The 144,179-nt window shown below is 38.2% G+C and overlaps 1 protein-coding gene and 1 pseudogene across 2 annotated transcripts; both read right to left on the reverse strand.

Moving 5' to 3' along the window:
* Positions 1–9,035: 9,035 nt before the first annotated feature.
* Positions 9,036–91,416, reverse strand: Ercc6l2 (ERCC excision repair 6 like 2). 2 transcript variants are annotated; one of them, XM_090329490.1, is made up of 19 exons: positions 91,270–91,416; positions 87,867–88,291; positions 79,358–79,477; positions 77,468–77,661; positions 74,558–74,719; positions 74,035–74,242; positions 70,728–70,868; positions 69,295–69,408; positions 67,188–67,307; positions 63,178–63,249; positions 62,212–62,357; positions 57,365–57,460; positions 51,898–51,997; positions 44,732–44,884; positions 40,002–40,082; positions 36,849–38,004; positions 32,632–32,786; positions 19,856–20,034; positions 9,036–12,139 (listed from the first exon to the last, which is right to left on the reverse strand). In XM_090329490.1, exons 1-19 carry the CDS (start codon positions 91,349–91,351, stop codon positions 11,170–11,172), a joined length of 4,674 nt encoding a protein of 1,557 aa, XP_090185616.1. In that variant the 5' UTR covers positions 91,352–91,416; the 3' UTR covers positions 9,036–11,169. The 2 variants fall into 2 exon arrangements, with proteins under 2 accessions (XP_090185616.1, XP_090185617.1); XM_090329491.1 differs by lacking the exon at positions 9,036–12,139 and adding an exon at positions 16,160–16,504.
* On the reverse strand, positions 55,929–56,814 carry LOC150064867 (ankyrin repeat domain-containing protein 13C pseudogene; annotated as a pseudogene).
* Positions 91,417–144,179: the final 52,763 nt, after the last annotated feature.

The raw sequence follows: 144,179 nt of genomic DNA on the forward strand, positions 1-144,179 counted from the left end.
AGCTGTGGGGTGCCCTGTGCAAGCTGCTTTGCTTGCCTGGGTTTTTGTGAAGTACTAGATGATGGGCACCCATGGGCAGAAATCACTGTAGAGCAATAATTAGTAGCAATGTTATAGATAGTTATTGTAGGTCACTTCTGGAAGGAAATGAGTGTTCAAGAAAATAGATGTAAAGAGCCAAGTGCTGGTGGCTCGGGCCTGTAGTCCTAGCTACTCAGGAGACAGATCTGAGCATTAGGATTTGAAGCCAGACTGGGCAGGAAAGTCCATGAGACTCTAATCTAATTCAATACCAGAAAACTAGAAGAGGCACTAGGGCTTAATGTAGTACAACATTAGGGCTCAGGGGCAGTGTTCAGGCCTTGAGTTCAAATCTCATGACTGACCCCCCCCCCCAAAGTTGTAAAATTATTCAATGCAGCTGAGATTTACTCCAACTCTAACAGAGTAAGGGCGATACTAAGACACTCCGTTACCATGTGAATCCATCTTGAGGAAGAGTCAGTGACTCCTGCCTGGTTTGGTGCTGTGCTTTGATTTCTCTGATAGACCTCAGGTTGTTAAAGCACATGGTCACTGAACACTCAGACCCGAGCACCCAGCACCTGCAACATCACTGATTTTTTTGTTTGTTTTTTAAAGCTTTCGTGAAATCCTGTATGTTTTTACATCCTCCTCCGTTTCTTCTTTTGTGCGAAGAGGAGATATACAAATCTTTATTGGAGGCAAAGGACCCTTCTTCCTGTTCCAGCCTTGTCTTGGATAGGGTGACCGGGATTGTGAGTGTTCACAGTTGAGAATCCTGGTGCTCCATCCTGAATCCGTGCTGATTTTGAAGTACACCTTTTAGGTTTTCTAGAGAAAACACTAAAAGTGCAATTGAAAGAAACATGTTGATAAGTGTGTGGATTGTTTCTTAAAGCCCCACATGAAGCTGGTGACAGCTGAGGGTGCCACAACAGTGGGCATCTCTGAGTGAATCATGGGGTAAGCCAGAAGGGAAAAGTGGGGCTTTAGGACCCATTAACTGTATCTCTATGGGAAAGTGAGTTAAACATTATATAGGAAAGACACTAGCAGGCTGTGTGTTCCCAGAATTAGAAAGCACTGGTAATATGAAGAACACGCACAGAAACAGCAAACAGAAAAGTCCCCTCCAGGAAAGGCTAATTAGCATCTCTGGCCCGTGGTGGTCCAGGGGTCTTGGCCATCTTATTATCTAGGCCATAGAAGGGAGTCTGGCTGAGGTGTGAGATCTTCTCTAATTCCTAAGTAGGAAATGAGAGCCAAGAGTCTTAGAATGTTGTTTCTGGGCCCTGGAAAGGGTATAACCGCTGATACTGGATTTCCCAGTTCCTAATTGGAGATGGAAATCTCACTTCTTCCAGGGCAAAAGGGAATTAGTGGGAGTCCAGACAGGGACTTATTCCAATGCAAAAGGAAGTGGGTAGGGGCGGAAGTTTGGGAGCTGGAGAGCTGGCATTGGAGAGCTTGTGTTTGTGAGGTGGAAGGCTTGTTACAAGTTGGGTTTGGGGTGTCTCCAAGATGGGGCCAATCCAAAACTATAGACTACTGGCAGGCCCAGTGTGGACTCTTGTACAGAGTTCTTCCTCAGAATTCAGACTACTAATCCACCAAAGGCAGATGAAAGAGCAAGGGAAGGGACATGTGAGGCATTCCAGGTCAAACCAAAAGTGACATCCACTTTCCCAATCCACTTAGTGTTTCTATGGACACCTGGCCCACAGGACAGGGACAACGGGGGTCCTGCTATCCCTATCAGCAGAGCTCCTGTCTCTGTAGAAAAAAACTTGAAGTGAGGCTGATTTTGGGTGGTATGGCATTCTGAGCCTCAATTTCTTCCCCTTGGAAACAAGACAATAATAATCACACCTGCCCAATGAGCAGATTAAGTGGGGGAAAAAATCACTTGAAACATTAAAAAAAAATGACACATAGTAAGTGCTCAATAAATGTGAGCCCTTGTCTCTATGGCCCTTATTGTCCAGGCCTGTTCCCCCTTAGCCTTCCTGAGGTTTTACAAAGCCAAGGTCCTGGTGTGTTTTAACAAGCCTGGGGGGGAACTGTGGAAAATGGATTGGAGAGGGAGGAGGCTGAAGGCTGGAAGCCCGGGGAAAAGTCTGCAGGCATCCAGATGGGAGGTGGAGGGGCGGAAATCAGGGCCCTTGGCAGTGGGCTACAGGAAATATTTTGGAGTCATTCTCTCAGGGATTTGATAACAGGTTGGGAACGGAGGTTTGGCGGAAGGCGCCGACTTGGATTGGGGGTGGGGGGTGGGGTGGGAGAGGTGGGAGCAGGGCAGCTGCAGAGGTGTGGGGTGTGCTGTGTGGTTTGGGACTTGAGGCCCAACAAACAGGCCCAGAAGGGGGTGCGGGACGCGCATGTGTGTGTGTGTGTGTGTGTGTGTGTGTGTGTGTGTGTGTGTGTGTCTGTGTGTGTGTGTGTGTCTGTGTGTCGTGGGGGGCCTGCTTCCCCTGAGCAGCTGGCTCGGGTTTAGGTGGAGTCTGCCGAGGTGCTAAATCTGATTTCCTCCCCAGCGGGTCAGCTCTGCGGTGGCGGGGCGTGCCTGGCTGGACCCCCGGGGACACGGGCCGTCCCCGCGGGGACTAACTGGGACTCCCGCCCATCCTTCCTGCTTCCTCGCTGGGCACCTCCATCCTCATCAAGGCTCCCATCCCGCTAACCCGGCCGGCGCCGCAGCCCTCCAGCTTCCCATGACCTCAGTGCGAGGCGCAGGGGATCAAGTCGAGGCTGGTTTTCCAGCGGGCCGCGGGCCAGACCGCAGAAACCGCGGGCGTTCGTAGCTGGCGAGCCCGGCCGGGCAGGGCGCGGGCACCGGGGGAGGGGACCCTCGGGGTGGGGGTTCACCCCGGACACTTTCAGCCCGCGCCTCGCCTTCCTCACCAGCCCAGTGGGCCGCAGCGGTGTCGGAGCGCCAGGGTGACCGCAGGTCGGCGTCTTGAGCAGGGGGGGGGGGCGGCACTCGGAAGGGGCCGGCGCCCTTCTCCAACTGGGGCTCCCCACTTGCTCCGGATCCCCTCTGGGAGTGCAAACCCATCCCAGGACCCTCTCAAATTAGATTCCTCCGCCTGCCTATCTTAAGCCCCGTTCAACACGACCCTGGGATTCCCAGTTCCTGTCCGCCCGCCCCAGCCCCAGGCCCGGCTGCAGACGCGAGGTTTCGGCTCGCCCCGCAGGGAAGGGAGCCCAGAAGGAAGGACTCGGAGGTTCCTGAGGTTCTGCTGCCCTGGCAGCTTCCAGTTAGTTTCCATGGCATTCACTTCTTAGCCTTCTTTCTCTGTCCCTCAAGGAGGACAGAAACCTGCTTTGGAGGTACAGATTATCTCCCCTGCTGGGGCGCGGTGTGACCTCGCTGTAGCTTCCAACCACGGATGGGCCAAAGGGCCAAAAGGATGGCCTTTTGCAAACTCACTGGAAGTTTAAACGGGCCTTAGTTTATTTGAAACCAGTTCTACCCGTGACCTCTGTCCAGTACTGGACCACAGGGGGTTCTCAGCTGGCGGAGGAGCAGGAGGGGCCCGCGGTCCTGCCAGGCTGGGCACTGGGTGGCCAGCCTTCCACCAAAGTAACAGAAAAGCGGAACAGCCTTCCTTGGCTCTGTCCTCCACCTCCTGTCCCAGACTACTGGTGGGGAATCTGCTCTGCCTGCCACTACACAGTCAATGCATGGTCAAATAGCCCCAGAGATGCGGAGTGGGGTTCTGAGTGTGCCCACTCCTCGTGCCCTCGACCTGCATTTATCTTGCTAGTTGTTTTATCATCAGAAGCTTTGTTATGTTTAGCCAATCAAAAACATGAAGCTGGGTTCTAAAAGGCTCATCTTCCTCCCCTGGTGGGGCTTTCCTGACCAGGGAGAAGGGAGAAGTGATCTGGCCTTCCCATGTTTTGAGGCCTACAATTTGGAGGTGGCCCCTTCATAACCCTTATAGTATAGAGTGTGTTTTTTCTCCTTTAGAATCCTTGTTTCTGTCATTGGGAGACCACCCATCATGTCCCCATACTTAATTGCTCACCCAGGCTTGAAACACTCTCTACTCACTCCTGAGATTGGCATTGGTACATATACATGATAGCTGTAAGGTCTGCGGAAGGGAAACTCCACTCAGTTCAGGAGAAGAGGGTTTATTGCCTGAGGAAAGAGCAGACTCCTGCCACCTATGATGGAGTTGGGTGAGCAAGAGAGCTTAGGGCAGGAAGTGAGAGATTATATAGGGGGAGGGGTATAGACACAGCGGAAGTGGATATGACCTCAGAGGATGGGGAAATACCTCAGTGGGGACCTCCCACTTCACCAAGGCATGCCAGTTGCCAGGGTTACAGGTAAAGGGCAGGGATTTCCAGGGTCCAGGGAGAGAAAGCCAAGGGAAGAAGTCATTGCTTCCAGTCAGACCTAACAGTAGCAAGAGGCTTCTCTGCCAGCATGGGGGGACCCCAGCTTTGTCTTATCCTGGCATGTCAGTTGATGGCTACTTCTGCTGATGACTGGTGGTTACCCTGTCCTTTGACCATCCCATGTGTATTTCCTTCAACATCCCTGTCACCTTGACATTCTCATGTAGGTACATTCATGCATCTGCTCTTATTGGTTATCTTTACCATAGAATCTCACATTCTCCCAACTCCCTACAGTTTAGGCTTCCCATTATTGCTGGGATCACAGGTACTGGTCGAAGTGTCTAACTTTCCTGAATCCCAAGGATTTTTTTCCTTTTTCCTTTTTTTTTTCTGTTCAGACTGGTCTGATTCTGCAGTACTCCTAATCTCAGCTTCTGTCTTACTTTGGATGAGAGGTACATACCTCAGTGCCCAGCTATGTGTTCAGAGGGGGTGTAGAGAACTTTTCTGCCCAGTCTGGCCTCAAATCTGGATTCTTGGATCTCAGCCTCCCAAAGGAGCTAGAATATAGGTATAAGCCACTAGTGCTCAGTCTTGAAAAAGCAAATCTTCATTTCCCTTCTCAATGCTTTTAAAAGTTTTAGGAAAGAATAAAAAATGTGGAGTAGCCATATAAGACTTCTTTTGAAATTCCTTTCAGCCCAGCAGAATGTCTTAAATTAAACAAACAAACAAACAAAAAAGCCAAACGCTCTGCCCAGATGGCTCACATCTGTAATCCTAGTTACTCAGGAGATTGAGATCTGACGTTTGGGGTTTGAAGCCAGGTAAAAGATGCAAGCCTTATAAGATGATTCTCTAGTTTAAAAAATAACAACAAAAAATAACAACCAAAAAATAACAACCAAAAAAAAAAGACATGGGAAAAATTCAGTCACACATTATTCCCCCTTCCTACCATAAACTGAAACTGTAAGTTTCTATTATTTGTTTCAATGAAACAGAGGAGGCCCATTTAGTTAACTAAAAAGATGTCCAAAGAAAAAGGCATTCTTGATTTTTAGCAATGAAATACCAAGGATGTCAGTTAGAGCTGGACACAGTGTCCCACACCTGTTATCTTTCTTAGCTATTCAGGAGAATGAGTGGAAACTAGCCTGGAAAGACAAAGCCAAGAGATTCTTATCTTCAATTAATCAGACGTGGAACTGTGGCTCAAATAGTAGAGCACTAGCCTTGAGTGCAAAAGAGCACTCAGGCTGTGAGATTAAGACCCAGTGCTCGAGTAGGAGCATGTGCACGTGTGCTCACGAGCACACACACACACACACACACACACAGAGTTAGTTGGGTATTATCTGTCAGTGGCAAACAAGCCTCATATTTACATAGAGATGCTTCTTGACTCAAAATGGGGTTAGGTACCCAATAAACTTCTTGTAACATGTAAGGACCATAAACTGAAATAACTTCATTTACTATACCTGACTAGATATCACACTTAGCCTAACTTATCCTAAACATACTCAGTCACTAGTAAACAGCCAGTGTAGTACATAGACATCACAGGAGAATATCATACTATCCTAGATCAAAACTCTGACTTTGGTTCCTAATACTGATGATGCTGGAGAACTGGGGGCAGGTGGCTTGTGAGCCATCTAGAGGGCTCCCAGAAGCACTATGTGGAAGATGCTTTGCAAAAGGAGGTGGGGAATGCAGCAAGGTTATCTCAGTAATGAATGAGGGAAGTACAGAGGTACAGGGGAAAATGAGCTCTTTGAAGCACCTGCATCTCAATGGATCTTGAAGGTTCAATGTGAATCTTCTGTTAACTAGATTTATGACATAATAACCTAGGGAGTTACATTTCTTCCTATGAAAAAGAAAGACCTGTGGGCCAGGAGTTTGGCCTAGTGGTAGAGTGCTTGCCTAGCATGCACAAAGGCCCAGGTTCAATTCCTTGGTACCACATACAAAGAAAAAAAAAACTGTGGCTGTGGCTCAAGTGGTAGAGCTCTAGCCTTGAGAAAGTCCAAGGACAGTGCTCAAGCCCTGAGTTTAAGCACCACAACAGGCAAAAAAAAAAAAAAAAAGAAAGACCTGTAAAGCACACAGTGATACTGATGCTTAACTAAACAGACTGATTTCTTCGGCCTTAAAGAATTTAAAGGCAGGAAAGTGTTTAAGATAAATTATTTGAAAGTGAAAGGAAAGCCACAAAAGCAGTGACTCCCTGACTCTAGGGGTCTCAACGTCCTTTCCTCTCAGAAGGGCAGTAATGGGGCTACTCCCATACTCCCCTCCCCCCTCAAGCTTGTGCTGATTGCTGATGGCTTGTGTATGCACTGTCTTAGCTCTTTTCATTGGTTGTGCAGCCACTCAGGGAATTATGGGAAGAAGCATTTGAGCAGACCAAGGTACTATGCATCAAGCACCTCGATGAACCCCATGTTATGCCTGCCTTCTTCTATCACCCTTCTCTCTCAACACCTGTTCTTTTGAATTCTATTGACCAGGAAGTCCAAATAAAATTGAAGCTGACACACATGGACAATGAAAGTCTCAATCCTATTTTCCCATCATTTCATAAGAGGCATTTTAACACCACAGAGACGAGGTAAGTGTAAAAGAATTTAAAAGCTGCACATAAAGAACCCTACATCACTCTGCTTCTAATTTTCTGTGCATTGATGAAACATCTCTCACCAATTCATCTCTTAAAACCTAGGCTGCTTTGCCTTGAAGATTCTGAAAGAGGCAGCTGCAGTACTTGCAGATGGTGCGAATTTACTGGAAGAAGTAGTTCCAGGGCATTATGGGAAGCTGAGGAATCCAAATGCTAAAGACTCTTAGGGTCTTGCCTCAGTTTCCAGGATTAATGGTTGTGTGGTAAGTGCTAGCAGCCAGAAACTGTATCATTATTTTAAAAAGAAGACAGATCACGGCAAACGGAATCATGGAAATTTGAAGCTGGAAGGGTTTTTTTTTTTTTATGATCTCATCTCTGTGGTTTTGAAAGTAGTACTCCATAAAGCCACTGTGGTAACTGCTTGAACCAACAAACCTCTATTTTAATTATTTTAATAATGGAGATTGTGATTAAGACAGAAATTCATTTACTTAAAAAAAATGTGAACACTGCCAATTCAATCCATCCCTGATTTAAAAGGAAAATGGAGTCTGAAAGAAGCTAAGATTTTCCTGAGACCACCTAGTTAGTTGGCAGAACATTATGACAAGCACCAGCAAGGGGAGGTGGGGAATAGGAAGGATTCTTACAGTAGAGGCTTCACAGGGTCTGCTAGAGTTTGGATCTTAAATGTATCCTAAATGTCTGTGTGGTGAAGACTACTGGGATATGGCAGTCTTTAGGAGGAAGAGGCTAGTGGGAGGTCTTTATGCCACTGGGGGTGTGTCCTTGAGAGGAATAATGAGACCCCACCCTCTCTTTTTTTACTTCCTGGCCAAGGGTTGATTTTGTTTCACCACAGAGCACTGGTTATGTGTGCTGTGGCATCACAGCAGTAAAAGTAATGGAGGCTGACTGATCATAGACTGGAACCTCTAAAACAGTAAGCTCCAACAACCCGATTCTCTTGATGACTGGATATTTGTGGGTATATGGAAAACAAATATGGACACTTGGTGTCAAGAAGTGTGTGTCATCATTACAAAGATTACACCTGACAATGTAGAAACACCTCCAGGATTCACTTATGAAAGGAGTTAGTTTCAAATAGGTTATAGAAAGCCTAGAATCTGTTAAGAGGAATTTAATATGGTGTGTGTAGGGGGGAGGGGTTCAGAAGGACAGGAATGTGGACGTAGAAAGATGTGTTGAGGTTTCAGATGAAAATGAGCATTATTGGACATTGGACTACAGGCCATTCTTAGTAAAAAAAAAATAAAATAAAAAATGGCTGCAGTTTGACCTTGATCTGGTAATGGTACAGAAATGAGCCTAACCATATTTGTCTAATTTATCTGGTGTTGACAACTTCAAGGAAGCACAGTATTCACGTTGTGGCATGGATATCACTGGATGATTTGAGCCAAATTTACTATGAGAACAAAGAAGGGCAAAGAACATTTTGAAAAACTGGAAGCTTGGTTAAAAAAGACCCCTCTCTAAAAATGCACACACACTGGGTTCACACTTGCAATCTTAGCTCCTCAGGAGGTTGAGATCTGAGGATCAAGGTTCAAAGGCAGGGCACAAAAGGACCTGAGACTCTTATCTCCAATTAACCTCTAGAAAATGGGAAATGGGGCTTGGCTCAAGGGTAGGGTGGTAGCCCTGAGTTCAAGGGCTCAGGGACAATGCCCAGGCCCAGGGGCACGGCTGTAGCCTTGAGCTGAAGAGCTCAGGGACTGAGCCCAGGCTGAGTTCAAGCCGTATGATCTTAATATCTATCTATCTATCTATCTATCTATCTATCTATCTATCTATCTATCTATATCTATATCTATATATATATTGCACACGCAAAGAGGGTGCAGAAACCAGCAAACCCTGGTCTGCATTTTGGAATGCCATTGACAAAAGTGCAATTTTAAGAGCATTTCTCTATATTTAAACAGCACACAGCTAATATTTATATGACTGAAACTTTGTAAATCTAACATCATACTTGTAAAAAATGAAAGGTGGTTTATTTTGTAAAAAAAATGTATTTTATTAAAATGTCTGAACTATACTTGTCCATTATGTAAGTTGAGATGAGGCGATTTTCTACTTACTTTTCAGAGCTCCTCCAACAGCTAACCACATGAGCTGACAGCATCTTCATGTCTAATCTACCACTACTCAGTCTATACAGCACACTCATTTTATAGAAAGCCCCCTTTTGGCAAAATGTAGCATCTGATAAGTCTGGACATAAGTCAGATGCAAGTCGTAAGAAGTCATTAACTCTATATAACCTGAAGGTGTGTTCTTCAAACTAGTTTTTAATCATTACTCAGCCAGGAAGTCAATTAAGTGGGTTATGAAAGAATCAGCACAAACATATACATACATACACACCTAGAAGAGAAAGATACCAAGCATACTTCATGCCTTAGGGAAATTATTTCATATTTGTTCTAATTATATGGATGCATGAATACATATGTATTGGGTCATGATACACTATCTTTTCTGCATCTCTAGGGTAAAAATTGCCCTAAAGAAAATGATACTTGAATATTCAGTCCCTTGAGAAAAGGTTTTTCTTTATATTGTTTTTCCTTCCACTTTTGAGCAATGGTATAACATCCTAGGTTTTCCCAAGTTCCTTTTCCTAACAATTATTTTTAGTTTACCTCTACTTTCTGGATGGACATATGCTCCTATCACAGCCCTGGACTTTCAACTGAGGGAAAGCCACAACAGTTCATCCGAACAGGGATGCCAAAATCTTTGCTTTTAGTGTGCCAAGCTCAAGTGTGTGTGTGTGTGTTACTGGAGATTGAATTCAGGACTTCATACTTGCTAGGCAAGTACTCTGTCACCTGAACCATGTTCCCAGCCCCTAGACATTATTCATTACAGCTATGATCTCCCTGCCTTTACCTGTAGATCCCTCTCATCTTGAACACCTACCACCAATCAGAAGCTAGGAGACTATTAATAAATGTAGAAATGAGCACAATCCACTTATGATACAAACCACCTGAATTAAATTCAATAAAACATAATACTTTCAGTTAAAATCAAATGTCTACTCAGTTCTTTCTCCTGAATAAAATATTATACAAAGTTTTATTTATGATTAAATCATAACAGTTGTATAGAATGTTCAGGTGCCAGGTGCTGGTGGCTCATGTCTGTAATCCTAGCCACTCAGTAGGCTGAGATCTGAGGACCACAGTTCAAAGCCAACCCTGACAGCAAAGTCCCTGTGAGACCCTTTATCTCCAATTAACCACTAAAAAACTGGAAGTGGAGCTGTGGCTTAAAGTGGTAGAGTGCTAGCCTTGAGCAAAACTGCTCAGAGACAGTGCTCAGGCCCTAAGCTTAAATTCAAGTCCTATATGACTGACCGCCCCCCCCCCAAAAAAAGTTCAAGTTATGGCTAATAGCATTAATCTTAATTCTTTAGAATTGTATTTCACATACTTGCACAAGTTATCTTTGATTTTGAGCTGTTGGAAAATTCTAAGTTTAACATAATACCATGTATTCAGTACTACATTATGTACTAATTATGACTATTCCCTAAAATAATTTTGTAAGCATACAACATGAGAAATAATAAGTAGCTTTCCAAAGAAAGAAATCTATCAATGTACAGGTGATTTGGGAGCATGAAGTGACTTATGGCTACTGGAACATAGGAAGTGTGCTCTTTTAAAATGCAAGGATATGTATAATGATGTGGTTCAAATCCTGTGCCTTCACAGTAAGAAATGGATCCATTTCCAGGTAAGTGATTAATCTAAGGCTGGATCAGTGCAAAGTACAGGCAATGCCACGGGTATTAATAACAAATCTAATAATTTTTTTAATTGCAGAAGAGGTTTATATCATAATAAAATCTTATTTTACTTGTGTTTTTTATTTTCTGCAATGCTGAATGGCATTCCTCACTAGGCAAGAAACTCCCACTTAAGCTATGCCTCCAGACCTATCATTGTGATTTTTTAAAAAATATCCAATCAGATATTGAGGAAAACAAATCCATAATGACATTTTAGATGTTCAAGTTAATACCACCAGTGTGTAACGAACTCACACACCACACACAGTGTTGTAAACATTCATGGCAGCAGTTCCCATGAGAACCAATTCGCTGATGTGTGTATGTGTCACTCTCTCTGTGTATTGGTTGTGTTTTCATCTGTATCACTTGAGTTAAATGTCTTCCACAAAAACTTCTCATTGGATTTCCAAAGTGAGGTTTCCAGCTCTGCTTTCCGTTTGGAGGACACAGCAAGGGGGGCTTTTTCACACAGAGTCTCTATCACTGCCAAGTCGGTGAGTTTGTTAAGATTGTCGTCATTCTGCTCATTCAAGATGTCCCAGAAGTCTTTTGGCCTCTGTTTTGCTTTTTCCACAGGCCTTGAAAGAACTTTCGCTGGCAGTGGTGTGGAACTGTTCCCGTGACTTCTAAAGAGGTCATCAAGAATAGAGGTGTCACCGAGTAAGCCTTCCACAGAAGGGCTTCCTAACACTGGGCTGTCTACATTTTTGTTTTCCAACTTGGAAAGGGGTCCGTGTCTTGAAACATCCATTCTTGTGAAGCGCTGTTGGTTTTCTATGGTAGTTTTTAACTTTCTCTCATGCGTCTCAGACTTCCTGTTCAAACAGCAGGAGGCTACAAAGTCTTTGGGTATTTGGCTGTTTTTCCCACTCTTAATCTCTCCAGTAGAGCTCACAGGTAATTTCTCAGTTTCTGAATCAGTACAAAGTATCTCTTTTTTATGAGAAACATCATCATGAAATTTAATCGTTTCTCCTTTATGTGTTTTTAGGTTACAAATTTGAGAAGTCTTTTTGGTGGAATCATTAAATGTTGAATTTTTAGAATCCGGCAGCCTTTCTTTTACAGATTTTCTTTCTTTGCATTCATTCCTGACACGCTCTCCTTCCTTGTGGGTAGATCCAAGGGGTACAGAAGCAGATTCCTCAAAAAGTTCTTCCGCCTCTGGATACTGAGAAATATAAAAATTCTTCAACATTTTCTGTCTTTCTTCTGATGTGGCATTAGCTATATGTTTAGCAAATTCCTTTGCTGAAGATAAGTTATAATAAGAGGCCATTTCTTCAAATTGTTTTCTAAAGATTAAATGAATAAAACTAATGGTTATTTCCAATGCATTTTATTTTCAAAGAACTCATCAGTAAAAGAAAGTACATAGGCAAAGCAATGAAACTTTAATCCTTTAGCATATGCCTTAATTCCATAGTGACAATGTGTTTTATTTTAGGAGAATTTGGCCTCCTTCCTTAGGCTATTGAAAAACATAATCTAAGCTCATGAAATCACCAACTTTCAAGGTTATTCTGATTTATACTATTAGGTATTTCTGGGGAATTATGGGGTCTCAGCATGCTACTTTTCTAGTGAGCCAATTTATGACTGACAAGAGAATCATAATTTACACAACCCACATTTGAAAATCTTTATTGCATTCAAGCCTCATCAAAGAATATTGCTAAAGGAGAGTTTTAATGAACAAAAGAGAAAATTCTGAAAAACAAAAGACAATTTCCCCTTTCCTTTCCCTTTCTTCATAAATAACAACATATATTTTTTCCTATTTTTTAAAGATTTTATTAACACTGATCTTTACACCATATTTTAAATGCCATGTTTAATAAACAAATAGTCAAGAAGGAAATCTCTATATGCAATCACTGGCATAGAAATTTTAGAACATAATTAAAATTAAACTGTGGGTTTGTATGTCATAGATTCATATCAATCTATATAACATTATGTCTATAGAGTATATAGCCCATCATAGATTTTTATGTCTATGTAGTTATGTTTCTATCTCCAAGATCATGTCCATAACCTTGTGTACCCAAATATTGAGTCATCGCTCTTGTACTGCTTGGATCTAATATCCACATATCAAGGATACCATGTGCCTTTTGTTCCTTTGGTCTTGACTCATTTCACTCAAGATGATTCACTCTAGTTTCATCTACTTCCTAGTGAATGCCATTATTTTATCTTGTCTGTTGGCTAACAACACAGAAATTTTATAAGCTTTTTCAAACTCTTTTGTTGATAAACTTAACTTCCTTTTTTCCTAATTGTTCCAAATTCAGTGCAGATAGTTAAACTTGGAAGTGATTCTTTTGACCAGGCAGACACCGGTAAATCCTAGCACTCAGGAAGACAAGCCTCGGTTCCACTGAGAGACCCTGTGTCAAAAACACACACTCAAACCAAAGACCAAAATCTAAACCCAAAACCACTACCACCACCAATAGAGTAAAACATTATTTGAGGAAAAAAGCTGCAATATAGTGTAAATCTAGTGTAGGGTACTAATAATAGATGCCACATGACATAGGAAATGGACCTCCTAGAACCTGAACAAGATAGAAATAGAAGTCATTAATGCACGTTGGGCCGATGCTCCCCACAGGCTGCTTCCCACAGGTGGGACATGCTTCCCAAGTCATGTTGAAACCCTCATGGCCAGTGAGACAATACTTGGATTAAGGATCAAGATCATCAGGACTGGTAATGTAATCTGAGACGACTAGTGTCTTTATGAGAGGGGAGAGCCAGGGAGCTATATGCAATGCCCAGTTTTCACTGCATGAGAACTATAGAGTACCATTACTTTATTAATCTCTCCCGTTGTGCCTTTTCTGCTAGTCCCCTCTTCCTTGCTCCAGGTAAGGAGGCAGTGAGAAGGTGGGCCATTTGCAAGCTAGGAGGAGGGTCCTCACCAAAATCCAAACTGCCTAACACTTCCATCTTGAACTTCCTAGATTCTTAAACTGTGAGAAACAAATTTCTGCAGTTTAGGCAACTCAGTCTGTGTAGTTCTTTGTCATGACAACTGGGCAGACTAAGAGGTTGCTGTTTTTCTAATGCTGAGGCTGGACTTCAAGGGAGCCCAATTGTTTATAAATACTTCTTTGAAGAAAACCACAATCATGTGGCAGTAAATGATTAAAAGCCCCAAAGTTTTAGAATTATATTCTTTATATGCTAATCCCTTGAAATGTTCATTTATTCGTTCAATACTATTTAGCGAGCCCTGGTAGGTACTCAGTACTATATTCCAGTGAAGAACTTGTTTCCTAGCTTCACTGAGTTTACTGTCTAGTTCGAACAGGGGTGGACAGGACAACTGCATGAAAATCCAGATAGAATATAATGACAATGAATTGCACGAAGGAAGCATTAAGCACAGAATCCAACTGATAGTTGTAAGAGTAGTCTAGGGAGGGGTTTTCCCTACATCACATCAGTCAGGTAATGGCAAAGAGGAAGTTTCCTAAGGAGAGGGGACACACACACTCACACACACACACACTCACACACACACACACACACACTCACACTCACACACACACTCACATACACATAGGGGCAGGAGAAACTGAAAAGAGGTCTGTATGCCAAGTGGAAAAGGCTGAAATTTTATTTGTGTTAACAGTATTATTGTAGGCTAACATAATGAAGTATTTATAATGTATGTAAGATGACACTTTGATGTTGCTATTTTGTTTTGTTTTTCTGTCCTTCAAGTCAGATTATATAAAAATTGTGCTTCCTTTGATCTTGTTTCTTGTACTTTCAGGTAGGCACCAGAGCTTCCAAAACTCACCAGAGTTTCTTGTTAAACCTTCCAAATACAGACATTCTAGGGGTTGGGAGTTTGGCATAATGGTAGAGTGCTTGCCTAGCATGCACGAAGACCCGGGTTCGATTCCTCGGTACCACATACATAGAAAAAAAAGCCGGAAGTAGTGCTGTGGCTCAAGTGATAAAGCTCTAGCCTTGAGAAAGTTCAAGGACAGGGCTCAAGCCCAGAACTGGCAAAAAAACCCAAAAAAACAAAAAAAACAAAAACAAAACAAATACAGACATTCTACTCTCCTCATTAACAGTCACTCTCAACTCCAACTGAATATTTAATAACACAAATAAAGCTCCTTGATGTTCTTGTTGGAATATAAGTATGTTCTTAAAAGGTTCCATTTTTTAACATCAAATGAAGTAATAAGTTATTATTATTCTGTTTATTAATCATCCCTAAACCCATTTTCATGGCCTTTCTAATAAATATTTGTGCTTGCAAAGATTTAGTAACTGGCAGGGTAATAAGCTGATGTCTTTTATTTATCCAAGATGGGATGGTGTTATGGCAACTGCCAAAGTAACTTCATTTCTGCTGTGCTAAAACCATGACCTCATCTGTGGCCCTGGGTCTGTCCCTTCTGACAGGAACTTAACCTGAGAAGTCAATTAGGCCACACAATTGCTGTGGACAGAATGAGTTAAGCTTATCATTCATTTTACTTTTGCCTCGTGTGTGTGTGTGTGTGTGTGTGTGTGTGTGTGTGTGTGTGTGTGTGTGTGTGTGTGTCCGTCCCTTTCTGTGTGCACTCAGGCATGTACATGCTGATATGGAGGTTTGAACTCAAGGCCTGGGAGCTGTCCCTTAGCATTTTTTTTTTCAAGGGTGGTGCTCTACCACTAGAGCCACAGCTCCACTTCTAGTTTTTATCTGGAGATAAAAATCTCAAGGACTTTCTTGCTGAGATGGCAGGAACCAGGTATCAGCCTCTTTAGTAGCCAGGATTACAGGCCTGGGCCACTGGCTCCTGGTTTTTATTTTTGTGTTCTAACTCATTTTCCTAACTCTGAATCTTCAAAAGGTTTTCATCTCAGAATAAGGAAATGGAAGAAACAACCAAAGACATAAGCTTAATACTTTGTGAGAAAAAATGAGTAGACTAGAGCAGAGACTTAGAAGTAGACTGGAGAAGACCCCAATAAGCCACTTAGGGAAAGAAGAAGAAAGGACACCAAAATGGAATCAAAAGCAGTTATATAGCATGGATAAAATTTCAAAGCTTCTCCATTTTCCCGAGGAATGGCAGTGGAAGCTAACTGAAATCACCAGTTCTAGGCCTAAGCTTTTTGAAGGGGAGCAAATCTGACTGCTCATGTAGATGGTGATTGCAGGAACTGAGTAGTATGGCTATTAGGAAAGAGATGGTCAGCAGTCTAGACACTGTCTTGGATCCTATCCTGGCCTTGTAATATTAAATACTAGGCTAAGTAGAGGCCACAAAGAACCACTTGTATACTTTCTGGCTTATTTATTTTTGAAATCAGGACCTCACCCAAGAAACTGCTCTACCACTTGAACCACGCCTCCAGTCCTAATTATTTTTTTCTTTTAAACTTTTTATTGTAAAGGTCGTGTACAGAGGGGTTACAATTTTTGAACAGTGTCATTCTTTCCCTCGTTTTCTCCTAGTTTCCCCCTCTCTGATTCCCCCTCCCACTAAGTGGTATACTTCATATACAACATAATGTCTAGTGAGTACCACTGCTGATTCTTTATACAGATGTATGTATTCAAAGACACTTGTGTTCCTCAAAAACTGTATATGGCCAGCCTCTTAGCACCATAACTATCTGTACTGATAAAGCATTTCCTGTAAAAAGAAAAAAAAATCAGGGTTGCAGATCTGCTGTGGCAGTGTGGAGAGAGAGCTCTCTTATGTTCTCAGGTGTTTGACATCAGCTCTTCATGCCAACACCTCAAGGGGCTAAGAGGTTGGCCTTTTCCTGGACAACTTTTAAGGGACCAGGTTCCCAGGAGTTGCCAACCCGGGCAGGTATGATTTTGAACTCAAAGAGCCAGCATCATTTTCCCACTGTACTCAGAGGCCATTAGGACCATGCCCCTACTTCCCTTGGCCTCTCCTTCCTGTGATGTAACACCCTAGTTCCTAGATTCATTCTAGGAACTACAATACATCCTGTTGTCATTTCTGATAACATCAGCAACCCACCCAACTGGTGGCCCACTGAAGACATGTCTAAGTTCATGTTAATCCCTCACTCCCAGGGTTATGTCTTTCCTTGTCATGCCCATCAACTTTACAATTTCTAGCCCACTGAATCCTATCTTCTCATGCTCATTTCAGCTACTCAGTTTCTACCCATCATCAGTAATACTGAAGTCTACCTACAATCCACTGCCTCTCATTCTTGCTCAATACCCATCAACTTCCCTTACCCAGCTTAGACTAGTCTTTATTGTACTTCCTTACAAACACCTCTCAATTTCTTTGCTTTTCTCACCCTCTCTTCTAAGACTGGCAAAACCTAGCCATATTGATTATGTACCTGCAACAGAATGACTGAAGCTTGCAGGGTAAAATCTATACAACCTTACAAGTCACTTCATTGAATCTCTGGCTCAATCAGGGGCTTAATATCATCTAGGAATTCTAAATTTGTTTTCCTCATTGAGAGATAATCTTAACAATTTTTCTCTGAGTTAATGGCTTTAATTCTTAATTCATTGAACAAAGGCTACCCACCATACTTGTGTCCATGGTTGTCCCTCTGTTTTTCAATGGCTCTCAAGGATCAGACCTTAGCCTGTGGTCTGGATGCTACACTCTCCTGCCTGCAGGATGTCATTCTTTCTGTTATCACTTCTCTGTAATGATTTTTTTTCCTTATGGGTTTCCCCCCTTAACACAAACAGATTCTGCTATTTTCCCAAGTTAAAACAAAACAAAACAAAACAAAACCAAAACCCACTGGTGGCCCCCCTCTGGTTGCTTTTGATGTCTTACAGAGCCCTCAGAGGGCTCCTTCCTTCTTTCCATCATCCTAGCTAGTGGCCAGTGGCAATGAGCTCTCTGCTGCCAACTCCAGTGGGCACTTTCTACTTTGTCCAATTCTGCAGCATGGACAAGGTAAGTTCTCTTCTTTTGGAAAACTCACTTCTCTTGGATTTCAAGAACCTTTGTGTCTTCTGCTCCAGTGTAAAGCTGCTGCCCCCAGGCTGTTCCTGGCTCTTCCCCTTCTTTCTGTTCTGTTCCCAGACTGTCTGTATAATACAGTGGTTCTAAAAAAGCATTTATATGGTAAACGTCTTATTATTTGGACTTGAAATTTCCTATGGAATCTCAGATATATGGACCAAAAGAGAACTCCTGATTTCTCTTCACTCTAAACTTCTCTCTTACATTTCCTCATCTATTCTTTCACTCAGGACACAACAGCAGGACAATCCTGTTCTCTTTCCTTCCCAAACCATTCCATCATTTGGCTCTATCATCTTGGTGACTGCTCTAATCTGAATCGCCATTACCTGGTCTCCCTCTGCCTAGTTCACCCTTTTCCACACAAAAGCTGGAACCATCAACAGGATTCAACTACACTTGGAACAAAATCCAAATTCCTTCCACAGTCTCTGAGATTTATGGAGCTCCAGCCCCATCTATGTCTTGTCATCTGCTCTTGTAACTCTGATTAGTTGAATACTTGCTGAGTCTATCAGTCTTCTCTTAGGCCCTGGAACATAGCAGCTACCTTTCCTCTTCTGATGCTCTTATTCGGTTCTTTGCCTTACTCTTGTCTCACCTGACATGCCACCTGTGGAGGGAACTCTCTTCTGGCTGGCCACTAGGTGGGTGGCTATGTATAGGTAATCTATCTATTTCACTCATACTATACATCATTTTAGTATGACTTGTTTGTAAGATACTTTACTTTTTAAAATGTAATTGTTCGATGTTAACCCTGTCGTCCTACTGTTGCACTATGATTTTGACATCTTCCCCCTGCCCCCAACATTGTATATTTAACACTCTGCACAATGCCTAGAATTACATTAGGTACTCAGTAAATATGCAATAAATGAATGGATTAATAATGTACTTAAGTATTTCATTTCTTTCTATATAATGACTTCATTAAAATTTATTCTGAGATTAGTCTTCTAAAAATGTCTAAAGCATGTAGAATTAATTTTCTAAATATATAAATTGAGATTTTTCTGAAGTAGTAAGACATGAGGCATGGTTAAAATTGAATCTTGTATATATATATATATATGTAAATATAAATGTATATGTATATCTATATCTATCTATATATTTTTTTTTTTGCCAGTCCTGGGCCTTGAACTCAGGGCCTGAACATTGTCCTTGGGTAAGCTAAAACTCTACCACTCGAGCCACAGCACCATTTCTGGCTCTTTTTCTATGTACGTGGTACTGAGGAATTGAACCTGGGTCTTTGTGCAAGCTAGACAAGCACTCTACCAGTAGGCTAAACTCCCAGTCCCAAATCTTGTATATTTTATTAAGAGGCAATATTGTATATGTGTGTGTACCAGTTCTGGAGATTGAACTTAGGGCCTGGGTGCTGTCCCTGAGCTTCTGTGCTCATCCACAGCTCACTGGAGATAAGAGTCTCACAGACTTTCCTGCTTGGACTCAACTCGAACCATGATTCTCAGATCTCAGCCTCCCAAATGGCTAGGACTACAGGCATGCCCAGCATGGCTACATTCTTTTGACATTTTTTTTTTTTTTTTTTTTTTTTTGCCAGTTCTGGGGCTTAAATTCAGGGCCTAGGCATTCGGGCATTCCTCAGGGCTAGCGCTCTACCACCTGAGCCATAGCACCAGATCCAGTTTTTTCTTTCTTTTTTTTTTTTATTTAGAGAATACTTTATTAGTTTCTGTAAAGAAACCCATGTAGCTAAGACCTTACATATTTAATTCAGTGTATTTACCCCTGTACAAATGAAAAAAAATAAGTTTAATGTTTCTAGACCAATATGGCTATTATAGATCAATATGCTATTAATTTCTGTCTGTACAATGCATTTCCGGCTTTTTCTGTGTATGTGGTACGGAGGAATCAAACTCTGGTCTTTGTGCATGCTAGGTAAGCAATCTACTGCTAGGCTACTCTCCTGGCCCTCTTTTGACAATTATTTTTAAAGTTCCAAGTTGCCACACATGACATATGACATACCTGCGGATTCCTTTTGGTGTTTCTCCAATTATGAAGGTGGCATGGTCTGTCCGGTGGACTTGTTTCTTCCTTTGGCTTACAGGGTATGCAAGGTAAAGAGGAAACGAAGTGCTTCCTTCATTTGGTTGAGGGTCTTTCTTTGTATGTGCTGCTGTATCTGTACTTACTTCTTCATATGTCTGATAAAAAAGGGAAGAAAGGAAACTTAGCCTTAGAAAATAGTTTTGGGTCACTAAGACAAAAAAAAAAATCTTAATTCCCTCCCCTCCCCCAATCCATATCCTCTGTAATGAAGCAGGTCACATTTTCCAACTTAAAATCATTATCAGCAAACTTAAGCTAGATCTTAAAAAGAATAGGAAAATATGATATAATATTTCCATTTGTCAGGACTCTGGACATACTGATACACATGCTGGTAAAAGGATAAAAATGAATAGCTATATAAATGATGGCATAAAAAAATTGTCTCTCTAAATTTATTCACCCCCTTCACAGAGAAGGCTAGTGAGACACTGGCAGCAATCTTCACAGTGGTGCTATCAGAAGTGGGAGAGATTAGCAGGGCAGTTGAAAGGATTTCCCTTTAATGCTCCTATAGACCAAAGATGAGGGCAGGCTTCTTAGTCTTTTTTCCTTTCCTTTTTTTTTTTTTTTTTCTACTGCTTAGAACCAATGGGAGTCTAGCATACCTCTATCACTTTACCATGTAATCCTTGGGAAGCTTTTTTCCTTTTATAATTTTATTTTATTTTATTTGTTGATCATGGGGCTTGAACTCTGGGCCTGGGCATTGTCCCCAGAGCTCTTTAGCTCAAGGCTACTGCCTTACCCCTGAGCCACAGCCCCACTTCTGATTTTCTAGTGGTAAATTGGAGGTAAGATTCTCATGGACTTTAGTGCCTGGGCTGGCTTTGAACTTCAATCCTCAATCTCAGCCTCCTGAGTAGCTAGGAATACAGTCATGAGCTACAGCACCTGGTATATGTGTATGTGTGTGTGTGATGGGGCTGGAACTCAGCCTGGGCACTGTCCCCAAGCTCTTCAGCTTAAGGCTATCACCCTACCCTTGAGCTAAGCCCCAAATCCCATTTTCTAGAGGTTAATTGGAGATAAAAGTGCCCAGGCTGGCTTTGAACATTGACCTTCAGATCTCAAGCTTCCTGAGTAGCTAGAATTAAAGGCATGAGTCACCATGCTTGGCTTTGTTTTGTTTTTTGTCAGTCATGGGGCTTGAACTCTGGGCCTGGATCTGTCCCTGAGCTCTTCTGCTCAAGGCTAGAGCTTTACTACTTGAGTCACAGCACCGCTTTGGTTTTCTGGTAGTTAATTGGAGATAAAAGTCTCACGGACTTTTGTGCCTGAGCTGGCCTTGAACCTCAATCCTCAGATGTCAGCCTCCTGAGTAGCTGGGATTATAGGCATGAGCCACCAGCACCCAGGTTAAAAATTTTATTGGGCTGGGAGTTTGGCCTAGTGGTAGAGTGCTTGCCTAGCACACACAAAGACTCAGGTTTGATTCTTCAGTACCACATACTTTAAAAAGATGGAAGTGGTGCTGTGGCTCAAGTGGTAGAGCACTAGCCTTGAGGAAGAAGCCCAAGGACAGTGCCCAGGCCCTGAGCTCAAGCCCCAGGACTGGAAAAAAAAAATATTGTAAAGGTAATGTACATAGGGACTATAGTTACATAAGTCAGGTAATGACTTTTCTTTTGGAGCAGTATGACCCCCTCCCTCATTTTCTCTCAGATTTTTCCCTCCTGACCTTCTCTTCAACAAGTTGTATAGTTCATTTGTGGGTATGTGTGGGTGTGTGTACTTCTTTGAGCCTCATTATCTGGGGCAGCAGGTTTGGCGAATCAGGATCTAGGGAATGATCCCCAGATGTTTAAAAAATTCAGAATTCTACAGATCTTTTATTATATGACTCAGTAGCAGTAATAAGCCCATATCATTTTATAATTCTTATTTAGTATTAAGCCATCAGTGACTCTGTGGCATCTGGGGAAGAACTTTTCAAGCATCGTGCCACACACACAGAGACATGGCAATGAGTTATGAGTCTGAGTGTAGATCATTTGTTATTAATAGTACTTCAGCTCATTTGTTATTAATAATAAAGCATTATAGTCCATGAATACTCCATCATTTTTAGTGTGCTAGATTTTGGAGCTGGTCCCAGGGCTTGAACTCAGGGCCTGGGCACTGTCCCTGTGCTTTTTTGCTTCACCACTTTGAGACACAGTACCATGTATGGCTTTTTAGAAGTTAATTGGAGCTAAGGGTCTCATAGACTTTCCTACCTGAGCTGTCTTTGAGTCATGATCCTCAGATCTCAGCCTTCTGAGTAGCCAGGATTACAGCTCTGAGCCAGTGCCACCTGGCAATGCTTCATCTTTTTTTTAGTAAAATTACAGTAGGTTCCCTACGACCACATAATTGTCATATACTTTGATATACTTTCTTGAGTTATGTAGGACAAAAACGTTTTCACATATAGAAAAGTTAAGTAGAGGGTGGGGGGAGGGAAATGGGGACCAAAACATGAGAAAGGGTATCAATGTTTGTGAAGTAATGCACCTTTTATCTGGTGAATATAATGTAACCCTTCTATTAATTACAATAAAATATATGAAAAAAGAAAAGTAGAATTGAATTTAATAATGAGATAGCTCTTTCCATATGGTCTAAGACAACAGGTCTGAAGCTTTTTGATCTTAGGACACCAAAGAGCTTTGGATCATGTGAGTTTCAGCTATTGAAAACATAAAGTAGTAATTCATTCATTAAAAATAACAATTCCATGGCTTATTAACATAAACAACTTTTTCAAACCAAAGAAATTAGTGAGAAAAATATCTTCATATACTACCCTTTTGCAACTGTCTTCAATATCTAGCTTGATGAGTGAGATACAGCTGGATACCTGTTATCTGTTTCTGCATTCAGTCTGTGGTTCAGGTTCAAATACATGAAAGAACTGGCCTTACACAGATATAAAGTTAGAAAACGAAAAGCAAATTTAATAGCTTTCCAGACAATTATGAGTATCCCTTCATGATACTTTACTAAAACACTGAAGGTTCATTTCAGGAAAAACAAAATCTATCAATATAACTGTTTTATTATTAAAATTAAAAGCCACTGATATATCTTGTACTTTGAGTGAATCTTTTCCCCATGAATGACTTTCAATATCATTTACTGGTCTTTCAGAAAATATCAGTAAAAAGCCAAGTGAAGTGACCCATGTCTATAATCCTAATTACCAGAGAAGTAGAGGTTTAAAGGATTGTGGCTCAAGGCAGGCACAAAGGAAAATTTGAAACCTTCTACCCCAACTCAACAGAAAAACCTGGCTTGGCACCATACACCGCTGAAAGTATATAGACATTGTATTGCAAAATACAAAGTCATAAGTGCTAAGGCATTCACACACAAACTAAAAAGATCAAGAAGAAAAAAATTTAAACTGACAATGAGGGACAGGATTTCAACGCATAGACATTGGCGAAAAGGAATTTTAAGTAAAAGAATCAAAGGTGTGGAGGTGTAAGAGTAGGTTTGGGGAATAGTTCATAGCTGTTCACAAGTTCACCAGAAAGCCTAGTCATATTAGTGTCTTTTGTTGTCTAGCACAGTGAACAAGTGAGTGTAGGCTAGGGTCAAGTTAAGATAGGTCTTGCATACCATGGAGAGTCACTGGTGCATGGAGAGTCACTTGGCATTCCAAGTCTGATATTTGCAGCCAACAATGAGCTTGCTCAAGAGAGATCAGCAGGTGCACGCACGAGTTTACCTTCTAGTTTTTCATTCTGTCTATCCCCAGTCTACCGGATGGTGCTGCCCATGCCCAGGGGAGTCTTCCCTATTCAGTTCACCAATCTACATGTCAACTGTCTCTATAAACATCCTCACAGATGTCCCCAGTTTGTCATGCTTTACCTCTTTTCTGGTCCATCTCTCAATCTAGCCAAGCTGATAATTAAGATTCTCTAATTTGTAAAGGCAAAAAGTAACAAATCATGCTGTTAAATGCCTTTGGTACAGTAGATACTGTCAACAATTGCTATATATACATTTTTTTTTATTTTGTCCATACCAGGGTTTGAACTCAAGGCCTAGAGCTTGTTCAGCTTACTTGTTTGCCTGGCACTCTACAATGTAAAACCACACCCACAGCCCAGACTTTTGTTGGTTCATTTCTTACACTTTGCTTTGAGCTCTGATCCTCTAGATTGCAGCCTCTGGGTATCTAGGGTGTGAGCCACTGATACCTAGCTTACATTGTATTTCTTGAGTACTGAGAGTTTAATTATCTAAACAATGTATTTCTAAAGTGAAGGACATAGTCAATACACTGGGGAAGAGAAAAGAATCTAACTGTTAAAGAAAAGTGTTCTTACATTAACTATCTTGGAAAATTAAAAGATGTGTCATGGGACAGTAAAACTGAATTTCTAAATAGAAATGAACAGAATGGAACAAGGAAGAAAGCTCACTGTCATTGCTGAGCTCTGGGCCCCACAGGAGTCACTAACCCTGCCAGTTTAAAAATTAAGTAAAATGAAACAAATGGGTTTGGTGTATTCAAGAATCCTTCCAAATTCCAAAATACTATGCTTTTGCTTTATCCTATAATAAAATCAGAATTTATGTTTATGGAGGCAGGATGATCAAAGGCAATGCAAGGAGTTTTTTTCTAAGTGACCATGGCTTTTATCATGGCCACCATAATGGGAAGAAACAAAATTTAAAAATGATTTTAAGTCTTTACCATTCTTTAAGTCGCTGGGTAAAATCAATCAGTTCAATAAGGCTTTAATCTTTCTTTCTTTTCTTTCTTTTTTTTTGGGGGGGAGGCCAGTCCTGGGCTTGAGCTCAGGGCCTGAGCACTGTGTTCTTGGACTTTCTCAAGGCTAGAACTCTACCACTTGAGACTCAGCAACACTTCTGGCTTTTTTCTATGTACATGGTACCAAAGAATCGAACCTGGGTCTTCGTGCATGCTAGGCAAAGTACTCTACCACAGGTCAAACTCCCGGCCCAGGCTTTATCTTTCTAAACTTTTATATTACTATATAGAAGTCATTGTCAGAAGTCATTGTCATTGTGTAAACTACTTAAAATATTCCAATTATTCTAAAAAGAGAAATTGTTCAAAACCAACTACCTTCTATACAGTCAGAACAATAAGCAGCTAAGAGAAGAGTTAAATCAGTTCCTAATAAGCAAAGATTATGTTTGCCAATCCAATCCACTGTTAGTCAGTTAATGATTCCCTTCAAATAGATTTTTCACCTGTAGCATTCTAAAATAGGAATTCTGCCACAACTAAGGCAGATCTTTCATGTATACCTGGATAAGATATCTTATAAGGCATTCATTTGTTGTTGTTTGTTTGAGACAGGGTCTCACTATATAGCTACTGTCACTGCCTCCAGAGTACCAGCATTATTGACATATATTATTAAGTCCAACTCTTTTTTTAAAAATTGGTTTAGCTTTTTTGAGTATGGCTGGAACTCTACCAATTGAGCTATGCCTCCAGTTTCAGGTTTTTTTGCTAGATAACTGGAGATAAGAATATCCATGATTTGCCTAGGCTAGCTCTAAACAAAGATTCTCAGATCTCAGGCCCCTGAGTAGTTATGATTACAGGTATGAGCTACTGGTGCCCAGCCCAAGTTGAGTCTTACAAGGTATTCTAAAGCAGCCTATTATTTGTACTATTAATAACAAAAATAGTTACAGATAATTAAAAGTTTTACTCCTTACCCCATAATTATAATTGCAATAACAAAAAGTTTCATTATATTTTGAATAATTTCCATGTATTTTTTGCAAGTAATTGAATGTGCTTTGTACACATCAAGTCATTGGACACATTAGTCCATGAGTTCTAGTGACAACATTGTGAGAAAGGATGCTTCAGGTTCTCATGGCTTCCCAGCATTGTTTTTTCCTTCTTCTGGCTAGTAAACAGATATTCCTCCCTCCAATGCTAGACTAGTACTCTCGAACAGAGTATCATCCGCAATAGATCCCAGTTCTTGGGAGAAGAATATGGAGCCTTTTGCATGGCAATACTAATAACACAATTTATTCTCCCACCTCCACACACATACATGTACACACAAAACCTTAAAATTTTTAATTTCTACTAAAATTAATTGGAACAATAAATTTCTGATACAAACATTATAAAGCTAATATCTAGACAGAGAGGGGAAAATGGTAAGCCTATGAAAAATCCCACCCAGCAAGAGTTAATTCTGTGACATGCTGAAACTATAAACCATACTTACTAGGCTACTTCATAAACCAGTCATTTGTGAACAATTACTCTAAACCATCATGCTATTCATTATCCCAAAGAACAGGGTAATGGAATGCTCTATCTCTCCAGTCTGCTCATTATAAACAGTCCATCCTTCCTTGCTGACTCCACAAACTGTATAAACAGACTGCAATCAAATCCACTTACAGCTCACTGAAATCCTTGCTTTAAGTCATCTACAAAACACCAATCTAATACAAATACAAGAATGAGAAGTTCTTATTAATACAACATTTTGTATTTACCAGAATCTGAACAGTGCTTAAATCTGCAGTGGTTATGAAAAGGCACTCCCTTGCCCCCTACTCCCCCAACACAGCTCCTACCCCTGGTTGACAGCTCGCTTAGTTCTCTCATTTACACCACACTGCAATAACATAAAGAAAGGTTTACTATTAATCCAGGTTTTACTACAAAGCGACCAGTTATTTCTCTGTCAAACACTGGCATGAGTGCCAAGTGTCTGTCATCTAATTCAGGGGATTAAGTCTTCTTTTCTAGTCTGATACTTGTACCAATTTATAAAAATACAGATATAGTTTCTTAAAGTTGGTCACAGTCTATATTTTGGCTTAGGTTCAGGAAGCAGAGGTTGACTATGACAGCTGGCAGGAAGCTGAGGGGAGAATACATCCTCCCCCTTCAGTCACCACATCTCAGTTGCCATAGAGATTAATCCTTAATTGAATGCTGTCTTTGTACATTTCTTTTCAGAAAACTTTAAGTAAACTTAAGTTGAAAACATGCAGTGGATTTAAAAAAGGAGGCACCACATCAGAAACAGGTATAGTTAAATTCTATGACACACTTCCATATATTAAAAGAACAAATTAACTCTAATAAGGGTATTATCACTTCAGATAATTCTAAACATTTCTTTTTTTTGTTTGAACTTCAAAAACATGCCAGTTTTTTTTCTTCAGAATCATCTCTTCTAAAATAAACTTTCAAAAATGGCTTAAACATATCCAAGTATATTTGAGGCAAATTTTGTTCTTATTCTGCATATTATTTCATATAGTTTGTATTACCAAATAACAAAGGTATAATTAGAAATTGATTAGGGGAGAGATAGGTTGTAGTTTAGGATATGCATAAAGTATTCTAAAACAGAAGTCATGAAAGTATAAACTGTAAGATGTCAAAGGAAATATAAAAGAGCTGGCATATTTTGGGCCTTTCTTAAATACATGGGTGAATTTGGTTGGCAGGGTCCTTAGTTTTGTCATTTCGGGTGATCAATAATGTCAAAACAACTGAGAACCTGTTATAGGATTTTGTCTAGTATTGTGATATCTATTACTTCCATTTTTCAAGTTTTCCATCTAGGATTCCCATTTCTTTACAACTTAGGCAACAACTCAAACTCAGCCTTGACTATGGTATTCTTCAGAAAGTGAAATACTGGCATATTGTGGCTGTAGTTATTCATCTGTTAGTTTTATATAAATATATGGGATTTGTTTTGTTTTCTTAAAAAGTGAAGTAATGCGTCTATAGCTGGCTGCAGACAAAAACACAAGCACATGTGCACAAACACACCCACCCACCATTTTTTCAAGTTCTTTAATAAAACTTCGATGACAGACATGAAGTACTCAGAAGAATTCTCAGTAATCAAAAAGATTCTGGATTTGAGCCCTAGATGACAGATAGTGAACTGTGGGTGGGAGGTCTGGGCTTTGGGAGAATTTAGGAGTAAGAGGTTTCCAGGTATTTGCTAACTCTTTGACCGAATTCCCTTTGTTCTTCTTCCTTTCTCTTCCATTTATTCTTTCTCACCTCTCCCCCCCAATTTGAAAAATCAAAGCTTGGAAACTTGAAATCCACCCACCTCCATATAAGAATCTGCAAAACCTCTTATGGTTATAAATTTTACTTTTTACTTTGATTTTTTATTGTATTTTATTGTCGGGATAATGCATACAGGGGTTACAGTTACATTTGTCAGGTATTGGGTACATTACTTCTCGAACCTTGATATTCCTTCTCATGTGTTTGTTCCCCCTTTTCTTCCCCCATCCCTTCCCAATCATCTTGTTTTCCCCCTTCCCTTCCCTATTTCAGATAAACAAGTAAATGTATATACAGTATACTAGGTAACAAAGTCAGATACAATAATCACATGAAATTAACCATAAGTGGGAAAAAAAGAGAAAAGTGCACCTAGTACATTAAGGACACCAATCATAAAAATAAACCTCTTGTTTCTTCTGTTACTCAGTTCATTTTGTTAGTTTCATTTTATTTGACCATTGTGTACATAGCTTTTGAAATATTATGATCCTCTGCTAGGAGAATCCTAGATGGGTAATAATTATTACCAATGAGGGACGCCATGGAGCCTATGCTCCTTTGAGTCTGGCTTGCTTCACTTAGTAAGATTTTTTTCCAAGTCTTTCCATTTCCTTATGAATGATGCAATGTCATTCTTTCTGATAGGAGCATAGAATTCCATTGTATGTAAGTACCACATCTTGATCCATTCATCTACTGAGGAGCATCTAGATTGGTTCCATATCTTAGCTATGGTAAATAGTGCTGCAATGAACAAGCTACTAGCACAACCATGTTCAATTCTACTTTGGACAAAAGATGGTAGTATGTTTCAGGGATTTCCTTGTTAAGAGTGTTTAAGGAACATTGGTCTGATATAATGAAATCAGTGATTTTTTTTTTTCTTAGATTGTTCTTCCTCAGAAATTCTGTGACATGTCTTTGAAAAACTGGAATGGAATTTTATCTTATCAAGTATTGACTTTTAAAGAAGTCAGCCTCTAAAATGAGTGTGTTTTATTTGGATTATTCTTGGCCTTCCAGTATCAGTGGCATAGGATCAGACCTCTGTTCCTTAAGACAGGTATAGTAATTCTTATAGTCCTAACTACTAATGAAGCTGCAATTGGGAAGACTGGTTTGAAACCAGCATGAGGGAAAAAGTCCCAAGAAACAATCAACCATAAAAAGGTTGGATGAAGTGCAAAGCACTCTCAACTACTCAGGAAGCATAAATAGGAGGATCAAGGTCCAGGCTGGCCCAGACTAGTTTTGCCTAGTGGTGGAGTGCTTGCCTAGCATGCATGAAGACCCAGGTTTGAGTCCTCAGTGTCACATACATAGAAAAAGCCAGAAGTGGTGCTGTGGCTCAAGTGGTAGAGCTCTAGCCTTCAGAAAGCCCAAGAACAGTGCTCGGGCTCTGAGTTCACACCCCAGGACTGACAAAAAACAAAGTAAGAAAAGCAAAAAGGGATGGAGGTATGTGGCTAAAATATTAAGCATGAATTTAAATCCCAGTACTGGGCTGGAAATGTGACTTAGTGTTAGAACACTTGCCTAGCATGCATGGGGCTCTACGTTCGATTCCTCAGTACCATATAAACAACAACAAAACAAACAAACAAAAACCCCCAAACTCCACAAATTCCAGTACTACCAAAAAAACCCTGAAAAACCTCCTTAAATATTTTATGTCCACCATGATTTACATAATAAAAACAAATACTTTGCATATTTTTGGAAAATGTCTAAGTTGGTATATGCATTATGGAAAGATAAAATGCCTCAAAGGCTACATTAGAAACAATAGAGGGCAGTGATATTCTAATTTGTTTCCTGGTGAGAGATGTTCCCTGCCCTGAAAATCACTGTGAAGAAAAAAGGTACTGATAAGTTTATCTACCTCAAAATTATTGAAGCTGAAAAGGATGTGAGACAAAGGGCATTTCTGTTTTTACAACTTTCTTTAAGAAATTCCAAATAGATGGTTAATTGTTTCTACATTAAGTGTTGTTTCTGAAGTTTATTTGGGTAGATGGCAGGAGGTTTAACATAAATTATCTTCTTAACAGCTTTTTAAATTATCCTTTTAAAATCTCTTATTAACATCTACTACAGGGTTTGACAAATTATCTGACTTAAAATATTAAAATTATTCGGGAAGAATACAATTTAAAAATAAAAATAAACCCAAAGCTACGGACATGGTAATGGAAATACAAACATAACTATATAGACATAAAAACCTATGACTCTATAGACATAATGTTTTATTTCATAAATTGATATGTTTCTATGATATACAAACCGTTAGCCTAATTTTGATTAAGTTCTAAATACTAAGTCCCAGAGATTGTAATTAGAGATTCCCTCCTTGAACTCTTGTTAAACTTGTCATTTAAAATATGATGTAAACATAAACCATATAATGAATGATTGTTGTTCTTAAGGTACTATGTTATCTCTCATCACTTTTGCTGTCCCTTGGTTATCTCATATTGTTACACTATCTCACTTTGTTACCTGATATATCGGATATATTTGTATTTGGTTATCTGAAATTGGATAGGGAAGGGGGGAAAACAAGATGAGGGGTGGGGGTGGGGGGGAGGGAAATGGGGACCAAGACATGTGAAAGGGTATCAAGGTATGGGAATTAATGCACCATCTATCTGGCAAATATCATGTAACCCTTCTATTAATTACAATAATAATATATGGAAAAAAATAAATAAAAGACTAATAAGAGCTGATTTTTGTTTGGAAGATTCTAATATATTTTGTCCTAAAAATGCAACTTTCTAAAAAGCTCAATACACTTCTGCCTTTTTTCAGATGGCTCTCACAAGGCAGGCAAACTGCAGAAAGTTCTTGTCTACCAGGAGAGCTGATAGAGTGGCACATTCCTTGATCAAATAATTATCAAGCAAGATACTTGGGACATGAAAAAATGCTTATGCTATAATTTAGCAATAGGCTTTTGTATTACATTAAAAATGCTCAAAAAGTAGAGTTTTTAAAAGTCTATCATACTTCCTCAGAGGAAGACAACTGACTTTTCACAGATCCTTTAGTGTTTCCCACTTAAAAACCCAGGTGACAAATTTCCTTCAAATGAAGTGTTCAGAAAAGCTTTCCTCCCTATGAAAGCACTGGTACATGTCTGTTCGCCCCTGAAGGACAACAAGTTAACTTACTGTTTCTCAGCAGGGTGTGATGGTCTTTGGCATGGAACAATTCTTTGCACGTCAAGCTTGCTCCCCCGCTCCCCATTCTTCCTTTGGTCCAGACAGTCATTAGGCATTCCAGCCTCCAGACATGAATGCCAGTTGGGCTCTCAGTCATTGTGTCTGCCCCAAATGCCCACATACATTTCTATATCCACTTGTAGAGAATAACTAAATAAGTGGTTTACTTTGTTTCTGTCCTCCAGAAAATTCAAAAATGTGTCCTGATAATCAAGTACCTTAATGTATCATTAAGTCTGTGTTCTAAATTCCTCTCAGCCTTGAACTTCCAGTCTACCTTTTATTTCTTCTCATCATGGATTTCACTTTATACTTATTTCACTGTTAAAATGATTCAAAACCTTTGTTGAACTAGCTGTTGCACAAATAAATGATGTTCTTAAAAGTAATATTAAATTAAAGCAAAATATCATGTACCTTAAAATCTCCCCAATAAAGTAATGGTAAAACCACTTCTCATTTTTTAGCTCTTGGGAATTAATAAAGACTAAAATGTCAGCTGGGCACCGGTGGCTTATGCCTATAATCCTAACTACTCAGAAGGCTGAGATCTGAGGATTGTGGTGCAAAATCAGCCCTGGCAGAAAAGTCCATGAGATTCTTAACCCCAATTAATTGCCAGAAAATGAAAGTAGCACTGTGGCTCAAAGTGGTAAGCAGAGTTCTAGCCTTAAGCAAAATAGCTCAGGGACAGCACCTAGGTCCTGAGTTTAAGCACCACAACTGAGGAAAAGAAAAAAAAAAAAAAAAAAAAGGAGTAAAATGCCAAAGGAAAAAAAAAAAACTTAAAAACCTCTGATGAATGTAGTGAAAGTGACTATAAACAAATAAACATTTCCTATTTACATAATGTTTTGTTTCTACAAATAATAAATGGGTAAAGACCATATGAAGTGATTATTATTTCATTTTTAAATTATCTTTAAGCCAATCAGGTACCTGTGGCTCATGCCTTTAATCCTAGCTACTAGGGAGGCTGGCTATGAACCAAGATCCTTAGATCTCAACCTTCTGAGTAGCTGAGATTACAGGTCTGAGCCATCAGCACCTGGCTTTGAGAAATTCTGAGGAAATCTAATCATACACTTTCCCTTTCCACATGAGCAGAGAAGTAGTTTTGCTTTTGACTCAACTGCCCAATTCTCCAGATTCTTTTGCATTTTGAGGTCATAGGTTTATTTTTAAAGGGAAATATTAAGAAATTCAGTATTAGTACTTATTTTTAGATCTAGATTTGTCCTTGAAGCATTGTACGATTATAGTTCTCCAATGGTGTTTTGTTTTTTTCACTCTTACTTGTAAGTTTTTTATTGTAGCTTCTTGTAACATTAAACTTAAGGAGAAATTTGTGTGAATGAGACAAAATTAAATTATGATACTGGGTAAACAATATTACGCTATCTTTTTCTTACCTTAGAACTGCAAACGGCTATGTTAGCAGGGAGCTGGGAAAACTGCTTCAGCTCAAATACATCATGGGCTGCCCATCGGCTCATACAATTTTCAGCTTTGCTAGATCCAATCACATTTTGGTTTGAGTGAATGTAAGCCACTTCCTGAACACCATCTAGAAAGTAATGGATGTTTATTAGGTGATTTATCACCATTAAGCAATATGGTTCTATGAATACCTTAAAAATGATCAATATTACAGTTAACAGTTTATGCTTGCTTTGAGACGGCATATAATGTATCATTCTGTGGTCCAGGCTGACCTCAAATCTGAGATATTCCTTCTTCAGCCTGCAAACTGCAGGTGTGTGTCACACCTAAATATGCTTTATTTTTAATCCTCAAGAAAAATAATCTTAAGAGAGGGGGTAACACTAGGGTTTAAACTTAGGGCCTCACACTCCCCAGGCTGATGTTAGAACATGGAGTCATGCCAACCCTGCCTTTTCATCATTATTTTGGATATGGTGTCCAGTGAACTTTTGTCTCAACCTCCTGAATAGGTAGGATTATAGGACCCTGGCACTTGCCTAATTTTTATATTAAGTATATCCTAAAAAAACCCCACAACAACATTGAAAAGAGAGTTCAAATATGTTAGTCTAGAATAATGTGGAAATGTTTTTCCCCATTTGAGAATCCTTGAGAAAGTCACAGTGAAGAATTCTCTCTATGAATTTATTCCCTTGATCAATTTCAAAGGTTCTAATTGAGGAAATGGTGTTAGCCTAATTTCCTTTAAATTTGGACCCGATCTCAGCGATAGGAGGTAAACATGGGGTTTAAGATGAGGGAAGTTTTCATTTGGTTGGCTTTCCTTAGTTTTGTCCTTTTAGCACATATGCCCAGAGAATGTCAATGTTGGGAGCTTTTTAGGAAATGTAAAAAATGTATCTTATGGCTTTTATTCTGAAATTGTGGTCATAAATAAGTAGGCAAGAATAGAACTGATGTGTGCTAAAGTTCCCTCAAGTAGTTCTAGCAATGGCTCTCCAGTATAATCCCCAACACTTATATTGTTTCAGCTCTGAACTTCTCTCATCCTAAAGTTTTTAATCATGCAAACACAAGACATTGTTTCATATGATTAAAAGAATAAGCAGGACATTTTCCTTAGATTTTAAAAACAGTAGGCACATTTTGAAAACCATCTAAAAGCATTCTCTGATAGAAAATTTAGTTTGTCTTGTGATTTAATACATTATTTTATATATTATTCAATATAGTATTTGTTCAACACTATTATTTTTTAAATTTATACATACTCAATCCAAAAATCTCATTGTGATAAAGAAACCAAAGGGCAGTCTAACACTTGGTTATAATAGTACCAAAGTACCCATTAAAATGAGCTTTTTTAAGGTTTTCATATACTATGGTAGAGATCAAACCCAGGGACTGTGTGTACTACGTACGTTCTCTACCAGTGAGGATATTATTATTATTATTATTATTATTATTATTATTGTCAGTAGTGGGCTTTTTAGCTCAAGGCTATAGCTCAAACATTTGAGCCACAGCATCACTTCTGGTTTTCTCCTGGTTAATTAGAGAGAAGAGTCTCATAGACTCATGCACATCCTCAGAACTCAGCCTCCTGAGTAGCTAAGATTACAGGTGTGAGCCACCAGTGCCCAGTCAGTGATACTATTATTAACTGTAAAGAAAGAGTGGTATATAAATAAACGAAATATAAGAATTAACATTCCTCTGGGGCTGGGAACGTGGCCTTCGTGGTACTGTGCTCACCTAGCATGCAGGAAGCCCTGGGTACGATTCCTCAGAACCACATACACAGAAAAAACTGGAAGTGACACTGTGGCTCAAGTGGCAGCATGCTAGCCTTGACAAAAAAAAGTGTCCACGGCCCTGAGGTCAACCCCCCAGAACTGGGAAAAAAAAAAAAAAAAAAACATTACTCCAACAAAATATCCTTGTTTGTTTTCTGTTTTAAAGTCAGCTTCAGCTTCCTTTGTATCATTTAGCATTGGGGAAGGCACAACTAATTCTTATATCATTAAACAGATTCTAAGCAAGGATCAATTTTTCAATCCTTCTGAATTCCCCCATGCAAACAGCAACTAGATAGCAAAATCAAAACAACATGGTTAACTTGACAACAAAACATCATTCCTAAGGTAAAGCAAGTGGGACAATCCCCCAAGAGCTGCCCACTGCATGGAGCCAGGTTTTGAGTATGGAATAAGGAAACAGCAGCAGTATGTAGTAACTACATGTACTACTATGTAGCAATAGGAATTTGGTGCAAAGATCAGGATCACCCGGAGGTCCACAGCTGAATCTGGTGAGGTATTCTGCTAGCTCATGTTGAGGGAGATGAAGGGACATGTAAAAGCACTATAATAACAGGTAAAATATAAGGCTTTATTGAAAGCAAAGACAATAGTTCACAGTTGTTAGTATCTAGGGATACACATTTGTGTGATAACACCATAGCACTATTAGGGCCAGAGAGTTTGGCCTAGTGGTGGTAGAGTGCTTGCCTAGCATGCTCGAAGACCTGGGTTTGATTCCTCGGTACCACATACATAGAAAAAAAAAAGCCAGAAGTGGTATTGTGGCTCAAGTGGTAGAGCTCTAGCCTTAGAGCTTTTGTATGGCAAAGGACATAGCTAGTAAATTAATTAGGAAGCCTACAGAGTGGGAGAAGATCTTCACCAACCATACAATGGACAAAGGCCTCATATCTAAAATATATCAACAGCTCAAAAAATTGAATCACTCCAAAACTAACCTCCAAAGTAACAACCATCCCATTAAAAAATGGGCCAAAGACTTAAAGAGAGTCTTCTCTGAAGAAGAAACAAAAATGGCCTATAGACACATGAAGAAATGCTCAACATCTCTGGTCATAAAAGAAATGCAAATCAAAACAACTCTAAGATTCCACCTCACTCCAGTTAGAATGGCCAGGATCAGAAAAACTAATAACAACAGGTGCTGGAGGGGATGTGGCCACTACTACACTGTTGGTGGGAGTGCAAACTTGTTCAACCACTATGGAAAGCAGTATGCCAGTGCCTCAAAAGGCTAAACATAGAGCTCCCCTATGACCCTGCAATTCCACTACTTGACATTTACCCAACCATCCATAAACTAGGGCATACTAAATCCACTAGCACAACAATGTTCATTGCAGCATTATTCACCATAGCAAAGATATGGAGCCAACCTAGATGTCCCTCAGTTGATGAGTGGATCAACAAGTTGTAGTATTTGTACACAATGGAATTCTATGCTGCTGTCAGAAAAAATGACATCGATCCATTTGTTAGGAAATAGAAAGACTTAGAAAAATCATATTAAGTGAAGTAAGCCAGACTCAAAGGAACTTAGACTCAATGGTTTCCCTCATTAGTCATAATCAGTAGAAACCTTGGGCTCTACTAGCAGAGATCTGCAACAGAGCAAAACCTTGATACATAAGGCCATATAGTATGAAGCTAATTGAAAGGACCTCCAGGATATTGAAACAAAAGCCATATAACGAATGATTGTTGTCCTTAATGTACTATGTTATCTCTCATCTCTTTTGCTGTCCCTTGGTTATCTTATATTGTTACAGTATCTCACTTTGTTATCTGATATATTGGATATATTTGTATTTGGTTATTTGAAATTGGATAGGGAAGGGGGGAAAACAAGACGAAGGGTGAGGATGGGGGGGAGGGAAATGGGTACCAAGACATATGAAAGGGTATCAATGTATGTGAATTAATGCACCTTCTATCTGGCAAATATCATGTAACCCTTTTATTAATTACAATAAAAAATATTAATAAATAAATAAATAAATAAATAAATAAGTAAGTAGAAATCCCAAAGACAGTGCTTAGGCCCTGAGCCCAAGCCGAGGACTGGCAAAAAAAAAAAAAAAAAAAAGTAACACTATCAATAGCGAATTACTGTGGATGTCAGAATAATTGGTATTTATGGGCAGAAAGGTAGTGTAATTGGGATGAGACATGAAGAACATGGGGGAAGAGGGCAAAGCTATCTTGATATGGATGGCCTCCTCTTTATCCTGTCCCTCACCTCCTTCCTTATTTGGATCTCAATGTAGCTCTTTCAGTTTTAGAGCTAATTTAACAGTCTCTAAAAGAACTATTTGCTTGTATAAAGTAATTAAAATTTTCATAGAATATTTGTAGTTTACCTAAAATTTTATCCATGGATTCACACATATGTTCTTGAGTGACAAAGTCCTCATTTGAAAATGTCACTGCTTTTCTTGGTATGAAAGTACTATTTTTCTTACGGCTAAGCAGTTTTGAAGAGATAGTGACTTTGTCTATTATAGTTTTTTCTCTGTGGCTCTGTTTGGTAAGACACAAGTAGCTGGCAGGTAACTCATCATCTGAGGATGAAAAGTCCTCAATAAGTTGAGAGTTATGATCTTCATCTGGTGCAAGCTGATGGTTTGTTTTCTTTATTGCTTTAGAAAAGTAGTCAAGTTCCCTTTTATTTTCCTTCTTTAACTTAAATGAACTAGTAGCTCTCTTCTTTCTTACTCCTGAATTAGAGGAAATGTCAATGTCATCAGATTCATCACTAATATCACTAGTGTCTTTTCTTTCTATAATACATCTCAGGGTCATGTTTTTCCCATTTAAGGTTTTTGAACTTGATCCATTTCCCCTGTTACCTTTCTTTTTATCATTATGACTATTTCTGATTTTTACAGGGTTTTCCGATTCAGAATCTTCAGATCCACCCAGGAATGGCTGAAACCTTACACGATTGTTAGGGAATCTTTGAGTTTTATATTGTGTAGGAAAGATCACATCACTGTCCTCTGATTCTGTGCCATTCTGTAAAAGGCAATTATGCCCATCTATAGTTTGAAAGTTTTTCTCATCATCGGACTCAGAAGAAATGTTCTGTTCTAAAATCTTGCTTTCTTTGAAACTACAATTTTCCTGTGGATTTAGGATGGTTCCTAAGTTCTGGTGTTTTGAAGCAGAAACAGAATGCTGAGTTTTCTGACAAGCAGCATCTTTGGCACCTGCTGAGAGGAGTGTTGGCTGCTCATCAGAACTTCCACCACCAGAGGCAGTATTCCCATCGCTGTCCTCGGGAGCTTCACATCTAGCTTCAAACAGTTTAGAGAAACCACACTGGAGTAAGGTGAGCTGTCCTGAAGAGCCTGAAGCTTTATTTGAATCGGATGCTTTGTGTTTATCAGTCCTCATTGTTGAGGTTCCCATGGATTCTTCATCACTAAAGTCACTGCACAGATCACACACTTCTGCTGCCAGTGGCTCTGCGGGATGTTCTGGCTCTTTGCGTTCTTGACAGTCAGACTCTCTGAGCTATAGAAGAAGCAATTACAAAAATATTAGAGAATGTCAGGATAATGACATGGAAGGTACTGAAGACAATGAACTGAAAATTCAGACACAGTATGTCACTTGATGTTATCTAAAAGTACATTTAATAAACATTTATCGCTGTTTGGTATAGTCTTTTCTTTTTTTCAATACTCACTTTTCTAAAATAAATGGAAGTTTAAACTATGGTACCAAGGGTCCAAGTTATTTGAATGGTGTCAGTTAAGTTTCTATGATGAAAGCAGCCATAATTTTAGCCTCAGAAGTAAAAAGCACACAACCTATTAGAGTTTTCTGAGGTCCAAAAAATAATTCCAATAATGCTTTAAGAACAATAAGAACTTATAGGAGTTAACAAAATAAGTATAAAATGGCTCGAGTTGACTAAAAACATTAAACTCAATAAAATATTGATCACTAGAAATTAAGACAATTCTGGCTGGGAGTTTGGCCTAGTGGTTAAAGTGCTTGCCTAGCATGCACGAAGACCCGGGTTCGATTCCTCGGTACCACATACATAGAAAAAAGCCGGAAGTGGTGCTGAGGCTCAAGTGGTAGAGCTCTAGCCTTGAGAAAGTCCAAGGACAGTGCTCAGGCCCTGAGTTCAAGCCCAGGACTGGCAAAAAAAAAAAAAAAAAAAAAGAAATTAAGACAATTCTGAAGTAAAATTTGCTATAAATTAAAATCCAACCTTTAATCATTTTTGCATTGATCAGATTTAAATATATTCTTCAGTTGTTCAAAATTGAGGCTTTAAGCCGGGTGCAGTGATTCACACCTATAATCCTAGCTACTCAGGAGGCTGAGATCTGAAGATCAAGGTTCAGAGCCATCCCAGGCACAAAAGGACCTAAGACTCTTATCTCCAATTAACCTCTAGAAAACGTAAGTGGGACTTGGTTCAGGGGTAGGGCAGTAGCCTTGAGCTGAAGAGCTCAGGGACAATGCCTAGGCCCAAGGGTAGGATGGTAGCCTTGAGCTGAAGAGCTCAGGGACAGCACCTAGGCTGAGATCAAGCCCTATGATCCACCCCCTTCCCCCCAAAAAATCCTCCCAAAACAAAACAAAACAAAAACCCCCCTGAGGCTTTATAGGTAAATTATTTTGGAAACTATCGGTACATCTGCCACATTTGATATTCAAATATTTTCTCAATTGTAAAAATGTTTGTCCCTAGATTCAAGATCTTCCAGTTGGGATACATTTATAGTAAGTCTCTGAAAACAAGCAAGAAACACTACCATCAACAGTAACATGAAAACCTTCCATATATATATATATATATATATATATATATATATATATATATACATATTTTTTTTTTGCCAGTCCTGGGCTTGAGCTCAGGGCCTGAGCACTGTCCTTGGACTTTCTCAAGGTTAGAGCTCTACCATTTGAGCCTCAGCCCCACTTCCAGCTTTTTTCTATGTATGTGGTATCGAGGAATCGAACCCGGGTCTTCGTGCATGCTAGGCAAGCACTCTACCACTAGGCCAAACTCCCGGCCCCTCCAAATATATTTTTTACCTCTGAAAAGGCTGTAGATTTCATGGTATGTGAGATGAGAAACTCCTGAAAAGATAACTACCTAGTACTCAAAATCAAACAATCTGCTTAGACTTAGAAATCTATTTTTATATTTGGACTTAATCTTAGATACACATTGAAAGCTATTTTTCCATTTAATTTGGGTCACATATATGGATCATTTAATTTTAAATTTGCAGTTTGGCATAGTTATTGCTCGCTTTAGATGTAAATGCCTCATGATCAATCGTTCATGAATTTGTTCCTATGATATGAATATTAAATCATTTTAACTTTATTCATTGTCCTCTGTTTCCTTGATTTTTCAGAAAACAACAACAAAAAAACCCACTTTTCCTTTTGCACATAAAAACTGAAGGAAAAAGGAAAAGAAACTAAAAATTGTTAGAGTATGTTTCCCAGACAGGTGGGCTACAATTCAAAGTACTTACAGTTTCTATTTTGTATGCTGGAGGCCCCTCTTTCAACCATGTGGTGGCTGATATGATCCCTGCTTCCACTTGGCCTTCTCTCTGTGATTCCCAAAAGAGAGAAAGCAAGCATTATTGTAAAAAAGTGCAGCTGTATATATGTTTGTGTGTATTTGAAAACAATTAGCTCAACAGTAGCAAAATGACAGGCTGAATTTTGGACCTAAGAAAGGGAAACTCAGTGCTGCTTGTTTTAACTTTTTTTTTTGGGTGGGGGAGTGAAGGGAGCAATACTAGGATCTAAGCGCAAGGTACTGCTAAGCAAGTTCTCTACCACGTGAGCACACCCTCAGCCCATTTTGCTTTCATTACTTTTTGAATATGATTTAGCATTTCACTTAGGCTGGCCTCACTGTAATTCTCCTATTTATACCATATTGTAGATGGGAAGGTAGAATATACCACTATACACTATATTCAGTGTTTTACTAGTTGAAAAGAGGTCTTGTGATCTTTTTCGCTGTTAGTCTCAAGTCTTCTAAGTAACCTACATTGCAGGTAGGAGACATTATGCTTGGCTGCTTTAACATTCTTAATGGTATTTTTTGTTTGGTAATTGAGCTACTCAAAAAGTTTTTGTTAATTGTATTTTATTGTCAGGGTATTGTATAGAGGGGTTACAGTTATATTCATCGGGTAGTGGGTACATTACTTCTTGAATACTGATAACGTTGATAACATTTTAAACACTGATCATGCTTAAAAATAATTAAAAACAATCATGATTCTTATCCTAAAGTTTACCTTTTTTTTTAGGTGTAGAGAAATTGTAATACTTCATAGTCAACTCTATTGCAATTATCAGTATGGTGAAGAGTGGAAAAGATATATATTTACCTAAGAATTTTATCTACAATAGTCATTACTGCAGAATAATTACAGGAAGGCCAAGCTAGAAATATTTCAAACACCACAAATATTAGACATTGAATATTTGCTATTCTGGCCTATATCACCAATGTATTGTTCATACTCACTGAAATTTTTACTGATACTTCAGGTATGGGAGACATCAAAATGAAGAGGTTTACCCTAATATGAAAGTAAAAACACTATCATAATTATGTACCAGGTATGCTACATCTTTAAGGATATAATTTGGACTTTAAAACTTTTGGAGGCTGGACACCAGAGGCTCATGCTTGTCATCTAATTACTAGGGAGGTGGGAAATAGGAGGATTATGGCCTGAGCTCACGTTGGGCATAAGCATGAGACTCAATCTCAATCAATAGCTGCATACTGATATGCATACCTGTCATCCTAGATACTTGGGAAATGTAAACAGGTGGATTTCAGTCTAAGTTAGTCTGATTAAAAAAAAAAATAATGACAAAGGCCAAAATGATGGTGGGCATGGCTCAGGTGGTAGAATGGCTGTGTGGCAATTGCAAAGAGCTGAATTCAATTCCCAGTACCACAAAAAAGCAACAGGAAAATCTTCTGGTGTATCATTTAGCAGAATTATCTGGTGGTTTATATTTTCAATTATTAAATTCTCCTTCAGAAGGAAATCACCTCTTTCTAAATCTGTATTTGTTGAGAGAACAAGTGAAATCTACCATCACCAGAGTTACAAATGCCCAATTTATGAATACCAATACATATCAAAAGCAAGTTCCAGCCACCTTAATCCATGGCCATGAATGAGCGTCTCTTTTATAGGACCTTAGAGAAGGATAAACAGCCTAAATTGCCTGAAGTTGTCTATTCCTCAGACCTAGAGGCTATGGCTTTCAGGGAACAGAGGGCTTTTTCCCTAATATTACCCTTATTTGCTACAGCAGAAGCTAAATGGCTGTATGAGAAAGAACTGACAGTACTAGAAATGCTCAAGTTGAAACTCTGGAAAATTCTATTTTCAGTTGCTTAAACTAAATGCCTTAGAACCATCCTTAACTTCTTTCTGTTTTCTCATGTCCTGGATATTATCCACCAAGAAGTTTCCTTCTACCCGCCTAATACAGACAGAATCCAGGCACTTCTTATGACACCTCTTATTATTACCCAAATCATGATATTGCAGGTAGACTGTTGCAGTATTCTCCTAATTGGCTTCTTGCTTCTACTTTTCTATTATCTAATTCTCCATTGTCAAGTTAATATAAATCAGCCAGTCACTGCTCTGGTCACAATCCTCCAATTGTTTTGCTTCACTCAAAGTGAAAAGCCAAGATTCCTAGCTAACCTCTCTGTCAGCTTTCCCATCTCACCTTCTGCTCTCTTATTTACTGCAGCCATGTTGACTTCCCAGAGGTTGTGAAGTCATGCCCCTCTCTCAGGGACTTAGTATTAGTTTCCTCTGTCTAACATGCACCTTCTGCCCTCATCTCTTTCAGTAGGCAAATTGGAATTCATAGTGAGGGATTCTTTGGCCACCCACTTAAAATAACATTTTTTTCTTTAAAACTATTTCCTTTCTCTGCTCTGTTTTTATCTTAGAACCGTATTCTGTTTATTACTTGTCTCTTTCAAATAGAATGTAAAGGTCTTATATATATGATTGTCTATTTTATGTTTTTATGCCAGCTTTATAATCAGTAAATATTTATGAAATATGTATTTCTAATGTCTAAAGGGAAACCATAGAAGAGGTCAACACAAAATGGAACTAAACTGTCCCAGAAATTATTAGAAGTGTTTCATAGATTTAAATGTTATTACATCTTAATGTACTTTAAAAGTCTCCCCTTGTACAGGATTTACAATACTAATAGTTCAAAATATCTTTTGGTCAAAGACAGCATGAATCTAAGCTGTCTGAACAATTTAGTTCTCATTAATGACATATGAACAATTTTAACTCAAATTTTAAATAGCTGAATAACAATGTATGCCTAGCAAGGAGTTAAGCACATTTTACCACAAACAAAGCAAGATGTAGCTAGTCCTACCAATGAGACATACTTATAACTTCTTGTTCCATTTTGTCTTAATTGTGGAACGAAGGAATACATGGCTATTCTAATAAAGAACTAAACTGTATTAAATATAGCACAAAACAGGACAAATAGTATAATGCTTGTATTCTGGTAGATATTGATTTTAAGTTACACATATGAATACAGACATGTCAAGTAGTCCTTTGAGAAGCAAGTGGCTTCTGGAGATGAGGAACAGAAATGGAAGACAAACAAAACTATGGGAATGAGGAATAGGGATAAACATCATGAAACGAACAGCATCTTAAGCCACAGAAAAATGAAAAAGGAGGACTTCCATGGGCCATTCAATTCAGAACTGAATGCAGTCACTACAAAGAACTCAGCAGTAGACATCAGATTCTGGAAAGGAACGTTTACAGAATATAGGTATTATCTACCTTCTTTCACATCTATCAGTGATCATTCTACTACCACTGAATTTACTTAGTATATAATTACTAATATTTCATGTTTATTTTATAACCTTCCTATTAAGGCTAAGTTCCAAGGAAAGGGATCTATTTTTCTTTTTTTTTTTTTTTTTTTTAAAGGAAGTTGCTATTTTATTTATTTATTTAACTTTTTTTGCCAGTCCTGGGCTTGACCTCAGGGCCTGAGCACTGTCCTTGGACTTTCTCAAGGCTAGAGCTCTACCACTTGAGCCTCAGCACCACTTCTGGCTTTTTTCTATGTATGTGGTACCGAGGAATCAAACCCGGGTCTTCACGCATGCTAGGCAAGCACTTTAACCACTGGGCCAAACTCCTGGCCCCAGGGATCCATTTTTCTTGAACACAGTTTCTTCAACTTTCTTTCCCTCATTTACAGACTAAAATACATTAAGGTTTTTACTGCAAAGGCCTAGAAGTCAAGGGAAGCAGCCTGAAGTTCTCTGAGACTGTTTCCTTATTTAAATAATAGATAGGGGCTGGGAGTTTGGCCTGATGATAGAGTGCTCATGTAGCATGAATGAAGACCAGGGTTCGATTCCTTGGTACCACATACATAAGGAAAAAAAAGCCAGAAGTGGTACTGTAGCTTAAGAGGTAGAGATCTTAGCCTTGAGAAAGCCCAAGGCCAGTGCTCAGGCCCTAAGTTCAAGGCCCAGGACTGGCAAAACAAGAGGACTCTGATACCCATATTAATATCAATTAGAACATAGGTTAATATCCTTAGTATTGATACATTAAAAAGCTCAAAAGATATAAATATGTTAAATATTTATATAATTTATATGTACATATATAAATATACATAAAAAAGATAAATATTTCATTTGAAGAAAAAGAAACATCTACATGCTGAGGATGAACACAACGGTGTCTGAAACGTTGGTGTGGAATTTTTATTGGAAAGAGAAAACAAAAATCTCTGAGATATGAGAGTACATCTCAGGGAGTATTTGGTAACTTCCAATCAAAGGATATTTTACAGTTCTATTTATTTAGGAAAATCTTATTTTTTTTCACTTCTTGACTTCAACAACTGTTTTCAACCTAACTGACTCTGACAGTCTGAAAATGGCATGGAGGTCACACCAGCCTATATAAGCATTTGTAATTGTTTGTGCATTATTTATAGTTGCACGCAGGAAAACTGCAGTTTAGAAGTAAAATAATCAATTTCCTGAACTCTGAACATCGTTGTTTTTGATTAGGAAAAATTTTTTAAATTTTCTGAAAAGGTCTGAACAATTATATTTCAAATTTCCTGAGAGCTAAAACTGCATTTGAAATGTCACTTAAAAAGTTAGGGAACAATTTCACACCTCTAGGATGTCCTTTGTAAGACAAGACCCTTGGGATCTTAGCTTGAAGAGGTTATGGATCCCAAAAAGCTCTCCTCGGTGTTCTTTTGATCCTTGAACGGCTTCAAAATATCGCTTGGCATTTTCACTTCCCACCACCACACAGTGAAGTTGCTAAAACACAAAAAATACAAGACCTTTTTTAAGTGTTTGTTCCAATAATATGTCAGAATTTCCTGGCATTCTCTGTATATACACAGCTTGAGCTGGAGCAGGCTGACTCTCCTCAGGGAGGAAATTTTGTTTTAATTTCCCTGGCAGATGTTGCCATTATGGTGAAATAACAATAATCTGGTCCAGTCTTACTGAAGTAAAGATCTTACATTTCCTATTCTATGTTTTTTCTAACCATGCAATCAAGATTTCATTGCTATGGCATATATAGCTAACATTTAAATGCTGAATAATAAAAGACACACTTGAACACTTTTTTCCTTTTATAAATTCACAGCAATACAAATTATTAAAACTGGTAATTATTCTATTACTGAAGTTAAATTTCAAAACTGGTAATTTTTCTATCACTGAAGTTAAATTATGATATAATTATACAACATGTTAGAATCAAACTAATGATTACTTGTTAAGAGCAAAAAAAACTCCCCCCAAATCCCTAATCTTCACTATTCTATACACACAACATATTTGAAACAATTCAGAATACATAAACAACACTGACGTTAAACCTTGTAAGGACAAATTCCATTTTAAGAGCAACATAAATCAATACTCTATTTGCTGGAAATTTTAATAATGTACATATATAACATTCAAACACATCATGACTGATTGTGTACACTATAATAGATCTTGAAAGAAACAAAATGCACAGAAAATAGTCTAGTGTTGGAGAGATTAGTAAAAAGTGTTTATTATTGTTAATGTTTGATTACTATTGGAATGAGTTAGTCTAGGCAGTTATTGTCCTTATTATCAACGGTTGGCACTTACTGAACTCTTTCTATACATACATTTTCTCATTTGATCCTTACAACTTTATAAGAAATTATACCCATTTCAGGACATCAAAACAGTCATTTCCCCCTTATGGAAATAAAACTCTCAAGTTTGGAGAAATTAAGTGATTCACCTTCTTGTACCAGCTAAAAGAGCCTTATTTCTAGAATTTGAATCTGGGCTGGACTTTGGCTGAAATAATTTTTTTTACTCTTAACAACTTCCCTCCTGGCAGGATAGGATGGCTGGCTGGCTGGCTGGCTGTTTATTTATTGCTTGCAGTCCTGGGTCTTGAACTCGGGATCTGGGCCTCTCTGTGCTCAAGGCTAGCATTACCATTTGAGCCACAGCATGATTTCCAGTTTTTTCTGTGCACGTGGTATTGAAGAATCAAACCTAGAGCTTTGTGTAGGCTAGGCAAGCACTCCACCACTAGGCACTTTTAAAATAATAAGTTAATTTTAAAAAATTGTAAATCAGGGCCGGGAGTTTGGCCTAGTGGTTAAAGTGCTTGCCTAGCATGCACGAAGACCTGGGTTCGATTCCTTGGTACCACATACATAGAAAAAAGCCAGAAGTGGTGCTGAGGCTCAAGTGGCAGAGCTCTAACCTTGAAAAAGTCCAAGGACAGTGCTCAGGCCCTGAGCTCAAGCCCAGGACTGGCAAAAAAAAAAAAAATTGTAAATCAACATATGAACATCATATGTTCATCTTATGGCTCAGTTATCTATTTCACCCTTATTACTGACTCTCCCTTAGACTGCAATCTATTAACTATATTCACCAAGGTAATTGGTATGCTTTGAATCTTTAAGTTTCCTAGCAAAATTTTATTTATTTGTTTTGTTTGTTTGCTTTTATTGTTTTGTTTTGTTTTTTTTTTCGCCAGTCCTGGGCTTAAGCTCAGGGCCTGAGCACTGTCCTTGGATTTTTGTCAAGGCTAGAACTCTACCACTTGAGCCTCAGCACCACTTCTGGCTTTTTCTATGAATGTGGTACCAAGGAATTGAACCTGGGTCTTCGTGCATACTAGGCAAGCAAGAACTCTACCACTAGGCCAAACTCCAGGCCCCTATATTTATTTATTTTTTGTCAGTCCTAAGGGCTTGAGCACTGTCCTTGGGCTTTCTCAAGACTCTACCACTTGAGCCGCAGCACTATTTCTGGCTTTTTCTATGTATATGTGGTACCAAGGAATCAAACCTGGGTCTTCGTGCATGCTAGGAAAGAAGTCTATTACTAGGCCAAACTCCCCACCCCTATCTTTATATTTATAAGAGCCTTATTTAGAAACATCTTATTTTGTGTTTAAAAATGTTTCCAAAGTGGCTTCATTAAAAGTAAAAAGTAGGTGTCCTATCTTTAGGCTATTTAAAACATGATGCCAGAATTCAAGAGGGGGAAAAAAATCAGCAATCAGAAAATACAGCTTGGCTTCTAGATTAAGAAAATCTATATAAAACCATAAAACACATGGAATTCATAACAATAGATAAGATATGCAAGTGAAAATAATAATCACCTTAAAAAGATCAAGGCCAGTGGTATAGTATCTCCCCATTTTTCAAATCCTATACATCTCTGCCCTCACATCTTCATCTCTACTTTCTCTGACCCTACTGTCTCCTGTTTATAAGGACTCTTTGATTACACTAACCCAACCCAAATAATCCACATGGATCAGGGGATAGAGACGTGGACATCTTGGGGAGGGACACTATCCAGTCTGACAACATAAAGAAGTACCCCAAAAATGATAAAGGCATGTCAAAATAATACAAGCCATGATAAAAAGTTCAAACTGGCCAAAAGCAATGCAATTTGAGCATCAAAGTAAACAGCACTGGTTCAATGGGTTGCAATCTACTATGAAAATAGGAAGCCACAACTCCAACAGATTAAATAGAGAATGCTCTTTAAAAAATGATCAGATGTCAGTGAGCAAAAAAGAAAAAAAAAACAATATAAAGAGAAAAACCATACCTGACAAATATGAATGGTAGCTGATTCAGGCAGATATCATCAAGATCATCAAATACAAAGCCTGATGGATGCAGATTTGGTAAGAAATGGGATGTTTACAAGCTTTAAAGGACATTTTCATAACCTATCAATTACAAAGGGAAAATAGGGCAGCTCTGTAGTGAAAAATACTTAGCAGGTCAACACTATGTGCCTTCTACTTATAATGAGAAAAACAAGCATCTTCATTATTTTGTGATATTCCTGATAGAACTCTTGGTCTGAGTCTAAGTAGGTGAAAACATTAATGGACCTAAGTTGAAAGTATTCTATGCAAGTAAAGCCTTATTCTTTACAACTGTCAAGGTCATAAATAATGAGGGAAGTCTCGGTAATTATTCGAAATATAAATAAATGTAACCACAATATTTAGTTGGAGCCTGGAATAGGCAGGAAATAGGAGGCCCTGTGAGGAAGCTAGGAACTGAACTGGTCCTGTGCACTCTAAGTGAGGATGCGTCAGTGCCAAGTGTCTTGATGACAGGATTTTGGAGAGGATATGGGGAAGGAAAATCCCACTGCAGAATGATAAGCGTAATTACTTATAATTCCTACAGTCACTTTTACAGTAATGGTAAATAAGAAAGTGTTCATGTTTTGAGATAACACATACAAACTAGTTTAAGACTGTGATTTTTCTCTCAAAGGGCTCATAAAAAAATAAGGATAGTGACGAAGAGAAAGAAAAAAAAAAATAAACATGTGAAGTGTTACCAAGCAGAAAAGCTGGGAAGGAGGGCATTTTGTGCTCTTCTTGCAAAATTTTTCTGCAAATACTTCTAAATAAATCACATACACATATATAAGATGAACTCTTGTGTACCAAACTTTTAGTATATATAATTTTCCAAACTTGAAGGAGTACAATTGCTGTATAAATGTTTTAATGTATAAATGTTATTTTGTTATTATCTTTTTGCTAATCATGAGGCTTGACCTCAGGGTCTGGGCACTGTCCTTGGGCTTTCTCAAGGCTAGCATTCTACCATTTAAGCCACATCACTACTTCTGGCATTTTCCTGTGTAGTGGTACCAAGGAATTGAACCCAGGGCTTTGTGCATACTAGGTAAGCATTATACTGCTAGAGCACGTTCCCAGTCCCCTAAATGCTTTTATTTTTTGAAAGTATATAATATTTAAATGTATTTTCACAACACATGCAAACCAAGCACATCAAAACACCAACTTCCTCAAACTATCAGTCTTTTTCACTGTGGTTATACTTATTTATATATGTATAGACATAGTTTTATGTATAAACACAATAGATATGTAATACATTCTGTTCTGCAAGTTATTTATTTTTTGAGGAACTTGAAAATGTCCCAGTCATCTTGTCACTAAGTATATGTCATCTGACAGTGATCTCACAATTTGTTTTTCTCTTGCAGTGATCCATTTTTCCTAACCTTCTTACATGTGTTGTCTTTTTGCTTTGTAATTTAAAATAATAATTTGTTTTTACTCTTAAATGAAAGATCTGACCTTTGTTACTCAATCTATGTCTGGAGTATTTTATTTTCTGAGTCTCTCCAAAGTATGGGGCTCTTCCTTGCTTCATTGCTTCAAGTATTTCTTTTTGTTTCTCTCATGAGAGAATATATACCACTGTTTGCTACAATTTGAGGACAACTAAAGAAAGACTGTAAGGGTTAGGCCACTTTCTTACATTATCAATGTCATGGCAAAGAGTTATACCCCTTCTTATTTCAGTAACGACTGAGTCCAATAATGGCATATGCAATTTGCAATCATTTTTAGTAGTCTCTTCCTCACTCTATTTCACCTTTTTTCCCTTCAATCTCAACTCACTTTTTTTTAATTGCCAGGGTAATAGATAGAGGGGTAACAGTTACATTCATCAGGTAGTGGGTGCATTACTTCTCCAACCTTGATACCCCTTCTTATGTTTTGTCCCCTTTTCCCTCTCCCCAACCCCTCCCAAACATCTTGTTTTCTCAAGTTCTCTTCCCAATTTCAAATAAACAAAAAAACCTATATACTATACACCATGTAACAAAGTCAGATACGGTAACCACATGAGATTAACCATAAGGAGAAAAAAAAAAGAGAGAAGAGAAATAACCGCTTGAGAACGACAATCTCAACTCATGTTCTTTCTGGGTCACTGAAAACTCTTCTGTCCTAACATTACTTACTTATTGCTTCTTTTTATTGTTGTAGCATTGTTGCTGATAATTTTTCTTTTATCTTTTCCCGAAAGACCTGGGGAAGATTTGGGAGGCTGGAGTGTAGCTCTCTACATACCTATCATTCAAATTCCAAACTGTCTTTAAATTACATTTAATGCCTTTTCCTTATATGATTGCCAACTTATCTTCATAGGTGTCATGTAAAGTTCTGAAAACTTAAATTACCTTGTCTCATGATAAGCTTTGTTATTATATACTATTATATAGTGTATTGTTAGACAACAAGTAATTTTATTTCATTAAGTGATTTAAAATGAATAGGTACAATGTTATAATAGGTTGAGAAAATGACATGATTGAAGAAAGTCTTCCTTATAACAAGTTTAAGAGAATAGTCTAAAGAATTAATATTCTAGTTTTCTCAATTGTGGTAAAATAAGATAGAAAAATAATTTTAAAAAATTTCAAGAAGCTATGTGATACCAAAGAACAAAATATAACCCGCTTCTTTTTTCTGTTTTTGGTCAGTCATGGGGCCTGGATGCAGTCAATGGGCTCTTTAACTCAAGGCTATCACTCTACTACTTTGAGCCACAGTTACCACTTCCCTTTTTCTGGTGGTTAACTGGAGAGAAGAGTGTTATGGACTTTCCTACCCAGACTGGCATTGAATCTCAATCTTCAGATCTGTCTGAGTAACTAAGACTACAGGCATGGCATGAGCCACCAGTGCTGGGCTGAGCTGTTTCTTTTTCTTTTTTCTTTTGGCCAGTCCTGGGGCTTGAACTCAGGACCTGAGCACTGTCCTTGGGCTTTTCTTAAGGCTAGAGTTCTATCACTTGAGGCACAGCACCACTTCCGCTTTTTCTATATATGTGGCACCGAGGAATTGAACCTAGGTCTTCATACATGCAAGGCAAGCATTCTACTACTAGGACAAACTCCCGGCCCCTGAACTGTTTCTTACAGAGCTAAGTGGTTGAGGAAAAACCAAAAACTGCTGTGTATAATTCTAATTTTAGAATGAAAAAAATAGCATAAATTTAAGATTGGATCATTCTTAGGTTAACTACCACCATATGTGACAGATGTTTGCTCTTAAGTAAATGCCAACCAAATATATTGGGAGCAATTCAAATTTGAGATCTACAATTAAACTTGAACCTCAGTCCAGATCTTCTTAAGAGAGGACTTATAAATGAAATAAGTGTTGTTTACTTAGAGGTATGAATGGAAAAGTAATTGATATCCCAAGCTTACTAATGAGTTAATGCAATTTTAGATGCATGTGAAAAACACCAAGCACAATACTTGGTATGCTTGAGTTCTAGTCGTATAATTTTATTTACTAGGGTGTTTCTGTGGTTTCATTTGCATTATATACAGTATCACTCTAAGCCACTGCTCTCCAATCTTCTTCTTGTCGTGGTGCATAAAGAATGGTAATATATGAACATGAACCTCGAGCAAATGAAGGAGGTTACTTAAGGCTAGACGCTGGTGTACACATTCTTACTGCTGGAGAGCTGTGGGATTGGTATCAACAGTGCACCTGTAACCCATTTGTGGCATACCACTAGGTCTTGGCCCACAGTTTGGGAGGTGTGACCTCACTACTGAAATTGTCATCTATGGACAAGTAGTCCTGGGACTCCTGGGAGCTAGTTAAAAATGCAGAATGTTGGGCTCCACCCCAGACCTACTAAATCAGAATCTGTATTTTAACAAGATCCCTAGGTAATTCATATCCATACTATAGTACAAAAGTACTGTTCAAAGAAACTCTGAGTACTAAAACTCAGCATGTGTAAGAATGAATCTCTTTCACAGAATATGAAACTACATAGAATAAAAATATACTTGAGTATATTTCATAATCTTATCAAATTCGGCATTATAGATAAAATTTAAAACTTTTTACATAAATTTCTTCTTGATTTTTGACACTAAACACATGTTTACATCTCGATTTGAGAAAGGGGAAACATAGTTACCTGCTTGTATACCTGTCGTAAATACATGATCTCCTCCACAGTTCCCAAGGAAATCAGCCGAAGCACTTTTACATCTCTGCATTGTCCAATCCTATATGCTCTTAAAAAGATTTAAAAGCAGAAGTCAAGTAATGTAACTTTTGGTTCAAGAGACTGGTCTTTTATGTAAAATTATGAACATTTTAATTAAGTTTATGTTTAGGTATGCTACGTTATTTAACAATAATATATGGTTACAATGTTTACATATTATATATGTGTACACATATAAAGATATTCATGTATTTATTTTGGTCAGTCATAGGGTTTGAATGCAGTGATAAGATACTCAAGAGACTATTATAGGAAAAATATAGATAACACTTTTCATTTCTGTTATTTTATTTTTTTGTTAGTTGTGGAGCTTAAACTCTGGGCATGGGCACTGTCCCTGAGCTCTTCAGCTCAAAGCTAACACTACCTCTTGAGCCACAGCACCACTTCCAGTTTTCTGGTGGTTAATTGGAGATAGTCTCACAGATTTTGGTGCCCGGGCTGGCTTTGAACTGTGATCCTCCGATTTCAGCCTACTGAGTAGCTAGGATTACAGGAACGAACCACTGACACTGTTATGTTTTTTAACAGAAACACCTTACAGTGTCCAAAAACTTTTAGTGATCCTTATGAATAGATTAGTCCCAAGTGATTTAATTTCCATTAAACTCCAAATGTAAACTAAAACAGTTACAAACTGCAGCTTCTTCTTCTTTTTTTTTTTTTTTTTTTTTTTGCCAGTCCTGGGCTTGAGCTCGGGGCCTGAGCACTGTCCTTGGACTTTCTCAAGGCTAGAGCTCTACCACTTGAGCCTCAGCACCACTTCTGGCTTTTTTGTATGTATGTGGTACCAAGGAATCGAACCCGGGTCTTCGTGCATGCTAGGCAAGCACTTTAACCACTAGGCCAAACTCCCGGCCTCAGACTGCAGCTTCTAGTGGTTGCTTGGAAATGAAAGAATGGGGAGTAGCAAAAGGAATGCATTACAAAAGGGTGCAAGAAAAGTTTAGATATATTTGTTATCTTGACTACTGTGGTTTCACAGGTGAACACAATGTCAAAACTTACTAACTGTGCATGTTAAATATGTATAGTTTATCACATGTCAATGATACCTTTATAAGTTTTGTAAAACAAATATTTCCCACTCCCCAAAAATATTACAGAAAAACAGTTAACCAACTGGGAAAGTTCAGGGGTGTGCATATTATAGAGTCCAAATCAAAGTCTGATGGAATTACTGTTATGCAGGTGTTCTGATACAGGCCCTAATACTAATACAACTCTAACCTGTCTCATCACAGTGACTAATACTGGCTCCCTGCAGCTTTTCATATGGAGATTTTATTGGATGATAAGCATGAGGTCATCTGTTCTTAAATGCCTGTTATAGTTGCTAAGGTGCTTATTGCCAACATGCTTAAAAATGTTACAATTTGGGGGAAATCTGTTTTTTAACTTATGAGATTGCTTGGCATTCCCTCTGCCTCTTCCCTTTTCCTTCTCACAGAAGTGGAACTTTTACTAGAGGGCATGTTGAATCATGTAAATCTTACATTCTAAGAAGGTAGTTAAGTTCTTGTGACTGCCCAAACAGGGGTAACACACTGAATTCTCCCTTTCCTCCTGAGGCCTGGAGAAGGAGAAAAGGACTCAGTCTCTTTTTCTCCTGTAACATACTTAGACCCTAAGGAAAATCAGAAAATGCACAAGAAAAAAGCCTGTGTGTGTGTGTGTGTGTGTGTGTGTGTACTTAAATTCTATTAAGAGTATTTATCCTTTAAGTTTTGCAAACATCTTTTATACTTGTTACTTTGTACCTATGTTTCATTAGTTTCTTAGTCCATAAAACATGAACTTGTGATGGACCTCTCACTATTACAGACAAGTATGAAAGGACTATTATGCGATATGCATTTACCTTCCCTGCCATAGTATAGGGGGAAGGAGAGACAGGGAAGAGGAATCCACTGGGTTTTGAAGGAATCCTAAGATGCATAAAATAATACATGCTGTTAGCTTATGTGAAAAAAAGAACAAAATCACATCAAATATTTTATGTCAAAAATGAAGGAAAAAGGGCAGGGAGTTTGGCCTAGTGGTAGAGTGCTTGCCTAGCATGCACAAAGACCCGGGTTCAATTCCTTGGTACCACATACATAGAAAAAAAGCTGGAAGTGGTGCTGAGGCTCAAGTGGTAGAGTTCTAGCCTTGAGAAAATCCAAGGACAGTGCTCAGGCCCTGAGCTCAAGCCCAGGACTGGAGAAAAAAAAAAATGAAGGAAAAAGAGAGCATTCGTTTCTCTATTGTTTTTACCTATTTTCTTTGACAGCTGTTAGTACAGAAGAGCTGGTTAAAATGACAAACTCTGTAGATTGTATGGATTTAGATCCAAATGTGGCCAGTAACATGCTAGGAACTTGAACAAGTTAATAAGAATATGTGTCTCCTTCCTTGCTCACATATAAAACGGGTATAACATTTTATCATACCCATTGTTACAGTGTCCAACACAATGATATTGTATTAAATAAGAACAACAGTTTCTGGCTCACAATAAACATAATGTAGATAATGTTCCTTTGTACTTGTTTTTCTAAATGTATGTGTATAAAATTATACATAAAATGTTTGGTTGAGTAAATATGCTTGTATAGATATTTGGTTTACCCCCCCAGGGTACTTTTCAAAATGATCTTTCTTATTTCAATGATGCAAAATTTATATTGTTATTTTAATAATGTGGTATTTATCTTAATACAACTTCTGTTTTATTTACTTGCTTGATATTCTAGTTTTCTAAGTTATGTTCTTTTACTTATTACTTTTTCTTTTTTTTTCTTTTTGCCGGTCATGAACTCTGGGCCTGGGCCCTGCCCCTGAGCTCTTCAGCTCAAGGTGGTAGCTCTACCACTGAGCCACAGAGACACTTTCAGTTTTCTGGTGGTTAATTGGAGATAAGAGTCTCACAGGCTTGGATTTTAGTACCCATGCTGGCACTAAAAATCTCAGCCGCCTGAGTAGCTAGAATTATAGGTGTGATCCACTAGTCTTTTCTAAGAAATTGATTAAACTTTAAATTAGCATCAGAACTTTAAAAATGATTCATAGTGATTGCTAAATAAATAATTTTTATCTTTTTCTTCTTTTTCTGCCAAAATACAGATAACAATTGTTTTAAGTGTATTAATATTGTCCAATAATATTGACTATATTCAGAGTGTGAAGCCATCATGCCTATGTATCCAATAAATGGCTATCAAAGTACTGTTAACTGCTTTACATACACAAGTCTTAGGGTCATTAAAGTCAAACAACTATACTTATATTAAGTATATTTTTTTTAAAAAAACAAAATGGTACATAAGAAACTTGCTGAAGTTCTTATTTGAGGCCCATTTCTTTATACCATATTACTTAATGTGTCAGTTCAATAACTTAATATGTCAATTCAATTCCCTTTACTAAAAACATTTGTCCTTTGTACTTGCATTCACTTCTGGGAGTCTCAGTATTCCTTGCTCTTAGTCGAATTCCATCGTTTTCAATGTTAGTTAAAGGTCAGAAAAATGGTTGTAGTCTTCCCTACAGTCATCAGGTATCGTAAACATAAAAGCCATCAAATTCATCATATCAAAACTCCTGAAAAGTCGCAGTGATTGTGGGAAATACAGGTATATCTAATTTGACAGGAAAGTCTGAAAGAAGCTTCATTTGAGCAAATTCTCTAGGCTTATTAAAAGTGTTTGGAGGGGGCCGGGAGTTTGGCCTTGGGCAGGGAGTTTGGCCTAGTGGTAGAGTGCTTGCCTAGCATGCACAAAGGCCCGGGTTCGATTCCTGGGTACCACATACATACAAAAGAAAAAGCCAGAATGGTGCTGAGGCTCAAGTGGTAGAGCTCTAGCCTTGAGAAAGTCCAAGGACAGTGTTCTGCCCCTGAGCTCAAGCCCAGGACTGGCAAAAAAAAAAAAAAAAGTGTTTGGGGGGAGCTATTACTTCTAGAATATGCAGTAACAATTCAATTCCGGAAATTCCTGGCTCATGGCTATTATGGCTTTAAATGTTTTCTTACATTCTTTGTACACTAGTTTTCTTCCCAGATGAAGAGCTTTTCCATTTTCATCAAATATATGCTCTTCCCATGTACAACCTTGATTGTATATTTTACATGCACCAGAAGGCAGAATTTGAGGGGAAAAAAAACACCCAACTATGAAAATCCTAGTGAAATTCTAGATAAGTCACCTAACTCTTCCAAAGCCTTCAATAACCAAGGTCATTGTTCTTCAGTACTTTCCCTAGATTGCTGTTTTAATTTTCCTTAAAAGAGCTATAATCATCTGTTTGTCTCCATAGCTGCTGGCTTCTGCCAGAGGGCTCTATCCCTCAGTATTTTTCACCTTTATTGGAACATTGTGAGCCCAAAGTGAATGGGCATATTTTTTTTTCCTTAACATCACAGCAAGATGTAAAGTAGTGTCTCCATGATTATCTTTCTGTATCATATGATGATGGGAAGAGAGTCTCTTCACAACCCTCTTGAAAATATACACTCATGCATCAGACAGGGTGTTGGGCAATCACATCATTGGGATTGGTGCTGGAAATCAGATATGGGTGCTTAAAAGGTAGTTCTCATGGAGTTGTGCAACAACATGGTAGGTCTACAAGGGAGTTGGAGAAGGCTGGTGCTGCCTTCAGCTGCAACTGCTGGCAATAATTACTGAAGATTTTATGACAGGCCTTGCCACCCTTGTTAACCTTGCCTGCTCTGGTAAAGGTGCTGGCAAGGGGAGTCACTGCTTCCTCACCACTGCAGCAGGTCTCCCGCTTCCTAGTTGGTTTGTGTTCCCTGCACAGTAGGATGTCGAACCATCCTTGCATTCTAGGAATAAATCCTACTTTTTGTATTACCTGTTTCAGCTTTATTCCTCAATTTGGCTTGATTATATTTTATTAAGCATTTTGCATCAATATAGGGGAAATTCATAGAACGAATGAAAAAGTGCTTTTTCTACTTCTATTATTAAACTTTGATAAAGCAACACTTATTAAAGACAATCTGTAAAAATTTAGTGTGAAGGGAATTTGCTTCCACATATACTTTATAAGCTTCCTCAGTACATTTTTTTACTCTCACATCCTGCAGTTACTGATCTCATGCTTGGAATGTCTTTGTTTTTTTTCTGCAGATTTTGGACTGTCCTCTATCTTTATTTTTATAACTTTATATTCTTTCTACTTGTATTCTTTCTTTCATATTACTGGGATTTACAAATGAATAGAAAACAAATGGCTATTATCAGCCTGGCATTTAAGTTCAAAAGTTTTCACAAGGTTCTCCCTTCTAGTCAGTCCTACTAAGAACAATCATAAAAGACCAGGAGTATTTTTAGACTGAAAGAACTTGCAAGTTACTTTAAATTTATTATACCTGTCAATGGCTTGAAGATCATTGGCTGGATTCCAAGTTGGATCAAATAATATGACAACATTGGCACCAACAAAATTGAGGCCTAGTCCACCAGCCCTAGAGGGCGAAATAGAAAGAGCACACATTAAAATAGCATTAATTATCACCAGGTATGCTGTTGCACACCTGTAATTCTAGTACTTGGGAAGTGAGGATAAGAGAATCTCAGCTTCCAAGATTCCAGGTTTGCTTGGCCTCCACAGTAAGATTTTTGTCTCAAAAACAATGCTGGACACCAGTGGCTCACATCTACAATCTTAAGTAATGTGGGAGACTAAGTCTGAGAAGATCATATATCCAGGCTAGCCTAGAAAAAAATATTCCAGGTGATTCCATCTGAATGGAAGAAGCTGGGAATGGTGGTATGCACCTGTTTTCAAATTTATAATATGAAGTATAAAATATGTGAATCATGGTCCAGGCAAGGGTGTAGAAAAGAAACAAGACCCTGTCTCAAAAACAGTCACTGTGAAAAGGGGCTGGAATGAAAGTTCAGTAGTAGAGAGTCTGCCTAATAAGAACTGGGCCCTGAATTCAAACCTTAGTATTGTCAAAACTCAAAAACAAACAACCAAAACAGCATTAACTACTGAGCTATAATTCAACTATGTAGGTTTTCCTGAGCTAAAAACAACATAATATTGTCAATACCATAAAAGCAAGAAATTAAAAAAGATAAGCCTAAGTTATATATATATATGGTATATCATTCTTAATCTACTCTAGGAAAATCCCTAAGAGTATTGATCATCTGAGTGCCAATGGTTGTGCTGGTTTCTTACAATTTTTGGATACTCAAATACTATATATAACTTCTTAACATAAGTTTTTTTTTAAAGCTGTTAGTATATTTTAGGTAAAGTAATAAATAAATATATATCAATCCAGACTAGATGCATGTCTATTAATCAGACTAAATGCATACATATTATCTTTTATATAATAAATAGTAACTGTGATCTGTCCAAGTCTTGAAATTTCAAGTCTATAATACCTGTATTTCATAATTATTATATAACAATAAAATTATCTATTTAAAAAAAAAAGAAATGCTAAATTGATGCTGTGGCTTAAGTGGAAGGGTGGTAGCCTTGAGCTGAAGAGCTCAGGGACAGCACTGAGACCCAGAGTTCAAGCTCCATAACCAACAAAAAAAAGAAATGCTAATCTAATCTAAAATAATTTTTTTCTTTCTTTTCCCAAATCATTTTTCTCATCCTGTCTCTCAAGCCTTTCTCTGAGGTTTTTACATTGCCAGACTTTTTTAGCTGCCAAAACTGTATCACAAAAGTCAACTCACACTTACATAATGCTTTTACTCTAAATGTAAACTACCGAAAGAAAAATGATAGTAATCGTTTCTCCTATACTCTAAATGGAAAGAAGTTAACATTTTTTGTATACCAGGAACTACACAGGATATTTTTGTAAATATGGGTTCATCCATTGTTAGGATAGCTATAGATCTTCATTGTACAGTTAAGACAACAAGGTCTCGCAAGTGGTCACTGTCTGTATTAAAATCTAAGCATTTAAGCATCTGATTTTAAATTCAGTACACAATAGAAATTGGAATTTGTACTTTAGAAAATAACTTTGTAGAGATGAAACTATAGTTATAGAAACATGAAGTTAAGGAAAGAAAGTGAATTAGGAAGTTGGTTTTGTAAAGAACAACAAAAAAATAAAAACCAAATCCCATATCAAGGATAATTTAGAGTAAGTATATGGGGTTTAGACACCAAACAAGTGTTAAGTTAAAGGTAGGTACATCTACCTAATAAACCTTGATGGCAAAGACATGTATGAACTTGTTGCAGATACTCTATATGAACCACAGAGAAGGTCTCGGTGAGTTGAGGTAGCAATCTTCTAATGTATTCTGAAATTACAAATGAAGTCTAAGTGAATTAAAGCAGAGGTAAAGCTTGCATCAGCAAAGAAAGATCCTTATACCTCATTTCTGGAGTAATTTTTTTAATAATACTACTCCTCACAAGCCCACTTTCTAACCTGTTGTTCTGTTCATATAGGGCTAATGACAAAGAATTACCACTTAAACAGTAAGACTGAAAAAGAATTAGCATGAGAATGCTAAAGCTTGATGAGTTAACATGCAAAAGAGAACACAGAAAACAGAAGAAAAGGAAAGCATTGTAAGGAGACAATAAGAGCATTTTCTCAATTCGAAAAAGAATATAAGGCTTCAGACTGTGCCTGGCAAACCAGATGAACAAAGACCCACACTAAGACTCAAATATCATTGTGAAATTTTACCAGAATACAGATGAAGAAAAACTCTGAAGAGTTCCCAAAGCAAAATGAAAGTCAGATTGGTATCAGACATCTATTTAGCAATACTAAACACAAAAAGACAATGCTGTAATGCCTTCAAAGATTTGAGAGGAAATTGTTTTCAATCTGGAATTCTATAGCTTGTCAGAGTATGAATTCAATGAGGAGGTATCCTAAGGGATATTTTCTGTATTCAAGGATACAGAAAGTTTACTTTCTATACATCCTAGCTTACAAGGTTACTTGAAATTTTCTGGGAAAACAATGAGGACAAACCAAGAGTGCAGAAGCCATAAGATTCAAATAAAAGATCCAATAGAGACAAGTCTTTACTAACCGTACATTCTCATGTCAAGGAAACAAGTCCTCTAGATTGAGACCATAGGATCACAGGATCTTAGAGGAAGGTCATCAAAACATGGAGAACTCAAAAGTAGAGAAAATGTAAGAATATAAACTCAAGCTGGGCATGGTTGCTCATGCCTGTAATCCTAGCTACTCAGGAGGCTGAGATCTGGTTCAAATCCAGCTCAGGCACTAAAGATCATGAGACTCTTATCTCCAATTAACCACTAGAAAACTGGGAGTGGCACTGTGGCTCAAGGGGTTGGGCAGTACCCTTGAGCTGAAGACTTCAGGGACAGTGCCCAGGTCCAGAGTCCAAGCCCCACGACTGACCAAAAAAAAAAAAAGAATATAAACTCAGGACCTGGGCATTATCATTGGGTTTACTCAAGTCTAGCACTTTACTACTTGATTCATACCACAACTTTCAGCTTTTTCAATGTATGTGATATCAAGGAGTGGAACCCAGGTCTTCGTGCATGCTAGGCAAGCACCGTACCACTAGGCACACCTAGCCCCATTATTTTTTTATTTTAAATGAACTTATATCCTGACTTTTCTTTTTTTGTAATGCCAGTGCTAGGGCTTGAACTCAACCTGGGTGCTACCCCTTAGCATTTTTGCTCGAGGCTAGGATTCTACAACTGGAGCCATAGTTCTACTTCTGACTTTTGGTAGTTGGAGATGAATCTCTCGGATTTGTCTGTCCCATCTAGCTTTCTGAGTAGATGAGATTATACGCATGTGCCACCAACACTCTACTCTCGTTTAATTCTTACTCTGTGCATTTTACATATGATTGTTTTCTTTTCCTTTTCAAAGCCAGGGTCTTACTATGTTGGCAGTGTGGCCTGGAATACCTTATGTAACTCAGACTGACTTTGAATTCACAATCCTCCTGTTTCCACTATCCAAGTAAATACATTTGTTTTTGTTTTTATACTTTTTGTCAGTTGTGGGGCTTGAACTCAAGGCCTGGGCACCTTTTCACTCAAGACTAGTACTATAACACTTAGAACCACAGTGCGATGTCCAGTTTTCTGGTGATTAATCGGGGGTAAGAGCCTCGCGGCCCTTCCTGCCTGGGATGGCTTTGAACCATAATCTTCATCTCTCAGCCTCCTGAGTAGTGGGGATTATAGGTCACGAGTCACTTGTGTCCCAGCTAATATATTTACTTTTTTAAGCCCCTTGAAATTATTTTTGAAAGACTGTGGGAGTAAATCTATCTTTACTATATGGCTTTCAAAATTATGGATTACTTATCCCCACCACCAAAAAGGAAATCTTCTCACCCAGATATTTATATTGATTTAAATCTCTCTCTAAAGTGTGTGATTTCTTGTGAACAGAGATTCATAGACAGGAATTAGAATAATCTATTTATGGTCACCTAACTGGGTAGAGATGGGGCAAGCTTTAGTACTCCCTGAGTGAGCTCAGCCTGCTGCTACAAGAATTTTCACTCATCCAATGAGTAAGACGCCTGAGTGATGCAGTATACTCATGCTGAATTGAAATCCTTTTGTAGAACTGTTTAAGAGATAATTTTAAAAATACAAGATTTCATAGAATTAAAACAGACTTTAGGGTCAGAAAATTCTTTAAAAAGAAGAAAAAAGAAGTCCTGAAGTTCTAAACACAGGACATGAGTCAAAACACAACCACAGAAAATTTCTTCCTTTTTCTCTCTTCTTCTTTTTTTTTTTTTTTTTTTTTGCCATTCCTGGGACTTGAATTCAGGGCCTTGGGCTTTCTCAAGGTTAGAACTCTACATGAGCCACAGCACTACTTCCGGCTTTTTCTATGTATGTGGTACCAAGGAATTGAATCCAGGTTTTCATGCATGCTAGGCAAGCACTCTTACTACCAGGCCAAACTCCTGGCCTCACACAGAAAATTTCTAGGAAGCAAAGTTTATTTTTTAAATTATTATATTGAAAAAACCTTCATAAGCTAAATTCAGTGATGATAAAGAATATCAGAAAAAAATTATGCAAAAAATCAAATCCATTATTATTTTTAGAAACATGTATACTTTCTTAATGTTATATAAAATAAAACAACACATATTTTTCCATTGAAAATGAATCTAGCAGTAGTTTTTTTAATTACCTTAAATCTAAAAGAACAGATAAAAGTCAAGCTCTCAAGTTTTATTTTCTTACATGGTAGAGACAAGACAAATGTTGATGTCATGTGTACTGTTAAACTCTTTCACGACCTTGAGTCTTTCTTCTGACTTTGTACTTCCATCAAGTCGCCTGTAGTCAAGCCCAGAGGCCTCACAGTACTGCTGCAACACATCAAGCAGCTGGAGAAAGACAGGAAAAAGAAAACATGCATTTTGTGTTAAGAGGACTCATTCTACTACAGAGGTTAGACTTATTAAGCATTGACTATTGGAGATTAGATTTAGTCAGCATTGGTTGTGTTTACAACTGGGTGTGTGTGTGTGTGTGTGTATATGCGCTCGTGAGCGAGCACACATGAGCACACATGCACATGCCTGTACTAGGGCTTGAACTGAGGACCTGGACTTTATCCTTCAGCTTTTACACTCAAGCATGGCATTCTACCACTTGAGCCACACCTCCACTTATGGCTTTTTGTTGGTTAACTGGAGAGCAGAGATGCAAGGCCTTTCTTGTTTGTGCTGGATATGAACCTCAAGTTTTAGATCTCAGACTCCTGAGAATCTAGAATTACAAGTGTGGACCACCATTGTCTGGATCATAATTTTTTAAAAAGTTATTATAATATATATGCATATATATATATATTAAAGAGGAATTGAACCCAGAGCCTCATGCATGCTAGGCAAGCACTCTACCACTAAGTCATATTTTCTGCTTCCACAATTTATTTTTTTATCATTTCAAAAGCAATAAATATTTGGGGGTCTAGGAGTGCAGTTAAGTGGCAGACTGCTTATAGTATAGGCAAGGTCCTTTGTTTAATTCCCAACACACAAAACTGAAATGAAAATAAATATTTCTTTCACTTCTTTCCATGATTGTGAAATGGGATTTTTAATATTTGTCAATCTTATTTTTTAAAAAATCAATCATTCATTTTTTTTAGATGGGGAACTAGGGCTGGCAAAGTGAAAATATACTTAGGATGGAACTCACCTTGGTGGAGAAGGAGAAGAGAAGAACTTTATCTCTGTTTTTTCTGAAATGACTTAAAAGCTGCTGAAGAACCTGGGAATGAATTGAAAAACATTAGCGAACCAGCTCCATAAAGAATACACTTGATAAATGGAACCATTATCAGAGAATTTCTTAAAACTTATTTTTAATGCAATGCTAGTTCACTTATTTTTTCTAAGATTGAGGAATAAAGCATTAGATAGTACATTATATGTTATTAATCAATAAGGAGGTAAAGTACTGAAAGACATATTTCATCTCATCTGGCTTTAATAACAAGGACGCATTTTAATTTTATGGGTTGCACTTAAATAGATAAAATTATAGAGCAGCATACCTTTTAGAAAGTATTCCAATTGTCACTAGCTACATGTCATGAAATCTAGAGACTATATATCTTACCATTTATTTTCTTAAGAATAGTCAGTGAAATATACACCTATTCTCATTTTCTACCCATTGCTTCTCTATTTATAGTAAGCTCCAACTTCCAGAATGAATTTTGACCTCAAAATGCCAATAACCTGCTCCACGGCTTTGGGGTTTTTTTTGTTGTTATTGTTTTGTTTTGTTTTTCTGAAAGTCCAAGGCCATGTACACCCAAGAAATACTGTTATTTTTAAACAGGCATTCCCACATCTGGCAATGAGCTCTCAAATGCCATGGAAAAGCAATCCACAGAGGGAACAGAGAAATGATATCCAGTATGACATCTTTAGTAGTTATACAAAGTGGTTACCATTCAACAAATCAGTTTATACATTTAATGTATCTTGATTGATGCATTCTCCTTTTAACTTTCATCATTCTCCAATACACTTATTTTAGTTATTTATTTATTTATTTGGCACTGGGGTAAACTTAGGGCCTCATGTTCACTTGGCTGCTTGCTTGGTTGGCACTCTACCACTTGAGCCACACTTCTATACTGGTTTTCTCCTGGTTATTTTGGAGACAGTCTTAAGGTCTTTTCTACTCAGAGTTTACCTCAAATAGAGATCCTCTGGGGTCTCAACCTCCTGAATAGTTAGAATTACAGGCCTGAGCCACCAGTGTCTGAAGACATCATTTTTTTTTTTTATTTTTATTTTGCCAGTCCCGGGCTTGGGCTCAGGGCCTGAGCACTGTCCTTGGACTTTCTCAAGGCTAGCACTCTACCACTTGAGCCTCAGCACCACTTCCGGCTTTTTTCTATGTATGTGGTACCAAGGAATTGAACCCGGGTCCTCGTGCATGCTAGGCAAGCATTCTACCACTAGGCCAAACTCCCGGCCCCAACATCATGTTTTTTTAATTGACAGCTTTTGCTTTGTTTTGTAGAACTGAGTGGAAAGTGCATTTCTGTTTTCACTCTACACTTTCCTCATACTTTCTCCTGTTAATGTCATTATAATATAAACATTAAAAAGGTAAAACCTATTATTTGTGTGTATATTAATAACAATTTTTCTTCCTTCTAACAATTGAATAAAGATTAAAATCTCCTCATTATCTTAATTGGACACTATTATTTCTAGATATTTGATTAAAAGTTTGTTTTAAAATACATTCTTAAATAGATATATAAAAATATAAAGGAAGAATTCCTGAACTATTTCATTTTAAGAGGTAAATTTGGGGAAAAGTCGCAAAGAATAAAATTTAAATGAAGAGTAGTTGGTAAGGCAATTTTCAAAGGAAGCCATGATTTCCAGAAACATTCAATTGGTTTAACTGAGGAGATAAGTGCTCAGTTCTAAAGTAATTAAGATTTTCACAGTTTAAAAACTTTAATTCAATGCAAATCAAAACAACTTTGAGATTCTACCTCACTCCATTTAGAATGGCCATTATCAAGAAATCTAATAACAACAGATGTTGGCAGGGATGTGGCCAGGAAGGCTCACTACTATACTGTTGATGGGAGTGTAAATTCATTCAACCACTCTGCAAAGCAGTATGGTGATTCCTCAAAAGACTAAACATAGAGCTCCACTATGATCTAGCAATCCCCCTCCTTGGCATTTACCCAAATGTCCAGAAACAAGGGCATACTAAACTTACTAGCACAATAATGTTAATTGCAGCATTATTTACCTTAGCTAAGATATGGAACCAACCCAGATGCCCCTCAGTAGATGAAAGGATCAAGAAGATGTGGTACTTATATACAATGGAATTCTAGGCTGCCATCAGAAAGAATGACATAGCACCATTCATAAGGAAATGGAAAGACTTGGAAAACATATTAAGTGAAGCAAGCCAGACTCAAAGGAGCATAGGTTCCATGGCTTCCCTCATTTGTAATATTTAGTACACATCTAGGATTCTCCTAGCAGAGGATCATAATACCTCAAAAGCTATGTACACAATGGTCATACAGGATGAGACTAAATGAAATGAACTCTGAGTAATAGAAACAAAAGGTTTATATTTATGATTGTTATTCTTAATGTACTATGTGCAGCTCTTTTCTCTCTTTTTCCACTTATGGTTAATCTAATGTGGTTACTTTATCTGACTTTGTTACCTGGTATATCATATATACATTTATTTGTTTATTTGAAATAGGGAAGGCAGAAAACAAGATGATTGGGAGGGGGTGGGGGAAGGGAAAGGGAGACTAAACATAAGAAGGTGTATCAAGGTTCAAGAAATAATGTAACTGTAACCTCTCTATACCTTATCCTGACAATAAAATACAATTAAAAAAAACTTTAATTCGGTAAAATGGATAAAACAGATTTATTGTTATTAGGAAATATTAGGTTTGAATTATTTGTGTGGTAACATATTACATGAAATTCTCACTAATATAAACCTGTTTATTTAAAATATTTAAATGTTTAATGTAATAATCCTGAAGAGCTACATTTTTTTTTTTGGTCAGTTATGGGCTTGAATTATGGGGCCTGGGCTCTGTCATTGAACTCTGTAGCTCAAGGCTATCCCCTACCCCTGGGCCTGGGCACTGTCCCTGAAATCTTCACCTCAAGGCTACCCACCACCCTATCCACTGAGCCACAGCACTTAGTGGTTTTCTGGTGGTTAATTGGAGATAAGAGTCTCACAGTCTTTCCCAGGCTGAGTTTGAACTGTGATCCTCAGATCTAAGCCTCCTGAGTAACTAGGATTACAGGCATGAGCTACCACGCTTGGCTCTGAAGAACTACAATTCTATGTTGTGTTTTATTTCATTGAATTTAAAGGTCCCAAACAATTAAACTCTGGTGAGCTTATCTAGATTAACTGCTAAAAATATTTCCAGAAAAAACAAAACCTGACTATTTTGAATTACTTCCTTTTTATTCCTTTAGGAAAAAAAAATTACCTTTTCCTTAAGTGTAACAGAAAGTTGAGGAGAGTTCTATAAAAAGCATGAATTAATAAATGAAGGTACTTGATAGTTATGAAAGGGTTAAGTAAACTTGTTTTTGTTACAAGGAGGCTAAAGGCTGTCAGCATATCCTGCTGCTGTCAAGACAATGCCCAGAGGCCTGGATCATGGTTGGAGAACTTAGACTTGCTTTTCACATTCCTCCTTGAGTAATAGGTTACCAAGAGTAGCATGACTATATAGGACCATTCCTCTACAAAACAAATGTTCCCTTGCAAACTTATAACTGAAGTCAGTAAGCAAAAATAATAGGCAGCAAATGAATAGACATGAAGGCCTAGCTCCAAATGAACTCTTAAAGAAGTTCCTTTCTCTAATTCTGCCTCATCCTCCTGTTTAACATTAACACATTTTAGTAGGAGAGCCATGATACATGTGATAACAGCACACATTTTAAGAAGGTGTAAGTCTAGTATATTAGTAAGGGGAGTTTGTTTACTACAACTGCTACAGAGAAGCTACCTGTGTACACAGTGAACAAAGAAACTATTTCAGCTATTTAGAGCCACAATCTCCTCTGAGATAGGTACTTTTCTGAGCACCTGGTAAAATTTGTATTCCTGATGTACCATTGGATAATTTTTCTGTGTCAGCTTGAAAGAAGAGCATGTACCTTCATTTTTCCACTGTATTTAGGGTCAGAAAGTGTTTCAAAGGCCGCACTTTTGCTTTTCTGCACAAAATCTGGGAACCTGGAAAACACCTGATCACATATCCTTTTGATAAGAGTTTCCTTGAAGAAAAGGTAAAAACAAAAGAGATTTTAAACTTCCATAAACTGAAGTCATTCACAAGATAAAATTCTATTCACAGGAATATTTATTTACTTTGAAGATTTTGCCTTAAGTCAGGTAAATAATTCAGAAAACCTTAATGTGTATTTTAAAAATATGTAACTTTGATGAATTGTTAATGATATGGCTACTAATTTTTATCATTACTTTATTTTTAAGATTTCTAAAACAAAGAGGCAAATACTCCCTGAAGAGTAAATAACACTAATCAAGAGTAAATAACAGTAATCAGAGTAATAAATTCTTAATTTCAAAATTGTATTTAAGTAGCATTACTGTAATACAAAAGGAAAATACAATATCATTACATAAAAGTCAAGATTTTTTAGTTATGCCATGCTCCAGAAGATACAATTGAAATAACCAAAATAAATGATTATCTTTAAGCCTAAAATTGGAAATTACTGATTTTTGCAAGTTTGGGAAACAGCCCTAATAATTACCATAGAGACTATTCTCCTCTTTACCTAATAGACTTGCTAAACATAATTTGTTACATTATTAGTTGAACAGGATATCTTCATAATTACAACAAAGGATACCAGGAAAACAAAAATATAAACATTATTAGAGGCAGGGCCAAGAGTTTAGCCTAGTGGTAGAGTGCTTGCCAAGCATCCACGAAGACCTGGGTTCGATTCCTCGGTACCATATACATAGAAAAAAGCCAGCAGTGGTGTTGAGGCTCAAGTGGTAGAGCTCTAGCCTTGAGAAAGTCCAAGGACAGTGCTCAGGTCCTAAGCTCAAGCCCAGGATTGGTTAAAAAAAAAAAGTGCCAGAGCTGGGAATATGGCTTAGTGGTAGAGTGCTTGCCTACCATGCATGAAGCCCTGGGTTCAATTCCTCAGCACTACATAAACAGGAAAAACCGGAGGTGGGGCTATGGCTCAAATGGTAGAGCACTAGCCTTGAGCACAGAGAAGCTCAGGGACAGAGCCCAGTCCCTGAGTTCAAAACCCAGGACTAGGGGGGAAAAAAGTACCGTATGTGCATTGCATATTCTCTCTGATATGAGGAAATTGTATCTAAAATACACCTGGATATCATATAGGATTCTAGATACTCACACACAGTGAGACCAAAAGAAGATACTCTTACATGAGAAATACAGAGGCACAATACCTAAATCCCTCATTATATTTATATAAAATAATCTAGATAGCAAAATGAACTCCAGGATACGGAAACAAGAGACCACTCTTTTCTTTTTTCTTTCCCTAGTCCTGGGGCTTGAACTCAAGGCCTGGGCACTGTCATTGGACACTTTATGCTCAAGGCTAGCACTCTGCCACTTGAGCCACAGCACTTCTGGCTGTTTCTGTGTATGTGGTACCAAGAAATTAAACCCAGGACTTTGGGCATGCTATGCTCCTGGCCCTCTCCTTTCTTCTTTTTCTTTTTCATCTTTTTTAGTTTATAATCTTTATTTTTGGATGAGTCTGTCTTTTTTTCTTATGTATAATGTATTCAGAAGGGTTGGGGAGGGTACAGAACTCGGGTGAAAAGGTACACTGATGAAAGTGAACTATACAATTTGTGGGTGGAGATGAGAGTGAGGGACTAGGAGAGAGTGATCACATGTACTTGTAAGCCTTCTATACATCACCTCTACATTAATAATTATGTAAATTAATTAAAGAATTTATATACCACAAAAACTGTCATATTCTTAATACCTAAATTTTACTTTTTTTAACAGTTTTATTTTACTTTAGTGCTAGGACTTGCATATGCAAGGCATGTTTTTTCCAGTGATGTACATCCCATAGCCACCTAAATTTTAAAATGAACAAGTCAGTTTCCCTCTAAATTTCATATAAAAGAACTTAGGGATACTAGGTAAGACACTGTATTCTAAAGATCAGTGTCAATAATAAATATGTAACATCATAACATCACAAGGAAATGTAAAAGGCCAATACAAACCTGATGCTTGGAGGTACTACCAGCTTGCAGCAGTGCAACATGGTTGGCTACCTTCTGCAGGACTGTAAGGTAACTGAGATACAAGGTTTTCACTGTTTCACCACGAGAATTGGTCTGTAACCACAACACATGACATAAAATCAGAAAGGGATAGCATGTATGTATAACTACTTCTATCATAATATATATACAGCTAACAATAATTTTTATTTTCTAGTTACTATTAACACAACGACTTCTAAAACAATAATGGCCAACAATTAATTCAAACTATTCAAGGACCACTAATGTGTAATCATTTCTGGAGAAACACAATGCAATGACATTAAAAGAGGGCAGAAGGTCTTCCTAGAACTTATCTTCATGGTAGAATGACAGAATTGTTGCTATGAGTGCTAGTGAAAAAAACTGAGGCAGCAGAATACTATTCAGACCCAAAAATTCATGTTTACAGGTTTTTTAGTACACTGGGCTGTCATAAAATGAGAAGAGGTTTAAAAAAAAATAGCTTAACAGCTGGAGGACTCATTCATGTGCTAGAGGAAAAGGGTGGAACCTCCCAGGAAAACAACTGAAGCAGAATAAATGTCAAATTAAATAAATGCATACTAGGATTGCTGTGTGTACACAGCTGTATCTGTGACATGACAGAAAAAAGTGAAAAAAGGGCAAGAAGTACTGACAAAAAGTAGAAAAATACAAATGAATCTGCTCAAGGCTGGTGTTTTATCACTTGAGCCTCACCTCTACCTCTGTCTTTTAAATGGTTTTAACTGGAGATAAGGGTCTCCCCAATTTGTCTGCTGGAGTTGGGTTGGAACCATGATCTTTAGATCTTTAGATGTTAGCTAAGATTTGAGTCAACAATGACTGGTTGAATTTTTGTTTCTAAGAAAGCTTTTTTCATTCCACTAATGCATGATTTCTATTAAACTGACACTGTATTTGATATCAGAATTTAAAATATTTAAGCCTAAAATCAAATAGTAAGTTATTTTGATAGTAAAAGATAATGATTAATTTCCTCACTAGACCTAGATATTTCTGAAAGAGAGGATATTAAATTGCAGTTTCATTTATAAAGTAACTTCTTGAAAATATATCTATCTGAATAGTACAGTTTATATGTGGGCACTATTTGATAGTGTAGGAAAGTCCATTAGGCTCTTATCTTTAGTTGACCACTAATTAGTTATTCGTAGCACTGTGGCTCAAAGTGGTCCAATGGTAGTAACTCTGAGCAAAAATGCTCAAAGTCAGTGCTCTAGCCCTGAGTTCAGATCTTATAACCAACAACAACAACAAACCCCTTTAGTTTCTAGAATTAAAGAAGTGTCTGAGAAAAGGTTCACTTATTGTGTGCTACTTGGTGACAATAAAACAGATTGCAGTATAAGGAAAAGCAAAGCAGTAAGGGCACATATACTACTTGCCTTATAGCAACAGTATCGTCTTCTTCGGCCACTGTTGCAGGTACAGGGCTGAGAGGACTGAAGTATCAAAGTCACATCCTCTGTTTCTAACACTGTCTGATAGACAGCTTTCTGGAAATCTGTCAAAGAACAATAAACCATCTGACAAGAAAAAAATGTAAAATGAAGATTAGTAATTTTTTGCAGTAATATCATAAAGTACAATGGATTTAATAATTGTAATACTGAAAATTGCTCACAAGCTAATTTCCCCTCTGGTGCATCATTACAACAATTTCTCACAATTTCCTTCCCTGCTCATCTTACACTACATGATGAATATTATAAGTGCATTTTTAACCTCAGAGTTTTTGGTTTTAATTAAAAGGAAATAGAAAGAAACATGTGAATTACTTATGTTATTTTCTCAGAATACTCCAGGTTTTCTCAAAGGGTCTCTATCAGTCTATTAAATTCTTAAAAAGTTTAGAACAAAGGAAAAATCTTGATCAGAGAAAATGAATCTTAGAACCACTGTATAAATACCTCCTGAAAATATCTGGAAAACTCAGAAAAATTTTAAAACTCCATATTACTGAAAAGTTATTTTTATTTGACATCTTGCTATGAAGTTCTAAGGCTTTATATAAGAAAAGAATTAAGAAAATATACGTAAAAGTAACACAAGTTGTTCTTTTGTGCCCAAATTCAAGACAAGAAGAAACTATGATAAAACCATGTCACTACATTATAAAGAGGATCATTTGACTATAGTTTTAATACAACTGGAAATTAGTAAAATTTTCCTACCTGTATCCCTAGTCATAGACTAAATACAGCATAATAGGACACTGAAGAATGGAACAAGACAGAAAAGTTATCTACTTAAAAAAATGTATAGATATATTACCAAAATACTATTATTGTAAGTAATGCAAATGTATTTTAGCAGATATAAGATGCTAGTTTTTTTAAGTCTATAAAATATTAAGCAAAATGACAACCCCACACCTTGAATAAAATTATATATATAATAACAAGGAAAATGCAGAAGGTAAAAGTCAATTATTACAACTTAGGGACTATTTTGAGCTGTTTACACAGTAACATTTCTTAAACCTTTTTATTTATCATGCACTTAAGAGCAACAATGTGAGATAGGCTTATTTTTATGTATCAAATGAAAAAAAAATTCATGTTTTTGCGAATTCAGCAAGTTTTTACAAACTGCTCCAAATCATAAAACTTAAGTGGGAGAATCATTATTCAAGCCTATAGTTTTTCATTTTTAAATCTCTAAGTACAATTTTCTCTTCATGTATTTATAATTTTAGTGTTCCAAATAAATAAATAATATACATGCATTTAAAAAAATAGTTCATAAGGTATCTCAATACAATCTTCACTTTAAATATCAAATAAATAATATATCAAGTTCCCCAGCTGCCTATCAGTATCATACTTTTAAATCTACCCTTTCAAAGTAATAATCTATAGAATATCCTATGATAAGAGGACATTTGTTATGGCTTAAATAGGAAATATCTGCCATAAAACCTAGATCCCTAACAGGTGGTTTTAGAAACCATCAGAGGAGGCCCCACTAGAGGAAGTAGGTCACTGGGGGCAAGTCACTGAGGTATTTTGTCCCTAGGCCTGTCCTGTCTCCTTCTTTCTGCTTCCTTTCCTTCAGGAGGCAAATAAGTTTCTGTGCCACAGGCTTTCTCAGCCACCATGTTCTGCCTCAGAAATATGGAGCCAAGAGACAATGATCCCAAATAAAGCCTTCCTTCAAGTAGTTCTCTCAGGTGGTTTTTTGTTGTTATGGTTGATTTTTGGTTCTTTTTTGGGTCAGTTGTAGGGCTTGAACTCTGGGTCTGGGTGCTATTCCTGAGCTCTTCAGCTCAAAACTGCCACCCTACCCCTTGAGCCACAGTACCACTTCCTCAGGTATTTTATCACAGAAGAAAATTTACTAATATAGTATTTGATATGATTCCCCTTATTTCTAAGACTATTGACTAGGAATCCTTACTCTATTTTCTCAGCTATAAGACTGAAAAACTATGAAATAAAAAAATCTTGGCCAGGCACAATGTCTCACGCCTGTAATCCTATTCAGAAAGCTGAATCTGAGGATCGTGATTCAAAGTCAGCCTGGCACTTTTTTTTAAAAGTCCATGAAACGCTTATCTCTAATTAACTAGTAGAAAACTAGAAGTGGCACTGTGGCTCAAGGGTGCCTTGAGCTGAAGAGCTCAGGGACAGTGCCCAGGCCCAGAATTCAAGCCTCACAATTGACCAAAAAGAAAATATTCTTAAAAGTCAGTTCAGACTTTCTTAAAATAACTAATAATGTAAATTTGCTATAAATTCAAAAAAACTAATTCATATAGCTGCAATTTACATTAAAAAATCTTAAAAGCTTCTTAACCACTTTAGGCATATAACTAGAATGAAGGCAATGAAGAATATACTAGATGGTAGATAGCAAATAGTATAGCAGTGTTGTATGTGAACAGAAAACTGATTAGAGAAACTGCTTTCTTAAGGAAATTATATAAAAATACTGAGAAGAAACTAGTTTTAATGTACAATTAATTTCCAGCCAAAAGCCATATGTTAAAGGCTTAGTCCGGCAGGGAGTTTGCCCTAGCGGTAGAGTGCTTGCCTAGCATTCACGAAGACCTGGGTTCGATTCCTCGGTACCACGTGCATAGAAAAAAAAAGCCAGAAGTGGTAATGAGGCTAAAGTAGTAGAGCTCTAGCCTTGAGAAAGCTCAAGGACAGTGCTCAGGCCCCAAATCTAAGGTCCAGGACAGGCAGAAAAAAAAAAAAAGGCTTAGATACCAGTGTTAGGCATCAGTGGGAAATGAACTTTTAGGATCTGGGGTTTAGTGGAAGAAAGTTAGGTCACTAGGCATGTGCCCTTGAAGGAGTTACTGTGTCTGCTTTTTGCCTTCCCAGCACTATGAGGTAAGAGTTTTCTTTCACTATGCACTCGCTGCCACTATGTTGTCCACTTTCCAAAGCAATAGGGGTGAGTTATAGCTACAAGCCATAATAAATCCTTCTTCCTTTTAAGCTGACATAACTATAGTATTTGTCACCATATACACTAGCAATAACCCTGTTAGCTATCAGATTAGCAAGGAAAACTTAGGTTTCCTGAAATTTGCCATATGACATTTCTCCCTTTCCAAGAATAAAGAAAAAAATTATATCATAAAATACCACAGGAGATAAGACTTCCTCTTTAAAAAGGGCAAAATTTTAGCACAAAAATAAAAAATGAGATAAAATTAATACACATAAATGTAACCCTTACTCTGTCTTCCTTCTTGGGCAACTGATCCTTGATAAGAGTCTTAGTACGCCTAAGAAACCAGCCAGACATCCTCTTCGCAAGCCTTTGCATGGCTTTTCGGCCAGTAGCTAATTCTCTTTTTGTCGCTGTATGTCTCTGACCATGTTCTACTGGGTCAGAAAATTGTTTTTTGAAGTAGATCCTGGTTCCAAGAAGTCCTGGCACAGCCCTTTAAAAAAGTAATAAGAAAAATTTTATAACCTTATTATTTAACAAGGCAAACACTTCTTTTTGTTTCTAAGAAATATCTCCCTTCACTTGCTGATTAATGACAGCAAAAACAATTTATTTAGGACTGTTCTGCAATTTTATAATTGAAAATGATGATAGAATTAAGTTTTAGTTTTGGGGATCAAAAGCAGTACAAAAAGTCAGCTTTATATGTTTGAAAATAAATACTTCTCCATTTAGCTTTTTTTTCTCCACAGGAATAAAATTTGAAAAATTAAAGATGTAGTCAATATTAAAAAAAAACTTTGCTCACCAGTCCATAACACACCACAGTTCCTTCATGCTGTTCTGCAGAATGGTCCCAGTGAGGCCAATGCGGACATTACAACGCAGAGCTTTCATAACTTCTGTTACTCTTGCCTTTGGATTCTTGATTCTATGTACTTCATCCACAATGATGGCTGACCACTCCAAACTGCAGAGGAAAAAAACAAGGGGGAAAGTAATGAAAGAGAAAAATTAATAAAGAAACACGAACTTGGACAATACCTAATTTAATCTGGTCTGGTCTTACTGATATTTATAAAATCCTATACCCAACAACTGTAAAATAAACATTTTGTCAGATGTAAAACCAACATTTATTTAGGTAAAAAAAAAATACAAATTATGTCTCAATGGCATACCACCAAATACTTACTAAAATGGCCAAAAATAGTAAGATGGACCATGCCTGCCAATATTAGTTAGGCAATGGATCAATAGGACTTGCATATATTCTCAGCAGTCAAATAGTACAACCAGACTGAGAAATGGTTTGGTAGTTTATTCTAGTAGTCAACCTTCCCTTACACCAAAATTCTACTCCCTGGTACTTACTGAAGAAAAATAAAAGTATATGTCACCAAAGTAATACAAAGATATAATAACCTAAATGTAGAAAAAAACTAAAAAAAATCTATGCTCAGTTTGTTCTAAAAAAAAAGAACAATTAATAAATAGCACAGATGAATCTCAAAAATGTTTGAACACAGATGTTAAATACAAGTGAGAACTTTTTGTCTAATTTCATTTGTATGATGCTCTACAACAGCTTAGATTAGGATCTTGATTTCTATCATGATTAATCAGTAATTGTCTATGGTGACGGTTGGAAAATGGCTGTTCATAAAGAATTAAGAGGAAAAGTTTGAGGTGAAAGTATTTTATATTTTGTTTGGGATAGTAGTTAAAAGCAAGTATCTTTTTTTTTTCTTTTTTTGTGCCAATCCTGCACTTTTGAACTTAGGGCTTGGGTGCTATCCCTGAGCTCTTTTCACTCAAGGTTAGGGTTCTACCTCTTGCTCACAAATCTACCTCTGGCTTTTTGATGATTAACTAGAGATAGAAGTCTCATGGACTTTCCTGCCTGGGTTGACTTCAAACTAAAACTCTCAAATCTCAGCCCCCCGAGTAGCTAAGATTACAGGTGTGCACCACCAGTGCCTGGCACAAGTATCCATTTTTTTGAACTATGGCCAATGGGTAGTGGTGTGTAGCTGTATGCTAGCTCTGTAGGAAGCTAAGATAGGAAGATCTGACTTTTATTATCTCTATAAACTTGCTGAAAACGTTTCAGAGGCACAGTACTGTTCTAAGAATATAAGCCAAAATCCTCTAAGTGGCTACTGCTAGTAAGATGTTCTTCACTTACTTCAGTGTTATCTTCAGTCCACATCACTCAAACACTCTAGACCACTGTTAATTTCATTGTATGTGTATGTGTATTCGTGTGTGTGTGCTTTGCTAATCTATATTCACAGTAGACTGCAAAAATTAAAGCCATTCATGTGCCAGGTACGGTGGGTGGCTCATGCTTGTCCTCCTAGCTACTCAGGAGGCTGAGATCTGAGCATTATGGTTCAAAGTCAGTCCCGTGCATTAAAGTCTGTGAGACTTTTATGTCCAATTAACTACCAGAAAACTGGAACTGGTGCTGTGGCTCAAGGGGTAGGGTGGTAGATTTGAGCTGAAGAGCTCAGGGACAATGTCCAGGCCCAGAGTTCAAGCCCAACAACCTACCAAAAATCACTCTCCTATATTACAGACACCATATACAAACAATTCTTGTGCTTTAGAACAAGTATTTTTGGAAAGGTATCTAAATTAAGTTTAGCAGAACAAGAAATTAGGTACCAGAGGCTCAGGCATATAATCCTAACTACTCATGAAGCTGAGAGCTGGAGGATCAAGGTTCAAGTCAGCTCAAGCTGAAAAGTCTGTGAGACTTTATCACTGATTATCAAAAAAAAAAGGTTGGGGGCCGGAATGTTGGCCTAGTGGTAGAGTGCTTGCCTAGCATGCATGAAGAGTACCACATACATAGAAAAAAAAGCCAGAAATGGTGCTGAGGCTCAAGTGGTAGAGCTCTAGCCTTGAGAAAGTCCAAGTACAGTGCTCAGGCCCTGAGCTCAAGCCCAGGATTGGCAAAAAAAGTTGGGCAGGAGGCATGTTTCAAGAGGTAGAGCACAACTGTGTACAAGAAAGCCCTGAATTCAAGCCCTAGTAACAGCCTACATACACACTCATGTGCGTGCACACGCGCGCGTGCGCGCACACACACACACAAATGAAGGGGAAAACAACATGAGTGGCAGGGGGAGGGGGGAGGGAAATGGGGACCATGACATGAGAAAGGTTATCAATGTATGTGACGCACCTTCTATCTGGTGAATATAATGTAACCCTTCTATTAATTACAATAAAAAATATATGAAAAAAAAGTAAATGAACCAGAAACTATAGGAAACCTTATAAAATCCCAAATGAAATTATACTTTATAGTTTTAAAATCATAGTATTTAAATAATTATAAATCATGATTAAATCATAGTAATAATCATAATCATAAAACCATAATGGGACAAATAGAATTGATGTACATAAGCCAGGTGCCAGTAGCTCATGCCTATAATCCTACCTACTCAGGAAGCTGAGATTTGAGGATTGTGGTTCAAAGCCAGCCCAGGCATGAAAGTCTCTGAGACTTTTGTTTCCAATTAACCACCAGAAAACTGGAAATGATGCTGCACCTCAAGGAATAGGGCCTCGAGCTGAAGAGCTCAGGGACAGCGTCCAGGCCCAGAGTTCAAGCCTCATGACCAAAAAAAAAAAAGAAAAGAAAGACAGAAAGAAAAGAAAAGAATTGATGTACAGAGAATATTAATGCCGTAAATCTTATTACCTGTTAAGTTCATCCAGACATAATCGTAGTGTTTCATAAGTTGTTAGAGCAACTTCACATTTCTTCTGCTTTACACGAAACAGTTCGTTGTCTTTTTTGTTACCATGTAAAATAGTGACTCTGAAATATCCCCAAGTATCCAATTCATCTTTCCAGTTGTAGAGGACAGAAAGAGGAGCAACTATTAAGAACATCTAAAAGAAGAAGAAAAAAAAATGGTTTTTAAGAAATAAGAACCCCAAATTGAAACTATCAGTAGGGTTACCTTTAATTCTGACACTGAAGCCAGTTACAATAAGTACAACTGATTGGTTATATGTAGACATGGAATACTGTCATAAACTGAGTTGTACATAATTAGATTTTATTAGAAAAAGCTTTGTCCAAAGGAACAGCTCTTTTCTTATTACTATTTCTATTCCCAATAGGCATTAAGAGATGAAAGTAACTCTCCAAAATACAGACAAAATAAACTAAGAATCTAATATCAAATTCAAGACTCACTTTGCTATTACTAAAACGCAAAGAAGGCCAGGGCTTTTTTTAAGTATACAGTTTACTAAAACATTCATTCCTTTTTCATTTTTCTAGTTCATGTCTCCCAGATAATCTCAATTTGAAGACATGAAAAATTCACTGGAAAATTATATTTCACCTCACTGACTAGTTTATCAATAATTTCACCTATATTTATTCTCATATATTCTGCTTTCCCACCTGTAACATGAATACTTTTCCTTTTAAAATGGACCACAAAAATCTATGGCAAAACATTAGATTTCTTCTAACTAAAAAGCAAAAACAGTACCAATAAAAATCTTCTTTCTCAATACTACATCTCTCTAGCTACCACTGTTACTGTAACCTCTAAGAGCTGATTATCTCAACTCTCCTCCTAATCTCTCTTGAACTGTAAATAGCATTTCTGCACTATTGCTTATACTATAGCCCTCAAAGGCCTATGAGCTAAAGACTTGTTCCTCAGAGGAGGGATGTAACCTGGTAAAAACTCTGGCATATTATTTACAATATCTTCACGAATTCCCTTCTTATGTAAAACTGTTGCCAGAAACGAGATAACCTGGGGTGGTGGGGGGGGGGAGACCTTTTCAGTCAGTGTGTATAATTTATCATGATATACAAAATTTTACTGCTTACATGATTTCCCAATCAATAACAGAGTACGTACAAAATCAGTTAAGAATTTCAGTCTTTCATTGGAATAAATATGCTAATAATTGCCTCAGTTGTCACTGGTAATTTTTAACATAACATCAATAGGGGTCTTTTCTCATCTCTGACTTCTGTTCTTTTATTTTTATTTACTCATATTTTATTGCTATTATAAAGGTGATATATAGAGGGGTTCTGTTTCAGAAGTCAAGTAATGAGTACATTTCCTTTTAGCCAATATCATTTCTTCCCTTTGCTCACTCTAATTTTTGTTCTTACTAACATACTTTAAATATACTCATATTTAAATTTTGTAATTTACTTTTTTTCCTCTATTCTCTCACAAAAGACATGCAAGATATATATATCTGTAGTGACATTGAGAACCAAAGAACAACAAAATTTCAGGGCTAAAAATGATACTTTAGCCCTTCAATATATAAAATACATTGAGAATCATCATGCTCTTTAGAATCCAATTTCATATGACACTCAGAATATACTTATTCCATTGAAAGATTGAAATTCTTAACTGATTTCAAGTTGAAAAAATAAAATTGAACTAGCAATGAAATTGATAACCCTTAAAAATTAGGCCAATATCATAAGTACAATGTATAAAATTTTTCTTTTAAATTTATACTATATTGTGTGCATGAAAACACTTCAGTGTGCCTTCAGAGTACCAGCTTTATGAGGTATTTCTAGATACTTTACCTTTTTTGCTACACAAGGAGGTTCCTTTTTCATACTTCTTAGTAAAAACTCTGGCATATTATTTACAATATCTTCATGAGTTCCCTTCTTATGTAAAACTGCTGCCAGAAATGAGATAACCTGGGAGGGAAAAGACCTTTTCAGTGTGTATAATGATTATCATGTTATACAAAATTTTACTGCTTATATGACTTCCCAATCAATAAGAGTATGTACAAAAATGTTTGCTACAGGGGCCGGGAGTTTGACCTAGTGGTAGAGTGCTTGCCTAGCATGCACGAAGGCCCAGGTTCAATTCCTTGGTACCAAATACATAGAAAAAAGCTGGAAGTGGTGCTGTGGCTCAAGTGGTAGAGCTCTAGCCTTGAGAAAGCCCAAGGACAGTGCTCAGGCCCTGAGCTCAAGCCCAGGACTGGCAAAAAAAAAAAAAATATATATATATATATATATATATATTTGCTACAGATAATATTTATTTTAAAAATATTTTTAAATTTATTTGTTGTTATTACAAACAGGTTATGGATACATAAATCTTTCTTTTTGACCAATGTCTCCCTCCTCTTGATCTCATACCCATCATTCCCTTCCATCCCCACCCACAAGTTACATAGTTCATTTTCAATATAGTGTCTACTGAGTGTCACTGCTCCATTTGTTCACCCTTTGTCCCACCATTTCTGTGCCTCCTCCTCCCCCCAAAGTCAAGTAAACAAACAAGACAAAAGGAAAACAACAACAGTAAAAAAGAAAAAAGAACTTGTTTCCATTTCCTGGAATTCATTTTGATAGATACTTTTATATGATCAGATGCACATAGCTATTGCACCTTCCAGGGCATTTATTCAATAGAACATAAACAAAGCCAAACCAAAGCTACCAGTTCAACCATGTTCATTGCGACACTGTTTACCATAGCCAAGATATGAAATCAATCCAGATGCTCCTCAGTGGATGAATGGGTTAAGAAAGTATTGTTTATCTACACAATGGAATTTTACTCATCCTTCAGAAAGAATGACATTGTACCATTTGTAAGGACATGGAAAGACTTCAAAAAAATTATATTAAGGGAAATAAGTCAAACTCCCAAAAATATAGGTGGCATGGTTTCCCTTATTTGTGGTAACTAGAATGTTCCTATAAATATGCAAGTAAGCATACAAGATGGTAAAAAAAAGAAAAAAAACTGGATCATGATAAATGACCTACAGAGTGAAACAAAAGGAAGATATTTTTAAGATAGGATAACTGGATAACTGATTTTATTTTTATTAACAAACAAATGTATAATGTTACCTCTGAGGCAGCAAAAAAATAATATTTTCACATTGCCAATGTTCCATGATCAATAACTTCTTTCTACTTGATGGATTTGTGTTTAATTACATCAGTTGGGTGGGATATTATCTTACTATGTTTCTATCCATGGAAACACTTCATATCATATATATATATAGATATACATATATATATATATATTTTTTTTTTTTTTTTTTGTGGGTCATAGGTTTTGAACTCAGCCTGGGCGCTGTCCTTGAGCTCTTCAGCTCAAGGCTACTGCCCTACCCCTGGGCCTGGGCATTGTCCCTGTGCTCTTCAGCTCAAGGCTACCACCCTACCCCTGAGCCATTTTCTAGAGGTTAACTGGAGATAAGTCTCAGGTCCTTTCATGCCTGGGATGAGCCACCTCGCCTGGCTTCCATATCCTATATTATAATAAATTATATTCTTCTTATTCTGTAGAAAATAAACTCCTCAAAGGGGGAAATATTTGACTCATAAGTATATGTACATTGTGAATAGTAGTTACGTTTCTCCAAAAAAATCACATGAAAAAGACAAAAATAGTAATAAAAGGGACACATAATCTCATATAATGATTACCAAGAAACATTAAAAATAATGTGTTTAACTGTTAGCAGCTATGTGAACTCTGAGTAGTTAACCTCCATGAATGGTGTCTTGCTAAACAGTAAAAAAATAATATAGACAGCAGGCTGCTTTAAAGACATAGGGGAAAATGCATATATGCTATCCATACATGGGGAAAGATTTGATCATTACTTTAAAAAAATAATTACAATACTCTGATGTTATTACGTTGCCCAAAAAGAATGATATTTTTGCAAACTAGTAAAAGCAGATGTCTATCGAAAGGTTTGTCATAGTAGGACACACTTATAATCTCAGCTATCTGACAGCTAGGGGTAGGAGGACTGCTACTAGAGGCTATCTTGGGCAAAAAGTTAGTAAGGCCCTCTCTCAAAAAGAAGCCAGGAGTGATGGTAAGCACCTGAAATCCCAGCTACTTAGGAGGTAGAAGTAGGTGGATAGAAGTAAAAGATCCTATCTAAAAAGTAACTAAAGACAAAAAGATTCAGGGCATAACTCAAGTGGTACTTAACCCCCTAAGTGCCTTTATTTAAGACTAGCATTCTACTTCTTGAGCCACAGCATCACTTTTGCTTTTCATGGATTTGCCTGCAAAGAGGAAGGCGGGGGTTGCCTTCAAATCATGATCCAGATCTCAGTCCCGAGGACCTAGGATTATAGGCATGAGACACACTGGTACCCAGCTAGCTTCTTGTTTCTAAAATCATTCCTTTCCAAACTCTGTCAAGCGAACACTTTTACAGAATATATTCAGCTCCTCACATAGAATAAACCTGAGTGAGATTAGGAAACAGTGAAATCACCTTCCCTTAGCAAAATAGTCTATTTCCTACAGGATAAAAGGAAAAGATACCCATGTTTCTCTCTTTTCAACTCCTAGAACATAGAAAGGTGAAGAGAATGCTTCAGAACGTCACATCAGCCAGGTACTGATGGCTCATGTTTGTAATCCTATTTAGGAAGCTGAGATCTGAGGATGGTGGCTCTAAAACAGACCAGGCAGGAAAGTCCACGAGACTCTCATCTCCAGATGACCAGCAAAAGGCCAGAAGTGGAGCTGTGGCTCACTGTTAGACTTGAGCAAAAAGACTCAAGGATAGCATCCAAGACCTGAGTTTATGCACAAAAGTATGACAACAAAGAGAAGCGGGGAAGAATGCAGTCAATAATGCACTGTTTAGCCTACAAAACTAAGAAAAGTGAGGGGAGGAATGGGTTGGAGGGGTGACATTGATAAGATGCACTCTATTCATACACTGCTTAGTTAAATGGCAGAGATCTAGAATCTGAATGAATTTGATTACTTTCTGCAATATATTGGTAACTCACTTTCTGTCTCTGTGCCTGAGTTTCTTCATTTATTAAGAAGCTGGAGAGAAAAGCTTTAAAGTTATTTCTATTTCTGTGTGCGTGTGTGCATGTGCATGCGCGTGCATGTGCATGTGTGTGTGTGTGTGTGCTGGTAGGAGGGCTTGAACTCGGGGCTTTCAACTATTGTTTAGGACTGGGAGTTTGGCCTAGTGGTAGAGTGCTTGCGTAGCATGCACGAAGACCCAGGATTGATTCCCCAGTGCCAGATACATAGAAAAAGCTGGAAGTGCTGTGGTGGCTAAAGTAGTAGAGCTCTGCCTTGAGAAAGCCCAAGGACAGGACTCAGGCTCTGAGTTCAAGCTCCAGTACTGGCAAAAAGAAAAAACTCTTCAGCTTTTTCTGCTCACAGGTGAATACTACTTGCGTGGCATCTTTCTGCTGGTTAACTGGAGATAAGGAGTTGCTCAGCTCTGTTTGTCCCAGCTGGCTTTGGGACTTCATCCTCAGATCTCAGCCTTCTGCATAGCTAGGATTATAGGCATGAGCCTCTGATGCCCAGCTCATTTCAATTTCTAAAAATTTAGTAATTTCTATGGAAAGAATGAACTCTATCTTTTGCATAAACATTCACATAGAATGAACACTTCCTGTATTTCTTTTCTCTTTTTTTTACCCTTATGTTTTATCACATGTTATTACAATATCTGATTTTGGTACCTGGTATATTATATATACATTTATTTGTTTATTTGAAATAGGGAAGGAAAGGTGAAAAACAAGATGATTGGGAGGTGGTAAGGGAGGGAAAGTGGGAGAAAAACATGGGAAAGGATATCAATGTTCAAGGAGTAATGTACCCACTACCTGATTAATGTAACTGTTACCCCTCTATGCATCACCCTAACAATAAAATATAATTTTATTAAAAAATAGAAATCTTTATGGAAAAAAGAACCTCATACTTGTAATCCTAGCTACGCAGGTGGCTGAGATATGGGTTCAAAGTCAGTCCAGGCACTGAAGAATGTGAGACTCTTATCTCTAATTGATCACTAGAAAAAAAAAACCCACAAAAAAACCCAACACATTTCCTTACCAAACTTTCACTGTACAGATTAATTGGCTTTCTATCCCATCTGAAAAATAGTCTGAGCAAAGGTTCTCAAATTTTAGTGGGCTCAGAATTAGAGAATTTGTTAAAACATGGATTTCCAGCTTTCCACCACAAGATTCAGAGTTTCTATTGAGTACAACTGGGATGAAAGCCAAGAATTTAGAAACCTAAATTCCCAGAGACACTACTGCTGCTGATCCAGAGAGCACACTTTTGAGAACAAATGCTTCATAGTAAGGGACCACTTTCCACTCTATCAGTGAGCTCTCCAATTGCCATGGTCAGGTTCCCAAGCCTGCATACTCTAGTTAAAATTGTTTATTATAGTTAAATGAACAACATGAACATGTATAGAAGAGATTATTTCTTGAATTAGGTGAGAATTCTGTATATTTTCAAGAAATTTTTTATAAAAATCTAGGTCCTTATACTTGGATTCCCTCCCAACTATCTTTAATTTCTTAGTCTAACTATCATTTATAGAGTAGGTGATAAATTACTGATATTGAATATACCATGGGCACAGACATGAGAAACTTTGGGGGTAATGATATATTCTGTATCTTGGTTGAGGTAGATGGTGATCATTTTAGAGGTGTATATATAACTATAAAATTCTACACTGTAAATTTGTACTATAAATTCCTCAAAAAAAAAGGTACAAAGACCACAAAGAACCATACATATACACCTACACCCGACTGAAGGAATTGACAGAATCATTTTTGGCAAGGACATTACACAACTATAATTCTTATACACTCATTTAAAAAAATCCCAGTCTCATCTGTCTTCAACCACATGACAAACCACACCACCACAAACAAAAACCCATATATTTTAGGCTACTATTAGGTCACTTTGTACTCTTTCACAGCCACATTTTTTAAAGAGGTGAGTATACTTTCCCCCATCATGTTTTCTCCTATACCATGTCTGGCTTGTGCCTCTCAATGTTCAGCAAGATAGATCTGGTTCATCTGCCATATGAAATGGACATTTTTTTTTTTTTTTTTTTTTTTGCCAGTCTTGGGCTTGAGCTCAGGGCCTGAGCACTATCCTTGGACTTTCTCAAGGAGGCTAGAGCTCTACCACTTGAGCCTCAGCACCACTTCCGGCTTCTTTTTCTATGTATGTGGTACCATGGAATCGAACCTGGGTCTTTGTGCATGCTAGGCAAGCACTTTAACCACTAGGCCAAACTCCCGGCCCCTGAAATGGACATGTTAATCCACATCTTTGCAGAAAACAAGCATTAAATACACCAACCTTTCTACTTGAAAAAAAAAGTAGGAAACTATTTTATATAAAAAAAACAAGTGTAGGCTGGGAGTTTGGCCTAGTGGTAGAGTGCTTGCCTAGCATGCATGAAGACCTGGGTTCAATTCCTTGGTACCACATACATAGAAAAAAAAGTTGGAAGTGGTGCTGAGGTTCAAGTGGTAGAGCTCTAGCCTTGAGAAAGTCCAAGGACAGTGCTCAGGCCCTGAGCTCATGCCCAGGACTGGGAAAAAAATGCAATTTTATAACAATGGCAAGTCAGAATGTAAAAGGAATGTAAAAAAAGAGAGAACCAGGCACCAGTGGGTCACACTTATAATTCTAGCGACTCAGGAGGCTGAGATCTGAAGACATCGGTTCAAAGCCAGCGAGAGCACCAAAGTCCATGAGACTCTTATCTCCAATTAGCCACCAAAAAAGCAGAAGTGGTGCTGTGGCTCAAGTGGTAGAGGGCTAGCCTTGAGCTCAGGAACAGTGGCCAGGCCCAGAGTTTAAGCCCCACGACTGACTAAGAGAAAGAGGAGGGGGTAGGGGAGAGGGAGGGAGATGGAGAGAGAGAGGGAGAAAAAGAGGGGAAAGAGAGGGAGACTACAGTCTAAACAGCAAATGTTGACATTCTAACAGCACTTCAAAATTCTAATGAACTCATTAACCATATTTTACATTACTTTTTTTTTTTTTTTTGCTAGTCCTGGGCTTGAACTTAGGGCCTGAGCACTGTCCTTGGACTTTCTCAAGGCTAGAGCTCCACCACTTGAGCCTCAGCACCACTTCCGGCTTTTTTCTATGTATATGGCACTGAGGAATTGAACCCTGGTCTTCGTGCATGCTAGGCAAGCACTCTACCACTAGGTCAAACTCCCAGTCCCTTTACATTACTTCTGATTGGTCATTTTATCTTTACAATTTTTCCTTAAATGGACCTCTGTTACAGTCTACGTGTAGAAAATTATTTTCAATCACATATAACCAAATAACCAAGTAGATGCCCAAGTTTCAAAGAAATCAAGCTCAGTATTAAAGTTAGTATGCAAACTATTTCCTGGTCTTTATAAAAATAACTCCTCAAGAGTTTCACAGTGGGGCTGGGAGTTTGGCCTAGTGGTCGAGTGCTTGCCTAGCATGCACCAAGACCCAGGTTCGATTCCTCAGTACCACATACACAGAAAAAGCCAGAAGTGGTGCTGTTGCTCAAGTGGTAGTGCTCTAGCCTTGAGAAAGTCCAAGGACAGTGCTCAAGCCCTGAATTCAAGCCCCAGGAATGGTCAAAAAAAAAAAAAAGTTTCACAGCACAGAAAGCACAGAATACCCAAGAACAAAGCCTCCCAATGGTTTCAGCATGTCAGGTAATATGAAATAGTGCAATACAATCAGTCACTTCAAAAGTAACCTTGTAAAAATGGAAAATAAATAAAAGTTTTTTATAAGCATGACTTTTTTTTTTTTTTTGCCAGTCATGGGCTTGAGCTCAGGGCCTGAGCACTGTCCTTGGACTTTCTCAAGGCTAGAGCTCTACCACTTGAGCCTCAGCACCACTTCCAGCTTTTTCTATATATGTGGTACCAAGGAATCGAACCCGGGTCTTTGTGCATGCTAGGCAAGCACTTTAACCACTAGGCCAAACTCCTGGCCCCCATAAGCATGACTTTTTAAAACAATCATGAAAGATGAGTCTCAACCCAAGACTAAGTGGGCATAAGAATCTGAATTGTATTTATAAGGTAGTAGTTTCTAAACTGCATGTCATTTTCGTAGTACCAACTTTCTGATTTGAAGATGAACATACATTGGCTAGTCAGTGAATAGCTGTCTAAACAGTGCAAAAACAGTAAAAAACAAAAAAAAAACATGGATGAAGTTATAACAGGGCTTTATTTACTATTCAATTTCCACTAGAAATCATCCACTATCTTGGTTACAGGTGGTAGTTTCTTGAAAGCCCCTTTCTTTATTCTACTCTGCTGAAAAAGTAAATTCATTTGTTCCACAAGTAGGTACTATCTCTTATGCTTTAGACTACCTGCATTGTCTAGGCTTAAAAAAATAATGGCTTATTTTACCTTTGCTTTTCATACCAGAGCTTTACATACCATTGTTGAACTATTTATAAAAGTCAGACTTAGATTTCACTTAGCTTTAAGTTCCACTGAATTATGGAGGTGACATAAATTCAATTATTAGGAAGGAAAAACACAATGATTAATAACAAACTAGGCAAACACTTCTGAAAGTACAGAGTGACTTCTGGGTACAAAGTCAAGACTGAAAATGCTAATCTTTAAGGATCACAAATTTCTTTGAAATCTAACGCGGCTGTAGTAGGAAGCTTCTAATAGGGCTCCCAATTATTGCTCTTAGGCGTACATAACATTAGTATTCACATCATTATAAATCTTCCTGTTGAGTTGTGGGCTGGAGCTAACAACTTGCTAATGAATATGGTAAAATCAAGCCACATTATTCCAAAACATTATTTTTAACATTAAGTATCAAAAAAACATTAGATAAATGTTGAGAATTAAATGTATCTAAAACATTGTATTTCATTTTGAAACTTTATTATCTAGTTGAGACAAAACAAACACACACATACACACACCCTTTTCTCTCTCTTTTTTTTTTCACAGCCAGTCCTTCAACTCAGGGCCTGGGCACTGTCCTTGGACTTTCTCAAGGGTAGCACTCTACCACCTGAGCCACAGCACCACTTCCAGCCTTTTCTATGTATGTTGTACCAAGGAATTGATCCTGGTTCTTCATGTACACTAGGCAAGCATTCTTACCACTAGGCCAAACTCCACACACATACCCACCATAACATTTGGTACTACAGATCTGCATAAGGAATCCTGTAGACACTATCATGAACTTACCGAATTTGAATCATAAATGAATGAAAATAAATACCTGTACTGTTTTTCCAAGTCCCATGTCATCACCAAGAATACACCCTCTTCCTTTGATGTAGTGTCCATAAAGAAACTGGGCTCCTTCCCTTTGGTAGTCTCTCAAATACCTATTGATAGTATAAGGAATTGAGTCTCCATCTTCAGATAACTTAAAAGCATTAGCAGATGATGGAAATTTTCGGTTTGGGAAATAAGGTTTTTCTAAATCTTCATCATCAAATATAAAATTTCGGGGGCATTCTTTAGTAGATTTTATTTCTTGAAGTCTCTTAAGAGGTATTTTCCTTTCTTGAAAATCTGAATATAAGATAACTGCAAATGATTTCCCATTTTCATCCACTGTGATAGATTTTATGCTTGCTTCACAAAGTTTTTCATTATCAGGAGAAGGAGCAAGACATCTTTCTCCTGGATGCCACATATCTACAACAATAAAGAAGAAAATAAAAATTTCAAAATTAACTTTTATAGTTAGCATCACATTTATCCACTGTTATCAGAAAAGAAAATGTACCAAATAAATCTTTTTCAAATCACTCAAATTAAACTCAATATAAAGCTATTTTCTTAAAATACATTATCACGTATTCCCCTATAATAAAGTGTAAAAGAGTATACAATTTGTTTCCCATAATTCTTATCCTGGCTGTGTCCAACATTTTAAATTCTAACAACAAATTCTAGCAAGGATATGGGGAGAAGGGAACCCTACTACACTTCTGGTGGGAATGTAAATTAGTACAGCCACTCTGGAAATCAGTCTGGATGTTCCTCAAAAAACTGAACATAGACCTTTCCTATGATCTATCCACACCACACTTGGCATCTACCCTGAGCATCATGAACCAGGATATGATAAGGTCACCTTCACATTCATGTTCATTGCTGCAATATTCCCAACCATCAATATATGGAAATAGCCCAGATGCCTCACAGTAGATGAGTGGATCAAAAAAAAATGTATACACAAAATTTTAAACAGCATTATTTGCATGGAAATGGATGGAACTAGAACAAATCATGTTCAGTTAAGTATGAAGATCAGAAAGACAAATGGTGCATGTTCTCTCAGATATGTGGAAGTTAGATCTAAAAAACACTGGGATATGACAAATTACGCAGAGGTCCAGATACTCACATACTCTTAGGAAAGAACTGGAAAGACGCAAAGCCTAAGTGCCTCTTCATATTTATATAAAATAATACAGACTGAAACAAATTCCCAAGATATGGAAACAAAAGACTTTTTTTAGTTTTTGATGATTCTGTCTTTTCTACCTTATATGGTATATTCATGTGTATAGGTTCAAGAAAGGGGGTGGGCACAGAACCTGAAGGAAAAGAGATGAAAATGAAGCAGTGGAGTTCACTGGCCATTGTTGAAAGTGATTTGGAGACAGGAAGGAGGGACTGGGTGCAAATGGAGGGAACAGATTATGTACTCATTGTCTGACTCGTGTAAATGAAACCCCTCTGTACATCGCCTCTATAATAATAAAACATTTTTTAAAAAAATCAGTAGTGTTCAAAATTTAATACTTAGAACTAGAAACTCAATAAACACGAGCTGAATTTATTAATGAAAAGTTTCTTGGTCTCACAGATTTTTGATACTTTAGTAAAAGAGGCAAATGCTATGAAATATACAAATAAATATGTAATTATAAGAAGTGTTTTGGTGGGGCTGCGAGTTTGGCCTAGTGGTTAAAGTGCTTGCCTAGCATACACGAAGGCCCGGGTTCGATTCCTTGGTACCACATACATAGAAAATAAGCCAGAAGTGGTGCTGAGGCTCAAGTGGTAGAGCTCTAACCTTGAGAAAGTCCAAAGACAATGCTCAGGACCTGAGCTCAAGCCCAGGACTGGCAAAAAAAAAAAAAAAAAAGAAATGTTTTGGAAGAAGAGAATATAGTTCTATAAGAGAAAAATCTTGGGAAATATATTTAAAAGGAAAGGAGTCTAAGAAAAGCCTCAAGAAAAGCCTCTCAGGTGGCTCAGCATGTGGAATATGCCCAAAGGGCATCACAATTTATAGAATTCTTTCTGGCCTCTGACTTTGGATAATTGCTAGAACGAAACAGATTGCTAAGTTTGTGCTCAGGATGAACCTTTCACTACCCATTCCCCAACCCCTGCAAAAAAAAAAAAAAAAAAAAACTTTAAAATTTGGTATGATTTCCTGTTGTATTAAATAAAGGATTAAGGCAGTAAAGCTCCTTATGATATGGTGTCTATCCTTTCATTCCAAACTGCCTCCTTACTATTCTTCAAACATGAAACCACCTCAGAGCGCTTGAGTTTTCTGACCCTTCCACTGACACTCGTAACCTTACAGACCAAAGTGACCTATTCTTTCACTAGGTTTAGGAATGAGAATCTCAGGCACCATCATTTCCACTCAGCAGCCTCATTTGTTTTCACATCAGACTTGTATAGACATTCAAAGTTATTAATTACTTAATTCCTAGCTCTCAGAGTTCAGGTCTGTTGCTTACCCATTCTGAGATTTAGCCCTGAATTCATGATTTAAGAGATGAATACCATTCTCAAAATTAAAGCACGTAGTGAACAATCCGGATAGTGGTAATTCAGAAACAAAACAAGTAGTATATTTGTTGTAATACTATTACTACTAGAAATTGAGACAAAGGGCATCACAAGATAGTTAACCTTCCCTTCCCTAAACTGTTTGTGACCTGTTAGAGGCAGAGTATAAATCCTTGTCCTGATACACCATGTATTAAGTTTTGTGTAATAAGAATAAAACGGAACAAATATCTCAGTCTGTGTATGGGGACACACCAGTACCAGGGCTTGAACTCAAGGCCTTGTGCTCTTTCCCAGATTTCTGGTTCAGAGCTGGCACTCTGTTACTTCAGCAAAACCCTCCACTTCCAACCTCTGCTGGTTAATTTGAAGGAAAGTGTCTCTGATTTGTTGCTGACTTCCAACTGTGATCCTCAGTTCTCAATCTCCAGAGTAGCTGGCATTACAGGTGTTAAGACAGCTAGGTCAGGCTCAAATCTATCAATCTTTATTCACCTACTTAAACTTTTACTATTCACTAACAACAGGGGCATAAAGGTGGAAAAAAACCATATATGCAGTCACAGAAATGCTTAAGAGCACATCATGTCTCACTGAACACGGACAATGATCCCAACTTTACAGTTAAGTACCCAAAGTTGCTCCTCAAGATAACTGCGAGATGGCTTAGATCCAAATGGCAATCTGCCTCGACAATCCAGGTTCATGGTTTCGGCATGAAGGGGTTCACCATCTGTAGCTGCCACTCAAGAGCCAGAGTACAACCCCAACCGGAAGTGCCCTGGCAGGGCCCGGGCCAACGAGGGGCGGGAAAGACGGTGTCCCGCGCAGCGAGGCGAGCTCGGAGCTCATACCTTTGCGGGCCGTTCCCGCGGGGGACTTCGGGGACGGAGGATCCATCTGGCCTGGGGGAGGAGCTCTGCGGCCCAGCAGCATTCACAACCCTGCGTGCGGCAGGGAAGGGAGAGGCGACCGGGGAGCCTACAGCGGCCCACACCACCTCCCACCGCCCTGCCAACATCGCCCCGCTGGGGCCTGCAGGCACAGGTGGCGCCGGAGGGAACGCGGAGAGGAATGGCAGCACCGGAGCTACAGGGAGCTTTGGGAAACGGGCCCGCGGGGGAAAGACAGGAGACGGGCACCGTAACCTCCGGGATCCCCGGGATTTCCCCCCGCCCTCCCTTTCAGGACCGGGCTTCCGCCTACCGCCCTCTCACCACTTTGGAAAATCTCGCGAGAATGGCTCGGCGTGACCCGCCCACCCCCTGACGTTGCGAGAGAATGTGGGCGGGGCAATGTTCCGGGGGCTGTTCTGGTGCCGTAGGCGCTCGGCGGGAAGCTCCGCGGTATTTTGCAAGTCTCGCGTGGCTTGGTGTACCCTGCTAGGCAGTGGCAGACTTTGCAGCGCCAAGTAGCCGGAATGGGTGGCTCGGTCTCTCTTTTAAGGGCAGCGAGGTCTTTGGGGCCCCAGCAGCCACGGTTGCTCGGGCTGTGGCGGCTTTGTGACTCGTCGCGATGCCGGATGTCCAGGCTGTTTAGGAGAACGGTAGCTCCCTGCCACTGTGCAGCGACTTGGGTCCCGGCCCGAGGCGGTCCACCATCACTCCCACCAGCAGGACCGGCAGCACGAGGGAACCCAGCGCGTTTTTCTCCAGCACCTGAGGTTACCAGTGGCGTTGGAAGCACATTGGGCGAAGGCTAAGCAACCCGTGTGGACGGCTCCCAACGTTGAACGGGCACTGCCTTCCTGACGCTCCAACAGACCTTACAGATTAAGCCAAAAGTGGCCCCGCACGTGGCTACAATGTTTCCATGAACGCTACAGTAGTTCCTTAACTTAGGTAACTGGAATGAGCCTGTGTTGGTTTCCTACTGTGTCTGTAACCAAATGCCCCCAAATGCTTCCGCAGATTGGAAGCTCTGTGCGCGAGTCTCCTTAGCCCTGGTCAGAAGGGCTGTATTGGATTTCCGTGCCCCTGCTGTCTTCCTTCATTGGCTTCTTCGAAGACAGTGACATTGCATTTTTCCCATCCTTTCATAACCAAGTGTCCTGTTCACTGCCCCTGGGGAAGACTTTGATTTCCAAGGACTCACCTGAATAATTCAGAAGAATGTTCCATTTCCCAGTCTGCCCCACTCATCACACCAGCGAAGTCCATTAGGGACACAAACCTCTGTCTGCTGGACGGCCTTCATTATGGAAGACCACGTGACTATTTGGTCTGCAAAGAGATCTTAACTTCTTTGACAGATACTAAAAATTAGAATGTCTTCATAGAAGTCTTCGTGGGGAATGCCAGTTGTTCACTAAACACCACACGTGTGTGTGTGTATGTATGTATGTATGTATGAGAGATGTTGGGCAACTCAATCTCAGTACTTGTCTAACCTAATAATGAAACTAATAATAGTAACCTACGAAAATGGCAATTTAGTTTCATGTTGGGTCTGAAAGCACAGTTTCAGAGGTAGATTGCCTGCCAGGCAATCACAAAAGTCCTGAATTCAAACTCCAGTTTGGGAGTGTGGGGGAGATAAGAAGTTATACATTGTATAAATACCGTTTTAGCTTATTATTTTAGCTAATATTTGATTGTGCTTCCCCAAATTAAATTTTAGACTACGTTCTAAAAATAACAAAAAAAGAATCTTAATTTTATAAATTCGTGTTATAGCATTTACCATTTCTCTCTTGATAAATGGTTTCAACCAATGGAAAGGAAGGAAAGAAGAAGTAAGTAAGGGCAAGAGGAAGGAGATAAAATAGATGTGTCCTGTGTCAATAAGTAACCTAAACCTTCAGGTTTAAAGCACAACACAGGAAAGTGGCTATATTTGACTAAATATTTGAAATGTACACTTTACATGTAAATTATACTATACACTTAAAATGGCAAATAATGGTACTTTTTGTGTTGTGTGTTTTGCCACAATTTTGAAAACAAAACACAACAGCAACAACAAAAAAACTCTGGTCCCAAGTCAGGAAATGTCAAGGCTTGAGCTAGGTAATATGAAAGTTATATTCTGTTAGAAATATGCCACAGGTCCACTTTCTGAATATTGCATCTTGCAGATTTACCGTTACCATTTTACCTCAAAGATGCAATGAATTTTAGAACTTGAAGAAAGTTTAGGAGTCATTTCTTCTAGTTCTCTACCCCTTTGAGAAATGTGAAGTGGCCTCCTAAGGTAACTAATAGCAAATAATACAATACAGACTAGAACAACTTTATGATTTTTATTCTAATATGATATACAAATGTATGGAAGATATTTTTAGATTTGAAAAAATTAAAGCCTGTAACTTTGCTTCATATAATATTTCATACCATATCAAGTAAGAAGCCTTAAAATTATACAAAGAAAAAATTCCCCAACCACTGATCAAAATATTTTTATAAAATCACTCCAGGGGCTGGGAGTTTGGCCTAGTGGTAGAGTGCTTGCCCAGCATGCACAAAGACCCAGGTTTGATTCCTTGGTACCACATACCGAGGAAAAAAGCTGGAAAGTGGTGCTGTGGCTCAAGTGGTAGAGTTCTGGCCTTGAGAAAGCCCAAGGGCAATGTTCAGGCCCTGAGTTCAAGCCCCAGAGCTGGCAGAAGAATAAAAATAAAATAAGGTTTCTGGACCAGGAGGATAGCCTAGTGGTAGAATACTTACCTAGGATGCACAAAGCCCTAGGTTCAATTCCTCGGTACCACATACACAGAAAAAGCCAGAAGAGGCAGAGCAAAAAGTGTCCAGGGAGGTTGCCCAGGCCCCGAGTTCAAGCCCCAAGTCTGGCAAAAAAAAAAAAAAATATATAGATAGATAAGACAGACACAGCAGAACTTTCAAAGAACTGTGCAATACACATAAGCCATGAAAAAGGGAACTAATCCTACTACTCCCCTGGATGCATTATCCATCTTAGTTATCAAACAGTCTGAACACATCATAAGTTCACATAATGTCCTATGTTCAAAGTTCTTACTTGAAATCAGAAAACTGGAAAACTAACTACCTTTGTGAAATGGACTAATAGAAACATTTTCATAACAGAAAATGGAATGAAGAAGGACTCTCCTCATTTGCATGGATCTTTTTCTTAATAAATAGTGTTAATTTTCTCTGAAAAATTTCCATGCCCTCAAACAGATTTAGGATTTGAATTTACAATGTGTACAGTCTAAGAAACCCCAAACAAAGTAGCATAATGAAGTGCCAGCTTAATTGCTTTCTAAAGGCACATCCTTTAGAAAGGGAAAGGTTAAAATAAGAGAGAATACTCCATTAATCAATTCATAATCCTAAAAGTGAAGTATACATAGAAAAAAGTCTTCATAAACAACAGCTAGCAGAAGAGACATGCAATAGAGCTTGACACCAGCCAGAGGCTGCTGGCTCATGCCTGTAATCCTAGCTACTTAGGAGGCTTAGATCTGAAGATCCTAGCTCAAAGCCAGCCCAGGCAGAAAAGTCCATGAGATTCTTATCTCCAGTTAATCACCAGAAAACTGGAAGTGGTGCTGTGGCTTACCGTGGGAGAGCACTAGCCTTGAGCAAAAAAGACCTGAAGGACTACCTAGGACCTGAGTTTAAGCTCTGACTGACAAAAATAAAGAGCTAGAATGCAGATCTTTTCTGTTATTGCAGCTACTATATACATGTTTTATAAGAGTGATTAAAGTACTTACTGTCATTCTTTAAAAATTGGATTGAAGCAGTGCTGGTGGCTCGTGTCTGTAATTCTAGTTACTCAGGATGTTAAGGATTAAGGCTCAAAACCAACCCAGGCACACAATTAGAGATTCTTATCTCCAACTAACCAGCAAAACAGATCCAGAAATGGAGTTGTGGAATGTAGCTTAAGTGGTAGAACACAAACTCTGGAAAAAGCCAAGTGAGAGCCTGAGGCCCTGAGTTCAAGCCCAGTACTGATAATAAATAAATACATACATGAAAACATGAGGAAAAAAAAAACATAAAGGGCACTATCCAGAAGCACAGAATGGCTTTTAAAGAACTTACATAAATGGAAATTTTAGGAAATCAAAATCCATTTATAAGTTGAGGAACACATTAAACATACATAAATAGAAAGTTATGAGCTGAACCAATTTTAAAAATGGTCTCAAAAAGTAGATGGAAAACAGCAAATATAAAAAGAAGTGAAGGAAAGAAGGCTAAAGTATAATTGGAGATCTAGAGGTAATAAGTAGACTAGGAAAAGAAGGAAATATTCGCTAACATCCTAAGATTCAGGAAGTATAGTAAATTGTATGCAGTATAAATATGTCAGTAATTAGACAGTAATTATTTCAGAAGAAAGTAAAACATTTTGAAAACAATCATTACAAATGACAGACTTGATAAAATGACAACGTCACTGACAACAATGAAAGATAGCCACTTCTAAGTGCAAAATGAACATAAATTCCAACCTGGATAGCTTATATGCAGCTAAACTTTAATTAAGGCAATGTAAGAATACTTTCAGACAAAGTCAAGCATCATAGCATTAATGGAGTCACATGCTTCCAACAACATACTGTTCTCTCTCAAAGGCCAGAAACAATGGAGCCATGGCCTACAGACCAGAATCTCTTTAAACTACTAGCAAAATCTTTCTTTAAGGTGTATTTGGACTTCTACCACAGATAAGAAAAAAAATGACTAATACAGCAAGAAACAAGAGGAAATACAGCAAAACCCTGATGGCAGAAAGTACAAAATAATGAAGTACAAAATAATAAAAAAACATTCTCATTTTGATAAATTAAAAAAAAAAACCTCAAGCCTAACTGTATGTTACTTTTATCACATAAACTTAAAAGAATAAAAACAGGTTGAAAGTAAAGTTTAAAAAATAAAGTAGCTGGACACCAGAGGCTCATGCCTGAGGAGCACAGTTTGAAGCTAGTCCCAGCAGAAAAGTCCAGGATACTCTTATCTCCCCCCAAAAAGCTGGAAGTGGAATTGTGGATCCACCTGATAGAGTACCTTGAGCAAATAAGCTCAGGTACAGAATCCAGTCGCTGAGTTCAAGCCCCCACTAGCAATGCACAAACACACAAAATCAAAATAAAGCAATAATGAAGGGAAGGAAGATAGTTCAAAATATTAATATCAGACAAGACAGAGTCTTAATACAAAAAGCCTTAGAGAGAGAACAACATAATAATAAAAGGCATTCTTTCTTTTTAGCCAAGGAGGTAGGAAAGCCTCTCAAAAGAGGAAAGTTGTCAGAGTTTCAAGGCCAAACTGAATTAGTTCACAAAATTTTAAACCTTGCCACTCGATATTAACAGAATAAAAGCCAAAGTGCGAACAATTACTACTCAAATACATAAACTCACGAAACATTATCCTATTGCCAGAGAATCAACATCTTTACAAATATGTAAGGAAAAAGCAGACCATGAACTACATCTTAAAGCAAATTTCAATAGTTTTTTAGTAATTTATTTTACATAGATTATATTCTCTCATCCCATCAATTAAGTTGGAAGTTATTTTTTAAAATACTGTTAAAAATATGTTGGGGAATATAAAGGTAAACTTGCAAATAAACTATGAGCCAGATTTTTTTTAATGACAGAAGTTAGAAAAAAAATGTGGTAGAGCTAGCTACACATGGAAAGATCAGAAGAACACAAGATTGTTTTGATAGGGCTCTCGCAGTAACTCCCTCACTTTGAGACAAGCACAAGAACTTCTAAAAAGCATCACTTGAAAAGCTTGATGCAGATTCCCTGAAATTTATGGGATATGGTGAGCTATTTGCCTCAAAATTTATAAATGAAGACCAAATTCTGTGGCTGGATTTCTGCTCTGAATTTCAGAAAAAGTCCATATTTGCAGGACTACCTTTCACAGTTTATTCTCATAAAAGAGTGCACATTTCCTTTACAACAGATGTGGGTCAAAGGTGGAAGCAAGTCAGAAGAAGCTTCAAAATGACCCCTATAAGGGACTGGCTTTTGGGATAGTGACTCTGAACCAAGCCAAGAAAGCATCAAGAAAGAACAATGTCCAGCCAGGTGCAGGTGGCTCACACCTGTAATCCTAGCTTCTGAGGAGGCTGAGATCTGAAGATCGAAGTTCAAAGCCAGCCAGTAAAGTCTGCAATTAACCACCAGAAAACTGGAAGTGGCTCTGTGGCTCAAGGGGTAGGGCAGTAACCTTGAGCTGAAGAGCTCAGGGACAGCACTCATGCCCAGAGTTCAAGTCCCACAACTGATCCAAAAGAACAATGTCCAAAGCGGTCCAAGGAGGACCTATACAATCTCATGGAGGTAAACAAGACCTTCTCTGATCATTATCTCCTCTCCCTTTCCCCAAATCTTAATCTTAAGGAAGTTAGAAGCCATCTAGAAAGAAGGCAATGTGTAAATAACAGGAGTAATCCCACATTTTCCACTGCAGACAACTTGAACTATGAAAATGAAATAATTATCTTTGAGTGCTGACTTCTTTATTTTTCTTTTATACTGTACTAAATTATTACAAAACTAAGATCATTTTATTCATTAGTGTATTAGTGGCTAGAAGTAAGAGAGACCAGAAGAATCAAGGCATTTTCTGAATTTCAAGGGTAGAGAGAAAAAATTAGCTTTCAAAGTAACCTTGGTTAAACATTGTGCAAATGCAAGAGCTCATATCCACATTTCATCCCATGCGTCCTGCTGTCTCAGTATCCACCAGGACCAAATAATAATACAAATGCTGCAACAGAAATGCTGCATGTCAAAACTTATTTGTAGTTGGGGCTTGGAGTGTAAAAAATAATTCTACTGATGAAAAGAAAAGCTGAGAATATAAATGATCTCCTTCAACTTAATTTCAGAGAACAAAATATTAATTCTAAAGAAAATCAAATTTAAAAACTGAAGAAGACAAATTAATGAAAATTAGAATTTATAGTGGATTTGATCAACAAAGCCTACTTAAAGTCTTTGAAAAGACTAATAAAGTAAGTAAACCATAGTGAAATGCATTAAAAGTTTTAAAGACTTTAGAGTTAGAATGAAAATTGGGCAAAAACTAAAGAGAATCTAAACATCAAAACAATAAAGGAGTAAGCTTGGTGTAGGTAACATATGCCTATAACCTGACAGGATGTGGGGTTTGAGGCTAGATGTTTTTTAAAGTTCACAAGATCCATTCATAATCAATAGCTAGGCTAAAAACTATGAGGGCTGAAACTGAGAGGATCAGGGGTCCAGGCCAGCCTGGCATAAATATTCCTCAAGACTATCTCCACCAAGTGAAGTTGTATCCAGTGATATGTACCTCTGATGCCAGCACAATGCAGATGGAGGTTCAGGTGCACCCAGACGAGAGACCCCATGACACCAAAAATACTACTGTTTCTACTACTATCACTACTACTACTAATAATATAATAATAATAATGCTAAGAAGTACATTTTATCTCAAGAAGGCAAAGAATTTAAAATTGGAAGTTTTAGGAGTGCAATGTAGCACATAAAATGATACAAGGGAAAAACTGAGTTTATTGCAATAGACAAAAAAATCATTTTATAAGAATAAGATTCAACTAAATGTTAGCCAAATAACAGTATCTGGGAATTTCCTTCATTTAATAAAGATCTGCATCACGCATCATACTTCACACTGAAATGTTACGCATACTCCATTTAAAATATGAAACATGGGGCCGGGAGTTTGGCCTAGTGGTAGAGTGCTTGCCTAGCATGCACGAAGACCCAGGTTCGATTGCTTGGTACCACATGCATAGAAAAAAGCTGGAAGTGGTGCTGAGGCTCAAGTGGTAGCGCTTTAACCTTGAGAAATTCCAAAGACAGTGCTCAGGCCCTGAGCTAAGAAGCCCAAGACTGGCAAAAATGAATAAATAAATACATAAATAAATAAATATGAAACATATGTATCACTAATCAAAGGAATCATTTGTCCTAACCATTCCAATGGTAGAATGGTAATTGTAAGGTGAAGGTGTAGATATCAGAAAAGATGAATTGTAGCTGCTATAATTCACAAACAAAACGTCCATTTAAATAAAAAATGATATGTTTTTTGTTTTTTTGTTTTGTTTTTTTTTTTGCCAGTCCTGGGCTTGAGCTCAGGGCCTGAGCACTGTCCTTGGACTTTCTCAAGGCTAGAGCTCTACCACTTGAGCCTCAGCACCACTTCTGGCTTTTTTTTCTGTATGTGGTACTGAGGAATCGAACCCAGGTCAAGATTGTTGATACAGTAGATTGCTATATATCAGCAACAAAATTAGAAAATAGAATTGCAAAGACTTACTTTCCAGTGATAACAAGTATATAACAGCTAATAATCCCTAATTACTAGTAATTACTATAATCGCTAATTATGAACTAAACGATTAGTGAACTAAATGATTAATCAATGATTATTGCATAATAATTAAATTATGTTGAAAATTCACATAAAAGACATTTTGGTTATGCTTAGAAAACTCAATGTAATAAAGATGCCACCTTAAATTAATCTATAGTACAATTCCTTGCTGAATTATTGGGACAATTCTTTACCCTGGGAGATTAGCAAAGGAATGTTATTTGTTTGGTGGTACTGGCATTTGGACTAAGAATTTGATGTTTGCCATGCAAGTGCTGTGCTGCTGAGCCATCCATCTAGTCCTGTTTTATGCTGGTAATTTTTAAGATAGGATCTTGCTGCCCATCCAAGCACATGCTTGGACAAGAATCCACCTAGTTCAAACTTCCCACTGTAGCTGAAATGATAGGCATGTATTACCACATCCTGCCATGGGGTTGAGAAAGGGTCTTACAATCTGGCCCAAACCACAATCCCCTTTTGTTCCCAAGTAGTTAGATTTATAGATGTTAGCCACTGGCAACTCATTGACATACGAAACTGTTAGGAGCAAGAATGATCAAGACAACTTTAACAAGACATCTGAAAAGAAAGAAATTGTGCAATAAATTATTCTGAAACAACTGATTTTTCACAGGGGCGGCAACTGGGGCTGAATGTCTCTCTATGCATGAAGTTAAATTCTAAGTGAATTGAAAACTAAACAAAATGCAAAACTTCTAGAAAGGTTTAGTTCAGTTTTTTTAAAAAAGAAAAACTAGTATGTACTTTTCATTTTTTTTAGTCAGTTTTGTACAACAATCAAATCAGAATGAGTGGTAAAGTATTAGAATGATGAAGGAAGAAGCAACTACACCATGTCCAAGAGAACATAGAGGTTATTGCATCACTCTTTGAATGAGGAAGACTATTTCATTGTTTCCACATGAAAATTTGGGTCCACTTCAGCTTTAAAATTCTAGGTGATTTCTACCAGTAACATTTTGTTATGGTAGGCCACATTACCTCATCTTTGGTCACTTTGATTTGCAATGCTTAAATTCTTCAAACAAGGCAAACTAATTCAAATACCAGTTTAAACACATTTTAATGTTTCTTGTGTACTTTGTAAAGGACTGTTGCCAACGTTTTACCTTTGATACTGTAAAACAAAGGTAAATTGCTGGGCACTAGTGGCCAACTACTTTGGAGACTATGATCTGAGGATCACAGTTCAAAACCAAATGGGGCAGTCAAGACCCTTAGATTCTTTTATTTATTTATTTTTTTAGTGGGTCATGGGGCTTGAACTCTGCCTAAGTGCTGTCCCTGAGCTCCTCAGCTCAAGGCTACCACACTACCCTTGAGCCAAGCCCCACTTCCTGTTTTCTAGAGGTTAATTGGAGATAAGAGTCTCAGGTCCTTCGGTGCCCAGGCTGGCTTTAAACCTTGATCCTCAGATCTCAACCTCCTGAGTAGCTAGGATTATAGGCGTGAGCCACCTTGCCCAGCTTAAGACTCTTAGATTCTTATCTCCAATTAACTACAAAAAAAAAGTTGGAAGTAGAGATTCGCTCAAATGGTAGGGCACTAGCCTTCAACAAGAAAAGTTCAAGAACAGAGAAGCCCTGAGTTTAAGTACCAGGAGTGTACCAAAATATATACACACACACACACACACACACACACACACACACACGCACAGATAGGGAGTTATAGGGTTAATACACTATGCAGACGTAAGTAATTTATTCTGAATGCAAATTTAATATTATATTTCCTTTGTAAGGATCATTTAATCACATTGCCCTAAATTCATTACTATATTTGAATGGGATGTTATGATCTACACACTGACAAGTGTTTGGATGAAAATAAATTAACTTGAGGAATTAATTAAGACAGGGAATTATGAAAGCATGTACAAGGTGAATTTATTTTTAAACTGGATACTGTACTTTAAAAAAAGATATATAAAGCAACTCTTTCAGTGGAACTGTTCTCTCCAATTTATGTATAGATTATTTGACAGTATGGTTGGAAATATCCCACACTAGCTTTTCACAGTGGAAATGAAAAACCCAAAGAATTCATATTTCCAAGACTGTTAACACCTTCTCAAATTTCGATAATTCATTCAATTTCTGTAGAAAAACATGGGGCTTTATTTTTCTTGCTTTTAATTATTTATATAGCTCAGTTTTACAAATAAGGTTCTCAATATCTGAAAGCCTGCAACTATTTCCCTATGTAAAGCACTTTCTCCAGATCCTTTTGCATTTCACTAATGTCATTATAATAACACCTCCTATAGCTGGAAACTGTCCTCCAGCTTTATATATATATATATATATATATATATATATATATATATATATATACACACATACACACATACTGCATGGGAAGATCTTTTCCTGTCAACCCTTGTATTGCTTTATTTCAATTACTATTTTGTCAATTCCTAAGTCTATAGCACTTAGAAATTTAAATGCTTGTTAAAGGTGGACAATACTAAGCTGGCTGCTGGTGGTGTAATCCTAGCTTCTCAAGAGACTGAGATCTGAGGATTGCAGCATGAATGTCCGTAAGACTTTTATCTCCAATTAGCCACCAGAAAACTGGAAGTGACACTGTGTCTCAACATGGTAGAGCACTAGCTTCGAGCTAAAGAGCTCAAGGACAGTGCCCAGGCCCCAGAGTTCAAGCCCCATGGCGGCCAAAAAAAAAAGTTGGACAATGCTATAATTTTAGATGATGGTTAAGAGAAGCAGAAGGTATGTTGGTAATAGTGTGGGTCCACACATGTCTGAAACCACTCCCCCAAACATCACCATTCTACTAAGCAAATTAAGCTTAGAATCCTAACAAAGATGATTTGAACGGGCAGTCCCCATTTTTCTTCCAGATTATTGTTTAACTTAGCCCTTACTAAAACAAGTAAATATTGTTGATGGATGAGAAATAAAATTACTGCTTCTGTTTAATTTTAAATGTTTTAAATTTTTCATATACTGGGATATGTCACAAGTCTAAAGGGATAAAGTACACATATTTTTCATCTTACATTATTCCTACAAAAACCCATGGTCTTACCAAAGAACAGTTTAGTGAGGGACAAAGATCTGTTAGCTAAATAGAATGTGGAACTTATCCACAGCATGTAGAAAGGACTGCCGATTTTTTTTCTTGTTCAGGTTCCAGATATGGATGTATAAGTTGATGGTAATTTTTTTGTTTTTCTCTTTTTATGTATTTTCTTACATTTCATATAACCTAATAGACTGTTTGATGGAATCAAGTCAGTTTAATGCTAAGCTGTAGTAAATGTTTGTTATTTTTCTGCACTGAAAACGGCCTTGCTTGTGAGTGTAATCCTAGCTACTCAAGCAGTTGAGATCTGAGGATCACAGTTCAGAGTTGACCCAAGCAGGAAAGCTTGTGAGACTCTTTATCTTCAATTAACTATCAAAAAAAGAAAGCCAGAAGTGGAGCCGTGGCTTAAGTGGTAGAGCAATAACCTTGAGCAAAATAGTTCATAGGAAGTGCCCAAGACCTGAGTTCAAGCCCCAGGACAGGTCTGGAACCAAAATGAAACCTCCAAATCAAAATAAACAGACTGCCCAGCTACTGAGACAAGTTAGGAGAGAATGATTAATTTTAAAGAACTAAAGAGAAGCTTGGCATACCCAAGTATCTAATTAATAGTTATTCATCTATTTAGTCAAGAAATATTTATTCAACACATACATCTGTGTGGAGAATTCTGTCAGATACCAAAGAAACAACCATATACAAAAATGTTATGGGCCCTGCTTTCATCAACTGGAAGTCAAAAACATGCCCAACAGTCTACGTAATCTCTATTTTAGCCTAAAGAGAGATTGCATAGGCTATTACACAATTCAATAACATGCTACTTTGTTTTCCACCAGTCTTGGGGCTTGAACTCAGGGCCTGAATGCTGAGAGCGGGGTGGGGTGGGGGGGTGTTCTGTTTTTGTCGGTCATGGGGCTTGAACTCTGGGCCTGGGCACTGTCCTTGAGCTTTTCAGTGCAAGGCTAACACTCTACTACTTGAGCCACAGTTCCACTTCTGGTTTTCCGGTGGTTAATTGGAGATAAGAGTCTCAGGAACTTTAGTGCTGTGTTGGCTTTGAACTGAGATCCTCAGATCTCAGCCTCTTGAGTTGCTAGCATTACAGGTGTGCGCTACCAGCACTGTGGCTAGGTTGTTACTTTTAGAATGATTTCCACAGTTGACCCATTAAGGTAAAAATAAAAAGGCAATCACAAAGACTAGAGCAGAGACAGAAAGTAGAAAAACAACAGGGACCTCACTAGAGGGAGTGAGAAGGACCCTGTTTTCAGGGTGCCCGCAGATCTATACTGCCAATGTCATATCTTGCCTTTCCTGGCACTTCCATTGTGACTGAAAAGAGCACAGCAGATCAGAGTTACATCTGTGAAACAGTGAAAATAAAGGGGAAATCCTTGTGGCCTAAAATTAAGCTCTATGTGTTCTTGGTTTCTTTCTGCTCTGGCAGCTTCCTTAAGTTTGGTACCAACTCTGCTTTGAAGTAGGCCAACATCAGAAAAACCAGAAAGCCAGCAAGCTGCAATTCACTAGTGCAGGATGATAGATAAGAAAAGTTGAGCTGGAGCCTTGTTACTAAGCAACCCCACAAAGTCATGGTATAGTCAGCAGGTGAGATTAAATGCCCAGGGTTTTCTTTTGTTGTTGTTGTTGCTTGTCAGTGCTGGGGCTTAAGCAACATCCCTGAGCTCTTTTTGCTCAAAGACAGTGCTCTATCACATTGAACCACTGTTCCACTACTGGTTTGGAGTTTATTGGTGACAGGAGTCTCATGGACTTTTCTGCCTGGGCTAGCTTCAAACCCTAATCCTCAGATCTCAGCCTCCTGGGTAGTTTGGATTACAGGTATGAACCATTGGCTCATGCTGAGGATTTTTTTTTAATATGGGTCTAATTTGAAGAAGCCAGATTGTTCTCAGTTACATATTTGCTCTCACTTTTTTTAATGTTTTTTACTTCCATTAAAAAGGTAGTTTATGTCAAAATGTGATTTATGTTAAAAGAAATAAGCCAAACACACAAACATACACATGCCCACCCACAAAAACATTGTTTCAGCAACATTAAATGTTTTGAACCTAAATGGTAGGTGTATTAAGTGATAAAGGTTCTGTTTTCCTTCCAAATTTTCTACATGCTAGAAATATTTGTATATGTTAGAAAAGAATGAGAACAATGTTATCATGGCATTTATATTAAAAACTTATTTAGAATTTCTAAAAACATATCTAAAGGATTCTCTATGAAACATACAGAACTAAGCTCAGCCATTGAATTAAGCTCAAAGAATGAATAGCAGTTTCATTATTAGTAAATAACATAACAAGAAATAGTTGTTATTCCTAAGCCATAGGCATCTAATTTTCCAATAGGATCTGTATTTGTATGTAGCATGCGTTACTCAAGATGAGTCAGGATGCCAATGCCTTAGAAGTACTACAAACCCGTGTGCTCCTGGAATCTAGGATGTTAGTAAATATTTTCAGGGTAACATATCTTACATTTATATCAATATTAGAAAAGGGTCAGATGTGGCAGTGCACACCTGTAATTCCAACACTTGAGAAATACAGGTGGAAGAACTGGGAGTTTGAGGCCAGTCTAGGGTCAAACATAGCAAGAACTTGTCTAAAAGAACCAAGGGCTTTCAGGAAATTGATGCATTCAAGAAACAGATGGGAACAATGGGAGAGGGATAGAATGAAGGAAGGAAGGAAAGGAGAGAGAGAATTCAGTCAAGAATTCATCATATATACCAGCAAGTTAAGAAAATGAAGTAAAAAGTGTGGGTTGAAGTGTGGTGAGACGTTAAAGGGGTAATGCTGATCAAGATCCACTGTATTCATAAACTGCTTTTTAAAATAACATATCCTTTGTACAACCACTTAAAGAGGAAAAAATTAAGGCTGGGGGTGTAGCTCAGGGTAGAACACTTATATGGTGTCCTAGACCCAGTACCTCCCTTATACCTCCTTCCCCCAGCAAAGTCAGGCGAAGTTTTGACTTAAAAGTAAAATAGCTAAATAACTATTTTATTAATTCAGTAACATAATACACGAAATAGCTGAATTTACCTGAGCAGGTATGGATCTCATGAAGATTGTATCTTGACATCTCTGTGGTACAAACTGCTTTCTGCAAGGATGCTGGGATTTTTTTCTCTCTCTCTCTCTCCTTCTCTCTCTTTCTTTCTCTCCTTTTTGTTAAACATAAAAGTAAAACATTCAACAAAAAATAGCTATTGATGTTGCACATGTTCAAAAAAATTCCCTGAGTAGTTGGCATTGACATTTGTGATACAATAATTATCACGATGGTTGGGGATACGCTGCTTATTAATTTAGGAGCTTTTGGCAAACAGTAATGACAAACTGTGGCATGTGCTATGGCCTAAATTAATATGAAAGGCTTAAAACTAAATAATTGATGTTAAAGAACGTTAATTAGCTTTTCTAGTCACTTTACAATTTAATAATTATTAGTTTTTTCTGTATCTTTCTATTTCCTTTTATCCTACCACCATTCTGAGTTTGTGTCTTTTCACTCTGTCCTTTCACTTAAAAAACATATTTTAGCCAGGTGTCAGTGGCCAATGCCTGTAATCCTGCCTACCCCTACAATTGAAATTTAAAAATCAAGCCCAGGCAGCAAAGTCCATGAGACTCTTAGCTCCAATTAACAACCATAAAGCCAGAAGTACAGCTATGGCTCAAATGGTAGTGTTCTCCTTGAGCACAAATGCTCAGAGACAGCACGCAGGCTCTCAGTTCAAGCCCCAGGACAGGCATGTACCAAAAAAAAATCCAAACCAAAAAACCCCACATATCTGGGCACCCTAGACTCCGACCAAGGAGGCTGAGATCTGAGGAACACAATTCCAAATCAGCTCAGGCAGGAAAGTCTGTGAAAGAATCAAAGTTTAGTCCCAGTACTAACACATACACTATGTTTTGATAATCTATCATGACATCCTGGGAGCATTACAAACATTCAGTCATGGTCCCACTGTCCTTAATTCTACCACTCAGTATACCCATACGTCTTTAGCTTACACTAATTCTCCTGATAGAGGGACTTGAGAGTAACAAAGTTCTTCAGAGAAATTAAAAAGAGAAAAGCTGTTTAGTCTGCTTCCTGTTTCTAGTAACATAATCCTACAGACTGGTTAAATTAGAAAGACAAAATGTAATCCAGGCACAATGTTGCATACCTGAAATCATAGCCATCTGGGAGGCTGAGACAGGAGCAGCAGGAGTCTTAGGCCAGACCCAGTATGGGCAAAATAGTATAATTCTGTCTTGAAGAGCGAGAAGGGGAAAGAGAGATACGGAGAGGGAGGGAGGAGAAAAAAAGGGGAAAAGAAGGAAGGAAGGAAGGAAGGAAGGAAGGAAGGAAGGAAGGAAGGAAGGAAGGAAGGAAGGAAGGAAGGAAGGAAGGAAGGAAAATGATCCTAATTTTAACTCACTCACAGTTCTGATTCAAGATGCTGCCTTTGGCGATGGTGATTTTGCTAGCAGAGTCCAGATGGCAAGAAACTCTGTGTGTGTGTGTGTGTGTGTGTGTGTGTGTGTGTGTGTGTGTGTGTGTGTGTGTGTGTGTGTTTCTCTCTCCCACTTCTTATAAAGCCCAGTATTCAGTCATGAGGCTCCACCCCAGTGAATTTATCCAATCCTAACCACTTCCCCAAGGCCTCATCTCCATAGGCAGATTAAGTTTCTTCCCTTCATCACCTCACAATCAGCATTAAATATTTCAACCCATAATAACTGGGTTGTATGAACAACCCAACAGAAAGTACAAGCTTTCTAGCCACCTGAAAATGGATGTAGATTTCCACCTTGCAAGTCAACACCTACTTTTCATTCATTTGCATTCTGAAATTGCACCAGTAAGGTGTCAGTGGCTCACACCTATAATCCTATCTAGTCAGGAGGCTGAGATCTGAGGACAAAAGTTCGAAGCCAGCTGAGACAGAAAACTCATCTCCAGTTGGCCAACAAAAATCCAGAAGTAGTACAGTACCAACCTTGAGAAAGTACTGAGCACCAATAAAACTAAGGGACAGCATCTGGGCCCTGAGTTCAACCCCAGTACAGGAACAACCAAAAACAAAAGGAGGAAGGAAGGAAAAACAGGAAGGAGGAGTCCAGGAGTTTGGCCTAGTGGTAGAGTGCTTGCCTAGCATGCACGAGGACCCGGGTTGGATTCTTCGGTATAATATACATAGAAAAAAGCCAGAAGTGCTGCTGTGGCTCAGGTGGTACAGCTCTAGTCTTGAGAAAGCTCAAAGTCAGTGCTCAGGCTATGAGTTCAAGGCCCAGGACTGCCAAAATAAAAAAAAAATTTAAAAAATTAGGAGGGAAGGAGGGAAGAAAGGAGGAAAAAAGAAAGAGAAAAAAAGAGGATAGTAGTTATTTGGGAGGAATGTTCTTTCTGAAAAATCTGAAAGCCAAGAAAAACAGCATTATTCTTGGGCACCAAATAAAGAGCCATTTAAAAAAAATCCCCACAGCAACAGAAAGTCAATGTGTTCTGTTACTTGTGAGAGGTTGAGCTGAACAGGAAAGAAAAATATGTACTTTGCATAACTATTTTTAGTATTCTGATTGCCTAGAAAGGTTTTTTTTATTACAGATTTGGTTGTTATAAGTGAGGTGAAGGCCACCTGTAGGAAACTTCTCCACAAGAACTCATTTCTTCTACTAGAAGATGTCCAGAGTAGAAGCTGTTAGTCAGAGTGAAATTATCACCTCTGAAGCTAAAATGGACTTTCCAGAAGTTGAAGTTTCTTCTCTTTCTCATCAGGGAGGGGGTGAAAGAGAAAGAAACAGACATTCTTTGACTAATAGGGCCAACCACCCATCTCAGACATCCAGGTCAGAAGATAAATGAATAAGACAGGCAAGAATAAAGCAATATATAGTATGCATACAAAGAGTTTAGCCCTCTTTGATTTGTATGAAGAATGTCATTTTGCTTGCAGATCCTCACTGTCTCACCAAACGAGAGGGAAGAGGTAATTCCATGTCAAAAGATAAAAGCCAAAGTTAAAGGTCTGTTTTAACTGTCTAATCAAAGTTTTATAAATTCTCCACATTAATTTTCTAGGAAGTTTGGTCTCAATTGTCTGGCAAAATTGTGAAGGGGGTAGTTTATAACCAATTTCCTTCATATACCCTGTCCTCTACTGCTTTTTCCTTTGTCCATGCCTTTGTTGTTAGAAGAAAGATCTGAGCTCTTTACACAATGGAAGAGAAACCAGTATATGTACTTTGCTACTTTTTACCTCAGAATGATAATGAAATTTTTTGGGTCATGAATTACATGTATATTAAAACGGCTGAAGATTTTTCCCAACTGTGTGCATCAATGTGAATTGCCTTCAGCCGTGGAGGAGAGTTCCAGTTGCCCCAGATCCTTAAGTCATTCTTGGAATGACATCTTCATTTGAGCAACATCCCATGTCTTATCATGAAAAATGTTGGATAGATTTTTGTTCTTTGCTGTATTACCCATCTGCGTAAGTCCTTTCACTTGGGGTGTATTTATTTGAGGCCGTTGTGCTTCTTGAGACTGACTAATGGTGTCTGATTTTCATTTCTGCTTTGTACCCTGCCTTCTATTATTGGCTTGCTCTGCCCAATGAATTCTGCCCTACTACTGGACAATTCAGGCCTATCCTTTTATGCTCCAGCTACCCGACAGCAATTAAGAAAGAGCCAGATGCCAAATTGTCCTAGAATAACAGTCATCCTGAACTCTGAGATTCCCATGGAGATAGACCTGTAGGAGCCAGGCAAGAAACTCCAAGGTCATACCTATGTTATGTATGACACTATCTCAGTTACCATACTTAAGTAAATTACAGTTACCATGATGGGGCTTCAAATTTTGGTTCTGTAGATTTTAATTGAACAGGAAATACCAAACATATACTGGCTCCTCTTTGTCATGTCTACAGATTTCTTCTAAAAGCCAAATGCTCTGCACAAACTTCCAAATAAAAATTTGATTACTGAACAACTGTCATAAATTCTTGACTTCAAGGGCTTGTTATTGTGATCATGAACTTATATATAATAAACTGGATGTGTACATCTTATATGCCATATATATGCACACAAATCTATACTTTTGCAAGGTTTTCTGTGTAATGTATTATATAGGACATGATTACATAGACTAAACATACAGCTACAATATATATAAGTTGTATGTATTTCTCTATAGTGTATGTATTGTGAAATACTTATATATGATGCATACATATCTTCTGTATTACATATGCATATGGATATGGATGCACATCTTTACCTAGAGATAAGAAAATTTTAGGAAGTCAGTAATAGAATTGACTCAAGTTGGAATGAATTTATTTCTAATTGCAGTATCAATACCCAAAGCTGGTCATTCCATTCTATTGGGAGCAAGCTAAAACCTACACATTTCCCACAGCTAGTTATAATAAAAATCCATAAACTAAGCACATGCAGTATATATCAAACATAAGCTAAAAGAAATAGAAGAGGATCTGATGAATGCTGAACTTAGCTAGCAAAAGCTTTTTTTTAGATTTTTTATTGTAATTAATAGAAGGGTTATATTCACCAGATAGAAGGTGCATTACTTCACAAACATTGATACCCTTTCTCTTGATAGCAAAAGCTTTTAAAGGGTTGATTGTTGCTCTTATGATATTTTCAGCAGTAAATTGCTCAGATTTCTTCTATATAGCATTGAACTAATCCCTAACTAAAAATTAAACAACAGGTTTCAAACTCATAATAGGTTGTTGGATCTTCTATCATTTACTCTGTCTGGAACAAACCCCACAAAATCATTATGCATCTTTATGGAAAATTATTCTTTGGAATTTAAAAGTAAATCTTAAGGGTCGCAATGGATCTTTCTTCTAGTGTGTAAATCCTAGCATCTGTTTCCAAAGTATTTTAAATGGTGGTCTTAAGTAATATACCTGGGAAGGGTCTTGAAATGCAGATTCTGATTCAGTATGTCAGGATAGGACCTGGGATTCTCCTAGGACCCGAGCATGCGCTGTCAATGAAAATGCAGCTGGAAAGGGCCAGGAACAGAATCAATTGATACCCTGCTGTTTCAAGTCTCCTCATTCTCTGACTGTGAAATCTTGAGCAAATCCATGCAGTAATTCTGACCTGCAGCATGTGTGTTGGTTGCATTATCTAGCGCAAAATACAATGGCGTTTCTTCTTATTTGAAGATTGGATTCCAGATGAAAATATAGGGTGGAAATATATGTATATGTTCAGGAGTACCTTTAATGTTCAAGGAATTATATGTAGCTTTTGTAGTACTTTCAACAAATAAGTAGAGATTTGCACACTCATCTAAAAAGTAGCCTTTTCCTAGGCAGATGGCATCATGACTTATTAGTAAGGTTCACTAGCTCTTGTCGACCAAGAAGCAGTAGGTAGACAGTAAAGTCACTGTCTAAGTCCGCAGGAGCAATTTCACGTGAACTCTCAATGTATTTGTGTAAACGGTATAGCCTTTCTCAGAAAATATAATCCACAACATTTGCTTATGAACAGAAACTTAAATTGCAACATATGTTTCCCTTTGTGGAAAGGTTCTTGAATTCATTGACAGACCTTTGGCTAAACTGATGAATTAATTTGTTCAGGCCAAATTTCATAAATCCTCTTAATAATTCTTCCCTTTAAACATATTGACTTGATTTTTGAGATTGACAGCATGTGTTTTAAATGTTTTAACCTTTCCTACCTTAATCAACTAACATTTATTTCAGGGTTGGATGATGATCAATGATGGAAAGATACAGTTAGTTAAGGAATAAAGTCTAATCTGTCTATTAAGTGAACCTGTCTAGTCAAACAATAAGTGAAAATCAGCTTGTGTCACTGAACTTTTAAATGCTGACAGCTTTGATGCAACTCGCTGCCAGGGCTATGTTGAAGTTGAATTGTTTGGAAATTGTTTCAAAGCTTGGACATTCATATAGTTACTGTGCCTACATGTGGCTGATTTAGCTTGGATGTGCCAGCTTTTAACTATATAAATAGAATTATTTATATGGTAGTCTCTTTATCTTATGGATACATGAAGACTAACCATCAACTTAGCATAGCTTGAATCGATTTTTCATTAAAAAAATTGAACCAAGGTTTTTAAATTTTATTTTTGTTAATCCACTAATTACCATAAAGAAATTTCAACCCAGGTCTCCTAAAATTTTTAATGAGCATACCATATATATAGTTTTCTAAGACTATTTAAAAATTTACTTGTGGAGCCCAATTAACCAAATTTCATGGCTGTGTATGTGTGTGTGCATGTGTGTACTTGTATGTGTGTGTGCATTCATGTGTGTGCATGACCAATTCTAATAAAAGCATGAGAAAAAATCAGAAGATCACTTACTGGTTATGGTTATAGCAAGAACTGGGTTAGCCATTTCCCTTTTGGTATGAGCACTGCTGTGGTCTATAATTCTCATTTGATTTTTGAAGTGAAACTGGTCATAATTTCAGGATTAAACAGTATCTATTCATTAGAAAATCTAATTGATTATGACCCTCTCAGACTTAAGCTGGTTAAATATAAGGAAAAGGATAAAGCACATTTTACATAGCAGTTTTAGTGTGCATTAATTCACTAAGAGGGTTCCTTAAAATCCACATTGAGACCAGGGTACTAAAAACAATTCAGGAAGACATACTCATTTTAAAACAAATGTGGCCATCCAGATACACCTATGCAAAAAAATTGAAGTGAGATTTCTACCTTGTACCATAAGATAAAAATTAACTAAAAGTAGAGGAAGATCCTTAATGGAAAGCCAAAAATCACAAAACCCTTAGGGGAAAACATAGGAAGACTATTGCATGATCTTGGCTTCAGTAATGATTTCTGGGACATCATACTAAAAGCAAAGACGGTTAAGAGAAATGGATAAATTATCTCAGTGCTGGTGGCTTCATGCCTATAATCATAGCTAGACCACTGTGCTGAGGATCGCAGTTCAAAGCCAGCCCCGGCTGGAAAGTCTGTGGGACTCTTATCTCCAATTAACCACCAAAAAGCTGGAAGTGGAGCTATGGCTTGAGTTGTAGAGCACAGCCTCAAACTAAAAGCCAAGTGAGAGTGTGAGAGGTTATGTTCAGGTACAAAACAATACAGATAAATAACACTTCATCAAAATTTAAAATTTTGGACACAAAGATCACTATTAAGAGAGTGGAAAGATAGCATATAAAATTGCAGAAAATATTTGTAAGTGGCATATCTGATAAGAGATTAATAGACAGACTACATAAAGAATATGCACAACTCAGCAAACTTAAAAATAAAAGAAAAAGAGAGAACCCAATTCAAATATAGGCAAGAGAGAATGATGGAGGCAGAACTGATCAAAATGCATTATATCCACAAGTTGATTTGTTGAATTGAAAATCCTTTACACATTGATTTGAAGATAATTTTTATTAGAGAATTTATTAATAAACATAGATTTTTTACATCATATTTCAAATGATGCATTTAATAAACAAGTGTTCAAGAAGGGAATCTCTATATACAATCACTGGCACTTAGATTTTAGAGCATAAAATTAGGCTGAGGGTTTGTATGTCATATATACATATTGATATATGTAATAAAACATTATGTCTATAGAGTCTATATGTCTATATAGTTGTTTTTATATTTCTAGTACCATGTCCATAGCATTGGGTATGCAAATATTGAGTCCTCACTCTTGTACTCTTTGGATTTAATAGCCACATATTAAGGATACATGCACCTTTTGTTCCTTAGGTCTTGACTTGTCTCACTCAACATGATTCACTCTAGCTTCATCCACTTCCCTGCAAATGCCATTATTTTATCTTGTCTTTTGGCTATGTAGAATTCCATTGTATCCATTCTGTATCCATTCACCTGCAGTAGAGCATCTGGATTTTTTCTATCACCTGGCTATTGTGAATAGTGCAGAGATGAAAATAGCTGAGCAGGTGTCCTTAGCATATCTTGGGTTATGATGTTCAGGATAGATGCCCAAGAGTGGTATGGCATGAAGATAATTTTTTAAACTAAAAACCAGACATTACTATAAGAATACACACAAATGCACACTAAGCACATGAAAATATGTTAAGCATCATTAGCCACTAAGGAAGTGTAAATCAAAACTACAATGGAATTTTACTTTATGTCATAAAATGCTGACTACCCAAAAATGTAGGAAAATGTGTATTGACCAAGATGTGACATTTGTATATTAAAGATAGAAATGTGAAGGGTGTGGAGAATGATGGAGGGGATGACATTAATCGAGGTGCATGGTACTCATAAACTGACTTGTGAATTAAAACTCCTTTGCATAACTACTTAATGATAATACATAAAAAACTGTGAAAGGTGTCCCTGCCATGGAAGAGAAGGGAAACTCCTCTAAAACTTAACATAATTATCATGTAATTCAGCAATTCCTCTTCTCAGTGTATATTCCAAGGAACTGAAAGCAAGGACTCAAATGACACTTGCACGTCAGTGCTTGTAACAGCATTATTCACAACAGTGAAAAGGTGGTAACAACCCACATGCCCATCAATAGACAGATAAACAATGTGCTATATACATACAATGTAATATTATTTAACCTTAAAATAGAATAAAAGTCAGATACATGCTCCACCATAGATGAGCCTCAGAAAAATCCTAGTAAGTACACACACACACACAACCAAAACCAAATATGACTCCACTTATATGAGATACCTAAAACATATTTCTAAAGATAGAAATAGAAAGTAAAGAAGAAAGCAGGCGCCAGTGCCTCACTCCTGTAATCCTAGCTACTCAGGAGGCTGAGATCTGAGGATCATGGTTCAAAGCCAACCCAGGCACAGAAATCGGTGTCACTCTTATCTCCAAGTAACCACCAGGAAACTGGAGTGGCTCAAGTGTTAGTGCTAGCCTTGAGCTGAAGAACTCAGGGACAGCACCGGGCTGTCCCACACAGACAAAAGAAGAGGAGAAGGTGGAGGAGGAGGAGGAGGAGGCAGGGGCAGCTATAGGTGGTTTATGCCTGTAACCTCAGTGAGCTAGCTACACAGAGACTGAGATATGAGGATCAAGGTTTGAACTTAGCCTGGGCTGAAAAGTTTGTGAGATTCTTATCTCCAATTAACCACCAAAAAGGTAGAAGTGGAGCTGTGGCTCAAATGGTAAACAGCTAGCTTGAGCAAAAAAGTTCAGGGACAGTACTCAGGTTCTGAGTTCACGTATCAGTACACACACACACATATACCTATACACAGACAAGTGGGAAAGAGAAAAGTGTGCACAAGGATGTTTTGTGAATTCATAAATACTCAAAAGCAAACTGAGCATGAAAATTGGCTACCTGATTGAGTGGAGACAGGCTGGGCAACGCATTTTCACAGTCCAGCCCTGTTACTGACCCAAAATTCCTTACGCAGGGCTGAGAGTGTGGTCTAGTGTAGAGTGCTTGCCTTGCATACATGAAGCCCTGGGTTCTAATCCTCAGTACCACATATATAGAAAATAAAAAAACTGAGAGTGGTGCTGTAGCTCAAGTGGTAGAGTGCTAGCCTTGAGAAAAGCCCAAGGTCAGTGCTTAGGCCCTGAGTTCAAGCCCCAGGACTGGCAAAAAAAAAATCTCTTAAGAATAGATTTTCTTGGGCTAAGTATACTGGAAGTCTGAGTTGCATCTGGAATTTAAGATCTCTCATGTTTCAAATAAGGCCTAAAGGACACATATGGTCCACAGGCTACATTTTTTTTTTTCACCACCACTGGCTACATTTAGAGGAGCCAGTGAAAGAATCAATCTGCTGAGTCAGACTAAAATTCAACACTTTATAAAATACTACTCAAATAGGCATTCATACATGTGGCCCTATTAAGCATGCAAGTGGCCCCCTTAATAAGTAACTCTTTAGATACAAAAGGCATTTAGGCCATATGTAATGCTATAATCATTTATAAATAGAAGATAAAACATCTAGAAATGTGGAGTGAGGAATCTTGTTTTAATGCTAGCTCAAGCACAGGACTAAAAATGGCATTTTTCCTCTTAATATTTCTCATGTATCCTTGAAGCATTTGTATGAATAGTAGCTAAGACCAAATTGATACTATCTAGAGTTAGATTCTTTTTCTCCACCAATTAAAGATGGGTATTTTTGACTGAACCATGCTGGAGACATTTTGGCTGTCATCTTCTGTTCCTAATTACCTAAAGGGGAAACCTAAGTACCCCTCAAAATCCTTTTTGGCGGGGGAAGGGGTATGGTTCTTGGGCTTGAATTCAGAGCTTGGCACTGTCCTTGAGCTTTCTTAAGGCTAGCACTCTACCACTTGAGCCACAGTACCACTTCAGGCTTTTTCTGTGTATGTGGTACCAAGGAATGGAGCCCAGGACTTTGTGCATGCTAGGCAAACACTCTACTACTAAGCCACATTCCCAGCCCCAAATCCTTGTCTTAAAAGTACTTAAAATTTCTTGGGTACTGGTGGCTCACGTTTGTAATCATAGCTGCTCAGGAGACTGAAATCTGAGGATCATTATTCAAAGCCAGACAGGGTCGGAAAGTCTGTGAGACTCCACAAAAACCACCACAAAGGTAGAAAGTGGAGCTGCTGTTCAAGTAGTAGAGCATTAACCTTCAGCAAAAGCAGCTCAGAGACAATGCTCAGGCCTTGAGTTCAAGCCCCAGGAAACTTACCCTCCCCCCCAAAAGTGTGTGAAATCAAATGAAGGGATCAGATAAATATGCAAATCAATAAATGTAAGATAAAGTTTTAAAGCTGTGATTAGTAAGGTTGGAGTATACCAACCACACAATAAGTGAAGTTTTTAATTCCTCTATATTCCAGTATTCTAGAATATTGCTGGCATGTCTTGTTCCCAATACAAAATAAACAATGAGTAAACGGCTTTGTGAATGAGCTAAGGACCAAACCTAAATACCACACCTGCTCTATAATAGATTCATTCTTAGTTTCATAATTAGACTAAGTATTTACTTCTGTGCCACAGAATTATATATAAATTACTACAGTAACATTCATGTAGAGTTTTATAGACCAAGGCTCCACAGAGATAAGAAATCTTGGTACAGTCATTTAAATAAAAATAAATTAAGAAAGTGGGGTTGTTACTCAATAGTAGAATGTTTGCCTAGCATGTAAGAGGTCCTGGATTTGATCTCCATAACTGGAGGAACAAAAAGAACTTAAAGAAGGATATAACCAGGACAGGATATTGAGAGCCATAAATACAAATATACATCCAGGGGTTGGCGGCTATAATCCTGGCTGCTCAGGCGGATTACAATTGAAGCCAATATGGGCCAGAAAGTCTGTGAATGAGACCCTTATGTCCAATTAACAAGGAAAAAGCCCGAAGAAGTGTGTTTGAAGTGATAGAGCCTTGAATAAAAACACCAATGCAAGGCCTGTACCAGTACACAGAAAATATACAAATATATTAAAGGTCAACAGCGATGAAGGAAATAATTTACCAATGATTTATACATTGTATAAATCTTCTTCACCAAGGAAAGAAGAAACTGTTCAAAGTATAAAGAGCAATGCTTAAGTCAATAGCCAATTTTATCTTAGCATCTAATTCACATTACATGGAGTTAGCACATTCTATTTTCACAGGAGTAGAAGATTCCAGAAAAATGTTCTGGGTAAATGAAATCCTTTCATTTGGCACACTGGAGAGTCCATCTTGGCAATGTGGAGCCCATTTTGTAAAGGAAAAGCAAAATGAGCTGAGCTGCTTAGAATTTCTTGGCAGTGAGGGAAAAATACTTTTTCAAGAAGCAACTTCAAGGACTATTATCAAAAGTTATGAGGTTCTAAATGTATTATAATAGCATTGTTTAAAAGAAAAAGCCCAAGTAGTTGATTTCTGTTCAACCAAAGAATGCAGTAAGTATAGTTTTTCATCTTAAGTTGCAAAATTAATCTGAGTAATTCATTACATGAGTAAACATAAGACTGAATGGAGTAATATCAGGCCTTCTGGCAGAACATCATGATAGAATGTTGCAATATAGAATTTTATTATCTTTATCACAGTTTTATAATAATAAAATGATAATTTCTTTCACTGTTCTTAGATAAAATATCCACACTTAATGTATTACTATTATACTAAGAAAGCAAAGTTAAGTAATAAGTTTAATAATATCACTATACCATTCTATTCTGTAGAATAGTCTACTAAATCTCCATAATAGTCTTCTGTGATAAGACTGGAAAATGCTACAGGAAACACTGAAAAGTTAACCTGCCTTGAGAACAGAAGGAGCTGGGAGAGGAGAGGGTCTGTCTGCCTGATATTTCTGCCCTTTCAGGGCAGAATAGTGGTCTTACTTATTCTTAGCTAAGAAAAGCAGCTCCCCATCCTGTCAAGTGGCAGAACCGCACAGAGGGAAATAGGTGGATAAAAAAGTTGCAATTTCTATAGAAAAGGCAATCCAAAATTTCATATGGAATAATAAAAGAACCTTATAGCAAAAACACTTCTTAGCAGGAAGAACAGCGCAGGAGGAATTTCAATACCAAACTTTAGACTCCATTACAGAGCTATAGTGACCAAAACAGCTTGATACTGGCACAAGAATAGGCCTGAAGACCAATAGAATAGAATTGATGACCCAGATATTAACCCACAGACCTATGCCCACCTAATGATAAGGGAGCAAAAAAAATAGAATGGAAGAAAGAAAGCCTCTTTAACAAATGGTGCTGGCAGAACTGGTTAAGCACCTTCGGAAAACTAAAATTGGATCTTTGTCACCCTGCCCTAGAATTAACTTGAAATGAATCAAAGACCTCGAGGTAAAAGCAGATACGCTGAAAACTTTACAAGAAGGGATAGGAGATACACTAGGTCTCCTTGGCACAGGTCAAAACTTTCTTAATAAGGATCCAGAAACACAACAAATAAGAGAAAGTCTGGGTAAGTGGGACTGCATTAAACTGCAGAGCTTTTGTATGGCAAAGGCATAGCTAGTAAACTAACTAGAAAGCCTACAGAGTGGGAGAAGATCTTTTCTAACCATAGGAACAAAGGCCTCATATCTAACATATATCAACAGCTCAAAAAATTGAATCACTCCCAAACTAATCTCCAAAGAAACAACCATCCCATTCAAAGAGTCTTCTCTGAAGAAGAAATAAGAATGGCCTATAAACACATGAAGAAATGCTCAACATCTCTGGCCATAAAAGAAATGCAAATCAAAACAACTCTAAGATTCCACCTCATTCCAGTTAGAATGGCCATGATCAATAAATCTAATAACAACAGATGTTGGAGGGGATGTGGCCAGGAGGGATCACTACTACACTGTTGGTGGGAGTGCAAACTCGTTCAACCACTATGGAAAGCAGTATGGCAGTTCCTCAAAAGACTAAACATGGAACTCCGCTATGACCCAGCAATTCCACTACTTGGCATTTACCCAATCGTCCAGAAACAAGGGCATACTAAATCCACTAGCACAACGATGTCATTGCAGCACTATTTACCATAGCAAAGATATGGAACCAACCCAGATACTCCTCAGTTGATGAGTGGATCAACACGATGTGGTATTTATACACAATGGAATTCTATGCTGCTGTCAGAAAGAATGACATTGCCCCATTTGAAGGAAAAGGAAAGACTTAGAAAAAAATCATATTAAGTGAAGTAAGCCAGATTCAAAGGAACATAGGCTCAATGGATTCCCTCATTTGTCATAACCAGTAGAAACCTTGGGCTCTCCTAGCAGAGATTTACAATAGAACAAAACCTAGATACATAAGGCCATATAGAATGATGCTAAATGAAAGGACCTCCGGGATATAGAAACAAAAGCCATAAAACGAGTGATTATTGTCTTTAATGTACTATGTTATCTCTCATCTCTTTTGCTGTCCCTTGGTTATCTCATATTGTTACAGTATTTTACCTTGTTAGCTGATATGTTGTATACATGCTCATTTGGTTATTTGAAATAGGATAGGAAAGGGAGAAAAGATGATGACGGGCAGGGATGGGAGGAGGGAAATGGGGACCAAGACATGAGAAAGGGTATCAATGTATGTGAAGTAATGCACCTTCTATCTGGTGAATATAATGTAACCCTTCTATTAATTACAATAAAAAATATATGAGAAAAAAGTTGCAATTTTGTGTGTGTGTGTGCGTGTGTGTGTGTGTGTGTGTGTGTGTGTGTGCTTGCTATTTTATCTCATTAATGTAATGGAAACACTCGAAAATGGATATAATTTTCTTTTACAGATATAGGAATATTCTTTTTATACACAATATTTGTAATTACAAAGAGAAAATCAGGATGTCCATTATATTATCATCATAAAAATTATGACAAGTAACTTTAACCCATTGAACTAGAAGAATAAAGAGTTTACAAAATAAAAAATATGAAAGGATATTAAAGCCAGTGGCTCATGCCTGTAATTCTAGCTACTCTGGAGGTTGAGATCTGAGGATTGTGGTTCAAAGCCAGTTGGGGCCCCAAAGTTCTGTGAGACTTTAATCTCCATTTAACCACCAGAAAAACCAGAAGTGGAGCTGTGGCTCAAAGTGGTAGAGCACTAGCCTTGAGCTGAAGAGCCAGCACCCAGACCCAGAGTTCAAGCCCCATGACCACACAAAAAAAGAACATCAAACATTAAGGAATTAAGTGTTAAAGATTAGAAAAAAATAAAGAATTACTGTGTTAGTCAGTTTTCCAACACTATAACAAATACCTGAGATTAGCATGGCGTAGATGGGGTAGACAACTCACTCAAGCACACAGTGGGCCTTTATTAAAGTTTCAACCCATGCCAATGAGCCAAGTGTTTCTCCTATTTCATCCTGTAAAATTTTCAGGGTATCTGCTTTTAGCTCAAGGTCATTGATCCATTTGGAGTTGATTCCGGCGCAGGAAGACAGATAAGGATCCAAATAAATGTATGACCGAACAATCCACTTCTGGACATCTACCTAAATATCCAGAAACAAGGCCATACTAAACCTACCAGCGCAACCATGTTCATTACAGCACTATTCACCATAGCTAAGTATGGAACCAACCCAGATGCCCCTCAGTAGATGAATGGATTATGAAGATGTGGTATATTTACACCATGGAATTCTACACTGCCACCAGAAAGCATGACATTGCCCCATTTGCAAGGAAATGGGAAAACTTGGAAAAAATCATATTAAGTGAAGTAAAGCAGACCCAAAGAATATAGGCTCCATGGTTTCCCTCATTTGTAACAATTAGTATATGTTTAGGATTGTCCTAACATCACAATAGCTCAAAAGCTATATAGGCCATATAGGATAAGGCTAAGCAAAATGAACTCCAGGATATGGAAACAAGAGGTTTATCTTTGTGATTTTTCTTAATGTACTATGTGAAGCTACTTCTTTTCTCTTCTTTTCCCCTTAAGATTTATCTCATGTTGTTATTGTATCTGACATTGGTACCTGGTATATTGTGTATACCTTTATTTGCATAGTTGAAAATAGGATGGTAAGGGAAAAACAAGATGAGTGAGAGAGGGTGGGGGAGGGAAAGTGGGAGAAAAACATGGGAAGGGGTAACAATGTTCAAGAAGTAATATACTCACTACCTAATGAATGTAATTGTATCCCTCTGTACATCACCCCAACAATAAAAGAGAAAAAGAAATTCCTGGATTTCATTTCAATGAATATTATTTTATATGATCAGATGCACATAGGGCTTGCCCATTTCTATTCCTCCTCTATGAGTAATGTCTAGAACCTTTGTATAATTTATTCTGTCCCAGTATATTTTAGATCTAGCTTCCACATAAATATTGGCCATTTGTTTCTCTGAGCTTGGCTTGCCTCACTTAACATGATTTGTTTGAGGTCCATCCATTTCCCTGCAAATGATACAATATTATTCTTTGTAATGTCTGTGTAAAATTCCATTGTGTATACATACCATATTTTTTGATTCACTGTATTGTAGGGCACCTGGGCCACTGCAGACAGCTTTACAATACCTAAATAAGCAAACCTGCAATTGCTATCCAGGCAGAAGTTAAGATTAATGTTTTTCTTTGAAATCTGTTATTTCAACTTTTATCTTTTAGGCTTTACTGGAAGAGTGAAGTAAAAAAATGTACATTTCAGGGGTGAAAAGTGGGAACTTCCTTTTTCATTGGAGAAAAATGAACAGTTTTGTTTTCCTAGAAAAATCTAGGGGCTGAAGAGTCAAAATGGATAAGATAGACTCAAGGAAATAACAGCAAAAAAAATGGCTGAGAAACAGCAGTGGGTATGTTCGTTTTATGACAAATTGGAAAATATGTGAATTTTTGTCTTTGGGCACATATTTTCTACTTCCTCAGAGACGGGCATTATCAGTTACTCAAATGAAGATCTCACAAACCAAGACTGTGAGGTCATCAGTCACCCAAAATGCCATGTTCCACATAGGATGCTGGTGGCTCACACCTGCCATCTTAGCTAACAGGAGGCTGAGATCTGAGTATCAATAGTTTGAAATCCACTTTGTGAGACTCTTATCTCCAGTGAACCTACAAAAAAGCCAAATGAGGAGCTGTGTCTCAAGTGGCAGAGCCAACCTTGAATGAAAAAGTTGAGAGATTGTAAGACCCTGAGTTCGAGTGAAAAAGTTGAGAGATTGTAAGACCCTGAGTTCGAGTCCTAATGCCAGTACAAAAAAGAAACAGAAAAAAGCAGAAAAAGAGAACAAAACAAAGGCCATACTCAGAGGCCATCCCTTGAGCAATACTTGAAGCTATTTGTTTAGTTTTAGATTAGATCTTGCTCTGTTGTTCCAGCTGCTTTCAAACTCCTGGCTCCAGGGCTACTTCTGTCTCAGACTCCCCTGCAGTGGGATGACAAATGCCTGTCATCATGTTCAGTTCAGCAGGGCTTTTCCACCTACCCATTGTGAGTGAGCAACCTAAGATTTCATTTGTGTTATTTTTGTCTTGTTTATTGTCATGATGCATGCCATAAATTAACTTCAAGTTTAAATTTAAGGATATTTGAGATGCATAATATAATATTTTTGTTTATTATGTTTTGAAACTAATGTCTCTCCCTCTCTCCCTACCACCCTCTCCATATGTGTGTGTGCCTGACCTGGGGCTTGAACTCAGGGCCTGGGCTCTGTCCCTGAGCTTTTTCTCTCAAGGCTGGTGTTTTACCACTTGAGCCACATCTGGCCTTTTCTGAGTAATTTATTAGATAGTACAGTCTCAAAGAATTTCCTGTCTAGCTCTCCTAGCAGAGGATTACAATAGCTCAAAACCTAGGTACATAAGGTTATATAGGATGAGACTAAATGAAAGGAACTTTAGGATATGGAAACAAGAGCTTTATCTTAATGTTGTTCTTAATGTACTGTGTTATTTCTCTTCTCTTTTTTTGCCCTTTAGTTAATCTCTTTTTGTTACTGTATCTGACTTTGTTCTGTATATTGTATATACGTTTATTTGTTTATATGAAATAGGAGAGGGAAGGAGGAAAAACCAAGATGATTGAGAGAGGGTAGGGAGAGGAAAATGGGGACAAGAACATGAGAAGGGGTACCAATGTGTAAGAAACAATGCACCTACCACCTGGTGAATGTAACTGTAACCCTTCTATGCATTACCCCAACAATAAAAAAACACATAACATTTAAAAAAATAAAAAAAGAATTTCCAGTCCAGGATGGTTTCTAACAATGATCTTCAGATAGCAGCCTCCTGAGTAGCTAGGATTTACAGATGTGAGCCACCAGAGCCTGGCTGATCTAGTCTCTTGAAGGTGATGTAAACACCTATTCTGATTCAGTTTTCTCATTGCCCCTGGAATATAAATTTGGTCAATGATACAAATTGTTTGAAGTAGTGAGTGAATGAATAACTGAATGAGTGAATATTTAGAAGCCCTCCCCTTTGAAGAACTCAGATGACCCTCCATTCAGAAACAGAAAGGCAGGGAGAAAGAAAGAAAACTAGTTCCATTGTCAACCTACCAGCCCATATACAACATCTAAGCTCTAAAGATCTATCTAGCCTGGAATACACATAAAACCCTCATTCTCTGGCAGCTTGGCTATGAGCAGACCAAGACGTAGCAGCTGAAAAGCTCCTACAGACCTGCTATAGACCACATCTGTTCACAGAAATGAGCTGGTTTTCCTTTTTTGGACCTTCAGAACCTGCCTCTATACTAATTTAAAACTCAAACAAAACTTTTTGTATGGAGACAATTTAATCTTTGCCTATAGCTGGGTTTGCTTGGTCTTGGAGGCAGAGTAAATGCTTTCTAACAATTGCCCGCACAGATAGTTTTTGGTTATTTCTCTTAAGGGTATTATCTGTGATGTAGCTTGACTATCCTTTGGATAGTCAGATACAGCATTGTGACAAATTCAACTTTGTGTGTAATTCCACAAAATAATATTCTTCCAATGACATATAAATCATAAATAAATATACTCAGTTGTAAAACTTGCTACTTGCCTGGAAAATGGAAAATATCTTTTTTCAGCATCATGTCCATGTCAGCATTTCCAAATAACATGTGCTTATGTAGGAAAACCCAAGAATTCCTGATCCACTCCAATCATAAAATACAGTTGGAAAAGCTGTGCACCAGTGGCTCACATCTGAGGATTACAGATCAAAGCCAGCCCAGGTAAGAAAGTCTGTGAGACTCTTATCTCCAATTACCCAGCAAAAATATAGAAGTGAAGCTGATGCTCAAGTGGTAGAGCACCAGCCTTGAGCAAAAAAAAAAAACAGTTCCCAGGCCCTTAGTTCAAACCCCAGCACTGACATAATAAAGGAAAAGAAAAACTAGTTGCAAAAGAATCTTGAGCATCAAGTCTCACAAAGATAAAATTCCTTTAGCTATATATCAAGTCTCTTAGTGTCTAGGGTTTGAACTATGTATGATTGGAGGCAAGACTTTCTGCTATGCTGTTCATTGTTTTCCACTCCATTCTCCACCCTATTCCCCTCTTTCACTGTCTCATTGAAGAATAATGCTCATAAGCTTCATATTCCAAAAACTCCCTCAACAAATTGTTTCCTATTGAGCTTGGTCAGTGAAAGACATTGGGAAGAAAGAGGAGTTTGTCTTAGGCCGTTTGGGGTTGCTATGACAACATAACTAGGTGCATATGTGGGAGTATGCCTACAATTCCAAAACTAGGGTGGCTGAAGTAGGAGGACTGTGAATCAGAAGTCAATCTGGACTACAGAGTGAGTTCAAGGATGGCTTGGTTGATACCAGAAGACCCTGCTTCTAAACAAAACAAAGCACAGCCCTGAGCTTGGACACTTTATAAAGTATCATTCTGTTTGGATCACTGATTCCGGTGGCTAGAAGGCTCAATGGATACAGTGTGAATTGACTGGTGAGGCCCTCCTGGCTGCATCACAGCATGGCTAACAATGCATGGTGCAGAGAACTGACTCAGTCACAAGACACCTGATGGGACCCATGGCTGAGTCTAGTAATGCTTTCTTGAGACTGAAGCCCTTGTGACCTTTTCCCCTTCCACAGTTTCCACTTCTTTAAAGACTCCCGTCACCACCGGGCGTGCGCAGTGGCTCACCCTGTAATCCTAGCTTCTCAGGAGGCTGAGATCTGAGGATCAAGATTCAAAGCCAGCCCGGACACAAAAGGACCTGAGACTCTTCTCGACAATTAACCTCTAGAAAACAGGAGGTGGGGCTTGGCTCAAGGGTAGGGCGGTAACCTTGAGCTGAAGAGCTCAGGGACAAGGCCTAGGCCAAGTTCAAGCCCCATGACCCTCCCCCTCCCCCACACACAAAGACTCCAGACATCTCTCAAAACCACCCTCTCCACACTCCAGTGCATGCAAATGTGGGGGACAGACCACAGCAGGTTCTGGGTAACTTCCCCTAGCAGTTAGAAAGGGGAGTCAGAACTTCCTTCCTCCCTGCTTTGGCTGAGTTTAGGAGCCCCACGGAAGCCTAGGCTCCTCAGTACTGCTGCTGGCAATGTTTCCCATTGTACTAACTGCTGATCACATCATATTCTACCTATGTCCTGAGCCTTTGGGTGACACTGCACCCTGCAGTCATTAATGTTACCTCCTTTGCTATTTCAATCTTTGCAATTAAAATTTTATTCTATTGAACTCTTGTTCAATAGAAAGATTCTCAAGCTTATTTTCACATAAACCAGTTATGATTATAGGCATTAGCTACCACCCCGCTCCTTAGCTTGAATTTTTTAAGAGTGCAAATTATTGCTAGAATCATGCAAGAACTCATTTCTTGGTGGAAATTGTAGTACATTTCATGACTGGGACTAATAAGTCTGGACTGTTACTTATTCTTATGACACACTTTTGTTAGGCTCTTTCACTTGCATGAACATCTTTCCTTACAGGGAGCTTAGTACACTCCTCCTCTTGGGTCTTTTAACAAACAACTCACTACAGATATACCCTATGAGCAACCTATGAGCCCCTTCCCCCTAAGGAAACACAGTTCCATCTCTTGGACCACAAATCACTGGGCACACTCTGGACTTGGGGCTGTTGATAGGACTATAAATTACCATCATCTGATCCTACAGTTCAGACCTCCCCAGAAGATCTGCTGGGGGCAAGTGTAATACAAAAAAAAATATGTTAAAACCATCTTATGAAAATAGGAGTTGGAGGCCAAGACTGTGGCCTAGTGATAGAGTGCTCATCTAGCATGCATGAAGTTCTCGGTTCGATTATTGGTACCACACTGTGTATGTGATTTTTTTTTTTTTTAAAGCCAGTAGTGGCACTGTGGGTCAGGCGGCAGAGCACTAGCCTTGAGCAAAAAGTGTCCAAGGACGGCGCCCAAACCCTGAGTTCAAGCCCTAGAACTGGCACACACATGCACACACACACACACACACAAAAAAATATCCCACAAAACAGGAGTTGGGTATTAGTATTTCATGTCTGAAAGCCTAGCTACTCAGGAGATCTGAGAATTTCAGTTCAAATCCAGCCTGAGAAGAAAAGTACAAAAGGCTTTATGTCTAAAAAATGCTGGACTGGAGGTCTGACTCAAGTGTTAAAGAATGCCAGCTGTGATAAAACCGAGGGAGAACACGAGGTCCAGAGTTCAAGCCATGGTAGCATCACAAGAAAGAAAAATAAAAAGATAAGATAAAAGAAAACAACAAGAAGTCAACACTTTCCACATGAAGGCAGTTAGAATCCTTGAGAGCTGGAAAGAACCTACATTTCTATATTGTTGGACCAAAGTAAGACTTCTTCCTTTAAATGCTCTACTCTTACAAGTCCACAGTATTCGTGTACCAAAATCTGAGCCCTGGCTCAGATTGGTAGAGCATGTGCTTAGCATGTACAAAGTTCTGGGTTTACTCTACAGTGTTAATCTGCCTCCTCCTCCTCCTTTTACTACTGCTACTACTACTAATAGATACTAAGCTGAGACTATCAATTAGGAAATTTAAAACTGCCCATGTCAGCAGTATAAACTTGTACCCAATAAGTGAAGGTACAGCAAAAGAATAAGTATCAGTAAGATACTATTATATGTAAAAAAAAGAATCTAGCCCTTCCTAAGTAATTGTAATATGTCCAGAAGCTAAAATAACTTAGAAAAAAAAAGGCAAGGTAACAAACGATAAGCTGGGAGCTGATGGCTCACATCTGTGATCCTAGCTTCTCAGGAGGCTGAGATTGGATGAGCAAAATGATCCCATAGATGTTCTTAGAGTCTGTGTGTACAACACAGAAAGCACACAACAGGTATTTGGCTATCTTAAGGATGGCCATTCTTTTTTTGTTTTTGTAAAAAGCTGCTCTACCTTGTGCATGACACTACATTTGACTAGTTGACTCTGCATCACTAAATTAAATATTTATATTTACTGGAGCCTCTGGCTTCAAGTAGCTGGATGATTCATTCCTGAAAAGTTCACCAAGCAGATCCACTAGCTGTATTAAGATCATAAGCTTTGTGGTGGCGAGGTGGGTTTTCCCTGTTTTATTTTTAATCTAGCAGCACAAGCAATACTAGCCACATCAATTAACACAAGTAAAGAGTTAATGTTTAAAATGGCCTCAGTCCAGATGGCAGCATGGAAATCATCAGAGCTGTTTCATCTTCAGAAGATTTATCACCATGCTAACCCACATCTTTCATGTGGGTTTCAGCCATGATTCTTCCTACACACTCACAGAAGGAATTGGGAGTCTGTGGGGATGACGTAGCACTGGGAACATGGATTTATGCAATACAAAGGATGCTTGAGGCAGAGGGGTTGGCAGGAGAGTCATGTACCTTGTGCCATACAGATTTGGGAGACAGTCACCACTGCTGGCAAGAATGCATTTGTTCAACATCACTCAATGCTTTTCACTTTCTTTTCCTTTTTCTATCTTGGTCCTTAGTTCTTACCAAATTGCACATTCTACTTTTTTCCAGTTCTGGTTCAGATAATTTGCCAAGCCTCTCTCCAAAAAGCTTCAGTTTCTGCTTCCAAATTTGTTTTTCAAGCCTGGTGTGATGGCACACATCAATAATCCCCGTTATTCAGGAGGCAGTGGTAGGAGGATTTTGAGTGGGAGGCCATCCTGGCAAAGGAGTTGAGACCCTATCTCAAAAACAAACAAAGCCGGGCCCCGTGGCTCATGTCTGTAACCTTAGCTACACAAAAGGCTGAGATATGAGTATACCAGCTCAAAGCCAGCTCAAGAAAGAGAGTTTGTGAGACTCTTATCTCCAATTAACCATTAGAAAGCTGGAAGTGGCACTGTGGTTCAAGTGGCAGAGCACCAGCCTTACGTGCTAAAGCTAAGGGACCAGGCCTAGGCACTGGGTTCAAGTCCCAGTACCAGAAAAAAAAAAACAACAACCAGCCAACGCCTTGGGGTTTAGCTCAATTGGTAGAGTGCTTAAAGTGGAAAGCCCTGGGTTCAATCCCTAGTTCCACACTGTGGTGGGAAAAAGAAGTTGTTTCTCAAGACTATTTTCCCTGATAAAACCACAAGCCGTAGATTCCAGCTTTGGTATGCTTAAGGCCTGACGGGACAGCCTGAGCTCAGCCTTACCTTTTCAGGCTTCAGTCTTATTTCAGGTACCTTGAGACCCAGCACAGAGCACATTCTCTGTTTTCATGAACTTTTATAAAATGCCACAGTGGCCAGGCACCAGTGGTTCATGCCTGTAATCCTAGCTACTCAGGCTGAGATCTGAAAAATGCAGTTCAAGGGTCAGCCTGCACAGGAAAGACTGTGAGACTTCTATCTCTAATTAACCAACAAAATATGGTAGGGTGAAAATGAGAATGTCAGCCTTGAGAGAAAATGCTGAGGGACAGGGTCCCGAGTTCAAACCCTAGTATCAGCACTAATAAAACAGAACAAAAATCTCTACAGAGAGTTGAATTAACATGAAGTGACCCTTTTATTTTCAGTGCAGTGTAGTTAGAGGGGTTTCAGAGTAAAGATATATATTTAGGTTTAGCATGCTTGTCAAAAGCAAATTAAATAGTATATAAAGCCTCAACCTTTGAAATGTAATCTACACATGATTTGAGTATCTGAACAAATACCAATTTGACCAAAGTTTCTTATTTAAGACATATAGGTCAGGTGCCAGTGGCTCATGCCTGTAAACCTAGCTACTCAGGAGGCTGAGATCTGAGGATCATGGTTCAAAACCACTCCAGGAAGAAAAACTTCTGAGATACTTTTCTTAGAAGAGAAAAGTGCTGTAGCTCAAGGTGTAGAGTGCTAGCCTTGAGCCAAAGAAGCTTGGAGACAGTGCCCATTGCCCGGGATCAGAAAAGAAAAGGTATGTATGTATATGTATATATACATACATTTTTTGAAAAAAATAACAAATCTTAAAGTTATGTGATGATCTGATTTTAAATTATTCCAGCAATTTATTTAGCAATGTCATTTGCCATGTAATTCCAAATAACTTAAAAAAACTACAGAGCATCTGGGTACTTGTGGCTCATACCCGTAATCCTAGCTACTCAGGAGGCTGAGCTCTGAGGATCATGATTCAAAACCAGCGTGGGCAGGAAAGTCTAAATATCTCTTATCTCCAATTAACCACCAGAACAGTGGAAGTGGTGCTGTGGCTCAAAGTGGTAGAGCAGTAGCCTCGAGTGAAAAAGCTCAGGGACAGCACCCAGGCCCTGAGTTCAAGCACAATTATCAACAACAACAAACAAATAAAAAGCAACCAAAAAACAAAACCAAACAACAACCAAAAAAAAACAAAAACAAAAAAAACCCTACAGAGCAGAGAATTATTGTGTCAGAAAAGAGCCTTTAATGTTCTCAGATACACAAGAAAGATTTTATTTGAACTTCACATAAAGGGATATTAGTTGTTTGGCCCAATAAATTTTTACTTAAGTAACAAAGTTTAAGAGATTACATGAGGCTGGAAGCTCACTCTTGTAACATTAGCTACTCAAGAGGCTGAGATCTGAGGATCCAAGTTTGAAGCCAGCTCAAGAAGACAAATCTGAGACCCCAATCTCCATTAATCATCAAAACCTGGAAGCAGAGGTATAGCTGAAGTCGTAGAGAAAACACTAGCCTTAAAAAGCAAAAAAAGCCAAACAAGAGCATAAGGTGAGTTCAAGCATATACACACACACACACACACACACACACACACACACCCTGATATTTTTTTAAAACTGGGCCAAGATGTATTTGTTGTTCCTTTAGTCAATATATTTCATGGCAGATGTTGCTTTATTCTTGTTATATATGTGATTTTTACCTATTTCTATCACTAAGCTCAAATTACTGATAGCCTATTTCTGTATAACCAGTGGCTCCAAATTCAGTGGCATAAAATAACCAGAACTATATTCTGCTCATGAATTCTGTTGAGTTAATTTAGGAAAGATGCTGTGGAGAGCGCTAGAACCCGCTTTGTGAGTGTTAGAAGGTCTCATTTGGAAAGGTTAGAACAGCTGGAGGATTCACTTGGAAGACAGCTGCTGCCCTCACAGAATTTGTCCTTGGGATGGGCTACTTGACCAAGCTGGACTCACTAGGACTGGTGACCAAAGCACCTCAATGTATGGTGGCCTTTCCTTCTGAGTTGGGCCTCTCAAGGCGAAGGTTCCACAGGAAGCAACCTCAGAGGGAACACTCTAAGAGCAAGCATCCTACAAGCTAAAATTCCAAGAGAATAAGAAGGAATCTATATTAGCTTTTCCTGACATAGCCTTGGGAGCTGTATAGAGTCCCTTCCCTCATACTCATTGCTCCATATGGTCATAAGCGCACACAGACTTAAGAGTGGACTCATTGAAAGGTAAGTCAAAGGATATGTAGTTATTTGTGCCAATACTGGGACTTGAACTTGGAGCCTAGGGGTTGCCCTTTAGGTTTTTGCTCAAGGCTGACACTTGACAAGTTGAACCACGGTTCCATTGTTGGCTTTCTGCTGGTTAATTGGAAACAAGAGTCTCATAGATTTTCCTGCCTGGATTGACTTTGAGCCATAATCCTCAGATCTCAGCCCCCTGCTGAGTAACTAAGGTTATAGGTATGAGCAATCAGTGTCCAGCCATATGGCCCTATTTTAAAACCACCTATGGTGTGATTTTTGTAAGATGGAAAGAATATAAACTTGGCTTTAAATCCTGATTCCTTAATTTCTTAAGCGGGGAATCTCTTCCTTTGCTATGCAAATGCAAGTAGTATTCTCACCATTGTGAACAGACATAATTCATGATAAAGTGAGCCTTTGGTTTATAAGTTATTGCTAATTTTAATCTTCCTTTTTATAAAAGAAAAAGACAGCCTTTTCATACTATAATTGGCATAATAAAGTACACACACAAACACACATACCTTTGTTTTCCTGAATGGTAGATCAAACAGGATCTTGCACATGATTGACAAGTGCTTCACTATTGAACTATATCCTCAGATTGAATTTGATAAAAATTTGACATAGGTATGTACCTGTGAAGCCATCAGCACAAAGAAAATAATGAAAATTCAACTACTTTCCCAAAGTTTAATCATGTCTTCCTCACTTCTGGTTCTCCTTTCCCCCAGAAAACGATACACGTTATGCATCTCCTAAAATGATAGATGGATTGAATCATATATTTCCTGCTTTTTGTTGTTGTTTTGTTTTGGGGGTATTTCCAGCATTTTCTGAGTAGTTTATTGGCAATAAGAGTCTCAAGGACTTTCCTGCCCAGGCTGGCTTCAAATCGTGATCCCCAGATCTCAGCCTTCTGAGTAGCTAGGATTACAGGAATGAAGTACGTGGGCCAGACTACCAGTTTTTACATTGGTTACTTTTCGGGTAAAGTCTTTCTTTCTTCCCAGGACAGCCTGAGATGCAGTAATACCAGGCATTCATCTTATCAATTCCCAGGGGCTCATCCCCAATCTAGAACACTGAGCATGCCTTTTAGCCTCTGGCTTTCAAAATCACAAACCTGAGGGGATCACTGCTTTGAGCCTTGTATTATGTATTCCATGTGCTCATAAACAAATACGTGCTTTCAAATATATGACACTATATGTTTTGAAAACAGCCTAGTGCTTACTTAGTTGGAGTTTTCCGGAGCTGTGCTCAGAAGTCTGTTGTTGTAAATAATCTTGTATTTGCTCAGAACTGACCTATCAGGACCAAACTCCCCTGCCATGGTTGGAGTAGAGACAGTCCCAGACCATGAGCAGAATCTGGGCCTCAAATGACAGCAATGCAGAGAGACACCTTCTACTTCACCCTCCATAGAGAAGGGCCGAACATGCAGCCTCTTCCTGGGCTTGTTTTGTCTCCACCTGGGCTAGGAGCAGAGTTCCCAGCCACCCACTTAGCCAGGCTGCCCCCTCCCCCCACCCCTCACCTGTACAAACACAGAACTTCCTGTCACCACAGGGCTGAGCAAGGCAAGGCTATGGATTGGGAGCTATGAGTTTTTAATTTCCTAATGAGAACAATTGTAGACTTGGAAAACAGCTGTTATCCCAGGGGCCAAGACACAACATAATTCAATTGTGCCTTTATGATTTCTGTCTTGTCCTTTGCGATTTCCCACAAACCTGAAACATGTTTTGCTACTCACTTTCCATCTCACCACCATCACAAGGCTTAATAGTTGTGGAGACTCGGAGAACATGCAATGAATGGCTTTTTACTTCTAAATCCCATGTGGAAATACTAGGATGTGGAGTAGTTCATATAACAGAAGGACTCTGAAATTGCAAGGCTAACCCAGTTCAAGTACCCTTGTACATCCTCTGTCATTGCAATTATTAATCATGTTTATAAACAAGACACTTGACTGGGAGGTTCTTTCCTAGTGAAAGAACATGGATTTTGAAGCCAAAGAATGAGTTCAAATTGTTTATCATCAAGGCCATTGTGTGGCCTTGACCCTCACAAGTTATCTTCATAAGATGGAGTCAGGTCACTACTTCATAAGCTATGGCAAATGTTTAGTGTAGTAAAATCCATAAGGAAGTAAAATATGTAATGGCAAGCCAGGCATCAGTGGCTCTTGCTTGTAATCCTATTTAGGAGGCAAAGATCCAGGCATGGAGGTTTCAAACCTGTGTGGGTAGCAAAGTCTATGAGACTCTCATCTCCAATTAGCCCCCCAAAATATTGAAAGTAGAGCTGTGGCTCAAGTAGTAGAGCACTAGCCTTGAGAAAAAAAAAAAACCTAGTAGACAGTGTCCAGGCCCTGAGTTTAAGACCCAGGACTGGTAAACCCACCCCCACTCCAACATAAAAAAAGATGCAATGGCATTGTCACACAGTCCATGACAAGGACAGATATTAGATGTTTAATAATTGAGAGCTTTAGGCCAGGATCTCATTTCTTTCTCCACAAGGACAGCAGTCCTTTCTCTCTGCATTCTGATGCATCTCCCATCATGGTCAGATGAATCATCCACAAGCAGCATTTGTATATATCACATCTCTTAACCTCCCTAACCAAGCCACACCCCTAAACACAACAGAAACCTTCTGCGGTTTCCCAATGCCTTCAAGATGTCCAAATCTCTTAAGTTGGCATTTAAGCTTATTTACAGCTTAGGATCCATTTATCCCTTATGCAGTGGCCTTGTGTTGTTTCTACACTCAGATTCTGAACTCCAGGCCAACTTATTGCTGTCTTACTGTGCCAAGTTCATGCCAGGTCCAGTTCTACTTTTGTCCTGCTGTTACACTTGTACAAAGATTATTTGGCTACTTGCCCCATTTGTCTATTTGCTTCATTTTGGGGTGGGTGTTGCAGGCCTAGGCACAGTCCCTAGTTTTTTTCACTCAAGGATGGTGCACTACCATTTGAGCCACACCTCCATTTCTGGCTTTTTGCTGGTTAGTTGTAAATAAGAACCTTACACTTTCTTCCTGAGCTGGCTTCCAACTGGGATCCTCGGATCTCAATTTGCTTCCTGAAAATCTATGATAGGGTTCAGCCACCATCCTTTGTATTGATATGCATTCAGTTCTTCCCTTGAGAAGCAAAGAAGTCCTCCTACTTCTTTTCCTGTTGGCGATGTAATATACTCCATCTTGCTTTGTCTTGATTTATTTGTATGTGTTGGAGCCAACACCTGACACAGGTTCTACAGATGTGCAGAAATAATAAATGAGGAAAATATAGATGTTTACATGCCACATGTGTGGCTTATTGGTTGTTGGTTTCTGCAATTCTAGCTACTGCAGAAGTGGAGATGATGAAGATAGCCGTTTGAGGCAATTGCACACAAAACTGTTGGCAAGACCTCATCTCAACCAATAGCTGAGTATACTGGGTTGTATCTGTCATCTCAGCTATTCAGGAGGTTGGGAGGATTATATAGTTCCATACCAGCCCAGACAAAAATAATGAAAGCAAAAGGGCTAGAGGTATTACTCAAGCAGGAAAGTATCTGCTTAGTATGCTCAAAGTCCTAAGTTCAAATCCTAATACCACTGAAGAAACAAAAAGGAAGCATTTTCATTTAGAAATGCCTTTATAACCAACTTTATAACCTACAATTTCCTTTCATACAAGTTTGAGTTCATCAGACTGGCATTATCAAGTATTGAGTTTATATCCTACTGTTACGCGCACGTGCGCGCGCGCGTGTGTGTGTGTGTGTGTGTGTGTGTGTGGTACCTTCTCTCCCCTCTTGGCTATCCTCAGCTGGTAAGTTCTTATCAAGCCACTCAGTTACTCAAATACATGAAAGCCATACTGGAATTTAAAAGAAATATAATTGAGAACACAAACATGATCATTATTCATCAGTTTCCTCCTTTTGACTCTTCTAACTCCCTGAGTGGCTTAATTCTATAATAAAATATACCAAGGCAATTTTCCCCAGAATTCCTTGGCAGTTAGAGAAGGCAATAATGGAGATTGAGGCAGGGGGCTCTTTGGAAGCTCATTGTTTAGATTCCAGACATTCTACCTAACCTGTATTTGGACAAAGACCAACATTTTAAGCATTAGTACTATAACCAAAATATTTGGGGATTCTGTCAAATTGAAGGCTGGCTAATATCCATACACAATAGCAGCCTGAATGATATTAAACTTGAAGCAATTAAACAGTAATATCCTGAGATCGTGTTCTTGAGGATAGTGCTAATTGGTGCCCATTTTTTTCTGCCTAGCAGGGAGTCTGAACTTTATGAAGAAAAACATTCACCCAGCTGGGATGTTTGCCATCGCTTCATTGTACAGAAGGTTGCTAATGGTCTCGAGAGAAAAGTCTCTCCCTCTGAGAACACGTACACATTCTCTCAGGTTAGACCAAAGGAAACATGTTATGTCACATATGCAGAGTAAATCTCAAAGCCATTGAAGAGAGCTAGTTTTGTGTAGCAATCAAAAGATATAGAGTTAGTTAGCTATCGGGTATAAGATGGCACTGGATGTACACATTGGGATTAGTGAGTAACCAATTGAGACTTTTGAGATAAAAACGATTACATTCTGTGTGCATTTGAGCATATTGAGGTGATCATGTGAGTGCAAAAGCATGTCAAAGGACTAACAAGCAAGTGAACAGAAATTAAATATCAATATCATCTTCAAGAGTAAAAAATAGTACAGATGAAAGGAAAAACATCTAAAGACTGCTGCATAGAATTGGTTACATAACATTTGCATTGTATACATTTTTATTGTTGGGATAATGTAAGAGGGGTTACAGTTACATTTGTCAGGTAATGGATATATTTCTTCTCAAACCTTGATAGCCCTTCTCATGTTTTTGTTCCTCTTTCCCTCCTCCACCCCTCCCAATCATCTTGTTTTCCCCTTCCCTTCCCTATTTCAAATAAACAGATATACATACCAGGTAACAAAGTCAGATGCAGTAACCACATGAGATTAACCGTAAGTGGGGAAAAAAGAAAAAAGAAATAATTTCACATAGTACATTAAGAACAACAGTCACAAAGATAAACCTCCTGTTTCCATATCCCATTTTGTTTAGTCTCATCCTGTATGATTATATGTACATAGCTTTTGAGCCATTGTGATCCTCTGCTAGGAGAGTCCTAGATGTGTACTAATTATTACAAATGAGGGAAATCATGGAGCCTATGTTCCTTTGGGTCTAGCTTACTTCACTTAATATGTTTTTTTTCCAAATCTTTCCATTTCCTTACAAATGGGGTTATGGTGCATTATATTTTTTAATAGAGAGACTGAATGTCTATCCATCCAAAATTACCACCTAACCATATAGGGAGGATGGAGTGAGGTGTACATAGGTCTCATGAGAATGAGAAAGAAGTTGAAGTTGGAATATCTACGCTGATGGTGACACACTTGTATAGAAGTAAACTAACTCTTGGCCTTGCCAAGTTCCTTTAGAGTAAATATCCTTATTCCTAGGTGCCGTACCAACATTCTGAGATAGCTTTAACAAGTTCCAAGAATATTTTTGTGCTTCCCTGCTAACAAAGGTTTGTGTGTCTATCTCAGAAACTGTTTGGGAATTTGCTTTAAACATATATCCTGTTGGCAAAGTTGTATATAAGAAGAGACACAGACCTCTACTTGTCAGCTGGATGCTGACAATGATTTTTTTTTTTCTATAGAGTCTGGTGATTGTTGTTACCTGTGGTTCATGCCATGAGGTTGAGATTATGGTTCAAAGTCAGCCCAGGCAGAAAAAATTGTAAGACTCTTGTCTCCAATTCACTACCAAAAGTGTGTGTGTGTGTGTGTGTGTGTGTGTGTGTGTGTGTGTGTGTGTGTGGTGTGTCCCTGACAGTACTAGGGCTTGAACTCAGGACCTCATATTCTCCTCTAGCTTTACCACACCTCCATGTCTGGCTTTTTGGTGGCTATTGGAGATAAGAATCTAGTCTTTTGTGGGCCCGGGCCTGGGCTGGTTTGGACCTTTAGATCTGAGCCTGAGAAGAGCTACAATTACAGATATGAGCCCCTGGAGCCCAGCTGAAGTCTCATTTTATATCTGGTTAAATGTTCCAACAGTCAATCTGACAAGTTAACAGTAGCTTAAAAATATGATTATCAACACATTCACTCAGTATAATAATTGGTCATAAAAATAAACTCATTGAAATGAGAAATTGAGGACTTGATATGTGATACTGATAACAAATTGGATCTGGATTATTTTATTTAGGCTTTTTTTGTCAGTTATACAGAAACTACTAGATTTGACTTTAGTAGGCCCAGTAAATGGCACAGCCTAGAGAATAAAGACATGTGTGCACTTGATAGTCTGTGACATGGCTGATAAAACCATTAACTCCTAAGTGGAAATCTAGAGGATTCTAATGGGCTAACATACAGAAAAAGAAACACCAAGTCTGGTTATGGTTATGCATTGCATAGACAATTACAGGCTCAGTTACTCAGGAGGCTGAGATCTGAGGATTGTTGTTCAAAGCCAGCCCAGGCAGGAAAGGACATGAGACCTTTATCTTTAATAAACTACTCAGAAAATCCTGAGCTACAGATCAGTGGTAAAGCACTAGCTTTGAGGGGAAGGAGAAAAAGAAGGAGGAGGAAGAGTAGGAAAAGAAGGAGGAAGAGGAGAAGGAGGAGGAGGAAGAAGAAGAGAAGAAACAAAGCTCAAGGACAGCACCCAGGCTCTACATTCAAACCCCTAAATTCAAGAATTGGCAAAAAAAAAAATCACACTACCTAAATATTAGATATTCGAGGGTTAAAAAGAGGAAGAGAACAGAAAGCAATGTCAGTATGATAGGAATCTGACAACCTCTCTCAGTGGGACATGATTTCCCACAATTTTGTCACACAAACCTTTCTGGGGCAAGGCCTTCCTCTTCTAGCCCGAAAGACTTGCCCACAAGTTTACATCTTGGCTGAGGAAAACTCATTTACTCTTTTCTGCTCATAAGCCTTTCCCACCCTTCAGTGGTCTCTTCCTCATATATCAAAGCCACAGAGTGGCCTCAACTCCTGTGCTGACGTGCATCCCTTTGTCTAAAGGCTTTGCTGCTTACATTCCATGCTTTGTCTTGAAATTCTAAATGCATGAGGTTTACTAAGAAAGTCCTCACATGCATAGTCTTCATATGTCCGTAGTGCCGAGCACAGAGCTAAGAAATCTAGAGGCTTTTCCATACTCACACATGCTTGCTTGATTCATATGACTTGGAGTAGGACAAGGAACCATGAAGCTGAGGATGATCAGATTTTGAATTCAAATGTGGTTCTTAAAACAGTGCTGGCGGGGCCGGGAGTTTGGCCTAGTGGTAGAGAGCTTGCCTAGTATGCATGAAGACCCGGGTTCGATTCCTTGGTACCACATATTTAGAAAAAGCCAGAAGTGGTGCTGAGGCTCAATTGGTAGAGTTCTACCCTTGGGAAAAATCCAAGAACAGTTCTCAGGCCCTGAGCTTAAGCCCAGGACTGCCCCCCCCCAAAACAACAACAACAACAAAAAAAACCAAACCAGTGCTGGCTTGTAAAACACGACATCAGCTCGGTGTTCGATTGTCACACCTGTAATCCCAGCTACTCAGGATGCTGAGATCTGAGGATCACAGTTCAAAGCCAGACTGGGCAGGAAAATACATGTGACCCTTATCTCCAATAAACCACTCAGAAAAAGCCGGAAGTGGCACTATGGCTTAAGTGGTAGAGTACAAAGAGACTTAGGGACAGTACCCAGGTTCTGAGTTCAAGAGTGCAATCAGCCAATCAGTCAATCAATTCAACTCCTAAAAAAGAGTACTAAAATCTTATCCTGAAAACTACAACCTGATTTTGATTTGATTATGCATGTTAAACAGTGAATGAATGAACATGACATTTAAGAGGTGACTTAAAAGATGTGTTTTCTTGGAGTCCCCCCCGTTTTGCATCAAACATGATCTGAGCTACTCTTGGCTTCATTTAGCTTTTCAGTTACCAACAAAGACAAGATAACTATCTTGTGGGAAAGGCAAACCACTCCTCAAAAAAAAAAAAAGTCATGTCTTATAATAGTTGTTTTAAAGCAATCTGCCCAAAATTCAGGAGACCACCTTGTTACTGTTTTGTTCCAGGAATAACAACCTCTCTGGAATTCCTCCCAAACAAAGACTGAGCTAATAATCCATCCGGCCATTCTTGTGACCTAATACTGGTTAGATATGCATACCTTTCTCATCTCCTGCTTCCAATTTTCTCTATTTAGCCTGAAGTTGATTACCTGTACTGAAGATGGTTGAAGATGTACTGAACCCTTCTCATAGCTGTTATATAATACATCACCTTTCTCTGCCCTTCCCCATGTCTCTTTATTTGGCATATGGAGGTGGCCAGACTTAACTTGTGACTCCAAGCACTTTGAGTCTGGTGTCTGAAAACCTAGATTCTATATTATTTAATAGCGAAGGTTAATAAATATCCCAGAACTCCAGGGATATGTACAGGACTCCTGTCCCTGTTCAAAGCACTTCCCACATGATCCCTTTCTTTTGCCATTAACCACTCAAGCTCTTCATTAATCACATATGAAAATCTGACTCTTATCCTTTTGTTCTGAATAATCATGCCAACTTATATTGGAAGCTCAACTTCAAGGAAAACAGAAAAGTCTAGTTTACTTTTAAATCTAGTTTGAATTTTTAGAAAGAGGAAAAGAAAAAAGAAATGACTTTCCAGGCTCTGTTGAATGTAGACTTGGACCACTTTTGAGGTCATCATTAATTTTATGAAATTGATCCACACCGGGATCAACTTCTATCCTACTTTATAATCAATCAATTGGCCTGCGGACCTGAGTATGGGTGTTATTATATAGAGGACTGTGTAAGGTTAGGGAGAACAAAATATCCCTGTGTATTAACTGGATGTCTGGGGTTTGTTCAAGTAAATGTGACCACAGAATTGAAACTCTCAGAGAAAAGGAAGGAAATGTAGAATGACTTAAACAACAATAAATTCATGAAAGGAAAACATCCAGTATGTGGTATGCTTCAGCATATTGAAACTTCATGTTGTGGCATTTCTTCATTAAAAATGTGCCTAGTTATGATATCTGAGTAAATCTTTAACCAGCTTAATGAAAGTTTCTTTTTTATAATAGTTTACAGCCATACAAAAGCAGTGGAAAATCCCATTTTTCTATAGACTATGCTCATTTACATATTTTCTCCTGAAATCATTACACATTCATATTAATTTTTTTTCTCTAATACACTTTTTAGTGTATCACATTTAATTTGTAATTTTGTTTGGGGTTTCTAATATTATTCTGGTCAGAGAATGTGGAGTTTATTAAAATTTTATTTAAAAAAATTATTTAAAATCCTTTTTCCCTTGGGGCTGGGAGTTTGGCCTAGTGGTAGAGTGCTTGCCTAGCGAGCACAAAGACCCAGGTTCGATTCCTCGGTACCACATACATAGAAAAAACTGGAGGTGGTGCTGTGACTCAAGTGGTAGAGCTCTAGCTTTGAGGAAAGCCCAAGGACAGTGCTCAGGCCCTGAGTTCAAGCCCTAGCAACTGGAAAAAAAATCCTTATTCCCTCCAAAACCAGGTTTAGAACTCAGAGTCTCAGGCTTGCTTGGCTGGCACTGTACTGGCTTGGGAGCTAGAGTGTGGAGCCACCACTTGAGCTATGCTTTTAGTCTGGCTTTTAGCTAGATATTTAGAGGTGAAATCTTAAGGACTTTTCTGTCTTGGCAGGCTTTGAACTGAGATCCTTCAGATCCTCCCGATTAGCTAGGATTACAGATGGAAGCCACTGGTGTCTGGAAACATTTTGCATAGAGAAAACCATACAGCCAATACTGATAGGGGCTCTTGTGAGCTATTTTCATGATAAGTTGTTTTGAAGAGTTTTTTCATGTTAGTACACATCGACCAGTTTCAGTCATTTTGACATCTGCATAGAATTCAATTCTGTGCGTATGTACATATACACATATATAGTCATAAAAGTGTGTATTTCCAGTGTGTTACAGTACATATCAATTGATTTGCATACAAGAAATTGATTTGCATATAAGAAATTTCCAAGAATTTTTTACCACTAGAAGAAAAATGACAAGAAAAATTATTTATAGATTGACTTTTTTACTAAAAGAAAAATGACAACTGAATTTTTTTTATCGATTGGCTTTTTCACGAGTGTAGTAGTAAAATAAATTCCCAGACATAGAATTTCTTTAAAAACGAATTTCTTTTCAATGAATTCTAACATTTTGTGTTCTCTACAATTTACATGGGGGCAAAATTTTCCTACTTTTGTTTGGATTCAGAATTAAAAAATGGCAAATATCAGTGACACCCAGTGTGCTAGCCCAGTCACATTGATGAACTGCAAATTCAGGGGGGACATTGTCACCTTGAGATTGACTTCTGTGTCCTCACTCCAGAAGTAAACAAGACAATCTACCAAGTAGGTGGCACCTTTCATGTAGTAGGCCACAGAAAGTTCATTAAAAAGTGCAGTCATTAAAATTTCTTGATATCTAATCAATTCTTTGCTACTAAGTCACATGATCAAGAGTTTTCCTACCCGTACTGAACACATGAAAGCTAGCTGAAGGGAAATTTCATCTCTGGTCTCTCTCAGGGAAGATTTATGTGACATTGTTGGGCTTGGACCACAACTGAAATAACTGAAGACGATTTCTTTGGACAAAATAACTCACCCCTGTATATCATCTAAGTGGTCCCCAAGCCATGAATAATTTTACCAGACCTAAATATTATAGAATAGAAGCCAATTTTTACAATCTTGCTTTCATTAAGTCTAGAATATCCATTCTATTGGGAAAAACTCAACTCCCTTTGCCAGTATTAGCAGCCAGACCAAACCTCCCGTATATCAGCACCACATGACAGATTCAAATTAGGCTTTAAGTCACTGGGGCTGGGGAGAGGTTGAGGGAGACTGGATTGTGTCTTGAAAACAAACAAAATAGGTCATGTAAATCGGAAAAGAAGTTAGTAATTTTAGGAAAAAGAGAAAATCTGGACAAGATTGGCTCCAAAACTCAAGTGAGACAAATTTCCACAGGTGATGTTCTGAGCAAAGTAGACCAAACATATCCTTTTTTTCCCTCTTCCTCAACTATCCTGAGAACTATGGCCCTGAGGCTAGCTCAGCCTATTTGCTTTCCCTAGGTAACTGTCTTTCGGACATTTCTGGGGAGTTCAGCAGAACTGATATTCCCTGCGTTCTTTAATCATGACCAGCAGCCATTCATTCTTCCACAGATTTACTGTTCTTTCAGTAAATGAATAGTCAGAAATCAGGTGGATTAGAAAGCAGCCAAAAATATGGTCAATGATATAGTCCTGCCACTGAGAAATCCCTACTAAAAAAGTAGCTATTTTAAATAGTTAATGGAAACAAAGAAGTAAACAACAGAAAGTTGTAGAAATAGAGGAAAACAGTTGGTACAGAGCACAACTGAACTGCTTTCACTAGATGTGTTTTATCCCTTTTCTTCACTTATCCTTTTTACAACTATGTTTTTCTTTTTCTTTTTGGCTATTCTTAGGGCTTAAACTCAAGGCCTAGGCCCTGTCCCTGAGCCTCTCTGTGCTCAAGGCTAATGCTCTACCACTTGAGCTACAGCTTTTTCTGTGTATGTGGTACTGAGGAATCAAACCTAGGAATTTATGAATGCTAGGCAAGCACTCTACCACTAAGCCACATCCCCAGACTGACAACTGTTTTTAGGTACCAATATGGCAGAGTCTTAAAGATAGAGATGTGCAAATATTTTCATAAATTGTTCAGGCAATGTTTCACAATTGGCTTCTGTCACAACAACTGGAATATAGTCATGCACAAAGAATAGAAAAACAAAAGACAAAGACAGTAGAGTCTCAGAGTTGTACACTCATCACCACCACCACAAACTTTAGCCCATTTTATCAGTCCCTGCCAAATTCTTTACCCTTTATCTCTCAACGTCTACTAGCCAAAAGCAACCACTCATCTGTTTTCTTTCTCTCCAGGGATTTTTTTAGTCTGACAGTTTCACAGAGCATCACACACGAGATCCTTTGTAACCTTCTCACCTAGGATAACATTAATTGCATTGGCTAAACATTCAAGACAACATCAAATAGAAGCAAGGGGAAAGGTGTCTTAATCATTGTCTTCTGAAATTTAAAATGTTTTGACCCAGCTTCATTGTTGGGCTCACCAAGTCATGAATAAATATATTCATAAGGATTAAAATGAAGTAAAAATTATAGCTGGGCATGGTGGCTCACACCTGTTACTCCTAGCTTTTCAAGAGGCTGAGATCTGAGGATCAAGGTTCAAAGCCAGCCTGGGCACAAAAGGACCTGAGGCTCTTATCTCCAATTAACTTCTAGAAAATAGAAGTGGGGCTTGGCTCAAGGGTAGGGTAGTAGCCTAGAGCTGAAGAGTTCAGGGGCCCAGAAAAAAAATTAATCAAATCAAGTCAATAATCTAAAAAATAGGTGCTATAATTACAAATATCTTGAATGAAAACAAGAATGAATCTTTGTGTCCTTGGATTTGGCAGTGGGTTCTGCTGTGATATGACACAAAAGCATGAGTACAACAAAAAGAGAAAAGAAAATGAAAATACAACCCATAGAATGAAAGAGGACATTTGCAAATCAAATATAAGAACTATGTAGAATATGTGTATATATTTATAATATAGATATGCACACAATAAAAAGCTAAAATTCAACAACAGAAAAAAGCAATTAAAAATGAAAAAAAGGAGCCAATTCTAGCTGCTGAGGCTAAGGATCACAGTTGAAGTGAGCTTAGACAGGACAGTCTATGAGATTTTGTTTTTATCTCCATAAACTACTTACACC

Source organism: Megascapheus bottae, chromosome 3 (assembly GCF_031878675.1).
Source record: "Megascapheus bottae isolate mThoBot1 chromosome 3, mThoBot2.hap1, whole genome shotgun sequence".
Classification (NCBI taxonomy): Eukaryota; Metazoa; Chordata; class Mammalia; order Rodentia; family Geomyidae; genus Megascapheus; species Megascapheus bottae.

Coding starts and splice junctions, on each gene's coding strand:
- Ercc6l2 (XM_090329490.1), bottom strand. CDS start 91,351: ATGCTGCTGGGCCGCAGAGCTCCTCCCCCAGGCCAGATGGATCCTCCG. Junction 74,720..77,467: donor TGTCTGGATGAACTTAACAG/GTAATAAGATTT, acceptor TTTCCTCTGCAG/TTTGGAGTGGTCAGCCATCA. Junction 63,250..67,187: donor AATACAGTGGAAAAATGAAG/GTACATGCTCTT, acceptor ATTCATTCCCAG/GTTCTTCAGCAGCTTTTAAG.